This window comes from Stomoxys calcitrans, chromosome 1 (assembly GCF_963082655.1).
Source record: "Stomoxys calcitrans chromosome 1, idStoCalc2.1, whole genome shotgun sequence".
NCBI lineage: Eukaryota > Metazoa > Arthropoda > Insecta > Diptera > Muscidae > Stomoxys > Stomoxys calcitrans.
The window spans coordinates 36,848,945-36,993,123 of record NC_081552.1 but is presented as its reverse complement, the minus strand read 5'-3'; the positions used below and the strand labels follow the sequence as shown (position 1 = coordinate 36,993,123).

The 144,179-nt window shown below is 37.8% G+C and overlaps 6 protein-coding genes across 9 annotated transcripts; 3 read left to right on the top strand and 3 right to left on the bottom strand.

The window, feature by feature from the left end:
• Positions 1-2,917: 2,917 nt before the first annotated feature.
• On the bottom strand, positions 2,918-13,522 carry LOC106094568 (vesicle transport protein SFT2A). Its single transcript, XM_059371035.1, has 4 exons — positions 13,330-13,522; positions 3,668-3,837; positions 3,473-3,590; positions 2,918-3,389 (listed from the first exon to the last, which is right to left on the bottom strand). Exons 1-4 carry the CDS (start codon positions 13,399-13,401, stop codon positions 3,258-3,260), a joined length of 492 nt encoding a protein of 163 aa, XP_059227018.1. The 5' UTR covers positions 13,402-13,522; the 3' UTR covers positions 2,918-3,257.
• A 1,115-nt stretch (positions 13,523-14,637) lies between these two features.
• LOC106094569 (possible lysine-specific histone demethylase 1) lies at positions 14,638-18,000 on the bottom strand. Its single transcript, XM_013261790.2, has 2 exons — positions 16,298-18,000; positions 14,638-16,237 (listed from the first exon to the last, which is right to left on the bottom strand). The coding sequence occupies exons 1-2, from the start codon at positions 17,902-17,904 to the stop codon at positions 15,097-15,099; spliced, it is 2,748 nt and encodes a 915-aa protein (XP_013117244.2). The 5' UTR covers positions 17,905-18,000; the 3' UTR covers positions 14,638-15,096.
• Positions 18,001-31,695: 13,695 nt separating this feature from the next.
• LOC106094570 (uncharacterized) lies at positions 31,696-36,257 on the top strand. The gene is made up of 2 exons (XM_013261791.2): positions 31,696-32,819; positions 35,552-36,257. Exons 1-2 carry the CDS (start codon positions 31,860-31,862, stop codon positions 36,137-36,139), a joined length of 1,548 nt encoding a protein of 515 aa, XP_013117245.2. The 5' UTR covers positions 31,696-31,859; the 3' UTR covers positions 36,140-36,257.
• Positions 36,258-48,155: 11,898 nt separating this feature from the next.
• Positions 48,156-125,392, bottom strand: LOC106092828 (neurogenic protein mastermind). Of its 4 annotated transcripts, none has more exons than XM_059363065.1 (11): positions 124,894-125,392; positions 124,076-124,785; positions 86,304-87,341; positions 75,863-77,816; positions 58,805-58,977; positions 58,368-58,679; positions 58,143-58,280; positions 57,692-57,941; positions 57,337-57,620; positions 57,051-57,233; positions 48,156-48,371 (listed from the first exon to the last, which is right to left on the bottom strand). In XM_059363065.1, exons 2-11 carry the CDS (start codon positions 124,757-124,759, stop codon positions 48,291-48,293), a joined length of 5,097 nt encoding a protein of 1,698 aa, XP_059219048.1. In that variant the 5' UTR covers positions 124,760-124,785; positions 124,894-125,392; the 3' UTR covers positions 48,156-48,290. The 4 variants fall into 4 exon arrangements, with proteins under 4 accessions (XP_059219048.1, XP_059219054.1, XP_059219052.1 ...); XM_059363071.1 differs by having other exon boundaries at positions 86,304-87,257; XM_059363069.1 differs by having other exon boundaries at positions 124,076-124,782.
• A 3,432-nt stretch (positions 125,393-128,824) lies between these two features.
• LOC106092831 (probable deoxycytidylate deaminase) lies at positions 128,825-138,261 on the top strand. Its single transcript, XM_013259758.2, has 2 exons — positions 128,825-128,913; positions 137,082-138,261. The coding sequence occupies exon 2, from the start codon at positions 137,088-137,090 to the stop codon at positions 137,730-137,732; it is 645 nt and encodes a 214-aa protein (XP_013115212.1). The 5' UTR covers positions 128,825-128,913; positions 137,082-137,087; the 3' UTR covers positions 137,733-138,261.
• LOC106092830 (clathrin light chain) lies at positions 129,437-130,864 on the top strand. The gene is made up of 2 exons (XM_013259757.2): positions 129,437-129,602; positions 129,833-130,864. The coding sequence occupies exon 2, from the start codon at positions 129,838-129,840 to the stop codon at positions 130,519-130,521; it is 684 nt and encodes a 227-aa protein (XP_013115211.2). The 5' UTR covers positions 129,437-129,602; positions 129,833-129,837; the 3' UTR covers positions 130,522-130,864.
• Positions 138,262-144,179: the final 5,918 nt, after the last annotated feature.

The following is a 144,179-nucleotide window of genomic DNA, read 5'->3' as shown; positions in this document are numbered from 1 at the left end:
TGAGTTGACACATCATATTCTCTCAGCTGGGTTGATGCGGCCACCTGATAAATACACCTTGATTTTGAAGTTGAAATTATTTTAAGGCGAATTCAAAAATGATTTGACATTCAATTCCATCAGCTGTGCTGATGCGGCCACCTTATTAAATATGCCTTGATCGAACCCAATTTGCCGAAAATTTGAAATGTCATGGCGAATTGAATTTCCTTTGCCCTGTTTACAAATTTTGATATATCAAGTTCCCAAAAAAGATGCTTTGTTGTAGCAATTCGCCGATGCGGCCACCTTATTAAATACGCCTTGTAACAGACAATTGGGTTAAAATATTATTTTGATAGAACGTTTTATCAAAAAATATTTCAATTGCCAGAAATGAAATTTTCTAAATCAGTCATTGCAATACCATTGCACAGTCTTTTTGAAAATTAACAAGTAAAAGCGTGCAAAGTTCGGCCGGGCCGAATCTTATATACCCTCCACTATGGATCGCATTTGTCGAGTTCTTTCCCCGGCATCTCTTCTTAGGCAAAAAAGGATATAAAAAAGATTTCCTCTGCTATTTGAGCGATATCAAGATATGGTCTGGCTTGGACCACAATTAAATTATATGTTTGAGACCTGTGTAAAATGTTAGCTAATTCGAATAAGAATTGCGCCCTTTGGGGGCTTAAGAAGAAAAGTAGAGAGATCGATTTATATGGGAGCTGTATCGGGTTATAGACCGATTCAGACCATAATAAATACGTATGTTGATGGTCATAAGAGGATCCGTCGGAGGATTTCAGGCAAATCGGATAATAATTGTGACCTCTAGAGGCTCAAAAAGTCAAGATCCCAGATCGGTTTATATGGCAGCTATACCAGGTTATGGACCGATTTCAACCATACATGGCACAGTTGTTGGATATCATAATAAAATAAAGGGTGATTTTTTTGAGGTTAGGATTTTCATGCATTAGTATTTGGCAGATCACGTGGGATTTCAGACATGGTGTCAAAGAGAAAGATGCTCAGTATGCTTTGACATTTCATCATGAATAGACTTACTAACGAGCAACGCTTGCAAATCATTGAATTTTATTACCAAAATCAGTGTTCGGTTCGAAATGTGTTCAAATTTTTACAAATTTTGTTCAGCGATGAGGCTCATTTCTGGTTGAATGGCTACGTAAATAAGCAAAATTGCCGCATTTGGAGTGAAGAGCAACCAGAAGCCGTTCAAGAACTGCCCATGCATCCCGAAAAATGCACTGTTTGGTGTGGTTTGTACGCTGGTGGAATCATTGGACCGTATTTTTTCAAAGATGCTGTTGGACGCAACGTTACGGTGAATGAACACATTTCGAACCGAACACTGATTTTGGTAATAAAATTCAATGATTTGCAAGCGTTGCTCGTTAGTAAGTCTATTCATGATGAAATGTCAAAGCATACTGAGCATCTTTCTCTTTGACACCATGTCTGAAATCCCACGTGATCTGTCAAATACTAATGCATGAAAATCCTAACCTCAAAAAAATCACCCTTTACTTCGTGCAAATATTCATTCAAATCGGATAAGAATTGCGCTCCCTAGAGGCTCAAGAAGTCAAAACGCAAGATCGGTTTATATGGCAGCTATATCAGGTTATAGACCGATTTGAAACACGTCGTGCAAAATTTCATTCCAATCGGATAAGAATTGCGCGCTCTAGAGGCTTAAGAAGTCAAGATCCAAGATCGGTTTATATGGCAGCTATATCAGGTTATAAACCGATTTGAACCATACTTGGCACAGTTGTTGAATATCATAACAAAATACTACGTGCCAAAATTCATTCAAATTGGATAAGAATTGCGCACTCCAGAGGCTCAAGAAGTCAAGACCCAAGATCGGTTTATATGGCAACTATATCAGGTTATGCACCGATTTGAATCATACTTAGCACAGTTGTTGAAAGTAATACCAAAACACTACGTGCAAAATTTTAGTTAAATCGGACGATAATTGCGCCCTCTAGAGGCTCAAAAGTCAAGAATCAAGATCGGTTTATATGACAGCTATACCAGATTATGAACCGATTTGAACCATACTTGGCACAATTGTTGGATATCATAACAAAACACTTCGTGCGAAATTTCATTCTAATCGGATAAGAATTGCGCACTCTAGAGGCTCAAGAAGTCAAGACCCAAGATCGGTTTATATGGCAGCTGTATCAAAACATGGACCGATATGGCCCATTTACAATACCAACCGACCTACACTAATAAGAAGTATTTGTGCAAAATTTCAAGCGGCTAGCTTTACTCCTTCGGAAGTTAGCGTGCTTTCGACAGACAGACGGACGGACATGGCTAGATCGACATAAAATTTCACGACAATCAAGAATATATATACTTTATGGGGTCTCAGACGAATATTTCGAGTAGTTACAAACAGAATAGCGAAATTAGTATACCCCCCCATCTTATGGTGGAGGGTATAAAAAAACAAATGCAAAAAGCATCATTTTTGTTGACATTTAAATTGAATTTAAAGCAATTATACTTATACTTGCTGTTAGTTGTAAATTTAAGAGCAAACAAGTAAAAAAATGGCATCTCTGGTGCCTGTTCTTATTTTTGTGAATACTCTTTAATAAATGAAGGAAAAAAACGAAATGTTTTTTTTTTTCTTATTTGCAGCAAGAGCAATAAGGGTTAAAGAAATCTGGAGTTTGTAATTGCCTACACAATTTGACAAAAATTCGGCCGTTTGGTAGTGGCTGAACCCAATTTTAAGGTACTTTTCACTGTAGAATCCTACCTAAATCCTTTGATTGGGATGTCATGACAAAATTAGTTTCTTTTTTTTTTTTTAAATATTAACACTACTTTTTATATGTAAACAGTAATAAAGTGAATATAAATATAAACATGTTAAATTATATTTTTTATAAAGAAAAGTAGAGTTTCAGCTTATTTCAAATTTATAACAGAAGTTGATCTTTTTAAAGCAAACAGCATTAGCGAGCAAAATAAATCTTAAATTATTAACGGACCGCTCGTATCACTAATAATAAGGTAAGTTTTGTTTTTCCCTTAAGATAATACTATGTTATATAATATTTGCGAGAATACCAACTTCATTCACATTTGTGTAATGTGAAGGAAAACAAAAGCTATTTCTATTGTAATTAGAGCAAATAAATACAAAGGTTGAATGACAGTATCCTAGCACATACGAAATGGTGAAATGCATAAATCATTGGAGATAAATGAACATTCACATGCTAAACGTCCAACATAGCCGAAACGGTTTTCTTGACAGCATCTCTAGCATAAGGGATATATGATAATGAGTACCATGTCATGGCTAATGATTGTATAATAATGAATATCAAGGTAAGACCAGGCTTTCCTAACTGAAAACAAACAAAAAAAACATTAAAAGGGTAATCAAAGAAATAATAGTTAAAACTAAAAAATATAACTCCAGCCATCTTACCACTATAGAAGCAATCAGGGTCATAATTATAGAAAATATAACAATGCAGGTGGCAATTAGACGAGTATCGGAGAACATTTTCTTCAATTGATTTACTGGGCCCATAAGAAAACAGGTACTACATTTTTAAAGTATATCAAATATATTGGATTTATTTGTTAATTGCATGTGATACGTAACTCATCAGTTTCTTACCTCGTCATGGATATAATGTTACCCAAGGTATAAAAAACGGCAAATACAACTATGCCGAAATGAAGGAAAAACATAATTGAACCCAGGAATGATAAAACCAAACCCAATACGAAACATATGCAAAAGCCTTTAATGCGAGTGGACCAGCTTAATGTTGACATATCATTAATCTAAAAAAAAAAAATAAAAAGATATGTAAAATGGTTATAAACCTACATACGTGTTTGGCAATTCAATAATTTGGACAAATAAAGGGTGATTTTTTTGAGGTTAGGATTTTCATGCATCAGTATTTGACAGATCACGTGGGATTTCAGACATGGTGTCAAAGAGAAAGATGCTCAGTATGCTTTGACATTTCATCATGAATAGACTTACTAACGAGCAACGCTTGCAAATCATTGAATTTTATTACCAAAATCAGTGTTCGGTTCGAAATGTGTTCATTCACCGTAACGTTGCGTCCAACAGCATCTTTGAAAAAATACGGTCCAATGATTCCCCCAGCGTACAAACCACACCAAACAGTGCATTTTTCGGGATGCATGGGCAGGTCTTGAACGGCCTCTGGTTGCTCTTCACTCCAAATGCGGCAATTTTGCTTATTTACGTAGCCATTCAACCAGAAATGAGCCTCATCGCTGAACAAAATTTGTCAAAATTTGAACACATTTCGAACCGAACACTGATTTTGGTAATAAAATTCAATGATTTGCAAGCGTTGCTCGTTAGTAAGTCTATTCATGATGAAATGTCAAAGCATACTGAGCATCCTTCTCTTTGACACCATGTCTGAAATCCCACGTGATCTGTCAAATACTAATGCATGAAAAACCTAACCTAAAAAAAAATCACCCTTTAGAATTTGCATAAATACCACGAGCAGCATGCGGAAACAGAGAGGAGATTTATATCATATCAATGAATATTCACAAGGCTCAAGTGCGAATAAACGGCGGTCGACTATTAAACCTCAGTTTACGTGTTCGCCTTCTCCGCACGTTTTTGTTTCGTGCCGTGATTGAAAAGAACCCCTGACCCTGGTTCTGCTCGCACCCGCCTCCATCATCAATCGGTGTTGGTGAGGTGTAACCGGTGCATGGAGTGGGTGCATCTCCGATCTCGCTCTGGCCATACGTCACTACGGGAATATAGTCCCACTGACTGTGTTGCAAGGAGCTGTGCAAACATGGAGACTAGTGGGTAACAAGCGTCGTCGTTGTTTTTGTTGTTCTAGCCACATTTTCATGTGGAGGTGGCGATCCTCGTCAAGATCCTGTAGGTGAGCAAGCACGTTGCGGTCCATAGGACCGATAGCTGCGGGAACGTTATGGCCATTGGCTATTTAAAGGCGCCATTTGCAGGCTACGCCGTATATGGAGTATCCCTCTATCCGCAACCTGTGGACGCGCCCGGTAACTCTTAGCTGAGCTTTCCGTAATGACTATGAACACCGGAACTGAGAGTTCTCATAATAATCTCGTCGCCTTCTATGACCTCGTCGTCGGGCTATGAAATGAAGCTATACAACATTTACATACCGCCGATTGGTTGTTGTGACCCAGTAAATAGCCAAGTTACAAGTCCGACATACTTGGGCTACTGTCTGTTTCTAGGAGACTTTAATGCGTATCACGTTTCATGGCATTCTCCCCTAGGTAACGACCAACAGGGCATAGTTTTTGCCGAGCAGATTGAAGGCTCCACGTTTTGTACGGCGAATAAGGGTGCCCCGCTAGGATTACGAGGAGGTGCAGCAGCTCGCCAGACATTTCCATTGCATCCCCATATATCCACAGTGACATACGTCTTATGCATAGTGTGATTATTTATAGGCCTGATGGCTTCGCATTGCATGAAATGAAATAAATAAATAACCTGGTAATCCGTCATTTCTTTGGGGTCAGACCACCTTTCCCTAATTCTCACCATCGACCGACCAACCGATTTCATACTTTGAGCGTCGAACGTTTATCAATCAAAAGAAGGCCGATTGGGCCGGCTTCAGAGAGTACACCAATCGCCGCTTCAGTGAACCGACACCTCCTCAAATGTGCTAGTTGTTGTCGAGAGGCAATTCCGAGACATCATTAACGTAGCAACCGCTCGCTTTATACCTGTCGGTCGAATGCCTCAAATGCGGCCCAATTTTCCAGTGCAGCCAGTCATATTTGCAGTCGAGCGTGATGGGATTCGTTGCACGGACCCCACTAACCCCAGAATAGACTGGACGACAGGACCTCAGTCACTTTTGGCTACGTAGCTGTGATTGATCTGAAGGGGTGCACCAGGACAATTTATCCCGGCACGGAGCATCACACAGGCTGGAACTCTCGTTATCACGAGAAACTTAGCTAGAAACTACCGGACGGGTCCACAGGTTGCGGATAGTGGAATGCTCCATACGGAGTAGCTGCAACGGCAGTCAGCGGTATAGAGCGGAGAGTCTCAGTGAGAGGCCGGGCGGCACCGGCTCTTGCACAAAAACTGAGTACCTATGATGTTTGATATGACAAGGCGGGTTATTTTTGCGCTTTTAAATAAAGAATGGCTACCCTGTTCCCACGGTGATCGGTCCTGTGGACCCGAACGAGCTTGCTCAACTACAGCAGCTTGACGAGGATCGCCGACTCCACATAGACATGTGGCTACAACAACAACAACTGTCAATTCATTGTGCATCCCGAGAGTGACAGGGCCAGGAGGAGAGCTATTCGTCGTATCCGTGGTCTCCGAGCCGATGGATAGCCACCATAATTTACCTACATAATTTAACAAGGCGTTGGACCCCGAACGGTGTAGAGATTACACTGATGCTAAAGATTCTGGATCTACCTGGAGTCGAGTACCATACAACTGCCCTCAACCTGTCTTTGAACACTCTTATAGTACCCGATGTCTAGGAGATGGTCAGAGTGATCCCGCTACTGAAGCCTGGACAGGACCCGAGTAAGGGGGAGTCGTACAGACCCATCACCCTTCTCTCACCAGTAACCAACACGCTTGGGGGACTACTCCTCCCGAGCCTTGTTGGAGAATTTCCATTCGCCGAGCATCAGCATCATGCCATCAATGCGCACATTTTCCGTGGCTTCAATCAGCCCAGGACGGTCATCGTGGCACTGGACCTATCGAAGGCATTCGACATGATCAGCCATGGCAAACTATTTAAGGACATCCCCAATACATCCATATAGACAGGTCTGAAACGCGAATTATTGGTGTGGTCGCCAGTCATTTGTGAAATTTAGGGATAAGAAATCGAAACACCGTAGAATGAAACAGGGAGTTCCCCAAGCCAGGGTGATATCTCCGACACTGTTTAACCATTACCTATCCTCTATTCACGTCCTCCCAAACGACATAGGGATCGTATCATATGCGGAGAATTGTACGATCTTGGCATCAGACCGCCCACCCATTGATCACATCTGCGATGGGTTAATTTACTACCTCAGCTTACTCGCATCGTATTTCGCTACAAGAAATCTGGATATATCTGCCACCAAAACTTCAGTCACATTGTTCACTACATACACGCATGAGGTGCTTAGGGAGCTGAAAATGATGGTCGACGGAGTGACAATTCCTAACATCAAGTGTCCCTAAATACTTGGTGTCACATATAACAGCTCTTACAAATTCTCCTCACATGCCACAGCAATTTGCGAAAAAATCAAAAGTAGAAACAATTCCTCAAGTCACTTGCCGACAGCACTTGGGGCGCTGACAAAGAAACCTTCAGTTAACTATGTGACGCGCAGTGAAATAATATTCAGATCTGTTAAAATACCGCACTTCGATCTGCAACGGGCTGTCTCTCCTTTTCTTACGTGGACCACCTCCATCAGGAGACAAATATGCACTCGTGCGAAGCCAAAACTACATGATGTCCAAGAAATACCTTCTGGGCTGTTATCCCAGAGACCATCCAAATCATTATCTTGTGGATAGGTATCCACCGCCTTATGTAGTTCCAACATGATCTAGAGCGAGAGGTTCAGCACTACAAGAGACTTTAGATCAAGATCAAGGACATGTTAGCACATGTGGTGAATAGCTACCGGGTGAATGTGGTCCTTGAAGAATGACCGCCTCCCATTGCACCTAACTAAATTGACCTCCCCCGGCAAACCAGAGTAGTTCTGGCTCAATTACGATTGGGCAGATGCAGACGCCTCAATTCCTACAGAGGAAGGATTGATTCCAACGTGCAGGATGAATGTCCCGATTGTTACCAGGGACCACACGACACACGGCACCTGTTTAACTGGCCAGCCAGGCCCACTCGTCTCAGATCCAGATCCCTCTGGACGTACCCCATCTTAGTTGCAGAGTTCCTATATCTAGATACACAACAAAATCAACCAGACGAAAGACAAAACAGCAACATCATTAAACCCAGAGATTTGGGGCGGAGTAGAGCGTGGAGCGGAGAAGACCTATCCGTCCGTCTGTCTGTCGAAAGCACGCTAACTTCCGAAGGAGTAAAGCTAGCCGCTTGAAATTTTGCACAAATACTTCTTTTTAGTGTAGGTCGGTTGGTATTGTAAATGGGCCATATCGGTCCATGTTTTGATATAGCTGCCATATAAACCGATCTTGGGTCTTGACTTCTTGAGCCTCTAGAGTGCGCAATTCTTATCCGATTGGGATGAAATTTTGCACGACGTGTTTTGTTATGATATCCAACAACTGTGCCAAGTATGGTTCAAATCGGTTTATAACCTGACATAGCTGCCATATAAACCGATCTTGGGTCTTGACTTCTTGAGCCTCTAGAGTGCGCAATTCTTATTCGATTGGAATGAAATTTTGCACGACGTGTTTTGTTATGATATCCAACAACTGTGCCAAGTATGGTTCAAATCGGTTTATAACCTGACATAGCTGCCATATAAACAGATCTGGGGACTTGACTTCTTGAGCCTCTAGAGTGCGCAATTCTTATCCGATTGGGATGAAATTTTGCACGACGTGTTTCGTTATTATATCCAACAACTGCGCCAAGAATGGTTCAAATCGGTCCATGTTTTGATATAGCTGCCATATAAACCGATCTTGGGTCTTGACTTCTTGAGCCTCTAGAGTGCGCAATTCTTATCCGATTGGGATGAAATTTTGCACGACGTGTTTTGTTATGATATCCAACAACTGAGCCAAGTATGGTTCAAATCGGTTTATAACCTGACATAGCTGCCATATAAACCGATCTTGGGTCTTAACTTCTTGAGCCTCTAGAGGGCGCAATTCTTATCCGATTGGAACACAATTTTGCACGACGTATTTCGTTATTATTTCCAACAACTGTGCCAAATATGTTTCAAATCGGTTCATAACCTGATATAGCTGTCATATAAACAGTTCTGGAGACTTGACTTCTTGAGCTTCTAGAGGGCGCAATTCTTATCCGATTGGGATGAAATTTCGCAAGACGTTTTTTATTGTTACTTTCAACAACTATGTCAAATAAAGTACAAATCGGTTCATAACCTTATATAGCTGCCATATAAACCGATCTGGGATCTTGACTTCTTGAGCCTCTAGAGGTCGCAATTATTATACGATTTGCCTGAAATTTTGTACGACAGATTCTCCCATGACAATTAACATACGTGTTTATTATGGTGTGAATTGGTCTATAGCCCGATACAGTTCCCTCAGTATTTGTGCCAGAGCCGGTGCCGCACGGTCTCTCACTGAGACTCTCCGCTCGATACCGCTGGTTGTCCGCGACTGTCGTTGCAGTGTTCTACTATCCGCAACCTGTTGACGCGCCCGGTAGCTCACAGCTAAACTTTTCGTGACAGCAATGCCTATATGGTGCTCCCAGCTTTCCCGTGCTTGATCGTCGTAATATTATAAATCCGTTCGGGGACCGTATTTAGATATCCAGGACCGCATTTAGATATAGCTACCGTATAGACTGATCTCGAGTCCAAAACAGGTGCATTCATTATCCGATTTTGCTGAAATTTCAAACTGTGGGGTTTTCCAGCCAAATATAGTGCCGATGGTACTATAATGCCATAGCACTCGCAATTATAACCCGATTTCGCTTAAATTTGGAACAGTGAGTTGTGGTCCAGATTGTACTATATTTGGATATAGCTGGTAATATAGACCGATTTTTATTGAAATTCGCAGTGAGTTCCGTTAGACCCCTTGGCATCCACGCCAAATATGGTCTCGATCTCGAGTCCAAAACAGGTGCATTCATTATCCGATTTTGCTGAAATTTCAAACGGTGGGTTTTTCTAGCCAAATATAGTCCCGACCGTACTATATAACCCGATTTCGTTTAAATTTGGAACAGTGAGTTGTGGTCCAGATTGTACTATATTTGGATATAGATGCTAAATAGACCGATTTTATTCAAAATTCGCAGTGAATTCTGTTAGACCCCTTGGCATCCACGCCAAATATGGTCTCGATTGGAGTATATTTAAGAGGTAAAGGTCAAACAGTCGCGACCCGATTTCGCTGAAATGTGAAAAAGTGAGTTGCAACAGGTTTCCCGATAAAGGGACCGAGTATGATCCACATACGACTTTAGTTAAATATAGATGTCATATAGGCCGATCTGTCATTAACAGGTTTCTCTGAAACTTGGAACCGTGAGATCTTTGACATCCATGCCAAATATGGTCTCTATATTGGATCTTGTAGCCATAACAGGTGCATATAAAGGGTGATTTTTTTGAGGTTAGGATTTTCATGCATTAGTATTTGACAGATCACGTGGGATTTCAGACATGGTGTCAAAGAGAAAGATGCTCAGTATGCTTTGACATTTCATCATGAATAGACTTACTAACGAGCAACGCTTGCAAATCATTGAATTTTATTACCAAAATCAGTGTTCGGTTCGAAATGTGTTCATTCACCGTAACGTTGCGTCCAACAGCATCTTTGAAAAAATACGGTCCAATGATTCCACCCGCGTACAAACCACACCAAACAGTGCATTTTTCGGGATGCATGGGCAGTTCTTGAACGGCTTCTGGTTGCTCTTCACTCCAAATGCGGCAATTTTGCTTATTTACGTAGCCATTCAACCAGAAATGAGCCTCATCGCTGAACAAAATTTGTCAAAATTTGAACACATTTCGAACCGAACACTGATTTTGGTAATAAAATTCAATGATTTGCAAGCGTTGCTCGTTAGTAAGTCTATTCATGATGAAATGTCAAAGCATACTGAGCATCTTTCTCTTTGACACCATGTCTGAAATCCCACGTGATCTGTCAAATACTAATGCATGAAAATCCTAACCTCAAAAAAATCACCCTTTATTATCCGATTGCTTGGAAGATAGAAACAGTGAGTTGTACAAAGCCTTGCGACATCCAAACCGAACATTGTAGCTGCCAATATAGGGTCTTATGCCCATAACAGGCGCTTTTGATACCCGATTTTGCTAAAGTTTGAAACTGGGACATGTATAAATCTTCATTGGCATTTAAACTGAACATCGGCCAATATTTGGATAAATACGATAATCAATTAATCAAAGTTCGGCACGGCCGAACATAATACATTTTTATTTATTTAAAAGAAAATTAAGATTAATAAGTTAACACGAGATAACTTTAGAGTTAACTTTCATTAAATTGATATCGAAAACGTATAAAAGAACCGATTTTTACCAATAATTTGGTAATATATGCTTGAGACGTAAAAGCGGATGATCTATTATTATATGGGAGCAATATCAGGTTAGAGACGGATTCGGATGACCATAATTGTCATGTATGTTGAGCGTTATGGGAGATATCATTATGCAAAATTTCAGCCAAATAAAATAAGAATTCAGGAGGCTCAAGAAGTACTATAGGGAGGTCGCTGTATATGCGAGCTACATATATACGGTTATGGACCGGCTGCGTCTATACTTGACAAGAATTTTGAAGATCAAAAAAAATAATATGTATATCTATTGGCCTATGAAGCGTTGTGAAATTGTCAATTAAATTGTAAAGGAGTGGAGGGTGGAGCGGAGCGAAAAAAAATTGTCGAAGGGGGAGCGAAGCGGATTACAAAAAAGGTACACGCTACGGATCCCTGTTAAAACTTCGAAACAATCTACCGAGCAACACAAACCATGACGCAAAAATCTTCAATGGCAATCAGTAACCAGGAACGGAGTGCAGACCATTTTAGTAGACAGTTTTTTGTAAATGGGTCGAATGATATCTCTGTAAAAAGTGTCTCCTGAGCTGCCATCAGAAGTATGACCCGAATTTCCAACTCGTTGAGGTACAATCCCCTCCCATACACGTGAGGAGGAAAATTTGGATGTTTAAAGATGCGATCCGACAACTCCACACTGATCCAATAACAACCTCCTCATACATTACGTGCCTTCGGAAAATTCACCGCGGTACTGTGGCCAATACGACGTTATGATACCAGCCGAATATAGTGTATAATGATTAGAAAGATCTAGGGAAGCTCTGGCCGAATTAAGATCCATGATATCAATAACGTAATTGCATGCCCTGAGAAAACAACAAACCCAATTGCAGAATCACTATGGCGCTGCAATTGAAGCTAGATCTTCTGACAGCAGCTATTTGTAAGCTGACGACGTACGACACTGCAACAACCACAAGAGCATATAATATTAATGTGTTGTGATGTAGTGTGCAAAATAGAGTCCATCTATAACTTTGGGGGACATGGGCGTCCACCTCTCCTAGTGAATTAAGTTGCTACGATGCCAAATAGCAGGACTATCAATTTGTGACTAGCGAAGGGTCTGGAATTCTATGCTCTCTCTTGTGGCGCTTGGTTTTAAATGGAATTTTCAGATCATTTGAGAAGAAAGGCATGAAGGTGGCCTAAGCAAGAAAAGCGAATGACATCACTATGGGGGCTGCACGCTTTCTCCTATCACGGAGCTCGTCCAGCGTGTATTAAGGAAGATGTCTGGAAGGCGGAAGCCAATGAGCCTGGAATAAATCCTAGAAAGACTAATAAGGTAATATTCTCCAGAAAACCGAAGCTTTGGTATTTTCAGGTCACTCTCTTCGAAGGCACTGTTCTTGAGGGTGATTCTCAGCTAAAAACTAAACTGGAGAACTAACAATGAGGAGAGGGTAAAAATGTGTCTAAATGCGCCAGGTAGTAGCCGGCGTAATGGGATGGATGTATACTGAAATATCTGTTAACTTGCCGAGAATTTCATTTTGTATGGTATATAAGTATGCCATAACATTATCATGACCTTCAGTTAAAGTTTAATTAATCCGTGATTAGATTTCTAATTGGGAAAATCGAATTAAATTTTAGCCAGAACTACAGAAGATTTTTCCTTAAAATATAATAGTCTAACTTAATGTATTAAGTGCGAGTTTACAGCTGAGCTACTTAAGCCACAAGATGTCTACGCAATTTGAGTCATAGTATCGAGTTTCATGTTTCAATGCGCTACACACAATGTTTTTTCCCGAAACAAGCGCAATTGTTTCCAAATATATATATCCATATAAACTCATCATCTATAATCTTGAGGGTCTCCCTCCTTAGAACTCTTTTTTTTTTAATCTAATACAATAATACATTCGATATATTACAACACCCCCTTTTGTTGTCTGATATCATATACAAGATCGATGATCCATCGGCTTTCTCATACGCCACATTTAACTAACTATACCTGTGTCATTATACTGCCTTCTTCTTCGGGGATGCTATCATTTCCACTTAAAACTCGTCGCAATTTATCCATGATGAATTATGTCCAATTTTAGTTTTGAAGACAACAAAAATGCAAAACAAAAAGAGATAGAATTTAACAAAAAAAATAAAAAAAAAACAAAACCAAATAAGAATAATATTCAGTGATGGTAAATGATCGCCGATGTCGGATTTGTTATCGAAAATTATGACAACAACAAACTTAGAGATCGTTCCCACAATAAGATTAGTGCCAAATACATGCTATTCTATTGTATTTATTTCCAAGGCTGAGTATGCACCTCTAGCGAAATTGCAACCAAGACATATATGTCGCCACTGAAAAATAGTGGTGTAGAATTATTTCATGTTGCATGGAGCTATTAAAACACACATTTCAATTCGTAGTTGTAAGAAAAAATTCACCAATGCCCATTATATCGCCCTGTTTTCATTTGAGCTGCGTACGAAATATCGAAAGTAACGGTAACGAAAATATATTTTAGGATATGTCAATGCATTTCTTATGGCAACGAAAATTTCGCCAGAAGGAGGGAAAAATTTAATATGACAAATTAATTTGGGAATAAATGTGCAACTATTGCGAGCATTTATTCATCGAACATACATGTAGATACATGTCTATAAAACAAGTACAATACATATGAGAATATATGCCGCTTAGAGCGCGCTCTATTCGTATTCGAAGTACATAAGTCTTATGAATACAGAAAGTGACAGATCATATGGCATGTCTTATCGTCTAAAGGCTGGTACTATATTCATTTTTCACAGTTGAAACACACAAATTGTTCGCGGTTAGTTTTTTGAAATACTACAAAAATCTTAATGAAAACATAATACGTTTATGAATATGTTTTCATAATTAATGAGGAAATATCCTACTGAATGAAATTAGCAATTTTTTTTGCTTCAAAATCCATTATCTAAAAAAAGTAATCACGAAAAACTAACATAGTACCAGCCATAATGGAAGTTTTATAGAACTCAGTACCACTTCTACGGAATGTGTTCACATTTTCTTCGTCACCATTTTTCTCTAATGCGTTTTGACAGTTGTTCAAGTTCAAAGTTGAAGTTTTTGAAGCTTGAAAAATAAATTTCCAGTGTGAGTTCCGTTAGTTTGTTATACTATCTTGTAATTAAGTATTGTGTTTTTGTTCAAAAATAAACTTTTCATAAATAAAACTTACGTTTTCTTATCCATATTCTTCATCGCAAAAATAGCCAAGTTCTGTTGTTGTTGAATGAATAGTTTTTAATGGTATTGTTGTTTAAAAATGCTTATGTATTTTATTTACCTGGTCCGGTGGACAGTAGTGTGTGTATGTGTGTGTGTTTGAAATGGTTACATTAAAAAAAATTTTTCATTTGCATTGTGAAATCAATGTTACCGATCGGTTTAAAAATTAAAATTCCTCGAAACCTGGTTTCGTCGCCAATATATCTTTCTATGTAGGTATGTATTATGTACATTACAATATTTAATAATAGATAGGTATGATATTTAGTTATTTTTGCGAATTCCCATGAAGAAATGACAAAGTGACATCTAAATGAAAATTAGAAAAATTAAGAACTTATATTACGAGCAAGTGGCATGGAGTAGGAGATAAACTAAAAACTATATTAACAAAATCGTCCATAAACTTTTAAGTGTTGATGGAACACATTACAAAAAATGTAGCAGGAAAGTGTGAAATGTCTATGCATGTAATAGAGAATCTCACTCATTGGAATCGGCAGGATTGGATTTGTCATCCGAAGTCTTAGAAAACGAGTCTGATGAATGAGCTATATCAACTAAGTCTACTGTATCGCCCACAGAAGCAGTGTTGGCAGCTTCCACCACCGAGTAGCCAATATCGTTGGGTGTGCCTTCGGGATAACCCAAATAGTAGTCTGCAATACGTCCAGCTTCTCGTAAACCACTTAGAAAAGCACCATGTACAGTGGCGGGATAATTTCGTATGGTATGTTCGCCTGCAAAGAATAGTCTTGGCAGTTCATCCAATTCTTGATTTGGTTTGGGATTATGCGGGTTCGGTGGTATAACAGGGGCGGCTAAAAGGTCATAATCGCTGCCAGAAGATCCCACAGATACGAAGCTATAAGAACCTCTAGCCCAGGGATCTGCACGCCATCGTGTCACCACAGTCTCTTTGGGTTGGGGTACAGAACCGTTGCCGAAAATACCCTTAAGTACAGCAATGCACCTTCCCACAATGACATCATCCGAAACATTTTCCATTATTGCCGCAGAGCGACCAGCCACCAGGGCCAGCAAAACCGGAGATGAGGATATGCTCCAAAACAAGAATAATTCTCCTCTGCTGGCAGTTGTGCTGCCCACATGGCCAAATAGATTCGTATTAGGGTCCCAGAATATACGATCAAAACATAAAACAACTTTGTTTAGATTTCCAAAACCTAGGCGTTGAATGGCTTGCTGTTTCCAGTCTGGCAGTGGCGGGTCAAATTTGACAGTATTGGACTGTTGGGATTGTACCTTAGCGGTGGCTATTTTGAGAACGCCCAATGTGAGGGTACACAAAACCAAATCTGCTTTATAGGTCACTAGGGAATTGTTAGTTTTTAAATTTTCCGTAACAATTTCAACACCAGTAGGAAAATATTTTATAGCTTTTACGGCGGTATTAACGCGTATGTCTAGACCTTCAGTCAAAGCAATAGGCACGCAGGAGTAACCATTACGTACTGTGGTGTGATTGCCTATAAATTCAAAGTCATCATCCTGATCCCAATGCTTCAGTGAGAGATTGCACAATGGGGTGGCATTGGCAAATTCTAAATTAGCAAAATGCCAGTCTAAAATTTGACGATCTTTCGATGATAAATATACATCACTATAAATTGAAGGAATTACAGCATTAGCCAGCATTACAATTTAATTTATTTATCTTTACCTAGGTGGGTTCGTTTCTAATTCCTTGAGTTTATTTTGTAAAATCTCTTCCTCCTTCGTCAGGTCATCGTACAGTTTGGAGGCTTTAGTCCATTCATAGTTCGTGGAACGAATCTCAAATTCATGTTCGGCAAATGTGTTGTCGCCCTCTACGCGCTGTGGACGAGAACGCAGCAGCTTGGCATGCAGACTTCCAAGCTGGCGAATTTTACTTAAAACTCTAGAAGTCTTTGTTTGATTGTCAATAATGGCTTTTTGGGCTTCACATAGCTGTCTCAAATACTGTGCCTGCTTCTCTTTCACTGACTTTTCTTGAAGTTTAATAATCCACTCGAGAGCCTGACCAAGAGATACAGGATTGTTGCCGGCGTAGTTAAAGTCAAGTTGATGAGACAAATAACTGGCCGATTCCAGTAATCGGTTAAACTCTCGTTCCACCATATCGTCTTTGTGTTTTGGCACTGGTTTACCTCCTGCTCCATATAGGGGGCATGCCTGACGTATAGGAATCATTTCCATGCCAATTTGCTTGCTCAATATGGTCATGGGATTGCCCCAGACACCAGTCACAACCATTGCGCCCAAATCGGCTATGTAATTATTCTTGCGGAAAGTGGCAATGCGTCCACCAACTCGATCTCGTGCCTCCAAAACAATAACGTCCATACCAAACTGTTGCAATTGTTGGGCTGCAGCTAAACCCGAAATACCAGCTCCTATAACAATTACTTTTCCCAATTTCTTGCTAGGTATTGGCCGAAGGCGTTTGAAAATGCCAAAATTAATGAAGCCATGGCGTTCGAGAAAGGAATGGATACGTTTAACCAAATTGGGATCGCTGTCAAAGGGAGGTTCCATGTCTTTAAGAGCATTTTCCAAAATCAATTGCTGTTTGGGATTCTCTATCCACATTTGTAGTAAACGATTTCTAATATTAAGGAACACACGTTGGGCCACCAAACCAGTTTTGGTGATGTCAGGAAAACAAGCTGCCTCATTCGAGGTCATTTTATCGAATGGCAGTCGAGATTGAAATGCAGCACCTTCCAAACCTGTTAAAATCTCTTTATAGGCCTCTGCCGCAGCAGCTGCCGCCTCACGGGGATCTGTTATATCTTTGGCATAGGGACTTTTAAGAGCTTCCGATTTTCTGGTTTTGGAATCCGACTTCTTTTCAGTACTAGTATGTACATTGATGTTAGATGAATGTCCTCCCGAAGGGGTTGATGGCTTTTCATCCACATTGACAGATGCTGTATTCGATTTATTTGTATAATCTACTCTGGGTTTAATGCGCCGACTCATACGTCTTTCATCGTTGTGTGCATCATTGGAATCATCATCTCCAGCATATTTTTTGATTCCGCTACCGCCACCAATGCTGTTGCTCAGATTTGGTCCTGGAGTTTTACGCTTAGGCGAAGGCTCTGTATCGGAATCATCACTTATCAATGTGACCACTTCAATTGGCTCTATATTGCTCAAGAGTTTGCCTCTGACCACAGGAGGTGGTTGCTCGTTCTGTGGCGTTAGCAGCGGCGACTGTGTCAGGCAGGGATTATCATTCGATAGCACGGTATCACCGGTGTCCGTATTGCTATTGGACATACTATATGTAATTTTCTTAACTTTTTCAATCAGACAACAATTCTTGGCAGCGATTTTCTATTATTCCTAAGTAAAGCAAAGTTTTTTCACTGCCTACTTTTTTTGTTTATAAAAAACTAGTGATGACAGAAAATTTTATTCGGTTTTTCATTTCAGTTATCGTTATCGATTATTGAAAGTACTTACGCACGGTGCGTCTAAACAGTGGCAACAACGTAAATAGTTGGTGAAGGGTATCAGCCATGGTACAAGAACTTAAAGGCATGGCCCATGACGAAACAATTAAAGGAGGTCTCATTTGTACAACAATCACAAATAATAAGGTGCAATCCGCCATCTTGCCATCAAGTTGATCGACGTTTTGCCAATACACATAAAGAAATTTGCGTGCATGTGTGTATACAAACGAGAGAATTCAAACAAAAATCTTTCATATTAATACCGTTAAAGATGGCCGGCTGCTAACAGCTGTTTCCGTGAGACCAGCTTTTTAAATTCGCCTTGGGTATGGCCATGCGAACAGCTGAGTACAATTTATTTAATTTGATAAATTTCCTAATTCAGGTTTGGTATTTGCATATTAAAAAAAGGTTTCAAGAAATTGAAAAAAGGAAAAATGCATGGTCGTTTTACGGTTCTTTGTGGTTATCTTCGTGCCAATAATAAATCATCTGCTTCAGCCATGACATAACTAACAGATAGTGTACCGTAAACAGCCGGGTAAAATTTTTTCTCGCGAAGTGCACTATCTGTCAACGAGTTTTGGTTATGTGTGTGTATTATAGTTAAGAACCATAACACACAAATAACGAAAAATGGCGCGAACTAAATAGAAACACTTAAAATCATAGTTGCACTAATTTTGACAGACACTTACTTACTTACTTTAATTGGCAATGACAGAACATTTGTTCCACTAGCCGAACGTAAAATAGCGTTCCGAACGCCTCGAACTTCTGCGCTCATTCTAAAATCTCTGACACCAAGTTTCGAGGTGTCTCCCACCACTTGATCTTTCCATCGGGCTTTTGGTCTTCCCGGTTTGCGTGTACCACCGTGTTTGCCTTCAAAAGACTTCTTTGCTGGAGCTTCTTCATCCATTCTGACAACATGACCTAGCCAACGCAGCCGTTGAATTTGTATGCGTGTAACTATGCTATCGTCGTCATACAGCTCATACAGCTCGTGGGTCATACGGCGTCTATATTCTCCATTAACGCAAACTGGTCCATATATTTTACGAGGAATCTTTCAAATACTCAAGTACTTCATCTGCTTTCACAAGTACCCATGCTTCAGAACCATATAACATCACGGGTAGTATCAGTGTCTTGTATAGTGTAATCTTCGGGTGTCGAGAGGTGGCCTTGTTTATAAACTGCTTACTTAATCCAAAGTAGCATCTGTTTGCAAGTATTATTCTTCGCTTAATCTCAAAACTGGTGTCATTCGTTTGGGTTACGGCGGTGCCGAGGTAGATAAAGTTACTGACTGTCTCAAAGATGTGGTTCCCAACTTTCTCAATTTTCTTTATCTGCTCGGTTGCACAAGGCATTTTGGGAGTTGAAACCATATATTTCGACTTATCTTCATTTACTGCCAGACTCATTTTCACTGACTCTCTTTCGATTCTTTCAAAGGCAGCAGTTACTACTTCCGGTGACCGACCTAGCATTTTTTCTCTTGTGAGTAGTGTGCTATATCTATTCACATCTGCATCTCGTTTAATCATCTCTAGCAGGATATTAAATAGATCACACGATAGGCTGTCTCCTTGTCTGAAACCTCGTTTGGTATTAAATGGTTCGGAGAGATTCTTTCCTATTCTTATTGAGGAACGCGTATCAGCAAGTGTCATCCTGCAGAGTCTTATAAATTTTGCACTGATACCAAACTCAGACATGGCTTGAAATACCTTTGAACGTAAAGGGGTATTGAAAGCGGCTTTGTAGTCAACAAAGAGATGGTAGGTGTTGGTTTGTCCTTCTCGGGTCTTTTCCAGGATTTGGCGCAGTGTGAATATCTGGTCCAGAGTGGATTTACCAAGTCAAAAGCAACATTGATAGGGCACAATTATCTCATTGACTTCAGGTTTTAATCTTTCACACAGTACACTCGAGAGTATCTTGTATGCGAAGGGGAGGAGACTTATTCCTCTGTAGTTGGCACATTCCGTCTTGTCTCCTTTCTTGTGTGCTGAGGTTCCAATCATCGGGTATGCGTTCTTCTAGTCAGATTGCGCAGATAAGCTGATGCATACGCCTTATCAGCGTGTTGCCTCCGGTCTTAAATAGTTCAGCGGGTAACCCGTCGGCTCCTGCTGCCTTGTTGTTCTTTAGTCGGGTCATTGCTACCTGGACCTCATTCTGACTAGGAGGTAAACATTCTATGCCATCATCATTGATTGGTTTTGCGGTATCCTCTTCGCCGCCAACGTCGGACACTAGCAGTTGGGTAAATGTTCTTTCCATATCCTCAGCATGACCTGCGTCAGTTACCAGACTCTGCAGGAGGATGTGCCTGCACCAGGCCATCGGTTTCATGTTTAATTCTTTGGTAGAATTTCCGGACTTCATTGTGACTCCTATACATCTCAATTCGCTCACACTCACGTCTTTCCTTTCCTTTTTCTTTCTGCGGAATAGACGTTTGTTCTCTCTCCTTTTCTCCCGATACCTCTCCTTCATCTGACGCGTTGCTACTGATTGAAGGTTTGCTCTATATGCCGCATTCTTGGCTTCAGTAGCATCTCGACACTCTTGGTCGTACCATGGGTTTCTTGGAGGAGGGTCTGGTACCCAAGTACGGATTTCGCGGCATTTTCCATGGAGTTGGCAATAGTTTGTCATACGAAAGGGAGGAGTGCTTTCATCAAGCAGTTAGTGCTTTCATCAAGCAGTTAGTGCTTTCATCAAGCAGTAAGTGCTTTCATCAAGCAGTTGGGTCAGTCGAGTGGTTTACCATCTGTTGTGTTGGCAGCTATTCAATGTCGAGCTTCCGTGATCTGATCTGATCAGATCACCATGTTCAAACGGGTGCGAACCTTTGCTGCAATAAATCCATCTATCACAACGTGATAATTTTGGTTCCTCGTATTTTGATCGGGTGACAGCCATGGCTTTGTGAATATTTTTATGTTAAAATCTGGTGCTATTAACTACCATGTTTTTTGCCGCGGCGAAATCTATCCGCCTCAATTCATTACTGGACGTTATCTCGTGGATTAAAATCTCCCAGAACGATTTTACTATCATGGGCGGGGCAGCGGTCTTATTCTCCCTCTAGGCGCTCGCAGAAAATTTCCTTGGTCTGCTCGTCCTTGTATTCTGTCGGGGCAAGGGCACAAATAAGGCTGATGTTGAAGAATTTGGCTTTTATGCGGATTGTGGCTAGTCTCTCATCCACCGAAGGAAAGCTGGAGACAAGGTTTTCAGTCTTCTACTTACCACAAATTCACAGCCAAATTCATGCCTCGTGTTATGGCAGCTATAGTTCGTCACCGTTTGGTGTTGTAGTGACGCCATTCCCAGTCCATCGCACTTCCTGTAAGACGGTAATATCTGCCTGTCGGAGCTTAAAGTTCCAGCCTGTGTGGTGCTCACAGCCAAATGTGAACTTAATTTTTTGTTGTTGGGCAACTACCACTACCTGTAAATGAATATATCTTTTAATTTTCATGGAAACATCTCCATATCCAAGATATATTCATTTTCATCACACGCAACCAAAGCTTTTTGACAGATAGTCCACTCGCGAGAAAAAATTGTACTCAGCTGTTTACGGTACACTACCTGGTAATTATGTCATGGATTGCACCATATGATTTGAGGTTATTGTACAAATGACACCACCTGTTATTGTTTTGCCATGATTATATTCCACCTTGTGTTGGAAAAATTGAGAAAATTTGAGACTGCCCCCCAGGCCCCTGAGTTGATGACATCGGCGTGTGGATGAACTATTGGGTTGCCCAAAAAGTAATTGCGGATTTTTCATATAGTCGGCGTTGACAGATTAATTCACAGCTTGTGACTCTGTAATTGCATTCTTTCTTGCTTGCTTTAGAAAAAAAGTGTAAAAAAAGTATATTTGATTAAAGTTCATTCTAAGTTTTATTAAAAATGCATTTACTTTCTTTTAAAAAATCCGCAATTACTTTTTGGGCAACCCAATACTACCTAGCCGGTTGGCATCCCCAATCAAGTCTTCAGCCACAATTCGCTCCATCGTTTTCGGAGATACACAAGGAGTTGAAGACGCAAGAATTCCGACCACCAACTATTCTAAAATACTTGATGTTACATTTGACAGCCTTAATAGATTTTCCGTGACAAGCTCAGTCTAGAAACAAAGTCCTTAAGTCCCTTCCCGGCGGCACTTGGAATGCTGACAAAGAAACCTCGTTCAATTCACACAAAGCTGTTGACCGGTCAGTTATAAACTATGTATCGCCGGTGTGGAATCAACAGCTGAGCATTACATTCTGATCTGTCAGAATACTGCCATACGTACTGCGAGGGGCTGAGACAAAGATACTACCCGTGCCAGGGCACAACAACATGCTGTCTAAGCACTATCTACTGGGTTGTTATCGCAGTGACCATGCCAATAAATATCTTTTAGATAGGTATTTACCGCCTAGAAACATTAGATTGAGTGAAAAGTTCCACGCAATAAGAGAGAACCTCTAGATCAGGCGAGGTTCCACCGCTTCTTACCTTACCCTAGAAGTACGACCCCAAAATAAAAGTGAACCGATCGGGACAACATGGGATTCCAATGAAAGGTATTCAAGAGTAGACTACGAATTTCATATTAGAAATTCGTTCCAAGTAACTGGGGGGCCGTCCCGACCCCAAAACCCCCTAAAATAGGTTTATTGGATGATAATGACAATATGTGACTCGAATTAAAGGCATTCGGCAGTAGATTACGAAAATGGTCAGGAAGGAGGAAAAGGCTTTTTTAGTTTGTTGATATTGAAAGGGGGCGAACCCTCCCCCGTTAACACAAAAACACCATCTAAAATCAAAAGTGGACCGATAGGGACAATATGGGTATCAAATGAAAGGTATTGGGGAGTAGAATACGAATATGGTATTAAAAATTGGGATGAAGTATGCGAGGGGTCGTCCAACCCCAAAAACTTCCCTAAACAAACATATTGGACGTAAATATCAATATGGGACTAGACTACGAATTACTTGGACCTCATAAATTAGGGGTCGCCCCATCCTCAAATGGGAATATAATTCGATCCTAGCTAGATGAGCCTCAAATTAAAGGCATTTGGTAGCAGATTACGAATATGACATTAAACTTTGTGTCCAAGAATCTAGGTGGTGCTTTACCTCCCCATTAAAACAATGGGGGATCAAGTGATAGATATTTTTAAGTGGAGTGCGTCATTCAAATTTGTGCTCAAGTGGCAGATGGAGTGAGGCGCCCCACACCAGACGGCTGTATACATCAATTATGACAATATGAGGTTAAATTTAATGTATTGGGTTGCCCAAAAAGTAATTGCAGATTTTTCATATAGTCGGCGTTGAAAAATTTTTTCACAGCTTGTGACTCTGTAATTGCATTCTTTCTTCTGTCAGTTATCAGCTGTTACTTTTAGCTTGCTTTAGAAAAAAGTGTAAAAAAAGTATATTTGATTAAAGTTCATTCTAAGTTTTATTAAAAATGCATTTACTTTCTTTTAAAAAATCCGCAATTATTTTTTGGGCAACCCAATATAAGGTTGTGGACTGCCGATGTGATATCTTTATTCTGCTCATATATCTAGCGGACCACCTCACCTCTAAACAGTTGATCAATTATAATGACCTAACAGGACACTGCCGCCGTACCCCCAAAGTTATGACGTTCAGTGTGATAGGAGCAGCTGCAAACCTTAAGTCAAGGTGGCCGCCATTTTTATCTCATCGACAAGGACACTTCTTTTCCTAGACAAGTCCAAACAACGTGCTGCTGGCCAACACTTTCATATTCAAAAGTTTTACATAGTTAAATTACTAAGAACTGTCGCCACGGCGCCTAATATAAAGACCGGCAAATTAGTTCTCTACCACTGAGAAGCGTTTAATATGGCAATTTGATTTGATTTAAAAAAGACAAAATTATGACTATTCAACAGGTAGCCATATAATCAGTTATAGAAAACTAACATATGATGATCAATGTTATAGGCGTTAAGCCGCTCCAAGCGAGTAGCAGCACAGACAAAGGAAATCTATAGACTCACAACATATGTTCAAAAAAGCTCTAACAGATAGGAGAAATGTCAAATTATCAGTCGTTTATATGTGACTGCGCTAGCTTCCGGGGCGACATGGAACGGAGAACTTTTAAGTTTGTTAATTAACTAACATTTAAATAAGCGCCATCTATTCTGTTTGCAAATGAATCAACTGAATAGAGACGCCACCACGAACAGAGAGAGGGCAGAGTGGTAAAAATTTATCATGCAGCATTTATCTTTGTTATGGCAACCTATCGGTCCGTAAAATAAATAAAAATAAAGTTTAGGAATTGTGTTGTGGTTACTTGCTGTATTATTTTTTTTGCAAATTTCCCCCCCTAGGATAGGTGTTTCAGGTAGTTTAAGTGGCTATCTTTGCCATAGATAACATTTTATTTAGTAGAGTGCGAATATCAAAGTTTGTGTTAAACTGTTAGAGGGGATGGCCCAACGAACGTACACTGAATCAGAGCTATAGGTTACGTTACAGAGGTGCGATTTTTCTACGTCTTGAAAACGAAAGCTCAGTGGAGCGGGTTTGATTGAAAATTTACTCAAAGATAAGAAGCCTCCTTTTTATAGACGAGCCCAAGTGTCATGCCGATAAGCACAAATTTTTTTTTCGTTTTGTCACTCGATTCGTTCGCCAAGTCTTTGAAAACAGCTGATTTTATAAGGGAAAATAGCTGTTTTTATTGACTTGGCGAACGAATCGAGTGACAACAAGTAAAAGCGGGAAAAGTTCAGCAGGGCCGAATCTTACATACCCTCTACCATGGATTTCATTGGTCATTTTGTTGTCCGATATCTCTTTATAGGCAAACAAAGGATAATGGATAAAAATTGCAAAGCTATTGGAGCTATTTCAGGTTATCAACCAATTCGGAACATGCTTGGTTTGGCTGTTGGAGACCATAGTAGTTGTTAAAATGCCAGCAAGCATTAACCCACCACCATAACAACCCCCAAATAGGACGTATATGCTCACCAAGACAATTTGGGTCATAAAGAGAGTGGAACTTAATATCTATACTTATAAGGACCAATACCCCAAGCCGGACATATTTGCTGACTTTTGCAATAAGGAGTTTAAATAAGTTTAGAAAACGTTTTTGATATTCATTTTTGAGACCGATGGCAATATGGGGTTCAAAAAATTATATATAGATATATCAGAATAGGGCACGTTGCTGATATATTTTCAGGGCTTAATGTTTGGGGTACTACCTCAATCCCCAAAACATCCCTAAATCGGGCATATTTACCGAACATGTCAATGTGGAACTTAAATACAAGGTATTGGGGGGTAGAGCAAGAATTGCTACCCACTTTTGGAAACAAATTTTCTGGGGGTCTACCCCTTTTTTTTACTGACCATCGCGATATGGGGTTCAAATAAAGGTATTTGAGAGTAGAATACCAATTTGATATCCAAATGTTGGACCATGTATTTAGGGCATCACCCCTTCCCCAAAGCACCCCCCAAAGGGAAAAAAAATTGTCGACCATGCCAATATGTGGCTCAAATGAAAGGTATTTGAGATTAGAAAACGAATTTGATAACCAGTTTCGGGGCCATGTGTTTGGGGGACGCCCCATCGTGAAAACTCTCCTTAAACCAATGGCAATATGGGGTTTAAATAAATGGTATTTGAGAGAAGATGCTGATATTTTTCAGGGCCAAGTGTCTGGGGGACCACCCTCACCTGAAATAAAGTATTTTAAGAATGGAGTACACCTTACATCCAAACTTAAATTCGTTGACCAATAAAGATCATATGGGATTGAGATAAAAAGGCACTTATATTGTTAAACTGTTAGTCCAGCGATATACTATTTTCGTAGCATGGTATTTCACTAAAAGCTCTTCAATTGTCGAAAATAAATATTGAAAGGAAAAATTTTGCTCCATATAAAGTAAAAGAAGGCGCAGCGGAGCGGGCCCGATTCAGCTAGTAGGTATATATTTTCCGGATTGATTTATTGCAGTTCATTGGTCTAACAAAACTAATTTCTTAAAGTGATCAAATAATCAAATTGTAAAGCCCCCAGTTATCTTCGATAGTTATGAGGAATTGATATAATAAAGCTATACCCATCAACACCATTAGCTATCGTTTGATTAAATATGGACGTTTGCTTTTTGGCGACGGGGAAACTTTGCCTATGAAAGTTCATTGACATTCAATAACTTGAGGTGGTTGATAATCGAGAGCCGCAACAACATTTCAAAGTTTGACCCATATTTTATACATTCAAAGTTTTGTGGGTGTGCTTGTGTGTGAATTGACCAACTAACCGAGAGAACATCCAATGCTAACGTCAAATACCCAATCACCACTACCATAAACTCTAAAACAAAGGGGTTCAATGAACTTTGGGTAACGTTAAAAATGTTTATGTAATTTTTAGCCAATAAGAGTCAAAGCTCGAAAGTGAAAGTAAGATCTGAACCAAAATGTATTGCTTTCGTACTCACAGTTTTTTTGAGTGGGATGTTGAAGAGCACAAAAGACAGTTACATGCAATGAATAAAAATAAGCTTTCGTACGTAGATAGGCAAGACAGAAACGATGATGTCAATTGCCACAGCGGTCGGGTTTACGTACCAGGATCGATCCATGATTCTTCCTGGCCAAGGACTACTGTCCTCCGCAAATCGGAGGCTGCAAGAAGAACAAATTCGGCAATTCCGCAAATCTGAGGCTGCAAAAAGACATGATCGATGATTCCCTAGGTCGAATAAAAAATATTTATCCAAGCGATTTTTGGATGCCACCGTAGCGTAGAGGTTAGCATGTCCGCTTATGACGCTGAACGCCTGGGTTCCCCTGGGACTCCTGGAGAGACCATTAGAAAAAATTTTCAGTGGTGGTTTTCCCCTCCTAATGCTGGCAACATTTGTGAGGTACTATGCCTTGTAAAACTTCTCTCCAAAAAGGTGTTGCACTGCGGCACGCCGTTCGGACTCGGCCCCTTATCATTGAGCTTAAATTTGAATCGAACTGCACTCTTTGATATGTGAGAAGTTTGCCCGTATTCCTTAGTAGAATGTTCATGGGCAAAATTTGCATTATCCAAGCGATTCTTCCTGAACTTGATGCATCCATCGAAGTTTTGATTTTCTCTGCTATCCGAGAACAGGGTACGACTTTCTAGATGGAGCATCGTTGTTGTTGTTGTAGCCACAATTTCATGTGGAGGTGGTGATCCTCGTCAAGCTCCTGCAGGTGAGCAAGCTCGTTCCGGTTCAAAGGACCGATCGCCGCGAGAACAGGTTGGTTATTTAAAGGCGCCAATAACTCGCCTTGTCATATCGAACATCTTAGGCACTCACTATTTGTGTAGGAGCCGGTGCCGCCCGGCCTCTCACTGAGACTCTCCGCTCGATACCGCTGATTGTCCGCGACTACCTTTGCAGCTACTCCGTTTGGAGCTCGCAGCTAAGCTTCTCTTGACAGCAATGAACTCCACACAAATTAGAGCTCAATGTTCTAGCCTGCGTGGTGCTCACAGCTATCCTGTGACGGGTAGAGCATCGTCTTCCATTATTGCAACGGACACCATAATAAAGAGTAGAATATAGAGCTCAGATACAAGCAGTATGTCTAGGGGAAGGGGAGTTTGGAGGAAATCGCCCTGCACGACTTTATGCAAAAACAGAAGAATCTTGCGATGTCAAGATGCTGAGGACATGACATAAACATAAGGAAAAAGTTGGCACAAGGCATGCCACCGGGGAACATTCTATAGCCACTTCCGTGGGTGATATACCCTACCCATGTACGGTTAACTAAGCCTCGTACAGCAAAAGTGAGGTTAATTCGTGGTAACTTCCAAAAATTCGAAAAATTTATGGAAATCGGCCAACAAATAGAATTTTCTGTAAGAAACTTAAAATGGCCATATCTTTTTAACTAAGCCTCCTACAGCAAAAGTAAGGTAGATTCGTGATCACTTTCATAAATTCGAAAAATGTATGGAAATCGCCCAGCTTTTGTACTTTCACGTAACAGCTGCTTTTCACAAAACAGCTGATCTTTACAAAACATCTCTTTAAAGTTGCTAGTTTTTGCTGGCAAAAAACTCCCAGTAGAAATTTGCAGGTTCTCTATTTTCGAACTGTTAAAATTTGCTCTCTCTCTCGTGCTCTCTTCTGCTGGCAAATAAAGTACGCGAAAGACTTCCGGTAAAAATTTGCGAACATGTTTTGAGTCCCGCACAAAGCTATTATATGTAAACAGCAAACCAAAATAGGCTAAAGCCGATGACTCGAATTTTATATCATAGAGCCCTAACCCTAAAAGGGTTTAACGGACATATTACCTAACTATGACAATAGGGGGTTGAAATTCAAGATATTTGAGAGCTATATCTACATGGCCGTTAATTTTGGGATCAAATAAAAGGGTTTAAGGAGTAGAGTACGAACTGACAATGTCCATAAAAAAGTCAGGCATCAAAGCACCTTAAAATACTAATAAACCGATCCGTGTGTTACGCAGACAATGCTATATTACTTCTAAGGGGAAGGGATCCGAACCAGATATGCAGAAAGGCCGAAAGAGTCTTTGAGAGGGCATACGACTGAGCTAGACCTATGGGTCTAAATGTTAACCCAGAAAGAATTAAAAACTGTTTGTTCACAAGGAACTCAACGGTGAACCTATTTGATGCACCACGTTGCATCCTTGTCGGATATCGATCAAATACTTGGAGTCATCTTACTCAATAAATTGCGGTTCAGATTTAGATATAGTCCCCATATATATGTATCGCCCGATTTGCACTTAAATGACCGTAGTAGCTTCAATTTTCAAACGCTCTGCACAAAATTTGACATGGATTGTTTTGTTACTGATCTTAACATATCTGCAGAATTTCATCAAAATCGGTTCAGATTTAGATATAGCTCCCACATACATGTATCGCCCGATTTGCATTTAAATGGCCGTAGTAACTACAATTTTCAACCGATTTGCACAAAATTTGACATGGATTGTTTTGTTACTGATGTTAACATATCTGCAGAATTTCATCAAAATCGGTTCAGATTTAGATATAGCTCCCACATACATGTATCGTCCGATTTGCATTTAAATGGCCGTAGTAACTAGAATTTTCAACCGATCTGCACAAAATTTGGCATGGATTGTTTTGTTACTGATCTTAACATATCTGCTGAATTGCATCAAAATCGGTTCAGATTTAGATATAGCTCCCATATATGTGTATCGCACGATTTGTACTTAAATGACCGTAGTAGCTACAATTTTCCACCGATCTGCACAAAATTTGGCACGGACAGCTTTGTTACTGTTTGCGAGATTTCATCAAAATCGGTTCAAATTTGGATGTAGCACCCATACATATCCATCGCCGGATTTGCACTTATATGGCCGTAGTTACAAGAATTTTCAAACGATGTGTTTAAAAGTCGGTTCAGATTTAGATATAGCTTCATATACATATATATTTATACATTGCCCGAATTTATAATTGTAGAGTAGGTGTAGGTTATTATATAGTCGGTCTCGCCCGATTTACCTTTCCTTACTGGTTATTGATATAAGTCCGGCGTCCAGAGGTCATGAAGTCAAGTGGTATGTTTCATTTCATAGACGATGCCTGGGTCGGGAAATTGGATGTCACCTGGTGTATATATAAATCGAGCGTCAGCTGCGTTCAAGTTTTCTCCGAATTTCCTCTTAGGTATATCTGCATCTGTGGGGTGGTAGAATTTCACAAATTTAGAGATTGGTTTTCTGTGTGAAGCCATTCTGATCCATTGTCAGATTCGCGCTTAACCATTTCTAATGCTGAAAAAGATTGTAAGTGTGTATGTATATCATATTAACAAAATCAACTGTTTAATTTTCGTGTTTGTCCCATGTCTCATTATTTGTTGATTACGAAACAACCATAAAGGTAACGCAAAACAATAGCAATTGCAAAATTATATGACAATTATACATATTTAATTATTCATTGTTGATTAGGAAGTGAATGTTTGTACTCATACCTAAATAAATAGCGGTGGCAGTGACCGCACTCAGGGACAACATTTCTAAATTTTTACGCAAGTCAACATAGGCGAGTATGCATGTATGTATGTGTGCAAAGAAATATCTATCGAAACGTTAATAAATATCAATGCAATGTATGAAGCTCCCCTCAATTACTCCTTAACCATTATCGAAAACCCCCCATCATAACCAAAGTCAATGTCCGATGATAGTCAAGGACAAAATTCTAAACAACCCAAACAGGTATGTGTGTGTCAGTTGAGTGAGCCATTTCTAAACACAAAATTGCAACGCGTTGTGCTTTAAAGATAAATTAGAAAGAGAGTGAGAGGAAGAGAAAAAACAGTGTAAGAGTCTTTCTTTTAAGCTCTATAAATCTTCTGTTGTATTGTTACGCAAAAAAGCTTTTAGTGTTACTCTTAATAGACAGAAGATTTAACAATGCATCATAGCGAGGTAAACTGCAATGTTTATCCAAAGTTTTTAATTTTTTTTTTTAATTATTGTTTATATTGTAGTTCATTGGCCTTTTTATCCATAAATTTGGTTAGCTTATGAATCATGCATTTCTGTTTCTGTAGATTATTAGGTTAGGTTGTGCCCGTAATTCGATATATCGTAGCGCAGAGGTTAGCATGTCAGTATCGCAGAGGTTAGCCAGTCCGCCTATGACGCTGAGCGCTTGGGTTCGTTTCCTGGCTAGAATATTAAAAATTTTCAGCGGTGTTCCCCCCTCCTAATGTTGGCGACATTTGTGAAGTATTATGCCATGTAAAAACTTCTTCCCAGAGAGCTATCGCACTCCGGCATGCTGCAAGATGGACCCAATGACCAAAAAGCCCATTTTTGAACTTAGCAATCTTCAAAAAGTAAAACCGTTGTTTTAGGCCTATGTCTATGTTTTATGTCAAATATTTGATATTACCTTGTAAACTTGTTGTTAGTTATGTTAAATTGTGTTGTTGGGTTTTAAACCAAATTGTGAAAAATAAACATTTGAGTGTCAAAAAAAAAAGTTTATAGTGTATTAAATATAATCTTCTTATATAAAAAATTCAATTAGTGTTTGTTTGTCGGTTTGTTTGTTTGTTCCGTATGGACTCAAAAATGGCTGAACCGGTTAAGGCATAGGATGTGTTCATGCGGAAACCCGGCAAGTCGTGAGGCACCAAAGGCATATAAGGCTGATAGGTCGCCTTATGCCCATACTGCATAATACATGTAAAAATAAATTTGTTAAAAATTTTTCTATTAAAATAAAATTTAGCGAAATTTTAAAAATTAAAAATTTGACAAGGTTTTTTTTTATATAAAACAATGTAATTATTAATACCAATGAATATACATATGTGTGTGTTAAAATTGTTTATTTGCGCTATAAAATAATCGAAATTTTGTTTTCAACGGCATCGACTTTCTCTTTAAACTACAATATTTAAGAGTGTCACGAACTATGGGTAAAAGCTTTCATAGTAAAAGCACTATAAATGCCATGGATTGGTAGTGCACACATTTAGTTGATATCAAATAGCCTACCAAGTGGGAAATAAGTGCCAAAGCATCGAAACTCATAAGTTCTAAGAAAAATTGTGAATCAATTCAAGTTCTTATATCTACCTTAAACCAAACAATTCTACAAATTACTACAGACCATAGTTTGTGTAGTTATTATTGTGTACGTCATGGTCAATACAGATGATAACAATGGTTCAAATGGTGCAGTGGCACCTCAACTAAAAATTAAAGTCCGTGGTGACGCAGTTATTCTAACCAAAATCTCAGAGAAAGTTTTGCAAGCTTATCATAAGATAGCTTTAGAGAGAGGTGTTGGCGGCAAGCACTCTCATTATGAGCTATCAGTTAAACCGGTATCTGGTGTCGGAGAGAACTCATACGGTCTAATCTTACAAGTGTGTATGCGCGAATGTTTTAGTGTTGCAAGGGAAACGGAAGCCGAAGAAAATATGAGTTTTAACCATAATCCAAAGGAGATGGTAACAATTTTAAAGATTTCACCCAAAAATCCATCGTTTCGCGCCCATAGTCGTATAGCAGATCTATACAAACGTGAAGTGTTCATGTATAAACAGGTGTTTCGCCAATTTAAACAGCTGCAAGCGGAATGCCAGGAACACCAAGATAACTCTTACCAGTTTGATAATGTGCCGGAATTATTGTTTACCTGTTTAGATGTCGAAGATGAATTCCTTATACTTGAAGATCTCTCCCAAAGTGGTTTCAAACAAAATCAACGCACAGAAATGCCCACATATGAGTTGGCATCAGCTACATTTCGTTCTATAGCCAAATTTCATGCAATGTCCTTTGTACTGCAAGCCAAAAAACCTCAACAATTTAAAGAGTTTGTCCAGCAAATGGACGATAACCTATTTACCGAAGATATCGAACCAATAACAGTGGAATTTGGCAAGAAATATATAAGAAAGACACGAGTAATGCTTCAACAAAGTGAAGTGAAATCCCAATCAACAGCTGTTGCCAAGCAAATTAAAGGTCTTCAAAAATTAGAGGATAATTTCAAGAGAGTGTGTCTCCAAAGTGTCAATGGTCAACTTATAGCCCCTTATGCAGTTATATGTCATGGGGATTTTTGGAATAATAATATGCTGTATGGAAACAGAGTAGGTTGCATTTTAATATGGATATACAATATTTTATTAAGTATACATATGTTCTTAAGAAGCCAAAGGAAAAACAATTCTGGCCCTCTACATTGAGGACTCAAAGACTGAGTTGTGCTTACTTCTATCAGAGAGCGCATGGCTTAATCCGGCAGGCAGAAATCCGGGCGATTCTCAATGGACAACGACAAGAGTGAACACTTTGACATTAGGGCAATAAAAGCATGGAAGGGTCGCAAGTTTCGATATCCTTGCCTTCTAAAGTAATGAGGTCCTATAATATAAGGTCTAAAGTACGAGAGGATAAAAAATCCACGTTGTGGATGAAAATCCACGTTGTGGATGAATATCCACGTTGTGGATGAATATCCACGTTGTGGATGAAAATCCACGTTGTGGATGAAAATCCACGTTGTGGATAAAAATCCACGTTGTGGATAAAAATCCACGTTGTGGATAAAAATCCACGTTGTTGGATAAAAATCCACGTTGTGGATACAAATCCACGTTGTTGGATAAAAATCCACGTTGTGGATAAAAATCCGCGTTGTGGATACAAATCCACTTTGAGCACGTTGTGGATAAATATCCACGCTGTGGATAAATATCCACGTTGTTGGATAAAAATCCACGTTGTGGATACAAATCCACGTTGTGGATAAAAATCCACGTTGTGGATAAAAATCCATGTGTGTATAAGAATCCACGTTGTGGATAAAAATCCACGTTGTGGATAAAAATCCACGTTGTGGATAAAAATCCACGTTGTGGATAAAAATCCACGTTGTGGATAAAAATCCACGTTGTGGATACAAATTCACTTTGAGCATAAAAATCCACGTTGTTGATAAAAATCCACGTTGTGGATAAATATCCACGCTGTGGATAAATATCCACGTTGTTGGATACAAATCCACATTGTGGATAAAAATCCACGTTGTGGATAAATATACACTTTGTGGATAAATATCCACGCTGTGGATAAAAATCCACGTTGTGGATAAAAATCCTCGTTGTGGATAAAAATCCACGTTGTGGATAAAAATCCACGTTGTGGATAAAAATCCACGTTGTGGATAAAAATCCACGTTGTAGATAAAAATCCACGTTGTGGATAAAAATCCACGTTGTGGATAAAAATCCACGTTGTGGATAAAAATCCACGTTGTGGATAAAAATCTACGTTGTGGATAAAAATCCACGTTGTGGATAAAAATCCACGTTGTGGATAAAAATCCACGTTGTGGATAAAAATCCACGTTGTGGATAAAAATCCACATTGTGGAAAAAAATCCACTTGGTGGATACAAATCCACGTTGTTGGATAAAAATCCACGTTGTGGATAAAAATCCACGTTGTGGATACAAATCCACGTTGTGGATACAAATCCACTTTGAGCACGTTGTGGATAAATATACACTTTGTGGATAAATATCCACGCTGTGGATAAATATCCACGTTGTTGGATAAAAATCCACGTTGTTGGATAAAAACCCACGTTGTGGATACAAATCCACGTTGTGGATAAAAATCCACGTTGTGGATAAAAATTCACGTTGTGTATAAGAATTCACGTTGTGGATAAAAATCCACGTTGTGGATAAAAATCCACATTGTGGATAAAAATCCACGTTGTGGATAAATATCCACGTTGTCGATAAATATCCACGTTGTTGGATAAAATCCACGTTGTTGGATAAAAATCCACGTTGTGGATACAAATCCACGTTATGGATAAAAATCCACTTGGTGGATAAAAGTCCACGTTGTGGATACAAATCCACGTTGTGGATAAAAATCCACTTGGTGGATAAAAGTCCACGTTGTGGATATCCAAATATGGTTCGATTTGGCCCCTATGAGAACTTAAACTGCATGCAGCAAAAAGATGTATCTGTGCCAAATTTCAGCTCAATTTTTGAAGGCTGTTGAGTGATTGCAACAAACCGACGAACAGACACACGGACATCGTTAAATGGTCTTAGAATTTTACGACGATACGGAATATATATACCTTGTAAGGACGGAAATGGATATTTCGATGTGTTGCAAACGGAATGACTAAATGAATATACCCCCTATCGTATGGTGGTGGGTACAAAAATCTGTGAAAACATTTTCATTTGCGGTTCTAAGGAAATATGGCATTCACAAAATGCGTGGACAGAACGTAATTTTCGTTCATTGTCTTTTAAATAAATAACTATTGTTAGAAATATAGCTCTTTCGCTTTTGCTTTTGTGTGATAACACTACGCAAGCAACTCGATCTACCAAAAAAATGCTGGTTGTAAAACACATGACATAATTACCAGGTAGTGTACCGTAAACAGCTGAGTACAATTTTTTCTCGCGAGTGAATTATCTGTCAACGAGTTTTGGTTGTGTGTGTGTGTGTATTATAGATAAGAATCGTGACACACACAAACAACGAAAAATGGCGGGAACTAGTAACATACACAAAATCACAATGCACTAATCACTGATTTTAACTGCCACTATCTGTAAATGAATATATGTATCTTGGTAAAACGTATGATGGGAGGGTTGCCCTTATTTCTCTTTTATGTCAAAAAACGATTTTTTGAGGATTTCCACAATAAGGGAAACAATGTTTTGTGAAAACTTACCACTGTAAATGATCTTAATACCTACCTTTATATATTGTATATTAAAATTTAAAAATTTTAAGGCTTTTTTAACACTGCATTTTTTTTCCTTTTTCCTTTTAGAACAATGCAGAACAAACCACCTCGGCTAAATTAATAGATTTCCAATTGTCGCGTTATGCTTCTCCCATATTAGATTTGGTCCACTATCTTTACACTTCAACCGAAGGAGATTTACGTAAAAAATACTTTGAGGAACTGCTTGATACCTATTTTGAACACTTAAAAGCCCATATATCCTACCACAATCTTATTATTGACGATATATATCCCAAAAAGATCTTTATGCAACAACTTAAAGATTATGGTATTTACGGGTTTTGTATGGCCGCCTTTTCAATACCATTTTTCATTTCCACATCAAGTGAATTGCCAGATTTAGATGTAGTGGCAACAGCTATTAGAGATATTTCATCTACGTCGTCAGAGAATTCCGATGAAGAAATGCATGAAAACGGGAATGCTAAGGATGCGGATATTGGTGTTACTGTTAATGCCAAATCTGATGCAGATTCAAAGCGTATGGAATTATTGGAGGAATACGATTTGCTGAACGAACGTACACTGCCAATATTCAAGAGGCGAATGTGTGATATTGTAAAGGATCTGGATAAATATGATATGTTGGATATTATTTTGAAGTTGTCGTAAAAGCATTTTTTTTTGGTTTTCCAATCAAAGAATTTACACAAGTATTTAAAAACAATATTTTAAACGAAAATTTAAGATTTCAAAAAATAGTATTAAATATACCTTATTAAAAAATTTTAATGATATACAATTAAACTAAATGTGTGTTTAGCTTACTGAACTTTAATTTTTGAGTTATTAAAACATAGAGAATCCCATGGGTCGAATGCAACTTCAGTTGCATTCTCAACGGGCAAATTTGTCATAGAAATTTCCATTTTTGTATTGAATTGCATACTTTAATAAACTCCACCTCCACCATAGAGTTCTTCAGAGGATTTCGTAATTTTGAATTTGTATATTAAAGTTAACAATTTTCAAAGTTTTATACTGTATAGCACTTTTCAAATTATTATATTACCCTAGTAAAAAGTTGAAAATCCGGGACAAATTTGAGATCAGTTTTATATATTGGGTTGCCCAAAAAGTAATTGCGGATTTTTCATATAGTCGGCGTTGACAAATTTTTTCACAGCTTGTGACTCTGTAATTGCATTCTTTCTTCTGTCAGTTATCAGCTGTTACTTTTAGCTTACTTTAGAAAAAAAGTGTAAAAAAAGTATAGTTGATTAAAGTTCATTCTAAACTTTATTAAAAATGCATTTACTTTCTTTTAAAAAATCCGCTATTACTTTTTGGGCAACCCAATAGTTAGGATATATGATGGCAGACAGGGACGTAGCCAGTGGGGGCGCAATTGGCATTTTTTGGTACCTTGATTGAGCTAGATCGTATTAAGTACAATTTCATACTTTCTTTACGGATTGAACTAGGGCTCTGAAATTTTGCATGTAGATTCTACTAAGAAATATATTTTGACTGACTAAGTAATTTTGAACAAATCATACATTTTGGAACCAAAAAGTACGATATAGCGTATTTACTTTTACGGTGAACGGAGAAGAGTAAAATTAAAACATGTAAAAAGGCGTTAAGTTCGGCCGGGCCGAACTTTGGATACCCACCACCTCGGGTATATATGTACACCACCTTTCATCAAAATCCGGGGAAAATTGCATACCTTATGTGCCATAGCAGTTATATTGAAATATGATCCAATTTGGACCAAATACTAATAAGTACAAGTTATTGTTCAATTGTGTAGAACAAAATATTGGTTGATAGCTATATCTAAAAATAAACCGATCTGAAACATATAAAACATGGATGTCGAAAAGCCTAAAATAAGTCAATGCGTTAAATTTCAGTTAAATCGGATTATAAATGCGCCTTTTTTGGGGCCAAGACTTTAAATCGAGATATCGGTCTATATGGCAGCTTTGTGGAAATCTTGATCGATCTAAACCAAATTGCAAAAATATGTGGAGGGGTTTAACTTAACAAATTTCGGCAACATGGGACAATAATTGCGCCTTTCTGGACCCAAAACATTAAATCGAGAGATCGGTCTATATGACAGCTATATGCAAAGCTATATGGCAGCTATATGCAAATCTTGATCGATCTAAACCAAATTGCAAAAATATGTGGAGGGGTTTAACTTAACAAATTTCGGCAACATGGGACAATAATTGCGCCTTTCTGGACCCAAAACATTAAATCGAGAGATCGGTCTATATGACAGCTATATCCAAATCTTGACCGATATGAGTGAAATTGAAGAAGGTTGTCGAAGGGCCCAACACAGCTCACTGTCCCAAATTGCGGCGACATTGGGCAATAAATGCGCTTTTATGGCCCCAAAACCTAAAACCTAGAGATCGGTCTCTGGCTCGGTCTATGGCAGCTATATCCAAATCTGAACCGATCTGTGCCATAATGCAGAAGTATCTCAAGGGGCTTAACTTAACTCACTGTCCCAAATTTTGGCGACATCGGACAATAAATGCGCCTTTTATGGACCTAAGACCCTAAATCTGAGAAACGGTTTATATGGCAGCTATATCCAAATCTGGACCGATCTGAGCCAAATTGGCGAAGGATGTCGAGATGCATAACACAACTCACTGTCCCAAATTTCAGCAAAATCGAATAATAAATTTGGCTTTTATGGGCCTAAGACTCTAAATCGGAGGATCGGTCTATATGGCAGCTATATCCAAATCTGGACCAACATGAGCCAAATTGACGAAGGATGTCAAAGGGCCTAAGACAACTCACTATCCCAAATTTCTGCAAAGTCGGAAAATAAATGTGGCTTTTATGGGCCTAAGACCCTAAATCGGAGGATCGGTCTATATCAAGATATAGTCCGATATAGCCCATCTTCGAACTTAACCTGATTATGTACAAAAAAAAGATTCGTTGCAAAGTTTTAGCTCAATATCTCTACTTTTAAAGACTGTAGCGTGATTTCAAAAGACAGACGGACGGACATGTCTAGATCGTCTTAGATTTTTACGCTGATCAAGAATATATATACTTTATAGGGTCGGAAAAGATATTTCGATGTGTTGCAAACGGAATGACAAAATGAATATACCCCCATCCTTCGGTGGTGGGTATAAAAATTTGCTAAAAATTATCGATGTCTTGACAAATGTACCATAAGTGTATCAGGAGTGGAATAAAAAGTACTTAAGTGCTGTAATTGGTACTATTTAGTACTTTCTTTATAGATTAAGCTACAGATCTGAAATTTGGGATACAGACACATATTGGCAGTATGTATCGGACGACTAAAAGATTTTGTTGATATTCGCACATTTTGGTACTAAAACGTACAATATGACACCTTCTTTACAGATTGAGCTACAGCTTTGAAATTTGGAACACAGTAACATCTAGGCACTATGTACCGAGCGACGGGAAGATTTTTTGATATTCTTTAATTATGGTACTAAAACGAACAAAATGGTACTTTTTTTACAGACTGAGCTACATCTGTGAAATAAGGGATACAGGAACATCTTGGCAGTATGTAACGGATGACTAGAAGATTGTTTGGAAATTTGTACATTTAGGTACTAAAACATACAAAATGGTACTTTATTTAAGGATACAATTACACTTTGACAGTAATTATCGGCTGACTAGAGTTTTTTTTAATCCGTACATTTAGGCACTAAAACTTTCAGAATGTTCTGTTTTACGCATAAGGCTAAAGCTATTAAAATTGCGATACAGTTATACCTTGATATTGGGTGTACAATCGGGGGCAGCGAAACGACCGAGCATATGGTAGTATATTCATAATTTATATTGACGATTTTTCAAAAAATGCTTTCAACAAAATAATCATTTTCTTAATATTTTATGACTATTTAGCGAAGAAAGCTGGATTAATGATTTTGGCATAGAATAGAACCTGCTATCAAAAAAAGTAGGATTGTTGCCATAAATTTATTTGCGTTTTTCACCTTCAACGCCACTATAACGATATCATTGACGTATTCTTGAATGGATCCGTAGTTCTGCAACTTGATATTCACGAATTGCTTTAGTAATTCGACTTTTCTGGTATGCATTCATTAATGCCCTCCGAGCACTTTTCGCTGTTGTTGCAGTAGCAATGTGACCATAATTATCTGGTTCAATCATCAGTGTGATTTCAGCCAAAGCTCTTGCATTTAAATGAGCATCTGCCGCTTCATCCATAATAGCTTTCCAGCATCCTTTAATTACCAGATACAATTGGGCTTGCCCTTTCCATACATCAAAATTTTCTCGTCCTCGCAATTTTTCTAGTGGAAATGATTATTCCCGTTATTCCCAGCCATAGTCTCAAAAAACGCAAAATTTATCTATTATCTATTTTCATATTTTCTTCATACAGACCCATTTCTCTAATAAGATTGTTGCTAGTCGATTTTGGTGTTTCATTTCGAACAACAATCTTTTCACAATCGCCAATTTGGTTTCAGAAAGGGAAAGTCAATAGTTGAGCCCTCCACCTACTTGGACCAGGTTATATATACTGCTTTGAAGGCTAATAGACGAGATCACTTGATTTTCCACGGCTTTTGACAAGATCGGCTTACACACAATTCTTTGTCAACTGGAGAAATAGAAAAATATTGGACCAAGAATATACAACTATATAAGGAATTATATGACTAGTAGGAAGATTATGATCAGGATAGGATCTGTCATCTTTGAGAATAGAAGTTTTTTTAACGGCATTCCGCAGGGTTCCCCGCTTTCTGTGGTTTTATTCCTTATTGCTTATAATAGACTATCCACAATTTGCAAGAAACGTGCGTTCTTCGATAACCTCCAACAAATTTTCACAACAACTGTCCTATGTTGACAAATCTATCTATCTATTCTATTGGGTTGCCCAAAAAGTAAATGCGGATTTTTCATATAGTCGGCGTTGACAAATATTTTCACAGCTTGTGACTCTGTAATTGCATTCTTTCTTCTGTCAGTTATCAGCTGTTACTTTTAGCTTGCTTTAGAAAAAAAAGTGTAAAAAAAGTATATTTGATTAAAGTTCATTCTAAGTTTTATTAAAAATGCATTTACTTTCTTTTAAAAAATCCGCAATTACTTTTTGGGCAACCCAATATATAAAAAAATTAATTTGTTTGTTTGTTTGTGGGTTTGTAAATTTGTTTGTTCTGTATAGACTCAAAAACGGCTGAACCGATTTCTTTCAAAATTTCACAGATTGTCGGGAGTGATCCGGAAGGAGCAATAGGCTATCTAATTTATTGATATTGGTAGGGGGCGGACCGTCCCCCTTACCCTAAAAGTACGATACACAAATAAAAGTGAACCGATCGGGATAATATGGGATTCAAATGAAAGGTATTCAGGAGTAGACTACGAATTTCATATTAGAAATTGGATGCAAGTAACTGGGGGCCGCCCAAACCCCCTAAAATAGGTTTATTGGACGTTAATGACAATATGGGTCTCAAATGAAAGGTATTTGGGAGTAGATTACGAAAATGGTCAGGAAGGAGGAAAAGGCTCCCTCGTTACAAAAAAAAAAAAACCACCTAAAATCAAAAGTGTCCTTTATTCTGCTCATATATCTAGCGGACCACCTCACCTCAAAACAGTTGATCAATTATATTGACCTAACAGGACACTGCCGCCGTTCCCCCAAAGTTACGACGTTCAGTGTGATAGGAGCAGTTGCAAACCTTAAGTCAAGGTGGCCGGCATTTTTAGCTCATCGACAAGGACCCTTCTTTTTCTAGACAAGTCCAAACAACGTGCTGCTGGGCAAAACATTCATGTTCAAAAGTTTTACATGGTTACATTAATAAGAACTGTCGCCATCGCACCTAATATTAGTTCTCTATCACTGAGAATTGTTTAATATGACGATTTGATTTGATTTAAAAAAAGACTAAATTATGACTATTCAACATACTATATGGCTAAAGTATGTTATAGACAACTACCACATCATGATCAATATTACAGGCGCTAAGCCGCTCCAAGCGAGTAACAGCATAGACAAAGGAAATCTATAGACTCATAACATATGTTCAAAAAAGCTCTAACAGATGGGAGAAATGTAAAATTCTCAGTGGTTTATATGTGATTGCGCAAGCATCCGGGGCGACATAGAACGGAGAACTTTTAAGTTATTTTGTTACCATTTTGAGTGTTAAAGTCTAAACCTTTCCCTTATCGATGGCAGCACTAACATTTAAATAAGCGCCATCTATTCTGTTTGCAAATGTATCAACTGAATGGAGACGCCACCACGAACAGAGAGAGGGCATAGTGGTAATGATTATGCAGAATTTATTTTTGTTATGGCAACCTATCGGTCCGTAAAATAAAGTATAGGAATTTCGTTGCGGTTGTTTGCTGTATTATTTTTTAAATTTCCCACCCTTTAAATAGGTGTTTCAGGTAATTTAAGTGGCTATCTTTGCCACAGATAAAAATTTATTTAGTAGAGTGCGAATATCCAAGTTTGTGTTAAACTGTTAGAGGGGAAGGCTCAACGAACGTACACAAAATCAGAGCTATTGGAGAGTAGGTTATGTTACAGAGGTGAAATTTTTCTACGTCTTGAAAACGAAAGCTCAGTGGAGCGGGTTTCAATGAAAATTTAGCTCAAAGATAAGAAGCTTCCTTTTTATAGTCGAGCCAAAGTGGAGTGCCGATAAGCACACATTTTTTTTGTTTTGCCACGCGATTTGTTCGCCAAATCATTGAAGACAGCTGATTTTATAAAGGGAAAACAGCTGTTTTCAATGACATGTTGAACGAATCGAGTGATAACAAGTAAAAGCGTGAAAAGTTCGGCGGGGCCGAATTTTACATACCCTTTACCATGGATATCATTTGCCATTTTTTGCCCGATATCTTTTTATAGGCAAACAAAGGATAATGGATATAAATTGCAAAGCTATTGGAGCTATTTCAGGTTGTCGACCGATTCGGGCCATGCTTGGTTTGGCTGTTGGAGACCATAGTAGATGTCATTGTGCAAAATGTCAGCCAAAATTGGATAAGATTTGAGCCCTATAGTGGCTCAAGAATTAAAAAAGGGAGATCGGTTCATATGCGAGCTATATCATGTTATGGACATTCAGATCATATTTGGCACGTATGTGAAAGGTCATAGGAGATATCGTTAAAATAATGTTTAGCCAAATCGCATAAGAATTGCCAGTTGTAGAGGCTCAAAGAGTCAAATTGGGAGATCGGTTTATATGGGAGCTGTATCAAGTTTTAAACCGGTTTGAACCATACTTAGCACAGATGTTGAAAGTCATAACAAAATATCTTATACAAAATTTGAGACAAATCGGATAAGAATTGGGGCGTTTAGGGGCTCAAGAGGTCAAGATCCAAAATCGGTTTATATGGCAGCTATATCAAAACAAAGACCAATACGACCCATTTACCGACCTGCACTAATAGGATGTATTTGTGCAAAATTTCATGCGCCTAGCTTTATCCCTTCGAAAGTTAGCGTGCTTTCGACAGATGGAAGGACCGACATGGCTAAATCGACTTAGAATGTCGAGACGATTAGAAATATACATATATACTTTGTTGGGTCTCAGGTGAATATTTCAATGCTTTACAAACGGAATGACCAAAACCCCTTCAAATAGTTATATTGGACGATAATGACAATATGGGACTCGAATGAAAGGTATTCGGGAGTAGATTAAACCCCAAAAGTTCCCCAGTACGTCCAAAATAATTATTTTGGACGTACTTATCCATATGGGACTCAAATGAAAGGTATTCGGAAGAAAATTACGAATATGACATAAAAAATTATGTCTAAGTATTTGCGGGTCGTCCCAACCCCAAAAAGCCCCCGCAAATAAATGTACGCCGCCATACCCCAAAAATTATGACGTTCAGCGTGATAGGAGGAATTGCAAACCTTAATGTTACGATTGCAACCATTTTTAGCTCATCGAGACCAATCGACGTGCTGCTGCGCAACACATTTTTGTTCAAAAGTTTTGCATGATTTAATAGTAAGAATTAGTTCTATACCACACAAAATCGTTTAATATGGCAATTTGATTTGATTTAATGACCACATGATGATCAATATTATAGGCCATTAGCCGCTCCAAGCGAGTAGTAGCAGTAACATTTAAGTTACCGCCACCTACTGGCTGTTTTTAAAGGCTGCTTTCATATGGATTTAGTTGATCCAATTGAAAACAGTCAGTAAATGACGCTAATTTGGAGAAGCCAACATGAACAGAACGAGGGCAGTGTGGTCAAAATTGATCATACAGCATTTATCTTCGTTATGGCTTCGTTACGGTTGTTTGCGGTCACTGCCATCGCAGTAGTTGTGCTGGGGATTGTTGTGATTTAAGAGGGACACATCGCCGTCCTCATTGTCCATGTCAACCTCTATGCCATATATTTGCAGGCCATTCATTTTACTGCCCAGAATATCTTCATAGATGGCTGTGGAGCAGGAATTCTCTAATTTCGTTGAGGAATCCGCTACCAAGCCTTCATGGTGGAAACGGTTCAGATCCCCACTAGAATTGGCAACGCCCAGAACTTTCAAGTGATCCACTCAAAGAAGGGTCGTAACAATAATTTTCAAACACACCAGATCTCGGAGATGGATATGGAGACTTAAGCGAAATTTGGTTGGCACACTTACATTAACCTAAAATCAAAAATTTGGTATCAGAATCTGATGTGGGGTGCCTAGGAGGACCGTCCACCCCAAAATCCGCGAAACGAATTCATAGACAAACCACTGCAATATGGATATCGAGTTAAAGGTATTTGACAGTAGAAAGCGATTCTGATATCCAATTGTAGGACTAAGTGTTTCGTGGGTCACCCCACCCCCAAAAAACCCTTCAAATCGGACATATTTATCGACCATGACAATATGGATCTTAAATGAAAGGACTTTGGGAATAGAGCACGAAATTGACTTTCACTTTTGGGTAGTGCGATTTAAGCGAAATTTTGTGTGATCTCTTATAATAACCTAAAAACAAAAATTTGGTATCCAAATTCCGGATGGGGTAGGGGGGACGCCCCACCCCAAAACCTATCAAATATTTATATAGACCAATCATAACAATATGGGACTCTAATGAAAGGTATTTAAGATTAGGAAACATATCTGATATCCAATTTTCAGACCAAGTGTTTGGGGGACCACCCCAACCCCCAAAATACCCCTAAATCGGACATATTTACCGACCATGGCAATATGGGACTCAAATGAAAGGTATTTGCAAGTAGAATACGAATTTGACATCCAAATGTGGGACCAAGTTTCTGGGGTCCACCCCTTCCCAAAACAGAACTTATTTACTGGCCTATGCAATATGGGGCTCAAATAAAAGGTATTTGAGAGTAAATTACGCATGCGATATCCAAATGTGGGACCAAGTATCTGGGGGGTCAAACCCTTCCTCAAAACACCCCCCCAAACAGGACTCATTTGCTGGCCATGACAATATGGGACACAAATAAAAGGTATTTGAGTGTAAATTACGAATGCGATATCCAGTGTTTGGGGGGCCGCCTGTCTCTAAAAACACCCCCCAAAGAGGACAAATTTACGACCATAGCAATATGGGGCTCAAAAGAAAGATCTTTGGGAGTAAAGCACGAATTTGATTTCAATATTCGGGAAAAGTGTCTATGGCGCCACCCCACCCGAAAAGGGCGACCATTGCAATATGGGGAGGAAGAGGTATTTTAGAGTGGAACACAAATGTGCTATATATTTTCAGGACCATGTCACTGAGTGGCCGCCCCATCCTCCATAACAACCCCCAAATAGGAGGTATTTGCTCACCATGACAATTTGGGCCTTTAGAGAGTGGAGTTCGATATTTGATACCCAATTTTGAGACCAATGGCAATATGCGAATCAAATCAATGATATTTTAGAGTAGAGCACGATGCAGATAAACATTCATGACGATGCAGATATATATTCACCCCTTAATCGTACATATTTTCGAGCCATGTCAAGGGAATGTCAAGGCAATATGGGGCTCAAATGAAAGGTATTTGGGATTAAAGAACGAATCTGATATCAATATTCGGGGAAAAGTGTCTATGGGGCCACCCCACCCCATAACACCACCCAAATAAGAAGTATTTTCTGATCATTGCAATAGGGGGCTCAAATAAAAGGTATTTTAGGGTAGGATACGAATCGGCCACGAGTGGCCGCTCCATCCCACAAACCACCCCCAAACCGGTCATGTTTGCCGACTATCGAAATATGGGGCTCAAATGAAAGGTATTTGAGAGTAGACCACGAATCTGATATCAACATTGATAACAACCCCCAAATAGAACGTATTTGCTCACCAAGACAATTGGGGCCTTCAAGACAGTGGAGCTCGATATTGATAGTTTTTAGTGTCTATACCCCAAACCGGACATATTTGCTGATTTTTGCAATAAGGGTTTGAGATTAAGGAGAGTCCTATAAACTCTCCTTAAACCAATGACAATTTGATATTTAAGAGAAGAGCACATGCGAATATTTTTTTCAGGGCCAAGTTTCTGGGGACCACATCACCCCCGAAAACACCCCTAAATCAGACATCATGAGAATATCGGGCTGAAATAAAATCTTTTAAGAATGGAGTACATCTAACACCCAAACGTTAATTACCCTAAATCCTGCGAGCGAATTCATAGACCAGTAAATATCATATGGGATTCAGATAAAGGCATTTATATTGTTATGCTTTTGCGATATGCATATATTTTTTTTTCGTAGCATGGTATTTCACTCTCAAGCTCTTTAATTGTCGAAAATAAATATTCAAAAGATAATTTTGTTGCATATTAAGTAAAAGAAGGCGCAGAGGAGCGGCGGGCCCAGTTCAGCTGGTAAATAAATAAAATTAAAATGTTTATTGATGTTATTTCACAACTTCTAGCCTTTTTGTGGTGATTTAATTATTTGTTAACACATTTTCTTGCCGCCGGACTGCCAAAACACTATGACCGCCATCACAAGTTGCCATACATAATACAAATGTTTATTTTGATTGCGTTGTCAGAACATAATCCATAATCGAGCTATAAGGCTAGGACCTTTTACGCCGATAGCTTTTAATGCTGGACTACTTTGCGCCACCAACAGCATGCAATATTCCATGTTTCAATGTTTTCTAGAAAATCTGCATGTAAAGGGTGATTTTTTTGAGGTTAGGATTTTCATGCATTAGTATTTGACAGATCACGTGGGATTTCAGACATGGTGTCAAAGAGAAAGATGCTCAGTATGCTTTGACATTTCATCATGAATAGACTTACTAAGGAGCAACGCTTGCAAATCATTGAATTTTATTACCAAAATCAGTGTTCGGTTCGAAATGTGTTCATTCACCGTAACGTTGCGTCCAACAGCATCTTTGAAAAAATACGGTCCAATGATTCCACCAGCGTACAAACCACACCAAACAGTGCATTTTTCGGGATGCATGGGCAGTTCTTGAACGGCTTCTGGTTGCTCTTCACTCCAAATGCGGCAATTTTGCTTATTTACGTAGCCATTCAACCAAAAATGAGCCTCATCGCTGAACAAAATTTGTCAAAATTTTAACACATTTCGAACCGAACACTGATTTTGGTAATAAAATTCAATGATTTGCAAGCGTTGCTCGTTAGTAAGTCTATTCATGATGAAATGTCAAAGCATACTGAGCATCTTTCTCTTTGACACCATGTCTGAAATCCCACGTGATCTGTCAAATACTAATGCATGAAAATCCTAACCTCAAAAAAATCACCCTTTACTTTGTGAATTGGCTTTTTATAAAGTAAATCTTTTTGCTGAATGTTTGTTTATTTATAAATTGTATGCATGTGTGTGTTTATTACGATGTTGTTTTTCTTGTTGTTGTTGCTTTTTTTTACAATATATGCTGTATGTGTAAAGATACCTTAAAGTAAAGACAAAAGAAAACTTAACTTTATACAACTAAATAAAAATAAAATATTTTGAATTAGTTTCTTTTTTATTAAAAAAAAAAGAAAAGAAAACAAATTAGAATTTTTATCAAAAAACAAATACAAATTGTTCTTCGCCCTTAAAATCATCAATATTATTATAATTATTTTTATTATTATTTTAATAATATGCACGAATATTATTTCTTGTTTGTTTTTTTTTTTTTTGTTTGTTTGTTTTTGTATGGGGGATATGGATATATATGAACTAATTAAAAATGAAAATGTATGCCATTCTAAAAGAAATAAAAAAATTATATTTAAATATAATAAAAATAATATTGTTTTTTTTTTCTTCTTCTTCATCATCGTTTTGTAACATTATATAAAACAAAAATTTAAAATTTTTGTATACTAAATTATGGTTTCAGTAAATTAAGTGTTGTTATTATTTTTAGATGTGTAGTTGTTGTTGTTGTTGCTGTTTAACCATATATTTATAATTATGTATATATATATATATATAATATTTATAAGCAAAACTAATTTGCTTTCACTATGTATATTAATATTATTATAGATTTCTTCATTTACTTCCTCATCGACGTCGTCGTCTTCTTCTTATACTCCTTTATCGTCTTCTTCATGTATTTGCCAATAAAACTTATCATTGAATAGTTTGTTTTATTTTATTATTCTGTCTGTTTTGTATATGTATTGCAGTAGAAGGAATATGTAGCATAATCCACACACGACCATTGTGAGTATGTATGTGTTATTTGCAAAAAGTCTCAGCATAGTTTTATTATTGTGAAACTTCTCTAAAGCGTTTTTGCCTTTCTAGACTTTCGACTTCGGCCCAAGAGTTGCGCATATTACGGAAGAGCTGTAAATATAAAAACAAAACATGAAATATTATATGTTACATTTCGATTAAACTTGAAATTAAACAAGTAAAAGCGTGCTAAGTTCGGCCGGGCCGAATCTTATATACCCTCCACCATAGATCGCATTTGTCGAGTTCTTTTCCCGGCATCTCTTCTTAGGCAAAAAAGGATATAAGAAAATATTTGCTCTGCTATTCGAGAGATATCAAGATATGGTCCGGTTTGGACCACAATTAAATTACATGTGGGAGACCTGTGTAAAATGTCAGCCAATTCGAATAAGAATTGCGCCCTTTGGGGGCTCAAGAAGTAAAATAGAGAGATCGATTTATATGGGAGCTGTATCGGACTATAGACCGATTCAGACCATAATAAAAACGTATGTTGATGGTCATGGGAGAATCCGTCCTACAAATCAGGCAAATCGGATAAGTATTGCGCCTTCTAGAGGCTCAAGAAGTCAAGACCCAAGATCGGTTTATATGGCAACTATATCAGGTTATGAACCGATTTGAACCATACTTGGCACAGTTGTTGGATATCATAACAAAACACGTCGTGCAAAAACTCATTCCAATCGTATAAGAATTGCGCACTCTAGAGGCTCAAGAAGTCAAGACCCAAGATCGGTTTATATGGCAACTATATCAGGTTATGGACCGATTTGAACCATACTTGGCACAGTTGTTGGATATCATAACAAAACACGTCGTGCAAAAACTCATTCCAATCGTATAAGAATTGCGCACTCTAGAGGCTCAAGAAGTCAAGACCCAAGATCGGTTTATATGGCAGCTATATCAGGTTATGGACCGATTTCAACCATACTTGGCACATTTGTTGGATATCATAACAAAACACGTCGTGCACAATTTCATTACAATCGGATAAGAATTGCGCACTCTAGAGGCTCAAGAAGTCAAGACCCAAGATAGATTTATATGGCAGCTATATCAGGTTATAAACCGATTTGAACCATACTCGGCGCAGTTGTTGGATATCATGACAAAACACGTCGTGCAAAATTTCATTCCAATCGGATAAGAATTGCGCCCTCTAGAGGCTCAAGAAATCAAGACCCAAGATCGGTTTATATGGCAGCTATATCAAAACATGGACCGATATGGCCCATTTACAATACCAACCGACCTACACTAATAAGAAGTATTTGTACAAAATTTCAAGCGGCCAGCTTTACTCCTTCGGAAGTTAGCGTGCTTTCGACAGACAGACGGACGGACATGGCTAGATCGACATAAAATGTCACGACGATCAAGAATATATATACTTTATGGGGTCTCAGACGAATATTTCGAGTAGTTACAAACAGAATGACGAAATTAGTATACCCCCCCACCTATGGTGGAGGGTATAAAAATATAAGATAAAAAAAAAATAGTGTTGTTGTTGCTCTGTAGGTGAGCAAGCTCGTTCCGGTCCAAAGGACCTATCGCCGCGGAAACAGGTTGGCCATTGGTTATTTAAAGTCCCCCCCAACCCGCCTTGTCATATCGAGCATCATAGGCATTCAGGCGCCTAATTCTCGCATCCGTCATCGACTTATTACTATCGAGTTTCACATTTTTTGGATTATGACATCCGTTATCGAATAATTCTATTCGAAACTTCGAACAGAAATGAGAGAGTTTTTGCCCGCAGCAAATTACCTATTGTAAAATAAAACAATCAGCCCTATTCTGAATATCAATTCCCTGGGAGTTTTTTCCTTATTCCCTTTTCCCCTATTCTGAATAACAAATTCCTGGGAGTTTGTTCCCTACTCCCTTTTCCCTTATTCTAAACAAACTTCGAAAATTGAAAATGTCTCCCGGGGAAAAAAGTAGGTATTCTGAATCGAAATAAAAGGGATAAAAGCGATAAAAAAAATTCCCTTAAACAAATGGAAGGGAGCTAGTATAAAAAATTAAAAATTTAATTGTTTTTATAAAAAAAATGTTACCACTTCTTATTAATTACGAACAATTTATTATGTACGGAAATTATTTTTTACTTAAACTTTTTCATTTCACTTTCATCAAAAACAAGGACAATTTTTTTTAAGTTCTACCAGCATAAATGTCATGTACCCACCACAGAAGGTTTGCATAAGTTTTGCAGATTTATTGACAATAAAAGACGAAAATTCTAGAATTGGTATATGAATATACATTAGTGTGTTGTTGTTGTTGTAGCAGTGTGTTGTAGACCGAGGCGACAGCCCTTGCCGATGAAAGACTTATATACGGGATATATTGGGTTGCCCAAAAAGTAATTGCGGATTTTTTAAAAGAAAGTAAATGCATTTTTAATAAAACTTAGAATGAACTTTAATCAAATATACATTTTTTACACTTTTTTTCTAAAGCAAGGTAAAAGTAACAGCTGATAACTGACAGAAGAAAGAATGCAATTGCAGAGTTACAAGCTGTGAAAAAATTTGTCAACGCCGACTATATGAAAAAATCTGCAATTACTTTTTGGGCAGCCCAATAGAACCCATGGCCTTGAGGGCCGTCATATATACTGATTTCCAAAACTGTTAATCCCCGAATTTATTTTGCGTCTATCGTTATAGCACAGAGCTCTGCCTGAAATGTTGGTTGTGTCATAGTATAGACCCAGTCGAGTCCCTGCCTCCATCTTAGGAATTCGTTTAGCACTTAGTTCCAGAAAATTGGCGAGAACACACCTCCCCAAGGGGTTCCCCTTATCACCTGCCACCTTCTGACCACACTATCTGCGAAGTCCGCCTTGATAGTGCTGTCACGTAGCATACAGTCCGTCCACAAGGAGAAATTTGGCTGGATCCCCGTGCGGCTCAGAGCGGTGACTATCGACCCATCTCCTCGATGTTAAATGCCCTCTCAATATATTTAGGAAGACCGCCATCGCGTACATTTGCATGCCTCTTTACATTTACGATACATTTATTCTACATTTACGAGAGAATAACCAGGCCTTAACTCCTTGCGTGTTTTCAATTATGACAATGATACATATCGAAAAAAAAAACTCCTTTGACACTTTGATGAGATACAATAGAAGGATTTCTCTTTGTACCCTACACCACCTATGTGGTATAGGGTATTATAACTTTGTGCATTTGTTTGCAACGCTTAGAAGGAGAAGAGCTAGACCCATTGATAAGTATACCGATCGGCTTAAAATCACTTCCGGATTCGATTTAGCCATGTCCGTCTGTCTGTCTGTCTGTCCGTGTGTTCTTGTGATCAAGTTATAGGTCGCATTTATTGTCTGATTGTCATGAAATATTGCACAAGTCTCTTTTTAAGCGCAAACGAAAGCTATTGATTTTGAACAAAATCGGTTCAGATTTATATATATCTTTAATCCGATTTGGACTATAAAGGCTGTAGAAGCCACAATTTTGGTCCGACCTTTACAAAATTTGGCAAGAGGTGCTTAATTTAAAGTCCCAATGCGAGTGCAATATTTCATATAAATCGGTCAAGATTAAGACATAGCTCCCATATATTGGGTTGCCCAAAAAGTAATTGCGGATTTTTCATATAGTCGGCGTTGACAAATTTTTTCACAGCTTGTGACTCTGTAAATTGCATTCTTTCTTCTGTCAGTTATCAGCTGTTACTTTTAGCTTGCTTTAGAAAAAAAAAGTGTAAAAAAAGTATATTTGATTAAAGTTCATTCTAAGTTTTATTAAAAATGCATTTACTTTACTTTAAAAAATCCGCAATTACTTTTTGGGCAACCCAATATATCCAATATGGTCTTTTAAGGTTGTGGAAATGTGTGTATAAGATGTAGTTCGGGGTGTTTTATTTGACGCCTTAATACGTGTGCAAAATTTCATAAAATTCGGTTTAAATTTAAATATAGGTCCCCCATATATCTTTCATGCGTAATAGACTTAAGCCTGTAGAAAGCACAATTTTCGTCCGATTTTGCATGAGACGTTTTATTTGACGTTACAATACGACTGCAAAATTTCATAGAAATCAATACAAATTTAGATATAGCACCTCTTTTATCCGATAAGGATTTTTAAGGCTACTGGCACAATTTTTTTCACATCTCTTCAATATAGGGCGTGAGGGGTGTTCTATTTGACTTCCCAGCATGTGCCATCAAAATTGGCACAGGTTTCGATATAACTCCCGTATAATCTTTTATCCGATATGGCCTTTTAAGGATGTGGTAATCCAAATTTGTTGTCCTATCGTAGGAAAATGTTACAAGGTTCTATTTGATATTTCCATAGGTTTCAAAATTAAAGTCTGACTAGATTTCGAGATAAGTTCTACATATAAAAAGTACTATGTGCACCAGGTGGTGTAGGGTATTATATAGTCGGCTCTGCCCGTCTTTTGCCTTTCCTTACTGGTTTTTTTCTTCGATGTTTCTTTCTTTTTGGATATGATTATCGTTTTTTTTTTTCATTTACAGCCCTGGGAATAAACTCCCAATAAATTAACTAAAATCCTCCTATTCTGATTGAATGAGGAGAGGAAAAATTTGTAAAAGGGGGTATTGCGAAAACAGCTGTTTTGCATCAGCTGTTTTATTTTGGTTAAACATTTGCTTTTTTTTTTTGGAAAAACAAGAATATAAAATGGTAAATTAAACCAAAAGAAGTTATAAAGGTTGTTAAAAAAGTTTACAAACATGTTTAGTGTTGCTATTGTAATGTTTGTTTTACTTTTTGTATTCTATGGCCCATAGCTTGTCACGATATTTCTATGATAACAAATTTCCATCTCCATCCAACAATCGTTGGCTAAAATGAGATGCTTCCAGATAAATAGATTAATTGTGCCGTGTTGTCCCTGGTTGCATGCGGGACACACATCCTGAACGTTGACGTTTTCCCTTGCCCAAAAAAGAACTGAATCTACCGGATCGTTCTTGGGCGGAACTACTTAAGTGAGTAGTATAGAGATTTGATTCTACTTCGCCGTGCTAAATGCTGTGGTAGTCTGACTGATACGCTGCTTTATCTAACGTCCTACTTTTATGGAGCTAGAACTTGATGATCTAATCAACATGTCCGTGCGGCGGCTGCTTTTCTTGGTAGTTGGGACGGTTGCTAGACATAGTGCTGCCGAAAAGCGGCTTATAGATTTATTCCTATTCCTGTGGAGGGCCAAGAGTTTGAGGACAATTCATTCCATAAACTCCCCTTAAACCAATTGCAATATGGGGTTTAAATAAATGGTAATTGAGAGAAGAGCACAATGCTGATATTTTTTTCAGGGCCAAGTGTCTAGGTGACCAACTCACCCACGAAAACACTGCTAAATCGGACATCATGACAATATCGGGCTGAAATAAAGACTTTTAAGAATAGAGTATATCTTACACCCAAACGTAAATGACCCTAAACTCTCTGATCGAATTCAGAGACTAATAAGGATCATATGGGATTCAGATAGAAACATTAATATTGTTATACTGTTATTCCAGCGATATATTGGGTTGCCCAAAAAGTAATTGCGGATTTTTCATATAGTCGGCGTTGACAAATTTTTTCACAGCTTGTGACTCTGTAATTGCATTCTTTCTTCTGTCAGTTATCAGCTGTTACTTTTAGCTTGCTTTAGAAAAAAAAGTGTAAAAAAGTATATTTGATTAAAGTTCATTCTAAGCTTTATTAAAAATGCATTTACTTTCTTTTAAAAAATCCGCAATTACTTTTTGGGCAACCCAATACATATACTATTCTCCTAGGAACGTATTTCACTGAAAGCTCTTTAATTGCTGAAAATAAATATTCAAAGGATAATTTTGTTCCATATAAAGTAACAGAAGGCACAGCGGAGCGGGCCCGGTTCAGCTAGTTGTCAATAAAACGGAAAAACTTATGTAAATTTTCTATGGTGGGTGCATAACATATTTAAACCGGGAGAACCTAACAAAATTGTACTGGTTTTGATGAAAAAGAGAAAAATGATTTCCGTAGATAATAACTTGTTCGTAAATAATAAGACGTGGTACAAATAAATTCATAATTTTTTATCTTTACTCCCTTTCATTTGTTTGGGGAATTTTTCACATGCTGTGTGGCATGTGGCACCGTCTTGTTGAAACCACATGTCATGCAAGTCAAGCTTTTGCATTTTCGGCAACAAAAAGTGAATTTGTTTGTAACACCCAGAAAAAAGGAAGAGAGATAGACCCATTGGGAAGTGTACCGATCGACTCAGAATCACTTTCTGATTCGGTTTAGCTATGTTCGTCTGTCTGTCCGTCCGTCTGTGCATGTTAATTTGTGTACAAAGTACAGGTCGCAATTTTCAATTTTTGTAAACCGATTCTCACGAAATCTTGCCCGGGGGATTCTCTTATAAGCCTCCACATTATTGGTGAATTTTTTATAGATCGGTTCAGATTGAGATATAGCTCCCATATATATATCTTCGTCGAATTTGGACTAGTATTGTAGTAATTTGGTTATTTATTACCCGTTTGGCACAATGGATTCCCCTATGACTCCCGGTACTGCTAATGAATTTAATAGAAATCAGTTCGGATTTAGATATAGCTCCCATATATATTTTCGTCCGATTTTAAATAATACTCAATGATTTAGTAATTTGTTAAAAAAAAAATCACAAAATTTTACATGAAGGTTCCTCTTTTTTGGTGACTGATGAATTTCATAGGAATTTGTTCAGTTTATGATATATTGGGTTGCCCAAAAAGTAATTGCGGATTTTTTAAAAGAAAGTGAATGCATTTTTAATAAAACTTAGAATGAACTTTAATCAAATATACATTTTTTTTACACTTTTTTTCTAAAGCAAGCTAAAAGTAACAGCTGATAACTGACAGAAGAAAGAATGCAATTACAGAGTCACAAGATGTGAAAAAATTTGTCAACGCCGACTATATGAAAAATCCGCAATTACTTTTTGGGCAACCCAATAGCTCCTGTATATATGCATCTCCCGATTTTCACTTCTAAGACCTTTGCTAACGCATTTATTAAACGATCTTTCCAAAAATTTGCGCAATGATTTACTCTATGGCTGCTGCAATATGTACGGATTTTGATCGAAATTCTACATATAAAATTAAAGCAAATTTTGAATTCGGCAACTTAGCCTATATATGCAATGGCTTTAGCCCATCCTTACTTGTTTTTGTTAAATTTTGCAAACAATTTAATTTTGCCCATAGTATCGATAGGAAAACAAAATCCAACGATATTCAAACATAAAATATCGATAGTGCCATCGATATTTTGCCAGCTCTAGTGTGAGGTACTGCTGCCAGCGGCAGTCTTGGATTGACGAAACTCTGGCATAGCCTATTGAGATTTTGAAAACCGATCACTGGCTAAGGTATAGAGGTGTGATCAAAAAATAACCACTATTTTAAATTTTTCAAAAAGTATTTATTTATTCATCAATAACTATTGGGTTGCCCAAAAAGTAATTGCGGATTTTTTTAAAAGAAAGTAAATGCATTTTTAATAAGACTTAGAATGAACTTTAATCAAATATACTTTTTTTACTCTTTTTTCTAAAGCAAGCTAAAAGTAACAGCTGATAACTGACAGAAGAAAGAATGCAATTACAGAGTCACAAGCTGTGAAAAAATTTGTCATCGCCGACTATATGAAAAATCCGCAATTACTTTTTGGGCAACCCAATATATTGTCCCCTTCAACGAAATACTAACATATTTCTTCCGTTTGTAACTCATCGAAGTAATGATCTGAGACCCCACAAAGTATGCAAGGTCGGATCAAAAATAACCGTTATTTTAAATGTTTTCAAAAAGTAATCCCCCTCAGATATCCTCTCCAAAACACCAGCAAACTTAAAGATTAATTTATAAAATATTTATTTTGAAGTTTTTAAATTTTTATAAGGCGAATTCAAAAATGACTTGACATATAAAATTCCATCAGCTGTGCTGATGCGGCCACCTTATTAAATACGCCTTGGTTTGATCCATTTTTACGAATAGTAAAAATCGAAGAACACACCAAAACACGACTAACCTTTTTATCTGGCAAAAATAAACCGACAATTCAAAATGGCTAACATTGCCAATATACATATAGAAGAGACATGTGTACCAACACATAACAAAAAAAAAACAAAAGCGAAAATCGAACATACGTAACTCGTAACTCAGACCTCGTATGTCCATGGTGGCATTGGGCGGATTAACATTCCCACCCTCATTTCAACCTTACACCCATAGACTTTAAAGGGTCTTGGGCCAATATTTTCAGAACATTTCCTATGGTGAAGAATACAAAAAAAATGATTGAAAAATCGTTTACAATCAAACAACGTAGGCATTTGTTTATATATATTTTAACAAATGTTTGCTATCCAAATTAGACTAGTCCTTTTGGACATTGTCGATGATCACTCTTAGTTTTCATATAGAAAATAAATCGAGGCTTATATGCATAACATTAAAATGACTAAAGACAATAAAAAAAATCTCTAGCATACAATACTAATAGAAATAATACGATATGCCTCTTCCCTGTGGTTCCATTTTCATAACAAAAAAAAAAAAAAAAAACAAAAAAAAAAAAACAGTTTAAAACTCATCTAGTAGGGGTCTAGCTACGTGCATATAAAGAAATCAGAGTTTATTCTCACTCTTCAATATCTATAGGTATAGATATATATATGCTAAACATATATGGCAAACAACATTTTATTTTCAAATACCTCATCAATCCAATTGTGTTCCGCCAGAAGATCATTTAGAATTTCCGTTGATGATTTGCTGGGATTCTCTGCTTGCAGCTCGGAGACACGGCGTGCACAGTTAACATATAAATTGTATTTTTCATGAGCAATTTTATGGAAAATATCGGCCCGAGCAGCACAGATGCGACACAGTAGAATATCCTTTAATTAAAAAAAAAAAATTATAAAAGCCAACATTAATGAAACATTTTTCCATTATTTCCAGTTTCCAGTTATGATAAAAAAAAAATATTTCTACTTGTACCTTTTCATAGGTAATACGCGCATCTGTGGGTATAGTTTGCATGGTATTCGAATTATACGGTTGACCGAAGAGTAAAAATCGCACAGAAATTCCCGGTTGATGGCAACCAGCACAATTTTTCTGCGTTAAATTATTTTGCCCCCATTCGGAGAAGACATGACACTTGGGCCAAGTCTCTATGGATGTTATAACACTTCGCGTCCAGGGTGTTATAGACAATAGTTTGCGTTTACAATTATCCAGTATTGTGTCGAGGGCTCTTACACTGCCCAAAAAGTATTCATCTGCAACAGAATGGTCTTCTCATTAAAAAAAAAAATGATTATTTAAATGATTTCTCTCTAGGCATACATACCCTTCTCTCTCGTTATTTCAGAGAAGAAGCTAGGATCTAATACTTGAGATATCATGGTTTGTATATAAATTTCAAAATGATCACGATATGATAGATAGTCTTCCATGATTTTTTCTATGAATTGCTCGGTGTCATCGGCAATTAATTCGGATCTTAGAAATTCTACAATTGTCTCAGTGTGAGATTGGACTTGTATGCGTACGGGAGCTTTTAGATATAACTTTTTCGTATCCAAATTCCAAGAAGCGTACTGGAAAACACATCACAGAGAGGGAGAGAGAGAGAGAGAGACAGGATTAAAAACAAAACGACATACACATAAAAATGAAAATTGTGGCTTTCATTGAGTGTTACAAAATAACACCAACCAAAAACACCATGCCAATGATTTTCAAGATTCTTATTTTTGAAGTTGAAAATTGTTCCTTTTCCTTTATCTTTGGTGTTTTACCTTGGACATATTGCGATAAAATGTCTTGCCATTTTGATAAAATGCCTCGTATTTTTGTAAAATACACTTAGAATCCACTTGCCAAATGGTGGGCCAATCATTTACCAAATCCGTGCGTAAGACAATAAAGTCACCGGTCTGCAAAACAGGCATAAGGCACAATAACATTATTTTTTATTAAATCTTTTAAACCTAATTCTTGTTTCATGTCACTATGGAATTTACTTTGAAATTATCCGATCCGGCGCCAGCGCCTGATGAATTAGTATAGTTTCCCGAACTACTCGCCATGTCATGATTTAAGGTATAACCATCATTGCTGACAACAGCATTGGGAGGTTGCTGTTGCTGCTGCTGCTGTTGTTGTTGCACTGGCGATTGTTGCAATTGCTGTTGTTGTTGCTGCTGCTGCTGTTGTGCAGTTTGCTGTTGCTGTTGTTGTTGATGTTGCAGTGGCGGCTGCTGATTGAAATGTTTCCGCGGAGAACTTTTAGTACGTCTTGCCATTTTTCGCTTGAATCCTTTGCCATCTTCGCTCTTTTGAAATGAAAACATAAAACACACACACACAATCAAATGTTAAATGATTTCACTACATTTCTTAGCTATTACGAGATAAGCTTAGAAAGAGGGAGAGAGAGAGAGAGAGAGAGACAACATACATCTTCTTCCTGTGGTGTCCATACGGGATCTGTATCAGAGTCAGCAAATTCATCGGGCTCAGCCATAACATCATCAGCAGGCGCTGCTGTGGCAGTGTTACCCATTATGGCAATACTATTTGTTTTAGCCTTACGTAAACACTGTTCACGTCGTGGCGGGAGTGTTAAAGGATCTAAAAGGTGTCCAAAAAAACAGTGAGCGACAAAGAACAAGAAACAAAATTATGCAACTAGTCCCTTTTGTTTACTACTACTACTACAGCTCAGTTCAGCTCATATGATGTTACCTAGTAGGTATTACTCTCGCAAAGCTTTTTCTTTATAGCAATAGCAATCTATAGCATTTGGACCTTCCCTTTGAACATTTAAATATCTTTTGTTAAATAGAAAATGGAACCAGGAGTAGAGCACATGGAAATTGATAACAAGTAAGATTTATCCTATTTAAACTGTTTTTTTTTTTATCATACTACTTATGTCGTTATTGGTTTGTGTACAGCCATAATTGCTTTTAAAGAAAGATTGAATTGTTGTTATAATTGATGAAGAATAGTGGAATTTGCACATTACTTGAAAAACAAAATCTACGAGAGTATGCTTTTAACAATTAAGCAATGTATATATACAGGGTGGCTGATGAATATTGCTACAATGATGAATATTGCTACATTTTTTTTTCGGTGTATGGAATACATTTTTCTTTTATTCATGTTAAATTAAATTATTAAATTAATTATTAAATTATTATTAATTAAATTAATTAATTAATTAATTAAATTAATTATTAAATTATTATTATTAAATAGAAAAAAAGTTATTACATTTTTTTTTGGTAGCGGCTTTCATCAGCCACCCTGTATATATATATATATATATATATCTAAAACAACGCCTTACAACATAAATCATGCAATTAAAAATGTTTATGCTGATTTACCGCATATGCTGCTGCAAATATCACAAAAGTTCTATTGTGAATAACCATTTGAAAGCTTTATTGTGAATTATAAATGTCTATTGAAATTGAGTTCTATTGTGAATATCCAATTGAAAGCTTTATTACTGTTATTGTAGCCACATTTTGTATGTGGAAGCAGCGATCCTCGTCCAGTCCATCTTGTTTCGGTCCATAGAAGCAATTGCCGGGGAAATGTTATGTCCATTGGCTATTTTAAGGTGCCAATAACTCGCCTTGTCCATATCGAGCTTCATAGGCACTCAGTATTTAAGTAAGAGCCGGTGCCGCCCGTCCTCTCACTGACTCTCCACTCGATATCGCTGATTGTCCGCGATTGCAATTGCAGCTACTCCGTATGGATCATTCCGCTATCCGCAACATGTATCCGCTATCAGCTGATTTTCTCGTGACCACTATAAAAACCACACATATCGAAGTTCAATATTTCAGCCAGTGTGGTTTTTATAGTCATGCCGTGCAGAGCCATAGACTCGAGATGGGTCGTGAATCCGAGGAGAGTTTAGAGGCTCTACAGGAGCGTAATTAGACTCAGTAGCTTTGTGAACTGGGATAGAGAAAAAGTGCAACAGATTGTCTAGCCATAAGCGGGGCCATGAGGGTCACGCCCAAGGCGCTGGAGACTTTTCTAAATATCCGGCCCATACTAAGTGGTGTCGCTATGCCCCTTATCATTGAGCTTATCCTTTAATCGGACTGCACTCATTGATATGAGAGAAGTTATCCCCTGTTCCTTAGGGGAAAGTTCATGGGAAATTTGGTAGTAGTAAATATGAGGCGGCCATTGCAGCTCAGAGATTCAAGGCGATAGGTGAATGGATAGAAGATAGAAGCAGGTCACATAATCGAGGGACGATGGGAAACCTGGAAGAAATGGAAGAGGTTTCGGACCAGATAATTAAGACGAAACTTGAAGTCAAGTGCCTGGCATTGCTGCTGGAGGACAGAGTGTACCTGGGGGTCTACATTGAGGACCCAGGGGATAAGATTTGTTTCGGTCTGTCTGACCTTAGTATGGTTCTGCAGGCGGTGATCCTGGCCTTCACGGCATGTGTGAGAGGGTATGGTGTTAAAGCGAGAAGGTTGATTGTGAAAATCTTTACGGACAGTAAGATGGTCATCGCGGCTATAACAACCAGCATGGTGAGGTCACATATGGTCTTGTAATGTAAGGAGAATGGCACGATCTGCAAAGTTTGAGTGTGGGGCCATAGCTGAGTAAGGAAGATTGAAAGGACAGACGATTTCACGGCCAATACAGAGGTGTATCCGAAGACTTTAGGGGTAACGCAGTCCGATTTATGTAGCATGTTCATAAGGACGATAGTGAATCGATCAGTGGACTAATACTGAAAGGAAGTGAGAAGGAGGTCAGCATAGCTGTTTGTACCACTAGAGGACACATAGGACTACGGGCGCACTATAGCAGAATAGGTGGGGCAAGTTATACCATGTGCGAAAGATAACGAAATGTTGGAGCATTGCCTTTGTTATGGCCCGGCTTTTTGGCTAACAGGCTCAACAAAGGCGACGAAAACTTTTCTGTGATGCAGATTATACAGCTTACCATTCTGCATCTACAAGGAATAAGAAGTGGTAGATGATGTAGAGCACAATATCTTCCGCAGTCTCTGCTAGCGCAACAAACGGACGCGATTATTATGGAAGTTGGGGGAAATAAGAGTGGATAATATAACCATTGAGATGTGCCGCTATGGCTATGTCAGAACATTTGTTCCACAAGCCGAATGTAGAATAGTGTTTCAAGTCAAGCCACAGTCAACGTTACAGTTGAAAATTTTTAAAAAGGGTAAAAAAGAAATTTTTTTGGAAAAACAAAAGTGCCACAAAATTGACATTTTTTCAAAAACGGTTCAAAGCCGGCTCTAGTTTCATCAACTTTCTTGACCAATCTATAATAAAGTTGGGGTCACCGTAGCTTAGAGGTAAGCATATCCGAGAGAATATCAGACAATTGTTGGTGGTGGTTATCCCCCCTAGTGACGTCATTAATGTGCGAGAAGATTTCTCGCTGTTTCTAAATGGAATGTTCATGGGCAAATTTCCATGCTAGATTGCCATTCTTTGGATAAGATCCAGAAAATTCTTTTTACGGATAATTTCGATTGGTTAACATATCTTGGATCTGAATCAAGTGTGACATCTTTTTCAGAGCCTGTTTCAATACTTCCTGCAGATTTTTTTCCAATTGATCACTGTCAGCTAGCAATTCATCGTTTTACCTGTGTCCTCTACAAAATCAGCTGATATCGATAAACAACTGCTCAACGAATGGAATGTCAACGTATTATTAGATTTGACGGTGAAACGCTATAGACAACACTACGTCGCACAGTGGCGCGGTATGAGTTTTTTCGTTTCAAAAATCATATCGAATGAATGGAATAAAATAATTGAATGTTTTAAACGGCATATGACAGATAAATGTTCAGCCTATAAAATGAATGTTTGAAAAGGGTGCTACGCCTTTTATATTTCGGGATTAGAGAACAAAAACAAATATTAATAATCGAAAATCGCTTTTTTGTTTTTCAAAATATTCCCCATTAAGGTCTATACACTTTTGCATGTGTTTGAACCAATTGTCGAAGCACTTTTGCCGCTCCGATTAAGGTATCTCCAAAACATGCATCAACCGCTTCTTCAGGTGTTGAAAAACGTTGACCTATCATTTTATTTTTTACGTACGAGAATAAAGAGAAGGCATTCGGTGCCAAGTCTGGACTATACGGCGGATGACTCATCAAATCGATGTTTTGAATGCTCAAAAATGCAATTGTTTGAGCCGATGTGTGAAAGATCGCATTGTCATGGTGAAGGGCGATCCGACTGGCAAACAAATGGTTGTGTATCACTCAGAAATGACTGTTCTATGATGTTCTAGTGGTACGATTGCGACATGTCCAGTTTTACCGAAAAACCAGGCTTTTTATACAAAAGTTGCTCGTCAATCCAATGTTGGATTTGGCTCATCTTAAAACACCCATACAGTCGACTGCTGTTTACTTTCGGGCTCGATTCACGATGTCATAGACCTTTTTCGAAGCACCGCGATCTTATTTTTGGAGCCTTTTTTCGATCAATCGACACGAGCCTTTTTTGAGCGATTGACAAATTGTGTGGGATCCAATGATAAAAAATGCAATATTGAATGTATGCCTGTCCCACTTTTGCCTAGGGATGTCTCACTTTCAGGATAGATCACATGACGATCTTGCAATATCAGTTGGCGCACAGCATTAATGGTTTTTGGAACAACAACTGATTTTGGGCGACCTTCACGAAATTCGTATTGGAGTGAACTACAACCTCGGTTGAATTCACTCAAGGCGGATTAAATAAGGTGGTCTCACGCGAAAGCTGTTAACAGCCGGCCAGGTTTGACGGTATTAAGTTGTCCGATTTTTGTTTGCATTCTCTTTGTTGTCATCTTCTTTCTCACATATTCTCTGCTCAGTCGAATTCGACTCATGTTATACCAAAACTGTAGACGAATTTTCGTCTTCGACAACCATAACACTATTTTGTAAAAATTTCGACATCCGATTAAATTTTTAGCCGTTTAAGGCGAAGCCCGACATACGGCAGGAGTCCATCATTAGATGCGTAACGTCTTTTCCCACCTAATGCCAAGAAAAAAGCCACGATAGATCAGATTTTCACGCTGCGCCGAATCCAAAAAACAACAGAAACAGATCGACACTTACCAGCTTTTCAACGACTACAAAGCAGGGATGGGAAATTCAGTACTTTAGTACTTTTCTCAGCACGTTTTCCACCCCAAAAGTGCCGTACATTTTCATGCACTAAGAACTTTTTTAATTATTCGGATGTTTTTTATTTGGGAACGCATCACGATAAAATTGGAATATTCACCTGTTAGCCGATCGAATCATGTACATTAGAATGTAGCATTTGAAGTATGCAGGGCGTTTGGAATTTTAATAGGGCAATATCAGTTCACATTTAGATTAAGAATCCTTATGCACGAGGTTATATGACTTATTGAGCCTCTAGAAAGTTAAAACTTAAACTCAATTTCTATATGAGAATGGTGTTCTATTCCTAAATACCTCTCATTTAGATCCCATATTGTAGCAATTTGTCTATATGTCGGTTTGTGGGGTTTTGGGTTGGGGCGTTCCCATTCTTAGGTTACAATATTTCGAATAAATCGGTTCACTTATAGCTCATGTATATCTCGAATATATCGCAAAATATGGGGATCTTACGTCTGTGGTTAGGTTAGGAAATAGTGACAGTCCTTTACAGACTCACTTAGACAATTGTAAGTCCATTGTGAAACCACAGCAGCGACTGACCCCTTCACTGGAAATCCAAGAACGCCACCAACTCGGCTACCGGGGCGCCCCTATCTTTGCTTAGTGTTATATTTAAAGGGCTGTTGTACTGTGTAAGCAGTAATCAGTAAGGCAACATTTTTCCACAGAAAAATTGTTGACTTCTGCACTCGAATACTTTTGAAATTTTTATGCAAACCAAAAAAGTACTCTTTCGTTCCAAAAAGTATCTTTTTAGTACTATTATAAATATTGTATTTTCCTTCTCTGTTACAAAGCGGCCTTTACGTTAAAAGGTATTTCATTCAATATCTCAATTTGCTATTTCTGAAAAATGTTTACGAAATTTCAGAAAGACGCTGGCTGACACACGTTCCACAGCAAACAGAGGAAAACACAGCTCCGCACCCTTCAATACAAAACGAGTTTTCATAAAGTAACACGGCTTATCGAGTGATCTCTTTAATATCCGGCTTCAGAAGATTAAACGAGATGCAGATTTGAATAGGTATAGCACACTTTTTACAGGCGGCTTCAGAAGATTAAACGAGATGCAAATCTGAATAGGTATAGCACACTTTTTACAGGCGAACACATGCCGACTACATTGATTTTATGGGTCGGTCATTGGTAAGAGTAACTGCACCCTATGACATTAAATGGAGATAGAACAAAGTGGATAGTATCAACGCCCGGAACGCTGTATAAGCCTGGGATTTACGGAATACTTGAGGAGGTGTGGTATTAACGCGAGGAGGTCGAATGTTAACATCTTTAAGGCCAGTAAAGCACTAACAACCAGGACGATGAGGTCACAAACAGTCTTGGAGTTCACAATACCAGACATGAACCAACTTAGGGTGTGTTATGGAAAACAATACAGGATTTTATAAGCAGCACGGAATTCCTAACTTAGATTTTCTTTTTCGAAGCCGAATACTGGCTTAGGTTGTTGTTGTTGTTGTAGCAGTGTGTTTTACACCGAGACGGCAGCCCTTGCCGATGGAGGATTCCATCGGGTCAATCCGGTACGTACAACCGGCTTCCATGGGATTGACTGGCTTAGGTGTATGCCCATAGTGGCATGGGGCGGATTAATATCCGCACCCTCTTTTCAAACCAACCAAAGCCTGGGGTCTAACTCTTGCATCCGCTATCGAGCGAATTTTTGTTCAAATTGGATCATGGCTTACGATCGTAATTAGTCCCATGACAGCCGTTTGTACGTACCGGATTGACCCGATTAATACCTTCATCAGCAGGGGCTTCACACTTCTACAACAACATCGTAATTTGTCCAAAAAAATTATCGATTTCGGGGAAGAAAATTCATTCGGTGAGCATATTTTGCCATCTCAAAGATAAACAAACTAAACGGTGGTTGTTTAAAAAAGTTATTAATATTAAAAAAATACATAAAAACACGTTTTAAACAATATGTCATTGTTTGTTTACTGTTCTTAAATTGTTGCTTTATGCGAAAGAGGACTAAAAAATATGTGAATTATGTCGCCTTGTGCACAGCCAACGGTGCTTCTTTGATGTTTGTTATGTCGGGCAGGCACAAGGAAAATAACAGCCAAAGTCCAATGTACAATTGGATAAAGTTCGAACATTTTCCTTGAAAAAATATCCTGCAGCATTAAATTTCTTAAAGTTAAATGACACAAGTTTTGTTTTGTTCATGTTTGTAGATAATTTGCCAAATTTGGCTTAAGCAAAAGGTTAATTTTTAAGCAGATTTATGGATCAAAATTGTGAATAATATAAAGATTAATACATACTCGATGTCCTTTTTCACCCAATTTGAAAATAGACAAAAATTCGTTATTTACAATAGTTAAATGGGTGCGGGTAAAAACTCGCACATTTCTATTCGAAGTTTCAAAAAGAAATAATCGATAACGGATGCCATAATCCAAAACAAGTAAAAAGGCGTTAAGTTCGGCCGGGCCGAACTTTGGATACCCACCACCTCGGGTATATATGTAAACCACCTTTCATCAAAATTCGGTGAAAATTTCATACCCTATACTCATATACCTCATCTGAACTGTATATACCGATCTGAACTATATACGACACGGATGTCGAAAAGCCGAACATAGGTCACTGTGTCAAATTTCAGTGAAATCGGATTATAAATGCGCCTTTTATGGGGCCAAGACTTTAAATCGAGATATCGGTCTACATGGCAGCTATATCCAAATCTGGACCGATTTGGGCCAAGTTGCATAAACATGTCGAAGAGCCTAACACTAAGCACTGTCCCAAATTTCGGCGAAATCGGACAATAAATGCCTCTTTTATGGGCCCTAAACCTTAAATCCAGAGATCGGTCTATATGGCAGCTATATTCAAATCTGGACCGATCTGGGCAAAATTGAAGAAGGACGTCGAAGAGCCTAACCAAACTCACTGTCTCAAATTTCAGCGACATCGGACAATAAATGCGTCTTTTATGGCCCCAAAACCTAAAACCTAGATATCGGTCTATATGGCAGCTATATCCAAATCTGGACCGATCTGTGCGATATTGCAGAAGTATGTCAAGGGGCTTAACTTAACTCACTGTTCCAAATTTCGGCGACATCGGGCAATAAATGAGCATTTTATGGGCCCATCACCATAAATCAAGAAATCGGTCTATATGGCAGCTATATCCAAATTTGAACCGATCTGGACCAAATTGAAGAAATATGTCAAAGGGCCTAACACATCTCACTGTCCCAAATTTCAGCAAAATCGGATGATGAATGTGGCTTTTATGGGCCTTACACCATAAATCGGAGGATCGATCTATATGGCAGCTATATCCAAATCTGGACCGATCTGAGCCAAATTAACGAAGGATGTTAATGGGCCTTACGCAATTCACTGCCCCGAATTTCATCAAAATCGGATAATAAATGTGGCTTTTGTGGGCCTAAGACCCTAAACCGGAGGATCGGTCTATATGGCAGCTATATCCAAATCTGTACCGATCTGGACCAAATTAAAGAAACATGTCAGAGGGCCTAAGACAACTCACTGTCCCAAATTTCAGCGAAATCGGATAATAAATGTGGCTTTTATGGGCCTAGGACCCTAAATCGGAGGATCGGTCTATATGGCAGCTATATCCAAATCTGGACCGATCTGAGCCAAATTGACAAAGGATGTCGAACGGCCTAACACAACTCACTGTCCCAAATTTCAACAAAATCGGATAATAAATGTGGCTTTTATGGGTCTAAGACCCTAAATCGGCGGATCGGTCTATATAGGGGCTATATCAAGATATAGTCCGATATAGCCCATCTTCGAACTTAACCTGCTTATGGACAAAAAAAGAATCTGTGCAAAAGTTCAGCTCAATATCTCTAATTATAAAGACTGTAGCGTGATTTCAACAGACAGACGGACAGACGGACGGACATGGCTAGATCGTCTTAGATTTTTACGCTGATCAAGAATATATATACTTTATAAGGTCGGAAATGGATATTTCGATGTGTTGCAAACGGAATGACAAAATGAATATACCCCCATCCTTCGGTGGTGGGTATAAAAAAAGCAAAACTCGATCGGATGCGAGAATTAAGCCCCTAGACTACCCGTGCCGTTAATGGTCCAGAAGCATGGGTACTCGGGAAACAAAGGCCTGCACAAGACCATTCAATTCTGCTTTCAAGACACACTAACAATCATAGAGTATTTCAAGAACTGAACTCTTCGTTTAAAAATACCATATTGTATGAGACAATTGAGAACTGAGTAAAACTGATAAGCAAGACACCAAGTAACGAGATGAGTGAATGCATAAAATGAGCCCTTCAGCAAAAAGAAAGATTGATTCGGATTTCAGTGAGTGAACGTTGTACAATGCATGTAGTATTCGGGTACATTTTGCTTCAGATAAAGTACTCGATTTTCACATTTCATGGCATCCGCCCCTAGGTAAAAACCAGCGTGGCATGGCTTTGGCAGAGCAGATTGAAGGCTCCTCGTTTTGCACGGTGAATGAGGATGCCCTCACTACCAGCCGGTCGAAAACCCCAAGTGTGGCCCAATTTCCCGGCGCAGGCAGAAATAAATAGGGTAGTCAACGAATTTGGAATTTGTGGCTGGAACACTTGGAGCAATGTAACTTAGGCACCGGTTGAGGCAAGCTATGGTCTACTGTTAAGTCACTATCGAACCTCGGTAGACGGGATGACAGCACCTCAGTCACTTTTGGCGAAGTAACCATGAGTGATCCGAAGAGACGCGCCAAGTTGTTCAACCGTCAATTTATTGTGCATCCCGAGAGTGACGGGGTAAGGAGGAGAGTCATTAGTCGCATCCGTGGTCTCCGAGCCGATGGACAGCCATCACAATTTACCTTGGGCGAAGTTACGAATGTCATCCGTCGCGCCAATCATCCAAGGCCGGACGGCGGAATCTCTACATTGATATTGAAGAATCTGTTGTTGTTGTTGTTGTAGCAGTGTGTTGTACACTGAGGCGGCAGCCCTTGCCGATGAAGGACTTCATCGGGTCAATCCGGTACGTACTACCGGCTGCCATGGGATTGTTGAAGAATCTGTAATTACCTGGAGTTAAGTACCTTACTTCTGTCCTCAACCTGTCTTTGAACACTCTTATAGTTCCCGATGTCTGGAAAATGGGCAGAGTGATCCGGCTACTGAAGCCTGAAAAGGTCCCGAGTTTGGGGGAGTCGTACAGACCGATCTCCCTTCTCTCACTAGTAGCAAAGACGCATGAGGCATTACTCCTCCCGAGCGTCATAGGAAAATTTCGCCGAGCATGGACATGGATTTCGAAGACAACAACTGCTTTGCATGCCATCACCGCACACATTTACGGTGTCTTCAACAGCCTAGGCCATGTGATAGGACGGTCCTCGTGGACTATCGAAGGCATTCGACACGGTCAGCCATGCCAAACTATTTGAGGACATCGTCAACACATCCCTCCAGCCAGGTCTGAAACGCTGAGTCGCGAATTATCTGTGTGGTCGCCAGTCATTTGTGGAACTTAGCGGTAAGAAGTCGAAGCACCGTAGAGTGAAGCAGGGAGTTCCCCAATGTGGGGTGATATCTCCGGTACTGTTTAACCTCTACCTATCCACCATTCCACCCCCGCCAGCCGGCATTGCGATCGTATCATACGCGGACGATTGTACGATCATAGCATCAGGCCCCCCACCCATTGAGGTGAATACTGAGCTGACTGTGATGGTCGATGGAGAAATGATACCGACCATCAAGTGTCCCAAAATACGTGGCGTCACATTTGACAGCCCTTACACATTCTCCCCACATGCCACCGCAATTTGCGATAAAGTCAAAAGTAGAAACAAGGTCCTCAAGTCACTTGCTGGCAGCCCTCCTCAGTCACCTGCTGGCAGCCATCAGGAGACAAAGAACCTACCAGTGCGAAGACATAACTACATGCTGTCTAAGCAATACCTTTTGGGCTGTTATCGCAAAGACCATCCAAATCATCATCTTATGGATAGATATCCCCACCGCCCAGAAGCCTACATGATCTAGAGCGGGAGGTTCAGCGCTACAAGAGAGAACCTCTAGATCATGCGGCATATCAGATGCAGATGCGGTAAATAGCAGATGCTATAAATAGCTGCCGGGAAGTGTAGACCGCCTCCCATTGCACCTGAAGAAATTGACCTCCAGAGTAGTTTTGGCTCAATTACGTTCCGGCAGATGCAGCCGCCTCAACTCCTACAGAGAAAGGGTTGATGCCGACGTACAAGATGTATGTCCCGATTGTAAGCAGGGACCACACGATAAACGACACCTGTTTAACTGCTCAGCCAGACCCACTCGACTCAGACCCAGATCCCTGTGGACGCACCCCATCTTAGTCGCAGAGTTCCTGGGTCTTGACACTCAACAGAATCAAGCGGACGAAAGATAGAACACAACAAACTGCTACAACAACAACAACAACTATTTTTCTTGTCGTCTGCTTTCGTTGAACGAAATTCGTACGAAGGCAACATGGTTGATTTGGCAAAAAAAAATGGGTAAACACATCCATGTGGATTCGGTGTTTACGAGTTCAGCAAAAATAGTCACCAATGAATGGTTTTGTGCAGCGCTATGTTGCGAAAGCAGATAAGGCATTGCATTGTTTGAGGAAAGGATTCTTCGTGTACACCAAACCAATTCTTTGTACACCAATCTGAATTAATTGAGTATTTGGGCGTCCTATGGTCCATATGACGATGTTGCAATAAATAAACGTATCGAAATACCAAAATTACGTTGGCTATATCATGTTGGCAGAATGAATGAATAAGCCACAGCTAAGAAGTCTTTTGAAAATATACATGATGGAGGAGAACACTTATGGGTTGATTATGGGTGGCAACCTTAGTTCAAATGAAGTTGCCAATGCCTAAACAAATAACCACGATTTTCAGAAGAATAGTTGAGTGTGAAAAGATTTCAAAAATGAAACTGGCGGGCAATAAAAGAAGAAAAAAAAACGAATGACAGGCCGTCGGCCACCGCCAGGGGTGTCCACGCCAGCAGATTTATTGCAAATTAACTTGGATATATATTCAGTAGGCGAGCTCCTAAGTGTTAAAAAATATTGAGTTTGGAGCAGCTAAAGAAATCCATTGTGAAGAAAAGCAGACGGCGACATAAAATGACCTTTTACAAGTAAATAAATAACAAGTAAAAGCGTGCTAAGTACGGCCGGGCCGAATCTTATATACCCTCCACCATGGATCGCATTTGTCGAGTTCTTTTCCCGGCATCTCTTCTTAGGCAAAAAAAGGATATAAGAAAAGATTTGCTCTGCTATTAGAGCGATATCAAGATATGGTCCAGTTTGGACCACAATTAAATTATATGTTGGAGACCTGTGTAAAATGTCAGCCAATTCGAATAAGAATTGCGCCCTTTGGGGCTCAAGAAGTCAAATAGAGAGATCGATTTATATGGGAGCTGTATCGGGCTATAGACCGATTCAGATCATAATAAACACGTATGTTAATGGTCATGAGAGAATCCGTCATACAAAATTTCAGGCAAATCGGATAATAATTGCAACCTCTAGAGGCTCAAGAAGTCAAGATCCCAGATCGGTTTATATGGCAGCTAAATCAGGTCATGAACCGACTTGTACTTTATTTGACATAGATGTTGAAAGTAACAATAAAAAACGTCTTGCGAAATTTCAGCCAAATCGGATAGGAATTGCGCATTTTAGAAGCTCAAGAAGTCAAGTCCCCAGATCTGTTTATATGACAGCTATATCAGGTTATGAACCGATTTGAACCATATTTGGCACAGTTGTTGGATATCATAACAAAATACTACGTGTCAAAATTCATTCAAATCGGATAGGAATAGCGCCCTCTAGAGGCTCAAGAAGTCAAGACCCAAGATCGGTTTATATGACAGCTATATAAGGTTATGGACCGATTTGAACCACACTTGGCACAGTTGTTGGATATCGTAACAAAACACGTCGTGCAAAATTTCATTCCAATCGGATAAGAATTGCGCACTCTAGACGCTCATGAAGTCAAGACCCCAGATCGGTTTATATGGCAGCTATATCAGGTTATGGACCGATTTAAACCATACTTGGCACAGTTGTTGGATATAATAATGAAACACGTCGTGGAAAATTTCATTCAAATCGGATAAGAATTGCGCCTTCTAAAGGCTCAAGAAGTCAAGACCCAAGATCGGTTTATATGGCAGCTATACCAGGTTATGAACCGATTTGAACCATACTTGGTACAGTTGTTGAATATCATAACAAAACACGTCGTGCAAAATTTCATCCCAATTGGATAAGAAATGCGCACTCTAGAGGCTCAAGAAGTCAAGACCCAAGATCGGTTTATATGGCAGCTATATCAAAACATGGACCGATATGGCCCATTTATAATACCAACCGACCTACAATAATAAGAAGTATTTGTGCAAAATTTCAAGCGGCTAGCTTTACTCCTTCGGAAGTTTGCGTGCTTTCGACAGACAGACGGACGGACATGGCCAGATCGACATAAAATTTCACGACGATCAAGAATATATATACTTTATGGGGTCTCAGACGAATATTTCGAGTAGTTACAATCAGAATGACGAAATTAGTATACCCCTCATCTTATGGTGGAGGGTATAAAAACGAATGGCAGGCCGTCGGCCACCGCCAGGGGTGTCCACGCCAGCAGATTTATTGCAAATTAACTTGGATATATATTCAGTAGGCGAGCTCCTAAGTGTTAAAAAATATTGAGAAATCCATTGTGAAGAAAAGCAGACGGCGACATAAAATGACCTTTTACACGTAAATAAATAAAAAGATAGTTCAACAGTGGTTCAAATTAAAAACAAAGTGTTTATCCATGGTATTACACAAATGCTAGCATTTAGGTCCAAGTAGCAGTGACCCGGCTAAAGAACAACAAGGCAGCAGGAGCCGACGGGTTACCCGCTGAACTATTTAAAATCGGAGGCGATACGCTGACAAGGCATATGCATCAGCTTATCTGCGCAATCTGGCTAGAAGAACGCATACCCAATGATTGGAACCCCCATCATACTATGTCCCGTCCACAAGACGGAATATGCCAACTACAAAGAAATAAATCTCTTCCCCATCGCATACAAGATACGCTCGAGCGTACTGTGTGAAAGATTATAACCTAAAGTCAATGAGAAAATTGGGCCCTATCAATGCGGCTTTAGACCTGGTAAATCCACTATAGACCAGATATTCACACTGCCACCAAATTATGGAAAAGACCAGAGAAGGACAAATCTACCATCTCTTTGTTCACTATATAGCCGCCTTCTTCAAAGGTATTTCAAGCCATGTCTGAGTTTGGTATCCCTGCAAAATTAATACGACTCTGCAGGATGACACTTGCTGATACGCGTTCCTCAGTAAGAATAGGAAAGAATCTCTCCGAACCATTTAATACCAAACGAGGTTTCAGACAAGGAGACAGCCTATCGTGTGATCTCTTTAATATCCTGCTGGAGATGATTATACAAGATGCAGATGTGAATAGATATGGCACACTACTCACAAGAGACCAAATGCTAGGTCGGTCACCGGAAGTAGTAACTGCTGCCTTTGAAAGAATCGAAAGAGAGTCAGTGAAAATGAGTCTGGCAGTAAATGAAGATAAGTCGAAATATATGGTTTCAACTCCCAAAATGCCTTGTACAACCGAGCAGATAAAGAAAATGGAGAAAGTTGGGAACCACAACTTTCAGATAGTCGGTAAGTCTATCTACCTCGGCACCACCGTAACCGAAACGAATGACACCAGTTTTGAGATTAAGCGAAGAATAATACTTGCAAACAGATGCTACTTTGGACTAAATAAGCAGTTCATAAACAAGGCCACTTCTCGACACCCGAAGATTACACTATACAAGACTTTGACACTACCAGTGTTGTTATATGGTTCTGAAGCTTGGGTACTTGTTAAAGCAGATGAGGCAGTACTTGAGTATTTGAAAGATTCCTCGTAAAATATATGGACCAGTTTGCGTTAATCGGGAATGCTACTTTGGACTAAGTAAGCAGTTCATAAACAAGGCCACCTCTCGACACCCGAAGATTACACTATACAAGACTCTGACACTACCTGTGTTGTTATATGGTTCTGAAGCTTGGTTCTGAGGAAGTACTTGAGTATTTGAAAGATTCCTCGTAAAATATATGGACCAGTTTGCGTTAATGGAGAATATAGGCGCCGTATGAACCACGAGCTGTATGAGCTGCATGACGACAACAACATAGTTACACGCATCAAAATACAACGGCTGCATTGGCTAGGTCATGTTGTCAGAATGGATGAAGAAGCTCCAGCAAAGAAGTCTTTTGAAGGCAAACACGGTGGTACACGCAAACCGGGAAGACCAAAAGCCCGATGAAAAGATAAGTGGTGGGAGACACCTCGAAACTTGGTGTCAGAGATTTTAGGATGATTAGGAGAGGATTAGGAGTGGAACAAATATTCTGTCGTAGCCAATTAAAGTAAAGTAAGTAAAGTAAGCATTGTTTGTGGTGGTTTAATTGTTTGTATACACATTTTCTTGATGCGGGACTGCCAAAACGCTATTGCCAGCATCAATTGACAAAAGTTGCCATAGATGATACAAATTTGTATTTTGGTTGCGTTGTCAGACTACCACTAAACCATTAAACTTCGATGAAAAAAGACAAAGTGGAGGAAGTCATGCTGGTTCGGCTAATGTAATAAATAGCCTGTACAGTTCTTTTTTTTCTAACATAAAGTAAATATTTGTTTCTTAGTTTTCCCCATATGAAAGCAATTCCCAATCTACATTAGATGTTCGTAGCATAAGATGTTCATGACGACATAAGATGGAAATATGTTCAACTCTTACTTGTTATATCTCGAAGTTTAGTTCAATTTGGGATAAACTCTTTGAATGATCTCAAAACAGTACCCATTAAATCCCCATAAGGGATCAATATTCAACGACGTTCGTTTCTTACATACTTATATAAATATATATTATTTTAAAATTCACAATTGCATTAAAGGTCTTAGATAAATAAAAATAATAATAATAGCAAGAGCCAAAAATTAGTAAAATAATAATTATATGCTTAACTGAAACAAAAGATTGTTAAAGATTATAAATAAATAAAAAAAAAAGAAAACGAAAACGAAAAGATTCAAAAGTAAAATAGGACACCAACAACAACATAATTCCTTCCGCATACAATGTTCCACAGGCCACAAAACATACCACATGGTCACCATAATTTCTCAACTCCTTCACAAGGCTGATATAGAAGAAAATGACCTTCTTTTCTTCTTGTTCGTTCTACTGGTGACGAAGGTGATGGTAATAATTAAAAAACAGCATTTACATAGAAGAGTTTTATTATTTTTGATTGCTTTCTTTAAATATAAATTTTTTTTTTTCATTCACTTGACTATATATAAATTATCATGTCTTTAGTTTTTGAAAATAAAAAAAAAAAAATACTTTTCGTTAACAATACTCTAAAAAAGGAAACTTATTCAACAGTTTTGTACAAAACGAAAATGAAAACCCAAACAAAATCTCAAGGAAAGTGGACGCTTTTTACAAAACTAAAAAGAAAGGGACTTTTGCTTAACGTTTAGTTTGGGCTAGAAGCGAGAGCAGAGTTTTGTTCGTATCTCTTAGTTTAATTTTTGTGTTTTTATAAGTTTCTCTTAACGCGACAATAGGAAGGTCTCTTTTTTGAAATGAGATTCGCTAAGAGAGAAAGAGAGAGAGAGAGAGAGAGAGAGAGAGATAGAGAGAGAGTTAAGTTTTAGTGACCGTAAACTATTTTTCCGATTATTGAATGGGAAATGCAGAGCAAGGAACGTAAACAACTACGCCTTGAGAAAAGCTTTATATATCTTTATATATATATATATATATATGTATAAATATATGTATATATATATCTATATATATATATCTGGGGTTTTATCTAATTTTTTTATATCGTTATAGGGGTTTGTTGTTTGAGAAAAAAAAATCTTTCATTTTTTTTTTTTATTTGAGTTTTACTTCTTTATTTTTTAACGCCATGACCAGAGAAAATTTAAGAAATGATGATGATTGTTGTGTGGTACGCTAGTGGCGGCGGAAGAGGAATTATGGTGAGGAGCTGTAGTAGTAGTAGTAGTAGTAGAGTTGTTGAAAGCATTTATGGGACTACGGCTACGAGTAGTAGAATTTTGTTGGTCAAGTAGCAACATACCTTGACTGGAGCCGCCAGCAGCTGCGGCACTTGATGAACCTGGTGATGAGCCAAAACCTAATTGTGCACAATATTGCTGTTGCTGTTGTTGATGATGCTGCTGCTGCTGCTGCTGCTGTTGCTGCTGCTGTTGATGATGCTGTGGATGTTGTCCATAGGGACGGAATGATTGCTCATGTTGCTGCTGCTGCTGCTGCTGTTGTTGTTGTTGATGATCCGAATGCTGAGGATGTTGTTGTATTACCGATGTGCCTGTATGGGAATTCGAATTGGCTGTGGATGTCTGCTGTGCAGCAGCAGCTGCTGCGGCTGCCTGCATTTGTGCATGTGGTCGCTTTTTGGGCAATATTTGCGTTTGTGAAAGTATTTTAATTTGATGGCCATCATCGCCGGTTACCATCTGGCCTTGAGCACCATGGGGATCTAGGTTGGCAGCCATATGAGCTGCCGCCTCATCTGTCGTTGATGGAATATTTTGTGCTTGTGTCGCCTGTTGTTGTTGCGGTTGCGCTTGCTGTGTTTGTTGCTGATGTTGTTGGTTTTTGCCACGTTTGCCACCTCCACCACCACCACCACTACCCCCACCGCCACCACCGCCGACACCGCCTCCAACACCACCACCACCACCACCCCCTGCTCCACCGCCAGTTGCTGCCTTCTGATAATTATTTTTGCGCCCTCCTTTCGCCGCTGACGAGGTATCTTCTTCACGATCTCCTTGCAAGAACTTTAGATAACTGTCCATAAATTGGGTCTTCTTTTCGCCTATTGATGTACCAACAACAGGCTTCTTCTCCGGAGGCACATACGTTGTCGATGATGAAGAATTTAGTGATGACACCGAGGAGCTATTACCCAAACCGGAGGCATTTGTGCTGGCACCGGTTGCCACAGAATTCGTTTTGCCATTTGCCGACTTATCGTCACTATTACTGTGAGGATTGTAGATACCAATATTTGTTGGTTTCGTCGTCGCATTGCGGGACGCTTCACTGGCACTGGCGTATCCTTGCTTGGGCGTTGAATCGGAAAGGAACTCTAGTTCTTCCTCTATATTAGGGACTATAACTTTATTGGTAGCTGCCTCTTGGGCCGCTTGCTGTTGCTGTTGCTCCTCCTGTTGTTGCTGTGCCTGCTGTTGTTGTTGCTGTGTTGTGTGCGAAGCTGCAGCAGGCTGTGCTGTTACAGCGGCGGCGGCAACGGCAGCTGCGGCTACTACCTGTTGCTGTGTGGCGGCTGTAGCCTGTTGGATTTGTTGTTGATGCTGATTGAGATTATACAGGGTGTGTTGTATGGCTCCTGCCGTCTGTTGCATGCAGGCTGTATATTGTGAGGCAATTTGTTGTGTGAAATTTGGATAATACGACGATAGGTTGGTTAAGTGTGATTGGGCTTGTGATGATTGCAAATGGGCGGGTTGTGGCACTTGCTGTTGCTGATGTGCCACCACCGCCGCTGCCGTTTGTTGTTGCTGTTGTTGTTGCTGCTGCTGTTGTTGTTGCTGCTGCTGCTGCTGTTGTTGTTGTTGTTGTTGCTGCTGCTGTTGTTGTTGTTGCTGCTGCTGGGCATGCTGTTGTTGGGTATGAGGATTAACATAAGTGGGTATATTTATAGCCGGCACTTGTACAGCCGGTGTTGTCGTATTATTCTCTTGTTTCAGAGCTGTTGTATTCCACTTATTGTTGAAATCATAATATGTGGCTTGTTGCTGCTGTTGGACATGCTGTTGTTGTTGCTGTTGTTGTTGTTGTTGTTGCTGCTGCTGATGATGGCTGCCTGCGGTTGTATCCTGCTGCTGGGGACTTGGTTCAGCCTCATAGTCATTTGTTATAAGCGTCTTTTTCGGCTGTCTCTTACGTGGTGTTTTAGTGGTTTTCGCCACCATTTGTTGCTGTTGTTGCTGCTGTTGCTGTTGCTGCTGCTGCTGCTGTTGTTGTTGATGTTTTTCCTCAGCCTGCAATTAAAAGGAAATTCTTATTAATAATTTCCTTTTGCCATGATTTGGAACTCTAAAGGTACGAACGAACGAACAAACAAGCATTCGATGTTTAGTCTTAGAAAATGTGTAATTTTCCATTTGTATGTGTGTTTGTGTATTATAATAATTAATTAATCATATATAATTTATTTATGCTACAAATAAGTTTAATTAAAAATGTATTACAACAAGATTTCTTACGCTCATCTTCCTCAACATGGCATACGTTTTTTATTTGGTTTACTTTGAAACGTCACAGGTTCAAATAAGTGTTTAATTTTTGGTTTAAAACAGAATTACAACACAAATTAATTGGTATATATAACTATATATATATGGGATTAGTTGTTTTTTGTTTGTTTTATTATATATTAAAATTAAACAACATGTTAGTTTTAGGGAATAGACAGAAAGAGTAAGAAAAAAAAAAAAAAAAACAAAAACAAAAATAAAAATTAAAAAATACCATACCACATACGAATTTAGATTTGAAGTCAAGAGTTTATTAGAGGACACAAGAAATTAACTCCCATCATGTTAGTAGTATTAACACTTTAACATTTATTCTTACCATTAAATTGGCTAGAGCTAACAGAAAAGCAACAGTTGGTAGAGATACACAGAGAGGAAGATGATTGTTTCTTGGTTTTTGTTTTTTTACTGATTTAATTTTTTTTTTTTATCTTTATTTTATTTTTTATTTTGCAAATCACATACTTAAAAATTAAACATTTTCTTCGTTTGTTTCTTGTTTTTGTTAATAGGTTTAAAATAAAATTTAAAATATGTGCAAAATAGCTAGGCTAAATCATAATACACACAGCGAGTGAGAAGAGTTTTGCAGAGTAAAGGAATGGAAGTACAATAGTTGAAGATGCCTATAGACCTAAACCCATTGGTTTAAAACAGAGACAGACAATCAGAGTAAGAACTCTCCATGAAATAACACTTTTCCTAAATGCATCATTACGACGATGCCTAGAGTTTGAGTTGTCAGAAAATGCAAATCTGGCAACACCGCAATGGTGGTGTGATCGAAATGCAAGGGAAAAAAGCAGACTATGCTCAAACAAAGCAACCCCGGCACGGCATAGCTTTGAGCCCCACACAGGCCGTAACATTGAGGTCCGAACTGTGTGATGTTCATTGCTGTCACGAGAAGCTTAGCTGTGGGGCGTCGCGGATAATCAATGAGAGGCCTGGCGGCACCGGCTCTTGCACAAAAACTGAATGCCTATGATGCTCGATATGACAATGCGAGTTATTAACGCCTTTAAATAACCAATGGTCGTCCTGTTCCCGAGGCGATCGGTACTTTGGACCAGAGCGAGCTTGCTCACCTATAGCAGCTTGACGAGGATCGCCACCTCCACATAAAAATGTGGCTACAACAGCAACAACAAAGCAACGAACGAACGGGTTATTATGTTGTGATAACAAAAAAAAAACAGTAAGTCTTGTAAGTGAGGGTTAAAAAAGTTTAACAACAAAAAGCTAAATTTGACTGAAATAAGAACAAGTACATAAAAAATACATTTAAGGGTTGTATTAAACCGTATTAACCAAGTGTTCTCATAGCGCAAAAATCCACGTAGCTTTCTGTAATATTGCTACGTTTTGTTGTTATTGTTAAAGCTGCATGTCTTTTTTTTATGTGGAAAGTCCATCTTTCTAGCAAATGGTCGTTGGCTGAAGTCTGTGATTGGTTATGTTTGGGAGTCCAGCATGGCAGAGAGGTTAGCATGTCTGCATATGAGAGCGAACGCGTGGGTTCAAATCCCGGCGTGAACATTAGAAAAATTGTTCAGCGGCGGTTATCCCCTTACTAATGCTGGCTACATTTGTAAGGTATCCTGCCATGTTAAATCTTCTCTACCAAATGGCATAAAAAAAAACTTTAATCGGACTGCGCTCATTGATATGAGAGAAGTATTCCCTGTTCCTTAATGGATTGGGAAATTTAGCAGTAGATTGGTTATGTTTATGAATGTTGACAGCATTTGTGATGAGGTTACTTCCGCTATGGACTTTTTGGATTTCGACTGCGGTTTGAAAAGCCATGCGTTCAGCATGAAGTATGGAAATGGTTTTTTGCCTTATCAAACAAAATAAACACCAACGATATGAGAGAAGTATTCCCTGTTCCTTAATGGATTGGGAAAATGGGAAATTTAGCAGTAGATTGGTTATGTTTATGAATGTTGACAGCATTTGTGATGAGGTTACTTCCGTTATGGACTTTTTGGATTTCGACTGCGGTTTGAAAAGCCATGCGTTCAGCATGAAGTATGGAAATGGTTTTTTGCCTTATCAAACAAAATAAACGCCAACGTTTGGAAGGTGTACTTAAACATTTCAAAACTTTTCTGCTCTACAATTGGTCATGTCATATATTTTTTTTAACAAAAAGTATAGTCAACTCCTACAACGTCTTGTACACAGCTTTGAAATAGTCAGCAACTTTGTCTACCTCGGCACCGACGTAGCTGAAGCGAACGACCCCATGAACAAATTTGCCAATGAACATTCCATTAAGAAACAGGAACAAACCTGTCTCGTATCATTGAGTGCTATCCGATTGAAGTTTAAGCTCAACGATAAGGGTCCTTCATTTTATAGCCGAGTCCGAACGGCGTGCCGCAGTACGACAACTTTTTGGGGAGACGTTTTCACATGACACAGTACCTCAGAAATATCGCCAGCAAATTATTTCTAATGTTCTCGCCAGGATTCGAACCCAGACGTTCAACGTCATAGGCGGACAAAATTAACCTTTGCGCTAACGTGGGCTTTCAAAATAAGGCGAAGAACAATATTGACAAACAGATTATACTTTGGATTAAGCAAGCAGTTTAGAACCAAGGTCACCTCTCTTGAAGGTCTTTTGAAGGCGATCACTGTGGTGCACGCAAACCAGGATGATCAAAACTCAGATGGAAAGATCTAGTGGTGAAAGAAATATCAAAACATGGTAACACAAAAATTGAAGAAAGAGACGTTTTGGAATCTAATATAAGTTCGGCTAAAGGGACAAATGTTCTGTTCAGTGTTGCCACTCAAGAAAATTATTTCCTACCAAAATCTAAGAAAAATCCTACCAAACCCAATTAAATCCTACCAAATGTTCTATAAGCTAAAATGCCGGTTATGTTGTTATGCCCACCACCGAAGATTTGGCCACTTGACCAATGCATTTATTGCCCATCAAATGATATTTTTTTCAATCCTACAAAGAAAACATAGTAGATCGTTTTATTCATAGAAGATCTACCCGTGTCCGTCCGTCTGTTTGTTGAAATCAAAGCCTAAAGTTCAAAAATGGCCTACATCTTGATATAGCACCCTTTATACCGATCTCCCTATAAGAAATCTTGAGTTCATAAATTTCCGATTCAAGGGTTTGAGACCAGAAATTTGCATTTACTAACCATTTTCGACGTAACAGTGGACCCCTTAACATCTTAGTATGAACCGCATCTGACCTTTTTTACCAAAATTTAAGTTCTTCTACCAAAATTTATGAAATATGAACTTAGCCCCTTTTTCCTGAAATTTGAAGCAGTGAGGCCCCTTGTAACAGTATTTAGCCCCTCGACATTCAAGGTTTTATTCTCCACGAATACAAAGAATCGACAAGAAGTGAAATAATAATGCGAGAATAATGACTTATCCTCGGCAATTTTTTCAGCACACAAAAATGGGTTTTTATATGATGGAAAAACCTACCATAAATTGAGATCAGCCTACCAACCTATCAAGAGAATAAAAACCTACCAATTTTGGTAGGAACCTACCAAAAATGGCAACAATTATTCTGTCCCAGCCGATTAAATTAAAGTAAAAGTCACCATGATCACAAATGGTCTTTTGTCTATCCCTTCAACCAACTTCCGACATTATTGAAGAAATGCGAAATTTACACATAACTAACTAGAGGCCACCGTAGCGCAGAGGTTAGCATGTCCGCCTATGACGCTAAACGCCTGAGTTCGAATCCTGGCGAAACCATCAGAAAAAATTTTCAGCGTTGGTTTTCCCCTCCTAATGCTGACAACATTTGTGAGGTACTATGCCATGTAAAACTTCTCTCCAAAGAGGTGTCGCACTGCGGCACGCCGTTCGCACTCAGCTAGAAAAAGGAGGCCCCTTGTCATTAGGCTTAAACTTGAATCGGACTGCACTCATTGATATGTGAAAAATTTGCCCCTGTTCCAATTTGCATTTTACACATAACTTAGAGCGTAAATGCTACACGAACTGAGGGGAAAATACAAAGCAAGGCGAGTACTAGTAATTGCTGCCAAAAACTTGACCAAGATCAAAATAATCGTGGCCATAAGCAAAGTTTCTTATACAGAATTTTGATATCCGACAACGTCAACTACCTGGTACTTCCAAGGAAATTGAACTGGAAGTGTCACACCCAGTAGCGTACTAAGATGGCGCACAGAGGCCTTGTAGACCGACAACAGTTCATTGGCTCTACGTTAGTGTGTTTAGACCAATACTGACTAACGCCACAGTAGTTAGGTGGATGGCGATGGAGAAAAAGTGCAACAAAAGACATTACAACAGGTTCAGAGGACATATCGTCTTGCAAGAGGACCACACCTACTATGCCACTGGAGATTATTCTTGATATCCGGCCCATAGACATACAGATTAAGAATGACACAGCCACTAGGAGAGTAAATAGAAGGAAACGATAAGACGATAGGAAACCTAAATGGATTGGAAGAAGTTTCAGATCGGATACCCGAGACGACACTTGACGTCGAATGAGACACTGGTGCCAGCGGCACAGTCTCTGAACTCTGGTATTGCCATCTACAAGATCATGCTACACGAATGGATCAAAGATCGAGGAAAGACTGGACTTGGAGATCTGCAAGGAGAATCCAGAGTCTGATATCTATTTTCGACTGCCTGACCATAGAAAAATCACAAATCACGAGACACTCACAACTCAAAAGAGAATCAAGACTAACGAGAGACTCACAAGAAAATTACGACTAACGGGTTAAAAAAAAAAAACAATTTTTTGCGACAGTTGTTGTGTTAGGCTACTCGACATCCTTCCTCATTTTGGCCCTGATCGGTTCAGACTTGGATATAGCTGCCATATAGACCGATCCTTCGATTGAAGTTTTAAGGCCCATAAAAGGTGCATTTTTTGTCCAATGTTGTGGTAGGCCCTTCGATATCTTTCTGCAATGTGGCCCAGATCGGTCAGGATTTGGATATAGCTGCCATATAGACCGATCTCTTGGCCCCATAAAAGGCACATTTATTGTCCGATGTCGCTGAAATTTGGGACAGTAAGTTGTGTTAGGGCCTTCGACATCCTTCTTCAATTTGGCCCAGATTTGAATATAGCTGCCATACAGACCGATCTCTCGATTTAAGATTTTGCGCCCATAAAAGGCGCATTTATTGCCCGATGTCGTCGAAATTTGGGACAGTGAGTTGTGTTAGGGCCTTCGATATCCTTCTTCAATTTGGCCCAGATCAGTCCAGATTTGAATATAGTAGCCATATAGACCGATCTCTCCATTTAAGGCCTTGGGGCCATAAAAGACGAATTTATTGTCTGAGTTCGCCGAAATTTGGGACATTGAGTTGTGTTATGGCCTTCGACATCCTTATTCAATTTGGCCCAGATCGGTTCGGATCTGAATATAGCTCCCATATAGACCGATCTCTTGGTTTAAGGTCTTCGGCCCATAAAAGACTTATTTATTGTCTGAATTCGCCGAAATTTGGGACAGTGGGTTGTGTAAGGTCCGTCGACATCCCTCTTCAATTTGGCCCAGATCGGTTCAGATTTGAATTAAGCTGCCATACAGACCGATCTCTCGGCCCCATAAAAGGCCCTTTTATTGGCCTCTATCTCTCCCATATGTGAACGAGTAAAATTGTTTAAAAAATTTTTGTTTCGGCATTACCGCATTCGTTAACGAATAAGCACTACCGATATTCGAGATTATGGTATTCTTTAACCAGTGCAAAATCGAACATTAGCAGTTCGATCGAAATCCACTCGTGAGATAAGGAGCAATGGATGTGAATTTTTAAAACAAATGTTGAAAGTAAGTTTTGGGGTGTATTATAATACACATTTTTTGTTTTCTTGTTTTGGACTAACTTACACAAAATAAATGGGGGACAAAAGGTTGAAATGGCCCAATTCATGACCATCCGAATTTGGCAAAAAAAAATATGTTGCTAAATCGTAGCCAAGCGAAGGCAACATCCTAAAAGGCAATAGGAGGAATAGTCCGTTAAATTCCTATGGGCCACCAACAAATGATGTCGAATTTTGGAGAAATAGCCAATTACAGCTTTGGTGGTACCGTGGTAGACATGAACCCTTTCAAGTTCAGCTCAAATCATCAAACCGAGGGCACGCAAACATTTGGATCGTAGACCATCGACGTACCCACAAGACTCGGCAACGTCACATAAGCTCGTTTAAGAATGGCTAAAAAATCCTGATACGCACTTCATTTGGTGTACACAGTGGCTGTCCAATTTGTCAGGTGCCAATCCGATGGGCTTTTCTATTTCGAGCACTTTGGACAGCAAGGTAAAGACTAAAAAATATACCATCACGGATGCGCTTAACAAAGCCATTGTATGGCAATGGGCCAAAATACCAGCAGATTACATTCGTGCAGCTTGCAACCGACGCAGAGTAAAAGTGAATGGGGTTTGATTACTTCCTTACAGTCAATTCCTAACACTTTGCATCAAGTGCCTTATAAATCCAAATATTGTAACACAACAAATAAATTTAATTTGTAAATTTGTTTATTTTGATTATTTAAGCATTATTGGCAAAGAAATGGGATCACTTAAATTTATCATTTCTCTAGAAATACGTCAAAGTTATTGCCCTCTTCAGTTATTGTCCTTCGTCAGAGGACGACACGCACATTATAAGGCAAGTAGCAATGTTTTTTTTCCTACAATCGGATATTGTCCGGCTGCAGACCATAGGGTAATCTATTTCCAATACATATAGAACACAAAGTCCCTTGTTTTTTAAAGTTAGGCAGAAAAATGTGTTTTTTGCTTTGTTATAGCAATTGACTGGTTTCCTAGATAGCGATTTTGTTTGGAACCACCCAAACTCATCGGTGGGATTTGTCAAAAAGGGTATGTCTTCTAGTTTGAAACTATGTTCTTCAGAGTATTTTCATTTGTAGCGCAGCAAGAAAGAAAATTACTCCACTTCATATGTTTCTACCCTGTACATACCCTTTTTCGCAAAGCCTACCGACGAGTTTGGGTGGTTCCAAACGAAATCGCGATCTAGGAAACCAGTCAAACGCTATTACACAGCAAAGAAAACACGGTTTTTTCCCCACCTTTAAAAACAAGGGTTTTTTGTGTTTGCAGTCTGGATCTGCAGCCAAACAATATCCGATTGCATTTTTTACGTGTTTTTTTTTTTTTAATTTATGTTTATTTCTAAAAATTAATAAAATTAATATTCTTTTGCAGTAACCGGGTACGTTTGCTGTCGTTTGTTTTGTTTTGTTTTGCCCCAAACATATGTTCAACTCAAAATTTATCGATAACAAATTGAGCCATTTCGATACGACAGCTTTCGAAGCGGTAATACATCCATTCAATGCGCGACGCAATCTCATTTGTTACAAAAGCGTATTCGAGATAACGTATGCTGTAAGTCGGTAACAGAATTGCTACCGGAGACGACAATTAGTGCCTCCATGTGAAATTGGAGCAGAAAAATAGGAATGGCTATCGGGGAGATGGCAAATCCAAGTTTTAAGCGAATCTCTATCCACTACATAAATCTGCGTCTACAACAACAATACAAGGCATAATTTGCTACCAGGACAATGATCAACTTCGGTTGGGTCCCGAAAGACTTGGTGCTCTTTTAAATACTTAAAATAAACTCCAACAGCAATATAACCTCCAACGGGAGGTAAATGAAAGATCCGGTTTTTTCGTCAAAACCGCCCTTCAAGCGCTCGATTTGGATGTTTTAAACATCTCCCGAACTCACTAGGCCTATGGTTAACGGATGAATTACCATCTTTTGTCCTGGCTAACCAAATTGACCAGTCATGGACCAGTCAACTTTCGACTTGAAAGTTGACTTTGGACTTTCAAATTCATATTGAGAATCTCCTAAACCAAATGAAACCAAGGAGTGACTAGTCATAAGCAGAAATTTCCACAGTATAATCTTGTGCGACTTTCCATACCAGTCATTGTTTCCTGATTGTTATACTCAAAATTCTAATACCCTACTTTAAAATTTAAAAAAAAAGCGAAGAAAAAAAACTATTCAAGATAATAAGAAAAATCTACCGAAATGAAGTGAAAATTATGATAATTATCGAAAAGAAAATAAAAAAAAAATACAATTTATTTATCAAATGAAAGAAAAACAAAACAGAAACAAAGAAATAATAATAAAATACAAACCTTAGAATTTATTTGAATCTGTGACGTTGTGGTGCCCGAAGAAGAAGACGACGCATGATGGGAAGACGAAGACGTAGAGTTAGCCGGCGAAGATGCCGTCACTGCATTGTTTGCGTTGGACGGTGACATCAGCATGTTGGCGATCATATGCTGACGGCGTTTTTCAGCAGCAGGTTGCTGTTGCTGCATTTTTTGTTCATTGTACAGTTGCTGTTGTTGCTGGGCCAACAGCTGTTGCTGTTGGGTGTGCTGCAACACCGAATTTGCCAAAGCGCCTGCGGCCTGGTGCTGAGTATTATTATTATGCACCATGGTTTGTTTGATTTCCAAACCTGGCGGCAAATTTAATATCAAATTATCACTTAGGACAACATTGTTGCCAGTGTGATGCTCTTGTTTAACCTGCAATTGTAAGACATTCTTGACATCCTCTTGGCCAGCACCAGATGCCGCATCATCTTCTTCTATTTTCCACATGTGTAATTGCTGGTGTTGTTGCTGCTGCAATTGCTGTTGTTGGTGCTGCTGCAAAGTGCTTTGTATCACAGATGAATAGGCAACAGCACTATTATGGTTGGGCGCTGCCGCCGTCGCTATGGCCACTGTTGCAGGCGAACCAGCGTTTGCAACATGTGCTCGTCGTATGGGTAACTCGAATGATGTGGGTGTTTCATAAAGAATAACTTGGGGAGGGGTGGTGGCTACATTGTGTAAGGCTGGTGAGGAATTGCCGGTGGAGCTTAGAGCCGGACTGGCATATACCGGATAATGCTGGGTGGTGGTCGAAGACGCCGGACTAGGATGTTGTTCGATTTGCAGCACATGCTGTTGTTGTTGTTGTTGTGGTTGTTGTTGCTGAGATTTTCGTACAATTTTATAATGTTTGCCATCAATATAGATCTCCTCTTCCTGCTGTTGATGTTGTTGCTGCTGCTGCTGCTGTTGTTGCTGCTGCTGTTGTAATTGTGTGAGGTATATCAAATCATTGTAGGCTTTTACTTGAGCCTTAGTACATTGTGTATTTTCTTGCTTGACTTGCTGTTGTATCGCGAATTTTGCGTATCCATACACCGAACGACGAACGATCGATCGATCGATCGTATGGTTGGCAGAACGCACGCATCGCGTTAATAGGTGGTATGTGTGTTTTGTTTTTGTGATTATAGGAGAGTAGGTAGTAGTGTGTGTATTTTTTTTATATTTTATGTAGAAGGATACAGAAGACGTGTTGTTGTTGTTGTTGTTTTTTGTTGGTTGTATTTTTAGATATTCGAGTATTTTGTATAAGAAATTTGTTCGAAATTTCATTTGTTTTAAAAATTGTCATATTTTTTTTTAAAAAAGAAAATATCATGGTTATTGTGAAAAAGATACAAATGCAGATATGAATGAATGTATGTATATTAATGGGGTTAGTATGTGATGTAAAGGTAGAAATTTAAAAATGTAAAAAAGTGCATATAAACTGTATGTTAAGTGCATTGTTTGTATGTTAAGTGTATGCAAACTATGTACGAGTATATGCTTCCCTGTAGAAATTCTACTATGTAAGTGATATTGTCACCAAATTGTCTACAATCTTTGCTTTCCCTTAAGCTGTTATCACACTATATGTTTTTGTTTTATGACATGCCACTTTTTATGTAACATTCGTATTTCATTATGCATTTCAAAATTGTCAATTAACATTCGCTACATCATTTTTGCTATGACACAAGTATATGTTATTTTTGTATAGGATGGCAGAAAAATGTAATCTTTTGGTGGCATAGCAGTCTGACGAGGCCTTTGGCAAAGGACGAAATCGCGATCAATGTTGAGACTCTTTAAAGTGTTTTTGTTTCGAAATAGAAGCAAGAAATTTAAAAACACATTGGTGTAAGCTGATTGAAACAAAAACAAAATGAAATAATTTTTGTGTCCAAACTAAAGAATCGCAAAGGAATGAAAGGAGGCACGATCAGCACGTCGAGAAATGTGTGGTTACTGTGCCCATATTGAAAAGTTATTCTATGACAAGCGAAGTTTGTCTGGATAATACAAGTCTTTAGCTTTGTGTGTGTGTTGTTGATGTTAGTTGTCTTTTTGAAGAGATGTTTAACTTTCCCTTACTGCTCTATAAGAAAAGGTTGAATAGCAAGATCCACCATTTCATTCAGATGGCATGCTTCTACCATTGCACTGCTCACTAATTTGTGAGTAGGTGGAAGCATGTACTCTTTTGGTGGCATAGCAGTCTGACGAGACCCCTGGCAAAGGCCGAAATCGCGATAATTCCAGCCCGCCCCTCGATACATTTAACACACCACAAATGATGAGACTCTTTAAAGTGTTTTTGTTGTTTTGTTTTGAAATAGAAGCAAGAAATAAAAAAAACACATTGGTCTAAGCTGGCTAAAACAACGACGAAATGAAATAATTTTTGTGACCAAACAAAAGAAGCACAAAGGAGAGAAAAAAAAATGTTACAACACCTCATATTTTAATGCGTAAAAATTGCTACAGTTGTAATAAATCTGGTCAAATCGCAAAGCTGTGAAAACAATATAATTTGGCGTTACTTTCATCCGACTAATAGCAAAAACAGCTGATTTTTTCAGCTCTATTCTGAATAACAATTTTCTGGGAGTTTTTTTCTACGCCCTTTTTCCCTATTCTGAATAACAATTTCCTGGGAGTTTTTTCCCTACTCCCCTTTTCCCTATTCTGGAAAACAATTTCCTGGCAGTTTTCCCTCTTCCAAACAAAATTGCCTGTCCCAAATTTTTTCTGTCCCCATTTAATAAGAATAGGAGGATTTTTTGTTGTTGTACCCACATTTTCATGTGGAGTTGGCGATCCTCGTCAACCTCCTGTAGGTGAGCAAACTCGTTCTGGTCCAAAGGACCGATCGCCGTGAGAACAGAATGGCCATTGGTTATTTAAAGGCGACAATAAATCGCCTTCTTATATCGAGCATCACAGACACTCAGTATTTGTGCAAGAGCCGGTGCCACACGACCTCTCACTGAGACTCTCCGCTTGATACAGCTGATTGTTCGCGGCTGCCGTAGCAGCTACTCCGTATGGGGCATTCCACTATCCGCAACCTGTGGACGCGCCCGGTAGCTCGCAACTAAGCTTCTCGTGACAGCAAAGAACAGCGCACAGATCGGACCTCAAAGTTCCAGCTTGTATGGTGCACACAGCTATCCCGTGCTGGGAGGCAGAAATTAATTTGGCGTTGCACGTTAATTTGCACGTTGGCGTTTTCCCTTCCCAAAAAGAGTTTAGGTGGCTGAATCTACCGGATCGTTCTTGGGCAGAACTACTTTAGTGAGTCGTATAGAGATAGATTTGCTTCTACCTCGTCGTCATGAATGCTGTGGTGATCTGCCGGATACGCTGGCTTATCTAAAGGCTTACTTTTATGGAGCGAACGTCGTGCCACTTAGCGACATCTCTTTATAACGTATGGGTCTAAGAATATTAAAATATCCACCACATATTTTGAAACCTAAATTCATTTACCAATTCTAGAATCCTTGTCATATTGAGCATCGTACGTACTCAGTATTTGTGCAAGAGCCGGTGCCACCCGATCTCCCACGGAGACTCCCCGCTCGATACCGCTTATTGTCCGCGACTGCAGTTACAGCTACTCCAGATGGAGCATTCCACTTTACGCAACCTGTGGACGCGCGGTAGCTCGCAGCTAAGCTTCTCGTGACAGCAATGAACACCAGGTGATTCAATCCCGGTGACCTTGATCGCATCATAAGCGGGCGATTGTACGATCATGGCCCCCACCCATTGTTGACATCTGCGATAGGTTAAACGTCTACCTCAACGAACTTGCCGCTTATTTCGCTGCAAGAGACTTGAAGATATCTGCCACCAAATCTTCACCACATTGTTCACTACACACACGCATGAGGTGGGCAAGGAGCTGAGGTGTCCCAAAATACTTAGTGTCGTACACATTCTCCCCACATACCACAGCAATTTGCGATAAGATCAAAAGTAGAAACAAGGTTCTCAAGTCACGGCAGCACTTGGGGTGCTGACAAAGAAACCTTGTTGACCACGGTTTACTCAACTATGTGACACGCAGTGAAATAATATTTAGATCTGTCAGAATGCCGCACTTCGATGTAGGACGGGCTGTCTGCTCATTTCTCCACTTGTGCGAAAACAGAACTACATTCTGTCTAAGCAACACCTTCTGAGCTGTCATCGCAGGGACCATCCAAATTTTTATATTGTGGATATGTATCCACCGCACAGCAGCCTTATGGTGGATCTACATGATCTGGAGCGAGAAGTTCAGCGGTACAAGAGAGAACCTCTTGATCAAACGACATATCAAGCGGGTCTAGACAACATTCATGCAGACACGGTAGCAGATGCGGTGAATAGCTACTGGATGAATGTAGTCCTTGAAGAACGACCACCTCCCATTACATCTGAAGAAATTCACCTGCCCCGGCAAGCCAGAGCAGTTGTGGCTCAATTACTATTCGGCAAACGCAGCCGCCTCAACACAGGGTTAACGGAACTTTGGAATTGCCATCTGGAAGTTAATGCTACACTAGTGGATGACGCTAAAAAAAAGAGTGGGCCTGTGGGTCCACATTGAGGATCCAGGACTAAGATCTATTTCCGACTGTCAGAGCATAATACGGTCCTTAGGCTATAACAACAGCAACCAGGACAGTAGGGTTTTGAACAGTCTTGAAGTATACGGAGATTAGCGTCTTCTATGACGATTGACCGATCCGCATCGGTTGAGTGCCGTGGTACAGTGGATCATGGGAGCAGACGAAATGGCCGAAAGTGTAGACGAATTGGCCATAGGGTGATTGCGAAAACTTTCTGGGCGACGCAGTCCGAGTTAGGGCGTGGGCAACGAATTCGAGCTGGCAAAATATCGATGGCGCTATCGATACTATCGATATTTTACTTTTTGTCTTAATATCGATTGATATTTTTCCTATCGATACTATCGGAAAGTTAAATTTTTCGCAAAATTTAACAAGTAAAAGCGTGCTAAGTTCGGTCGGGCCGAATCTTATATACCCTCCACCATGGAGCGCATTTGTCGAGTTCTTTTCCCGACATCTCTTCTTAGGCAAAAAAGGATATAAGAAAATATTTGCTCTGCTATTAGAGCGATATCAAGATATGATCCGGTTTGGACCACAATTAAATTATATGTTGGAGACCTGTGTAAAATGTCAGCCAATTCGAATAAGAATTGTGCCCTTTGGAGGCTCAAGAAGTAAAATATAAAGATCGATTTATATGGGAGCTGTATCGGGCTATAGACTGATTCAGACCATAATAAACACGTATGTTGATGGTTATGAGAGGATCCGTCGTACAAAATTTCAGCCAAATCGGATAGGAATTGCGCCCTCTACAAGCTCAAGAAGTCAAGTCCCCAGATCTGTTTAGATGACAGCTATATCAGGTTATGAATCGATTTAAATCATACTTGGCACAGTTGTTGGATATCATAACAAAATACTTCGTGCAAAAATTCATTCATATCGGATAAGAATTGCGAACTCTAGAGGCTCAAGAAGTCAAGACCCAAGTTCGGGTTATATGACAGCTATATCAGGTTCCCTACTGATTCGAACCAAACTTGGCGCAGTTGTTGGATGTCAAAGCGTAATACTTCGTGCAAAAATTCATTCAAATCGGATAAGAATTGGGCACTCTAGAGGCTCAAGAAGTCAAGACCCAAGATCGGTTTATATGACAGCTATATCAGGTTATGGACCGATTTGAACCATACTTGGCACAGTTGTTGGATATCACAGCAAAACACGTCGTGCAAAATTTCATTCCAATCGGATAAGAATTGCGCAGTCTAGAGGCTCAAGAAGTCAAGACCCAAGATCGGTTTATATGGCAGCTATATCAAAACATGGACCGATATGGCCCATTTACAATACCAACCGACCTACACTAATAAGAAGTATTTGTGTAAAATTTCAAGCGGCTAGCTTTACTCCTTCGGAAGTTAGCGTGCTTTCGAAAGACAGACGGACGGACGGACAGGGCTAGATCGACATAAAATGTCGCGACGATCAAGAATATATATACTTTATGGGGTCTCAGACGAATATTTCGAGAAGTTACAAACAGAATGACGAAATTAGTATACCCGACACAGAATGTATCCTTTAAGATACAATGCGCCTATAGAGGGTGCAATTTTCATCCGATTGGGCTAAAATTTTGTACAATGATTTATCTTTTTAGTTTATTTCGACTTTGACTTTATCAAATTTGGTTTAATTCGGTCTGTGCATTGATATTGTTGCTATATAAATCGATGTCATGATATTTACTTCTCATTTTCGTTAGAAATATAGGTGATGGGATATTAACTTTAATATCGATACTATCGATATTTATTATTAGAAATATCGATAGTTTGTCAACTCTACAACGAATGCGCTTGTAGCACTGTGGAATAGAACAACGGTCGTAGGACGATGGAATTCCTATGGGGGAAACCTGAGAAAGGAGATCAGCATAGATATCGGTATCATAACGAGAGGCCACCGTGCTCAGAGGTGAGCATATCTGCCTATGACGCTGAACGCCTGGGTTCCAATCCTGGCAAGAACATCTGAAAAATATTCAGCTTTGCTGAATATGATTTTCTGTAGGATCAATTGAAATCAGCCTGCTTGAATACGAGTTTCTACAAAAACATTTGAAATCTGCATGGTTGAATACGTGTCCTAGAGGAAAGCTTCAATTCAGCCAGGCTGAATATGAGTTTCTATTCAGTGTGGCTGAACATGAGTGCCTAAAAAATACTTTAACTCAGCCTGGCTGAATATGAGTTTTTATAGGGAAATATTCTTTCACCCTGAATCTTTTATGCAGCCGAACTGAATATGCGTTTCTGCTTTAAAGCTTAAATTCAAGCAGACTGAATAAAATTCTATAGGAAAAATTGAATTCAGTATGGCTGAATATGAATTTCTATTGGAAAACTATTCAGCCTAGCTGAATATGGGGTTTTCTAATAAAAACTTATTTCTTAAACCTAAAAGAAAGGGCAGACGATTTGGCGGTGAAGGCCAGAGGACTGCCGTCAATAAACTTGGTTAACCCAAAGCCTTTCGGGTCGACGCAGTCCGAGTTAAGGGAGTGGGCGAAAAATGCCCATGCAACATTGTGGAACAGCGAAACGGTCGGTAGGACGGCGAAAATCCTATGGGGGATCCAAATCGTGAGAAGCCAAGGCTATTACTGAAAGGAAGCAAGAAGGAGGTCAGTATAGCTATTGGTATCATAAAGGGACACATAGGACTACGAGCTCACTTATGTAATATCGATGCGGCAAGTGATAGCATGTGTAGGGCATGCGGGGAAGATGATGAGACGTTGGAGCATTTCCTTTGTCATTACCCGGCTTTCGCGTCTAACAGATACCGGCACTTAGGTGAAGACACAATACCAGATATGAACCAACTTAGGAGAGTGGTATTGAGAACAATAAAGGATTTTGTAAGTAGCACGGAATTCCCAACTTAAAATTTTCTTTTTAGAGGTTACTTTATAGTTCTTAGAGCGCACAACAAGCCGATTACTGGCTTACGGTGTGTCCATAGTGGCATGGGGCATATTAATATCTGCACCCTCTTTTCAACCTAACCTAGCCTAAACCTAACTTTACAAAGAAGATAATATAAACAATGTATATACATATTATCCTCTAAATATTCTTTAAGGACTTGCAATTGCCTTATCCTTCAACAACATTTTTAGTGAAACATAACCTACAGGGAACATTCCAAAACATTGGGACATTTACATGTAAGTTTGTATTTTTAAGTTATGTATAGTAAGTGTAAAGTATGTGCAATTTGTTGTTGTCGTTCCAATGTCTGTAGTATGATGTAACGTGCTATGCAGAATTTCATCTTTCTCGTCCAAAGGTGGCGTGTGTGTAGCTTAAATGTTTAGTTTTGAGAGTACAGTAAAGTTTGCAAGTTTGTTATTATCTATAGCATAAAATCTTGACCAATGACAATGCCACCATTTATATTCTATAGAAAAATATATACGTATGTATATACATATATCTACTTATGTTTGCTTGCTTGTCAGTATGCGTTTGCATACACATACATGTGCACATATGTTTTTTGCAGTATGTATATGTTTTATATATTCCCCTTTTTTCTCTTTTTGCATGCATTTATTACTAGTTACTATATCCTACACACACATTGTGTACGTATGTATATGTTTACACTCACACATGTATGGGTGCGTGTATATGAATTATATAAATATTCATTGGGAATGCTTGCTGACACAAATGAAATGTCTGTTTGAATTGCTTTTGATGCCTTGTGTTATTGTTGCTTGAATACTTGTCATCAAATATTGCTTGTGTATGTGTGAGTTTAAGAAATTGTAGCGGGGCCTCAATGGAAAATAGAGTTCGTTATTAATACTTGATAAAATGCACACATGTATATAACGACTGCAGCCAAGTGTTCTCAAAAAGATTTGAACTTTAAAGAGATACATTTTTGCACAAATCCACAAGAATATGTGGAAGTGCAGCAGACCAAAACATTAGAACGAGGAATGGTTTTCAAAGAAAATAAAAACCTTTAAGAACATTGGGTAAGAATTTATAGTATTACAAGTAATCAGAAATACAAATTTAATTAAATCAATTATATTTTGTAAGTCAACATAAATTTTCATCAAAATTGGACCAAGAAATAGAATCTACTCATGAATTTGGTAAACATGGTCGCTCGCAACCTCATACTAGACTCAATTAGGGTGATATGAAGTTTGGCCCAACGAAATTGCACCCAAAATCAAAATATGCCCCAAAACAGGTATATGGAGAACAACAACATAACTTTTGGGACCAATTTTCGTCTTTTAGGGCCTTTTTCCAAGTTGCCATTGATTCCAATTAAGTTTTTCCTCAAGTAAATCCAAAAATTTCTAATAAAATTGAGGCTATATAATATTTGGGTTATATTTCCATTTTTGCCCTACTTTGGGCTCAAATGTATTCAATTTACTACAAAAACAACAATGCAAGGGCAATTGCTTGCAGTGTGAAATGGCATTTTAAAATAACGACTAAATGTATATTTGATAAGAAAGCAATAGCGCAACCATACACGTACCGGCAAGGCCGACAAGTGACTTGGGTTGCTGACAAAGAAACCTTGTTGACCACGTACAAAGCAATTGGCCGGTCTTTGGTAAGAAATGCAGTGCCAATGTGGTTTCGTCAGCTCTGTGATACGCAGTGGAATAATATTCAGATCTGTCCGAATGCCGCCCTTCGAACTGCGTCGGGCTGTCTCTGCAGTTCTCATATGGACCACTTCCATCCAGAGACAAATATCATACTCGTGCGAAGACATAAATACATGCTATCTAAGCAATACCTTTTGGGCTGTTATCTAGCATGAGGTTCAGCGCTACAAGAGAGAACCTTTAGATCAAGCGGGCCTAATCAACATTCATGCAGACACGGCAGCAGATACGGTAAATACATTAGCTACCGGCACGGGATAGCTGTAAGCACCACACAGGCTGGAGCATTGAGCTCCAATAAGAGTGGTGTTCATTGCTGTCATGAAAAGCTCGCGTCCACAGGTTGCGGATAGTGGAATGCTCCATACGGAGTAGCTGCAACGGCAGTTGCAGACAGTCAAAGGTATTAAGCGGAGAGTCTCAGTGAGAGGCCGGGCGGCAACGGCTCTTGCACAAATACTGAGTGCTTATGATGCTCGATATGACAAGGCGAATTATTGGCGCTTTTAAAGAACCAACGGCCACCCTGTTCCCGCGGCGATCGGTCATTTGGACCGGAACGAGCTTGCTCACTTACAGGAGATTGACGAGGATCGCCACTCCACATGAAAATGTTGCTACAACAACAGCTACCGCGCGAATGTAGCCCTTGGAGAACGCCCGACTCTCATTGCACCTCAAGAAATTTACTTCCCCCGGCAAACCGGAGTAGTTCTGGCTCAATTACGATCCGGTAGATGCAGCCGCCTCAACTTCTACAGAGCTATGATTGATGCCGACATATAGGATGTATGTACCGATTGTGACCAGGGATACACACACCTCACATTTTTAACTGCCCAGCGAGACCGACTCCACTCAGACGCATATCCCTCTGGACGCACCCCATCTTAGCCGCATAGATCCTGGATACTCAACAGAATTAAGGAGACGAAAGATAGAACACAACAAACTGCCACAACAACAACAAGCGTAGCGCAGAGGTTAGTATGTTCTCAAGTCCTACCTACCCTTCTTTGGGCTCAAGGCATTGAAAGCCTGGTTTCAAATCCTGGCGAGAACATCAGAAAAAAATTATCGGCGGGAAAACCACCTAATGCTAGCGACATTTGTGAGGAACTGTACAATTTGGTTTGGCATCCCTGTTAAAACTTTTCCCCAAAAAGGTGCTATAAAAAGGAGGTCCCTTATCATTGAGCTTAAACTTGAATCGGACAGCACTCTTTGATATTGGAGAAGTATGTCCCTGTTCCTTAGTGGAATGAATGCTCATGGGCAAATTTAATCATAACAAAACAAGTATTTTAAAAAATTCGTGGTTTTTAAAATATTTATCGACGACGTCAAATTGTGCAATTAAAAAAAGAACCCAATAAAATAATATCAAAAATCGAACGACGCTCAGTGGAATGGGAAAAAATTGGTGGAAATAAGTCAGCCATTTTTGAACGGATCAAGATATCACGAAATTTCAGATGGTTATAGCTGGGGTGCTAACCAGTTGATGTTCAAAATTTCAAGTCCCTGGAAAGCCCGGGGCCTATTGATGGGCCTTGAAAGTTCGTAACCTCGACCCTATAAAACTTTGTTCGGGTTGCCGATTATATTTGCTGGAAAGTGCTCGAGAAACCCCACAAAAAAAAAAAATGCTGGCTGTGCGGAATATCTTTTACAGCGTTCAAAATATTCGACTTATCATTTTTTTTTTTTTTTTTGAAATTTTCTCAGACGCTGGTCTCTTATTTTGTTACTTGTGCAAGCATTTCTCAACAGAGTGGAAATTTTTTGATTGATTTGTAAAGCTGATAAAATGAACTATATTTTTGTCGCGATGTCTGCTTGGGTCCAATCCTTCAGTCAAAAGTTATCCGAGTTACAAACCAAAAATTGTGAAAAAAAAATATTTGGCATTTTTTCGTCTCTACAAAGAAAATTTGACCTAACACTTTCTGACTCATTGTACCGTAAAGAAGACTTAAGATAGATGCGTTTTAAATCCAATTTTTATAAATTATGTTGACTCTAGTAGTAGCCAAAAGGAGAACAAAATTGGCATTTTTTACGAAAAAACTGAAAAACTTGAAGTTCTCAAAACGCAATGATGAAACTTTCACTTTTTGCAAACATAGTAAATTAGTCAAAAAATTTTAAATCGATTGAGAAATGCCGTCACCCAAAAAAAAAAAAAAAAAAAGTTATCCCGCGCAACAAATCATGTTTTTTGTAGGGGTTTTCGTACATTCTAAGACCCTGAAATTTTGCACATAAAATGGTTAACAGCTATAACTATCTAAAATTTCGTGATGATATCTTTATTCGTTCAAATATGCTGACTTATTTCCACAAATTTTTTGTCATCCCACTGTGCGACATTTTAAAATATTTTTGCCTGCGGCTTTGTGACACGTCCCAAAAAAAAAATTCAAAATATTTTCAGAAAATCGCTCGATTTTTGAAAATAAATTTTAACTGTGGCGCTTTCTTACACTTCCACAAAAAGTAAAAATATTTTCAAAGAAACACGCTATTTTGGCACATTTTTGAGAAGTGACACAAAAATCTTTCGATTATTTGAAAATATTTTTTTGAACGCGTCACAAAATGCCGCAAACAAAAATATTTTCAAAAAATCACGCGATTTTTTTAAATACTTTTCGTCGCAAAAAATATTTTAAACATTGAGCAATTTTCGAAAATATTTGTTGCCTGTGTTGATTAAAGTATTGGGCTATTTTTAAATATATTTTTATTTGCGGTAGGTCACCGTAGCGCAGAGATTAGCTCGTCCGCCTATGACGCTGAAAGCCTGGATTCGATTCCCCCCCTAATGCTGGCGACATTTGTGAAGTACTTTGCCATGTAATAACTTCTCCCCAAAGAGGTCTCGCACTGCGGCACGCAGTTCGAACTCGACTATAAAAAGTAGGCCCCTTATCATTGAGCTTAAATCTGCATTAAGTTATTGTCCAATTCGGACCATAAATGAATTGAATGTAGAAGTCATTGGGCAATATTTCAGTCCATTCGAAAACGAATTGCGCCTTGTAGGAGTTCAAGAAGCATAATCGGGAGATCGGCTTATATGGGAGCTGTATCAAGCTATAGATCGATTTCGAGTTTAAGATCATAGGAGAAGCCGTTGTTCCAAATTTCAGCCAAATCGGATAAGAATTGCACTCCCTAGGGGACCAAGAAGTCAAGATTCCAGATCGGTTTATATGACAGCTATATCAGATTATGGATCGATTTGAACCATATTTGGCACAGTTGTTGAAAGTCCTAACAAAATACCTCACGCTCAATTTCAGCCAAATCGGATAAAATTTGCGCTCTGAAGTGGCTCAAGAACTCAAGATCCAAGATCGGTCAAAACATGGACCGATATGGCCCATTTACCATCCCAACCGAACAGAGAAGTATTTATAAAAAGTATTTATGCAAAATCTCAAGCGCCTAGCTTAACTCCTTCGAAAGTTAGCCTGCTTTCGACAGACGGACGGACGAACAAACATGGCAAGATCGGCTTAAATCGACGATCAAGAGTATATGTGCTTTGTGGGATCTTAGACAAATGTTTCGAGGTGTTACAAACGGAATGACAAAATTAGTATACCCCCATCCTATGGCGGAGGGTATAGATAACGAGCGATTTTTAAATTCATCGCCTGCATAGCTTTCTGACAACCCAAAAAAAAAATATTAAAATACTTTAACAAAATCGGACGAATTTTGAAAATATTTTTTGTCTGGCGTTTTTTGCGACTTGTCCCAAAATAAAAAAGTTTCCAAAATATAGAGCAATTTTTTAAAATTTATTTTCAACTACGGCGATTTCTGCAATAAAAGTGAAGAATATTAAAAAAAAATCAACCGATGCTTGAAAATATAATTGCCGCCGGTGTTTTTTACCATTTTTAAAAAAAGAAAATATTTTCAAAAATCTCACAATTTACGATGACAATATACTCCCTCCAGCCGCGCTTTTCCATATTAACCAAATTGCATTTTTTTTTCAAAAAATTTTGCAATTTTTGAAAACTTTTTTTCCCATTCGACGCTTTTGCCAAATTAAATCAAATACTGGAATATATTTTTCGCCTGCGACTGGATATATTCTCTTCAATATTTTTACCCATCCCAATCAGAAGAGATATCTTTTCTCCTGAAGGAAGGAACGACCTAAAGTCAATATTTTAATAGTATCGGGCAGAAAATAATAAAATAACTTTTTTATTTGTTCTTTGTTATTAAGTTGTTCAAATATAATTTTCTCCCCGACTTATCTCAGTTAATTTGGTGAAATTATAAAAGAACAATGGACCTACAGCCCTTAGACGAGCACCATACTGCTCGACCTATCTTCGTTGACTTGGTGAAGTTTTAAACGAACAGTCGACTTCATGAGTTCTTCGAACCAAAAAGAACAGTTTACATGTTCAAATATATTCTTCTCTTCTTCGACCTATTACTGACTTTGTAAAAGAAAGGTGGGCCTAAAGTCTTTAGTCGAACAAGAACAGAAAGAAAAGGTTTTCGACTACCTATTTATTTTTTTTCTAGTTACGACAGCTGCGATAGAGGTTTCAGTTTCTGAAGGAACAGAAAAGGCGTTGAAATCCCTCCTTTTTCTCGTTGTCCCAGCTGCGATTGTGTTTTCACTTGTTGCAGTTAACAGCACGACTTGTCTCGGAAAGTTTTGTGGAAACTGTTCTAAATCTCCCCTGATTCCTGCATGTTTTAGGCAGTATAGACTGAGCGACACGACTGACTCTGCTCTGGCTAGTTTTTTCAATTTATTTCCCCAAGAGGTCTCTTTAGAACTACTCTGATTATACAACCTAGCTTGGCAAGGTCAGCTTAACAATCCACAAGTCTTGACGGGGCGATACACAGTGGTTTAGAATCGAATAAAAGAAGTTAAAAATATGCCATTTGAGAACGGATAGAAATTTGAAATGGTTAGAGTTGAGGTGTTATCGAGATAATGGGCCGAGAGGTGGTCCGTGAGCCTCTCGGCAGAGCCCTAAATTTGGTCTCCTTCTTTATTTGTTGTACGATTTCCAAGATTCGGAGTGGTGAGGACCAGATCCACTAGGGCACTGGAGACTATTCTAGATATCCGACCCATTGACATACAGATTAAGTGTGAGGCAGCCACTGCGACTATGAGACTTAAGGCGATGGGAGAATGGATTGAGGATGGGAGTGGCTCATGCCATCGCGATATAATCGAGGCGACATTGGGAAACCTGGAAGGAAGGCAAGAGGTTTCTGATCGGATACCTGGGATGAACCTTGAGTGTCGAGTGCGAGGTGCTGCTGCCAGCGGCACAGTCTTGAATTGACGGAACCCTAGTATTGCCATCTGGAACATCATGTTACACGGATGGATCAAAGCTAGAGGACAGAGAGTATGCCTGGGGGTCCAGGGACTGAGATCTGTTTTAAACTGCCTGACCATAATAGGCCCTGCAGGCGGAGATCTGGGCGATATGCCATTCGTGAGATAGTGTGGTTGTTGTTGTAGCCACATTTTCATGTGGAGTTGGCGATCCTCGTCATGCTCCTGAAGGTGAGCAAGCTCGTTCCGAACCAAAGGACCAATCGCCGCGGGAACAGAGTGGCCTTTGGTTATTTAAAGGCGCCAATAATACGCCTTGTCATATCGAACATCATAGGCACTCAGTTTTTGTGCAAGGGCCGGTGCCGCCCGGCCTCTCACTGAGACTCTCCGCTCGATACCGCTGATTGTCCGCGACTGCCGTTGCAGCTACTCCGTATAGAGCATTCCACTATCCGCAACCTGTGGACGCGCCTGGTAGCTCACAGCTAAGCTTCTCGTGACAGCAACGAACACCACACAGATCGGACCTCAATGTTCTAGCTTGTGTGTTGCTCACAGCTATCCCGTGGTGCTAACGTCGAGTGTAAACATCTTTACGGACAGTAAAATCGCCATAAGGGCAATAACAACCAGGACGGTAAGGTCACGAACAGTCTTGCAGTGTAAGAAGGAGATTAACGCCTTCTCTGAGGATGGCAAAATCCACATCGTTTGGGTGCCGGGCCATAACGGAGTAAGGGGGAATGAAAAGGCAGATGATTTGGCGGTGAGGGCCAGATGACTGCAGTCAATAAACTTGGTTAATCCGAAGCCTTTCGGGTCACCGCAGTCCGAGTTAAGGGCGTGGACGACGAATACGCATGCAACATTGTGGAACAGCGAAACGGTCGGTAGGACGACGAAAATTCTATGGGGGGATCCAGATCGTAAGAAGACGAGATAGAAAGTAAGAAGGAGGTCATTATAGCTATTGGTATCATAACGGGACACATAGGATTACGAGCTCACTTATGTAAAATCGATGCGGCAAGTGATAGCATGTGTAGGGCATGCGGGGAAGATGATGAGACGTTGGTGCATTTCCTTTGTCATTGCCCGGCTTTTGCGCGTCTAACAGATACCAGCACTTAGGTGGGGACACTATACCAGACCTTTAACCAACTTAGGGGAGTGGCATGGAAAATAATTAAGGACATTGTTAGAAGCACGGAATTCCTAACTTAGATGCTTTGGTGTATGTCGATAGTGGCATGGAGCAGATTAATATCTGCACTCTCTTTTCAACCTTACCTAAGCTAACCTCATATTGCACCGGTTTGAGTTGAAATATCTTGTTCAAACTTCACTTAAAACGCACCTACAATATGTTCTCTTTACAAAGAAAACTGTGTAACTTTGTGTTTAATACAGCAATCATTGTAAATTTTATCGATCCGCAAAATTTAAAAAAATAAACTTTTAAAGTCGATTATCCCTGAAACCAGTGGAGATATTATGTGGCTCAAGCGGTCCATTTTTTAGAGAATTTGGAGCACTATCCAGAATTTTAGAAATCGGACCACAAATGAAGATTTGGCACTCCGAACAATTTTTAGAAAATCCGAGGTGACCAGCTTTAGGGCTCCACCAAGATACGCCCGTTCCACCTAGAGCATTGCTCAAATCATTTAAAATGTCAAAGAGTAATCTCTATCCGTTCTCAAAAGACCTATTTTTACTAGTTTTTTTTTTTCGATTCTACCGCACTATGCGATATTGGCCAGGAGAGCCAATTACTTAAGTGTTCCTTCATCTACTTGCTATTGCGTGAAACGGACTCACCATATATTCTACACCATAATTTCTTCCAATGTCCTAATAGCTGCTTCACACAACATTATTTGTAATATTTATTCTATCAGAGATATAAGACTAGCGTTCTCCTTTTCAAGATAAGATTGGGCCATATAAACTTTGGACGTTTACATTCCTCCCATCTGTTGGCCTTCAAGCCTCATCACCAGATGTCTACCTACAGATGCCGCCAGCAAACTAGACTAATAAACGCCGCTGCTTTAGGCAAGAGTTCTGTACCAATTTCACAATCCGTGCATACACAGAAAAAATTTTCAAAAAAATTTCAATAACAAGTAAAAAGGCGTTAAGTTCGACCGGGCCGAACTTTGGATACCCACCACCTGGGGTATATATGTAAACCATTTTTCGTCAAGAACCGGTGCAAAATTCATACCCCTTAAGCACCATAGCAGCTATATCACTATATGTTCCGATTTGGACCAAAAGTGAAGGTCATTGTTCAATTGTACAATATATTACAAAATATTGGTTTCTTTTAGTAGTTGTATCTAAATATAAACCGATCTGAACCGATCTGTCAAATTTCAGTGAAATAGGAATAAAAATGCGCCTTTTATGGGGCCAAGACTTTAAATCGAGAGATCGGTCTATATGGCAGCTATATGCAAATCTTGATCGATCTAGACCAAATTGCAGAAATATGAGGAGGTGCTTAACTTAACTCTTTGTCCCAAATTTCGACAACATCGGACAATAAATGCGCTTTTAATGGCCCACAAAACCTAAAACCGAGAGATCGGTCTATATGGCGGCTGAATTCAAATCAGGACCGATCTATGCGATAATGCAGAAGTATGTCAAGGCGCTTGACTTAGCTCACTGTCCCAAATTTCGGCGACATCGGACAATAAATGCGCCTTTTATGGGCCTAAGACCCTAAATCGGAGGATCGGTCTATATGGCAGCTATATCCAAATCTTGACCGATCTGAACCAAATTGACGAAGGATGTCGAAGGGCCTTACACAACTCACTGTCCCAAATTTCAGCAAAATTGGATACTAAATGTGGCTTTTATTGGCCTAAGACCTTAAATCGGCGGATCGGTCTATATGGCAGCTATATCCAAATCTGGGCCGATTTGGGGCAAATTGATGAAGGATGCTAGAGGGCCTAACACAAATCACTGCCCCAAATTTTTGCTAAATCGGATAATAAATGTGGCTTTTATGGGCCTAAGACCCTAAATCGAAGGATCGGTCTATATGGCAGCTATATCCAAATCTGGACCGATTTGGGCCAAATTGACGAAGGATGTCGAAGGGCCTAACACAACTCACTGTCCCAAATTTAAGCAAAATCGAATACTAAATGTGGCTTTTATTGGCCTAAGACCCTAAATCAGAGGATCGGTCTATATGGCAGCTATATCCAAATCTGAATCGATCTGAGCCAAATTGACGAAGGATGTTGAAGGGCCTAACACAACTCACTGTCCCAAATTTAAGCAAAATCGGATACTAAATGTGGCTTTTATGGGCCTAAAACACTAAATCGGAGGATCGGTCTATATGGCAGCTATATCCAAATCTGAACCGATCTGAGCCAAACTGACGAAGGATTTTGAAGGGCCTAACACAACTTACTGTCCCAAATTTCAGCAAAATCGGATACTAAATGTGGCTTTTATGGGCCTAAAACACTAAATCGGAGGATCGGTCTATATGGCAGCTATATCCAAATCTGAACCGATCTGAGCCAAATTGACGAAGGATGTTGAAGGGCCTAACACAACTCACAGTCCCAAATTTAAGCAAAATCGGATACTAAATGTGGCTTTTATTGGCCTAAAACCCTAAATCGGAGGATCGGTCTATATGACGGCTATATCCAAATCTGGAACGATCTGAGCCAAATTGATGAAGGATGTCGAAAGGCCTAACACAACGCCCTGTCACAAATTTCAGCAAAATCGGATAATAAATGTGGCTTTTATTGGCCTAAAACCCTAAATCGGAGGATCGGTCTATATGGGGGCTATATCAAGATATAGTCCGATATAGCCCATCTTCGAACTTAACCTGCTTATGGACAAAAAAAAAAGATTCTGTTAAAATTATCAGCTCAATATCTCTATTTTTGAGGACTGTAGCGTGATTTCAACAGACTGATGGACAGACGGACGGACATGTCTAGATCGTCTTAGATTTTTACGCTGATCAAGAATATATATACTTTATAGGGTCGGAAATGGATATTTCGATGTGTTGCAAACGGAATGACAAAATGAATCCGCAATTATTTATTCCTAGAATTAGAAGGAACATATATGCGAGGTCATATGCTGTTAGAGTGGCAAGATGCTGGAACCGACTGCCTCATGAATTACGCATCTTTTCCCATTCTTCTTAAAACTTCTTGATTTTTATAACTTTTTTGCTGATGGTTAATTTTTTTCTCTTTGTTCTATTCTTACTTGGGATTTTCAAAGCTGCACTATTTAAAAAAAAACTGCACTATTTTTAATTCTCGTGCACTTTGTTGGACCACTTTCTATTTATCGCTCTCTTCCATTTGGATTTCTTTTATATTCTTTAATTTTTATGGCTGGGGAGCCAAATATTAGGTAAATATAATAAAGTACCTCATTATGTTAAGAAATGAATTTAATTATCTGTTATAGTCAGGTTACTGAAATGTTTGTATGTAATTATTTTATGGGCCTTCTTGGCTTTATATTACATATTTGGTTAATAAATGAAATGAAATGAATATACCCCATTTATACCCCATCCTTCGGTGGTGGGTATAAAAATTTAATTGAAAATAAAATCGTTTTCAATTAAAAAGTTAATTGATTCAATCATTTTTTAATTGAATATGATTTTTTAAATTACAGTTGTTTCAATTAATTTTTAATTGAATATGAAGATTTTTAATTATAAATTTAATTGAAAATACAATCGGATATTGAAAATAAAATAGTTTTGAATAAAAAAATTAATTGATTCAATAATCTTTTAATTAAATATAAATTTTTTTCAATTACAGTCTTTTGCCATTTTCAAATTAAAAATTAATTGTCTCAATTAATTTTAATTTTCCTTTAATTTTCAAGTATGGCGTTTGAGTAAATTCAGTTAGAGGCTATTTTGTCCCTTGCAATATAAAGGGAAAGAGATTTCAAACACCCATACGTCCCAGATTACGTCCTGGATTAACCCGACGGAGTCATTCATGGGTCATGGGCTGCCGACCCAGTGCACAACACACTGCTGCGATACCAAAAGCAAAACTATAAGGCACCCATATCCTACACCCGAAACTTTTAAGAGAATCCCCGCGGGCAGTTTTTTTTATACGGGTGGCCACGGACCTCTGCCAAGTTCCAGGTACACATCTGCGTATTAAATATAGGAATTAATTGGGATTTTACAAAATTTCAATCATTATTATTAAAAAACTTTTAATCATTTTTTAATTTTTTAAAAATTTTTAAATGAATTTTTTTTCAATTACTTTTCCAAAAACGGTGATTGATATAATCATTTTCTTGATTGAAGCTATTTCAATTAAACAATCAATTTCGTGATTGTAACAGATTTTAATTTTTTCTGTGTACCGTAATACCATATACCGTGAATGGATCTCAGCTGCTTTATTGCGTTCCTGCTAGAGAATTTAACTTCGATTGCTTGAAGTTCAATACAGGAGTGCAGTAAGTCTATTGTTGTGTTAATTTCTCCATACCATATACGAAAAACAACCTGATAGGGTCAAGAAAGGCCGTGAAGAAAATTTTCTTTAGAAAAAATAAAAAAATAAGGACAAGCCCTTAAAGAATGCCATGCCGATTTTTTCGAAAATTGATAAAAATAAATTCATTTATATTGGTTTGCCCAAAAAGTAATTGTCGGCGTTGACAAATTTTTTCAACGGCTTGTGACTCTGTAATCGCATTCTTTCTTCTGTCAGTTATCAGCTGTTACTTTTAGCTTGCTTTAGAAAAAAAGTACGCGAAATTTTGTTTACATTTGTTTGTTTGGCGTCAATTTTAATATGGGTACCACATGTATTGAAAGAAATTCATTTAACAAACCGAATCAACGCTTGTGATATGCACCTTTAACGCAATGAATTCGATTCGTTGACCAGAATTGGTCAATCGTAAAGGTGTCATATTCCACCAGGACAACGCTAGACCGCACACATCTTTGGTCACTCGCCAAAAACTGGGTGAGCTTGGCTGGGAACTTTTGATGCATCCACCATATAGCCCTGACCTTGCACCATCAGACTACCATTTATTTCGATCTTTGCAGAACTCCTTAAATGGTAAAACTTTCGGCAATGATGAGGCTATAAAATCGCACTTGGTTCAGTATTTTGCAGATAAAGGCCAGAAGTTCTATGAGCGTGGAATACTAAATTCGTCAGGAAGATGGTAAAAGGTTATCGAACAAAATGACAATTATATATTTGATTAAAGTTCATTCTAAGTTTTATTAAAAAATGCATTTACTTTCTTTTAAAAAATCCGCAATTACTTTTTGGGCAACCCAATATTTTTCGAAAAATGTCTATGTCATATTGGGAATGTTCAATGCGAATCCCTACTTCGTGATGGAATTTTTAAGAGTTCATAAGCTTGACAGTCCCGAGGACTGCATAGGACTATACCCTATTACAAAAGGATGAATAATACGCGAAGGCATTTAGGCGGAAATATTTATCATACAAGTTCCTCGACGGTAATAGCTTCTCATAGAAGTGTTGCCTGGCCATTTGCAATGCAATATCACCAACTACTTTGCCCCAGTGGACGATTTATGAACGGGATTCGTCGACAGTGTGTTTGATTATTAAACACAAGAAGCGCTGATTGGTCTGGCCAGACCAATTTTAACTGTTAAGGCTTCCCTACAATTCATTGAGTGTTTTTATGAAAAAGGAACTTAAAGTATACGTAAATTACAAAAGAAAAATGATAAAATTTTGAACTACAACATTATACGCTAATGAAATTAGCGACATTATATGCTAATGAAATTCATACCTGCGGATTTGAGCGGACATGGTCTGGCTGGACCACAACATATATTTCGCAAATTGTTGTACTGTCAACAGATATAAAACATTTATTTATACATTTTTTTTAGCTAAAGCAAAGTTGACTTAATTTGAAAATATAAAATTTATTCGTTGAAGTAAATATTTTATTTTTATTTATGTTTTTATACCCACAACGGTGTGGAAATCACGATAGCGGCCGAACGAATAAAGATATTCCCTGAAATTTTGCACACGGAATTCTCACTGGTGTAGGTCATTGGGGATTGCCCATTGGTTCAGATTTGTAAACCGATCTCCCGATTTGACTTTTTGAGCTTTTAGAAGCCGCCGTTGTTGTCCAAATAGGTTGAAATTTTACACGGAATGTTCTTTAAGGACTACTAATAACCGTGCCAAGTGCAGTCCAAATCAGTCATAGCTCCAATATAAACTGATCCCCCGGTTTGGTACCTTAAGTCCCTGGGAGCCGCAATTGGGTGAAATTTTGCACGGAGTGTATTGTTTGACTTCTAACATTCATGATAAGTGCTTTCCAAATCGGTCTTAAGCTGATATGGATTCCATATCCCGATTAGTCTTCGATGGCCCCTAGAAGCTTCAATTTATGCCGCATTTGGCAGAATTCTGTTGTTTTCTTAACTATATCTCCATAATTTCCTTTGCTTGTCCAAAATTTAAATTTTTTTATAGCTCTTCTATAGTTGTGGTCTAGCCAGACCACCTCCGCTCAACAACGTAAAAAAAGGTTCGTCCATCCTAGGGTTAAAGGTGTAATAAGTGAGAATGGCTGTTTATTTCCTAAATTCTCTGGACTTTTGTACGAGCCTAAAGTGTTAAATTATGGGTAACTATTAGTCATTCCGTTTGTAATGACTAAAAAACAAAAAAAAAAACAAAAAACCCGTATAGCAAAAACGTAATCTACATAAAATTCTAAGAAAATTCTCCAAAGAAACCATGGATCTAAAATCAAACCCTATTCCGCGCCACTCGACTTGGAAAAAGCTATTGTTTCCAGCCTTTGTTTTTTTTTTTTTTGGCAAAGGCGGGCATATACATTTTCAAGTGGAGAGGCGCAGATTAGAATTTTATTTTTGATACATGGTTTCTTCGGAGGATTTTCGCAGAATTAAATGTAGTTGTGCAAACAACACACGATTTCCACGACCAAATTGAAAAACATATCCACACCTTACTAAAACTTTCACAATCCCATGGCAGCCGGTTGTATGTACCGGATTGACCCGATGAATTGCTTCATCGGCAAGGGCTGCCGCCTCAGTGTACCACACACTGCTACTACAACAACAACAACTAAAACGTTCTGGCATCTCTCACTCTATTGTATATGAATGTGTGTTTCTAGCTGACTTTGTTTTTAGGTGACATGCGTAACAGACAATTGCTTAGCCCAAGTAGCTGTTGATTGCCAAATTTTGGATCTCATGCAGTTCTCAGGTAAAAATCTTTGCTCTCGTTTGTGGTTTACTTTGTTAAAATAAAATAAAACTGCTGTTTTAAAAAAACGGTCGAAGATGCCAACTGCTGCTAGGAAAAGCCCTCCAGAAGATATTTTGGACTTTTCAATAACAAAGCACGTACACTCCCTCCTGCTGGCAATTAGTGTACGCGACAAGACTTAGTGCCGTCGGGAAAATTGAGAACACAAAGTTTAGTAGGTATGGATTTTTATGTTTTTATAGTGGTGATAAGGACGAATAAATAAATCAAAATTGGAAACAATTCCTAATAAGAGTATGACAAAGTGGGCTGTGACTTACGCATTCATCATGAAGGCAGCGACTAAGAAAACGCAAAATATACCTAAACTGTTGGTGAAAATATTCTTGACCGTCTTAACCCTTTTGCTCTTAAATCTGCATTTATTAATGGATTTTTGAAATTTTGCATTTAATAAAATTCCGTCACACACGTTGAATACGTTTTGCCCGTTTCGTCTTGGTAAGATGTCAAACAAAAAAAACGTTGCTTTTCATTAATTTAAAATGTCTCTATTTCGAAATTTAATAGACCAGGGAGCTACATTTTTGATTTTATTTGTGGCAATGACTCCTCTACCAGTAACTTTTTACATAAATTGATTTTATAACTTTGTCTTCTAGGTTTGGCTCGAGGTCATCGAATAATTTACAAAAACAGGTGTTGGTGTTTTATATAATTGTTTTATTTGTAATTTTTACCGATATTTCGACCACCGCCGGTGATCTTCATCAGGATTTAAAATTTTGAAACAAAACAATTGACTTTTCCTTTACAGCGCACATAAATGGATTTGGTGATATAGTTTTGCCAAAGGTTATGAATGCTTGAATGTCACCTAGCTTTATTTTATATAATAGCATAGAGCTGTTGAAAAAATGAACCTCGAAATAGATCTAGCCCAATATCCGCCGGTCCAGTCGCCACTTTCAATATATTTTTGAGTGGCCAAGGCCAAAATTCAAAGCAGAATCTATTTTATACTCACCACCATATGGTTGGGAGAATATTTTTACTCTTCTGGCCTTCAATTTCAGACCCTATTTGACCGATATATATATCTTGATTATTTTCACATTCTAAGTCAATCCATATGACCCTCCGTCTGTCGAAATCATAAAATCAAACGAGCGAAAAAATCTATTCACCATAAATATTGCACAGATACTCTTTTTAGTATAGGTCACAAGTGATTGCAAATGGGGCATACCGGTTTACATACGTAGCTCAAAATCTTCTGATTTCAAAGGATTCATACAGATGATTTTTATATAATATTTTGGAGTTAGAAATGTTATATATATTTTTCAAGGCAGGTGGTAATGCATTATATATTTAATGCCACCCTCATAATCAATACGTTGCTTGGTCTTTTCCAATCTACAACGTGAAACTCTAGTTCTGAAAAAATGAAAATGTATGGTGACAAATTTAGTTAATACATTTGAAAACGAACATTACGACCTGATATTCATGCAGTGCAAAAAAATTGGCAATATAGTTCTTCCTATATCTCTATACAATGATATAGTCGGATAAGTTAAAGGTAGGTTGTATGTTGTTTTAAGAGCTTCATTTTGCATTCTGTGAGGTACCATGTCGCAAAAATGTCGCACTGCGGCACGCCGTTCGGAGTCGGCTAAAGAAAAAAATCATTGAGTTTAAACTTGAATCGGAAAGGACAACATTTTACTGTACTCCCAAATGCCTCTTTTTAAGCCCCATATTAACGTATTGGTAAATATTTGCGGTTTAGACGGCATTTCGGGGTGGCCACCCAGACACTTGGCCCTTAAAGTAAGGTGAACCCCATAGTGGCATGGTGTGTAAATAAGTTCTGTTTGAGGGTGGGGTTGACCCACCAAAACAACTGGCTCTTCAATTGGATATCAAATTAGTTTTTTTTCCTGGAGCCAAATTTTAATACGATATTCGTTTTCTAGTCTACATTTGGTAACCATATTGCGCCTATCGGTCCACTTTTGGTTTTGGATGGCGTAGTTGGGGTAAGAGGGAGGGACTGCCCCATTTGATTTCTAAAAATTATATAGCCTATGTTTCCTTCCAGACAAACTTACACAATCTGTGAAAATTTTAAGAAAATCGGTTCAGCCGTTTTTGATTCTACGGAACAAACAAAAAAACCGAGTTCCATATATGACCATGATGGGTCATATGTCCATTTAAGGCGTTTTTGGGGGGTAGGGTGGCCCTCTATACTTCTATATGAAATTGTATGCCAGATTCGTAATCACCGATCGGTCCACTTTTGATTTTGGGTAACGGGGGAGGGTTCGCCATCTTCCTGACCATATTCGCAATCATTTGAGTCCCATATTGTCCCGATCGGTACACTTTTATTTTTGGGTAGTACTTTTGGGTTAAGGAGGAGGCTCCGCCCCCCTTTCGATATCAAAAAATTATATAGCCTATGTTTCCTTCTAGACCAACCTACACAATCTGTGAAAATTTCAAGGTAATCGGTTCAGCCGTTTTTGAGTCTATACGGAACAAACAAAGACAAATTCAATTTTATAATATGAATTCCGCTTTCTGGAGTAAATCCCAGCATAAGTTATTTTGAAGGGTTACCCCAAGATACCTTACTGAGTGCTCCTCCAACACTATATGCACTGAAAAATCTGCATTATACCTAACAACATTTGGTGTAATCAATAGAGTCTCGCAAATTCAAAAATTAAAGTCACATCTCGTTCCATATCCGTTTCCAAGACCAAATCATTTTTATATGGATAAAACAAGCACGTCATCAGCAAACATAAATAGTTCTCCTGTCAAACCCAGGTTACACAAATCATTTAAATTAATGGAAAATAACTGCGGCCCTGAACCTCTTCCTTGCAGAATTCCATAATCCACATTCGCAACATTACTTTTAGACTCGTTTAATTGTACATATAGCTTTTGATTAGATTAACATACTGAAGTATATGTAATGTGGCATCTTTTGTACCATAACCTTTCCTGAAACCAAATTGACTTTCTTATAACAACTTATCCTCCAGAAAACTCAAAAATCTAGCAGTTTTTCAAAAATCCTATCAATTGTGGACAATACAGATATCGGTCGATATTTGTCTAGGGAATCTGCATTATTCTGTTTTGGTATTGGAATTACCCTATCTGGATAAATTGCAGTATTTATCATCATATTAAAAATGTCTACTAAACGTGGGGCAATTTCTTCAGAACATTCCTTAACAAACTTTGATGAGATATTGTTGTAACCCGGACTTTTGTTATCATTCATGCCATCTATAACCTTCATAACTGCGTCTAAATTTACGTCATGGATTCTAAAACGGTAGCCCGTTTGAGACAGTGTTCGCATTAGGTTAACATTATCCCTAGTCTGAACTTTAATTAGCTCTTTTAAGTTTGACACCGATGTAAGAACAAAAATTCATTAAAGCGATTCACAAGCACGAGAATCTTTAAGCAAAACATCGACTTTCTTAGACCTGCCAAGGGTTGTATTTATAAATCTCCACTATTTCCTTTGGTCATTAAATGTTAAATTATCCAAATAATAATGTTCCCTGCATTCATTGCTCGCAATCTTAGTAACCTTGCTTATTCGCCTCAAAATATCTTTAACACCACTCCTATTTTTCTTTTCCTTAACAATTTCTCTTTGCATAAAATAATGTCTTGAAGATTCTTATTAATCCACGGAGTTATTTCAAAACGAATATGTTTTTTACTTTTCGTAATGGTAGGAATGGAATTGCTAATAGCCGATGACATACACTCCAATAATGAATTGGTTAATTCTGAAGTACTCAATCTGTCGTTAGTTGATGGCAAATTTTTCCTAAAAAATATCTTTGGCCCTTGAATAATTACAAAAAATCTTGGAATTCTCAATATGTCTCTCAACCGTTACATCACTTTCGAATTCATTCGCAGCTTATTATGTTATGATCTGATAGATCACACTCAATTGAGTCAATATATATCAGCTATCAGAAAAATTACTAAAAACATGATCTATACTTGTTTTTCTGTTGGCCTTGTTACCAAATTGTGATTACTTTCACAATCAAAACTATGAAACATTGTTTGCATTTGGAAGTTACAATTCGTTACTTCGATAAAACCAAATAAGCTTCAAAGGTTTGTTATTAATTGTTATGTTTGCGAATGTTAGTAACAGAAGTTCTAAAAAAATGTTCACCTCTATAAACTTCAACGGTGTACTGTATTTAGCATCAATAATACGCTTATTGCCTCCAATACCTTATCCAGATACCCCCGATATAGTTCTATAAACAGATATAGCCTCAAATTTGCTTTTTTCGCCTCCAGATAACTAATTTTTTTTTTCGGATTTTACCGATTTTTCTTACAGTTCACATAAAATGTACAAAAGACGTACTTTTACAGGTATATTCGGCGAAATACCTCAAATCTACTTCATCATTAAATAAAACGTTTTTTCAGAAAGAAAGTTAATTTACTTCGTATTTCGTATAACTAGTAAATTTAAAGATGAAATAATTTTTTTTTGTTCTAAACATCATTTTGAAGCTCACTATATACCCCATGACACCCACTCTTACTACAACATATCACGCAATCCCCAAGCAGCCGGTTGTACGTACCGGATTGACCCGACAAAGTCCGTCATCGGCAAGGGCTGCCACCTCAGTGTTCAACACACTGCTACAACAACAACAACAACAACATATCACGCATGCACGTCACGGGATAGATGTGAGCACCACACAGGCTGGAACATTGAAGTCCAATCTGTGTTATGTTAATTGCTATCACGAGAAGCTTAACACTCGCAGTTAAGCTACAGGGCTCGTTCACAGGTTGCGGATAGTGGAATGCTCCATACGGAGTAGCTGCAACGGCAGTCGCGGACAATCTGCGGTGTAGAGCGGAGAGTCTCAGTGAAAGGGGGCGGGTGGCACCGGCTCTTGCACAAATACTGAGTGCCTATGATGCTCGATATGACAAGGCGTGTTATTAACGCCTCTAAATAACCAATGGCCATACTGTTTCCGCGGCAATCGGTCCTTTGGATCGGAACGAGCTTGGTCACCTACAGGAGCTTGACGAGGATCGTCACCTCAACATGAAAATGTGGCTACAACAACAACAACCCATCTGATTTATTTTGAATGCTAAGCAATATTCGAAAACACCTTTTCATCCACATATATATACCATTGAGGACCAATGGGACATATATGTCCCAGCAGCATTCTTCCCGTTTTGGCTACACTTTACTAAGTAATTTGGACTATTCTTAGATATGCTATCAATACTTTATACAGCGATTAATTCTTCGTCCTAAAAGGGTTAAATATCAAAGACGATTTATCGTTGTCCGTATGTCTGCCAGTTGTAATCACTCTGCAATACTTAAATATGAAGCTGTCGAGCAGAAAGTTTAAGTTCAAAGTTGGGCTCTATATGTTAGAAATATACATTGAAATAATCTCATTTAGAGCGATCTCCTGATGTGCAGTCATTAAATAACAATATTTTATCCGATATTGCTGAAATTTCGAATCATGAACCTTCGACATCCGTGCTAAATACGGTTCACATCAGATCATAGTTGGATATTGTTGTCATAAAGGCCGATCTTCCAAATGAACCGCTAAAAATTATGACTGCCTTGTGTGTACAGTATTTAGGTTAGGTTAGGTTGAAAAGAGGGTGTAGATATCAATCCGCCCCATGCCACTATGGTCATACATCTAAACCAGTAACCGCACCGACATTACATAAGTGAGTTCGTAGTCCTATGTGTCCTGTTATATACCAATAGCTATACTGACCTCCTTCTTGCTTCCTTTCAAACAAGGATGACTTGTTTGTGCATCACAGCCGCACTAAGGACGACACCATCTGTTACACAGAACTTAATGCTACACCTCTAATGCCTCTGGACATCGTGGCTTGTGGGGCTAAGAGAACTTTTCGTTTAATCATGGGGAAGGATAAAGTGCCTATTGACATTTGTCTTAAATCTTTGGATGTCAAAGTGGGTGTGAAAAACATTAGCCGGAAGTCGATTCCACATACGAACGGTTCGGGCGAAATAAGAATTCTCTCTATAATGCATTGTGCGGTCCGCTGGCGAATCAATTACAAACGGGTATGCGTTCCTGGAATGTCTAGTATCCCTGACATACATCTTTACATCAGAAATAAGAAGCCTAATATCAGACGAACACACATCATGAAAGTACCGAAGAACAGCGCCAAACAACCCACATTGCGACGATGATGACGGGAGGCAATAGAGTTGGATACCCCAGTGTCCCCAATAAACGCTATCGCTCTCCTCTGTACACGGTCCAGTAGCTCCAGCGATGATTTTGAAGCTCCAGCCCACATATATGTGAGTTGTACTCAATTTTCTGCCTTATGAAAGTGGTGTAGATGTTAAGATGATCAGGCGGAGTGAAGTAATTCATACACCGTTTAAGGTAGCCTAAACACTTGAATGCTTCTTACGACAATTCAAATACATGTTTAGCCCAACGGACATCACTTTGTATTTTCATGCCCAGCACATCAAGAGCTTCTGATTACTCAACATCTACACCATTGATAAACAAAGACAAGCAACACTGAGTCTTCCGTGCATTAAAATCCACTCGATTCATTCGACCCCACTCAGAAATGGCCAGCAAATCCTGGCGAAGTGTATCGCCCATAACCCGCCTCTTGTCCTCAATCTCTCGAAGACTCGGCCTATGGGCGAATGAGTACGAATGACAGAGATTAGTGCGATCTCTGAGAAAGCTCGTAATATATCGAACGAAGCCATTACCGACACCAAATGCGACAAGCTTTGATAGTAGTGCACCGTGCCAGACCCTATCAAATGCCTTGGAGATATCCAGAGCCACAACCTTACTCTCACCAAACTGGTGGATTGGACGACTCCAACAGAAATGACATGAGGTCGCCCGTAGAGCGATTTCTGCGGAACCCATACTGTTGGTCGCTAAGAAGGCCATTAGACTCTAAATACCTCACAAGATGGTGATTAAACATGCTGTCCTTGACCTTGTAGAGAGCGGAGCATATCGCAATTGGCCGATAATTCGCGGGGTTGTTGGCCTCACCCTTCTTGGGTATTGGCTGAACGTTCGCAACCTTCCAATGCGCCGGGAAGACTCCCGGACGGTAGGCAAGGTTGAAAAGGTTGCGTAATGAACGAGCGAGTGTCGAAGAATACTTGCGTAAGACAAGTGTTGATATGCCATCCGGGCCCGGGGATTTTCAATAACCCTTTTAACTCCACGAGTTCGATAAAATATTTGAGACATGATGTCAGATACATTTTCGAATGAGGGGAGTGGTTGATTGCTATCCGGCAGGGAAGAGTTCCCTGCAAATATATCAGCCAACGGGTAAGCCTTATCAACCGGGTCAGTGAACGTTTGATCATCCTTAACAAGAGTTGGAATAGACCAAAAGCTCTTACTTCCTCGTGTAGAAGCCAGAACCTTAGTAAGCAGACGCTGTTCGTAAAGAAATTTTTCGCGCCCAAGCACATTGGCACACGAAGATCTTGCCTGTTTGCGCAGCAGTTCAGTAGTGGCATTTTTATCAAAGCGCCAGTTCCTGCATGCCACCTCTTTGGATCTGACAGCATCTCTGCATGTCTGGTTAAACCAACTTTTGTCGTCTGATTTAGCAGTTATAGTCTTATTCTTATTCCATTCAAAATTATCTTTTCAATCATTTCAGCAGCAGCAATTATATCGTCATCTAGAAAACATAGTTTCCAAATAAATTCCGGAAAGAATTTATTGAGCTCAGCCCAGCGTGCTTTTTCGTGTAAAAATATTGACCGCTTCGGGACTGGGGATAAAGCAGTACGAAGAGCAGAATACGAAAAAGATGCTGAAACAATGCAATGATCGGAGTTACCAAGAGGTGCAAGAGTATTAACTTCATACTTTTTAGGGTGTGAAGTGAAAAAAAGGTTAAGAGTATTATTTTGGTGCCCTTGGACACATGCGATGTGTCGGTTCGTTCACTAGTTGCGCCACACCATTGTGCGCAGCGAAAAGCTCCACGTATTGGCCCTCAGGAGTCGTACAACTCGAATGGGAAAGCCAGGAGGAGTTGTGGACATTGAAATCACCAGCGACAACTATGTCACTGCCAGGAAACCCTCCAAAATATTTGTAATAGAATCAGAACGGGCGTCATAGTACGGTCCATATAAATTGATATTTGAAGCTTATTTCATACAAATGTTGACACTGACCTCGAATGGTCCATCCGCTTAGTCCAATTTTGGCATACACTTTCCAACATTTCGGCCAGTATTTCACGGATAAATCCTTCAATGTTGTCTTCCAATGCGTCAACTGAAGCGGGCATGTCTACATAGCCATAGGAAGTGGTGAAACGGCTATGATATATTGACATACCGACGACAGGCAGCCTGGAGAACGTACTTCTGAACACAAAAACCGCCCTCGACTGTCGCAGAGCTCTCAACGAGATGGCTGAACAGTTCAAAATTCACCTGTTCTGAATGCCGGCCCACAGAGATATTCCAGGGAATTGTAAAGCAGACGAGCTTGCGACACTAGGGACCAAAGGGATTTAAAGGCACCCATTAAATCCCTGGAGAACGTACTTCTGAACACAAAAACCGCCCTCGACTGTCGCAGAGACTGTCAATGAGATGGCTGAACAGTTCAAAATTCACCTGTTCTGAATGCCGGCCCACAGAAATATCCCAGGGAATTGTAAAGCAGACGAGCTTGCGACACTAGGGACAAAAGACCTGGGTTTAAGTCTAATAGTTCATGTGACTGGTACTAGGAAGGCGACTAACATAAAAGGGGCAGACCGTTGTTGTTGTAGCCACAGACCGATATCGAACCTCGTCAAGCTCTTAAATGTGACCAAGCTCGATCCAACCTCCGCGGAACATGATGATCATTATTTATTTAGAGGTGCCAACAACTTTCCTTGCCATATTTACTCGATACCGATGATTATCCGCGACTACATTTGCAGCTACTTCATATGGAGCATTCCATTATCCGCAATCTGTGGTTCTACTCATGATAACTATGAACACCACACATATCAGAGTTCTGAGTTTCAGCCCGTGTGGTGCTACTAGTTATTCCTCGCCGGGCTATATCGTATCGAAGTGGGCCAATTAATTTGTCTGCCTAACAAGAGATCGTAAAAACCATTATCAACAACAAATTCTAAAAAACAACAAATTCTAAAAAACTTGGAAGCAAACAGGGGGCCAAAATCAGAAATGAGCTTTCACTTTTTACGACAAATTCGAAACCTTTGTTTTTTCGTTTGTTTCTCTTTCGAGGCTAGCTTAATGATCACAACACAACAACCACTGTGGGACGCCTTTTGTCTTTAGCTAGAAGACTTTTCAAGCATATTAGGTGTGGAGGCTTCAAGGGCCATACATTGCTAGGTCGTACTTATATCGAATATACTGGGAAAACGCATCTACGATTTAAGCACGACACTCACAATAGCTGTTCTCTTCCACCGCCTGTGTTTTTCCTTTGTAGTGATAGACTTATTTTCCAAACGACTACATGGCCTCCATGGTATACGAAATGGCCTCCATATATACGCCGTTAACCAGGTTTCACCAACTAATTCTTCTAACCAAAGACGAAACGCTTGCCATAGTGGATGGTGTGCTTTGATCTGTGGCTTTCCTTATCAATTGCAAGAAAATCTACGATCATTAACCTCGTTTCGAAAGAGAAACAAACAAAAAAATTGTAATGGCAGAAAATTAAATAAAATTTAAAGCTTAAGAGGCTCAAGAAATCTAGTCAAAGGATCCGAAGTTAATGTCAAGACGATCCAAATATCAATACTTTATAGGTTTAGAGAACAATATTTCAATGTGCTACAAATGGAATGACGCGATTAATATACCTTCTTTCTATGGTATTGAATAGAAAGGACATTTCTTACGCTCACATCTGTTTGGTAATCGCCCTAGAAAGCTCTGCTGGATGTTGGGGTCGTCGTAGGTGAAAATCAACTGGAATCGGGCACTATCACCGAGATTTTTGCAGTTCCTCATTGCAGTCGGGTCTATGTACTGGGTGTGGGATGTGTAATGCTTAGGTTAAGTTTAAGAAGAGGTGCGGATTATAACCCAGCCACCAATCGAGTTAATTTTCTCTCGAAAAGTAAATTTCGGTACAATGTTCTACTGCTACTTGGACCTCATTCTGACAAGGAGGTAAACATTCTATACCATCATCAGGGATTGGTTCTGCGGTATCCTTTTCGTCGCCAAAATCGGACACTAGCAGTTGGGTAAAATGTTCTTTCCATATCCACAGCTTGTTGTCTGTGTCAGTTACCAGATTTCCTTCTTTGTCTCTGCAGGAGGATGTGCCTGCACCAAAGCCATCGGTTTGGTGTTTAATTCTTTGGTAGAATTTCCGGACTTCATTCTGACTCCTGTACATCTTAATTCGCTCGCACTCACGTCTTTCCATTTCCTTTTTCTTTCTGGGGAATAGACGTTTCTCCTCTCTCCTTTTCTCCCGATACTTCTCCTTCATCTGGCGCGTTGCTACTGATTGCAGGGTTGCTCTATATACCGCATTCTTGGCTTCAATAGCATCTCGACACTCTTGCTCGTACCATGGGCTTTTTGGAGGAGGCTTGCGATACCCAAGTACGGATTTCGCGGCATTTTCCATGGAGTGGGCAATAGTTTGCCACTGCGCCATTATATTATCGGAACAAGGAGTGCTTTCATGAAGCAGTTGGGTCAGTCGAGTGGAGCATCCCGCTGCCATTTATTGCGTTTGCAGCTTTTCAATGTCCAGCTTCCGAGCAGTGTCAGATCGTACTTTCCTCGCCATGTTCAAACGGGCGCGAACCTTTGCTGCAACCAGGTAATGATCCGAATCCATATTCGCTCCACGGATCGATCGTACATCTAACACGCTGGATGAATGCCTTCCATCTATCACAACGTGATCAATTTGGTTTTTCGTGTCTTGATTGGGTGACAGCCATGTGGCTTTGTGAATATTTTTTTGCCGCGGCTAAATCTATCAGCCTCAGCCAAGTAGCAGTAACCCGACTAAAGAACAACAAGGCAGCAGGTGCCGACAAGGCAGCGACACGCTGATAAGGCGTATGCATCAGCTTATCTGCGCAATCTGGCTAGAAGAACGCATACCCGATGATTGGAACCACAGCATACTATGTCCCGTACACAAGAAACGAGACAAGACGGAATGTGCCAACTACAGAGGAATAAGTCTCCTCCCCATCGCATACAAGATACTCTCGAGCGAAATGTGTGAAAGATTAAAACCTAAAGTCAATGAGATAATTGGGCCCTATCAATGAGGCTTTAGACCAGGTAAGTCCACCCTAGAACAGATATTCACACTGCGCCAAATCCTGGAAAAGACCCGAGAAGGACAAATGAACACCTACCATCTCTTTGTTGACTACAAAGCCGCGTTCGATACTCCTTTACGTTCAAAGGTATTTCAAGCCATGTCTGAGTTTGGTATCCCTGCAAAATTAATAAGACTCTGCAGGATGACACTTGCTGATACACGTTCCTCAGTAAGAATAGGAAAGAATCTCTCCGAACCATTTAATACCAAACGAGGTTTCAGACAAGGAGACAGCCTATCGTGTGATCTCTTTAATATCCTGCTGGAGAAGATTATACGAGATGCAGATGTCAATAGATATGGCACACAAGTCACAAGAGAGCACATGCTACTCGCCTATGCCGATGATATCGATATCATAGGTCGGTCACCGAAAGTAGTAACTGCAGCCTTTGAAAGAATCGAAAGAGAGTCAGTGAAAATGGGTCTGGCAGTCAATGGAGATAAGACGAAATGGATGGTTTCAACTCCCAAAAAGCCTTGCACAACCGAGCAGATAAAGGAAATGGAGAAAGTTGGGAACCACAACTTTGATATAGCCAGTAACTTTATCTACCTTGGCACCGCCGTAACCGAAATGAATGACACCAGTTTTGAGAGTAAGCGAAGAATAGTACTGGCAAACACATACTACTTTGGACTAAGTAAGCAGTTTAGAAACAAGGCCACCTCTCGACAGACGAAGACTACACTTTACAAGACCCTGATACTAGCCGTGCTGTTATATGGTTCTGAAGCATGGGTACTTGTGAAAGCAGATGAGGCAGTGCTTGGAGTATTTGAGAGAAAGATTTTTCGTAAAATATATGGACCAGTTTGCGTTAAAGGAGAATATAGGCGACGTATGTACCACGAGGTGTATGAGCTGTATGACGACGATAGCATAGTTACACGCATCAAAATACAACGGCTGCGTTGGCTAGGTCATGTTGTCAGAATGGATGAAGAAGCTCCAGCAAAGAAGTCTTTTGAAGGCAAACACGGTGGAACACGCAAACCGGGAAGACCAAAAGCCCGATGGAAAGATCAAGTTGTGGGAGACATCTCGAAACTTGGTATCCGAGTTTTTAGAATGAGCGCAGAAGATCGAGGCGCTTGGAACGCTATTCTACGTTCGGCTAGTGGAACAAATATTCTGTCATAGCCAATTAAAGTAAGTAAAGTAAGTACAATGTTCGCTTTGCGCGAAAGTTTTTCGTGATTACTTTATCCTTTTACTTTTTTTAGATAAAAGATTTTGAAGCAAAAAAGATTAAATATTAAACAAATTTAATAAAAGTATTATTTTTTCATTGTGACTTCTAGTGCTTATAAAAATTTATCGCGAAAAACATGTTTTCAACTGTGAGAAACGAATGTAGTACCAGCCTTAAACCCGAAAAATATGTATGTCTAGTATTCTGTGCTCATCACAAAATCCCCTTTCGTTGTCCCTTCTATCCCCCAGTGTTGGTTCAAGTCTGATATCTTATCCGCACCTAAGTGCCGAAGCCTAATTGCCACGAAGCCGAACATTGATATACAAAAAGTCACAACATGCCCTGCACACGATGTCACTAGATTCACGTATTCTGCATAAGTTCGCCCGTAGTGATACCTACTTCCTACTTTCTCTCAGTAATAGACTCGTCTACACAAGATCCGAAAACAGAACTCAGGTCCTCGCCTTCAATTAAGACGTCCACACCTTTCTGTTCTCTAGCTGTGATCCATCCGTTTAGCATGAACTACCAGAGGGCAATAACACCAAACCAAGTCTGTGCCGTTGGCAACAGTGTCGAGCATTCGTCCTCAAGTGTCGTCTCAGGTATCCGATCAGAAAACTCTCCCAAACAATCTATATCTTCTATTGACGACTTATTACCACGCTTCGATCTATTATTCACTATCCCATCGGCTTAAATCTCATCTGCAGTGGCTGCCTCCTACCTTATCCGAATGTTATCCATAAATAAATATGTTCTTCGCTGTGCTATTCTTTGAACGAAATGGTCTATAACCACACAATATCTTGCAATGGAATCTAAATAAGAATCACATTTATGTAACAATATACATACATATGTATATAAAATTTAGAAACATGGTCTGTAAGTGGGTCCAAAAATTGCAAGTACGGCTCCTTTCTAGAGAATACTTATTTCGTTCAATTCATAAACAAACCTATACAGAAGCATTTAAAAAAATAAATGCAATTCCACTTTGCTTCCCTACAGTTTGCTCCCCACCTTCTGTATATGTTAGATAAATCCTTTGACAAAACAATTTTGAAAAATTCCCTTTCTGTCCATACAGAATCCTAGTACTACACAACATCTCTTTCCACAGACAGGTTAAACTTTTACTTGCCCAAAAGACAGCAAGACAGGCAGCCACTGCACAATAAAGGCATTGCCTTCAAAGTACGTACGCTAAGAATTGGGGTGATAATAAAAGGGAAACAAATGCAATTATTACAAGAGCAAGGAATGAATGAATGAATGCCGCTCTGTCTTAACGATGCAACGAGCCAACTTTAACATGACCGTATGGGATATACGTATGAATGTATGAATGTTTGCATGCATATATTTTTGTATGTGTTAGTGTGTGTATGTTTGAGGTACACATATGTATAACGACGATATCAAAGTGATTCCCCCACAACAACACTCCACATTTAAATTGTAGTTGGTAGGACAGGATGAACAAAGTAACGTGTGAGAGAGAAAGAAAACATAACAAGCAAAAAAAAAAAAAAAAAAAAACAAAAAAGGAGAGGGAGAATGTGAAAGACAAATATGTGTTACCAACATGTATGTGGATGGCAGAAGTGTATGCTTGAGAGTGTCTGTGCAAATGTGTAAAAAGCGGGGGAGAAGTAATGCATTAGGGATGCTCACAGTAATGCGAGCAGAAAATTAGTAGTTTCCACAAAACACTCACAATACAGAAAGAGAAAAAGCAGCAGACAACAAAAGCTATTCCCATGATCTCAGAAACAAATGCATAGAGAGAAAACTAAGGTACTCAAGTGTTCTCATCTAAAGGTCTGGCTTTCTTTATATATGGCTATACATAATTCTTGCAAACTTCACTGTTCTCAAAACCAAAAAACAAGAGAAACAAAACAAAGTTTTTGTGTGCCAAATAATAAAGGTCCTTAGTATGAATGGGAAGTGGTGAGTGACATGCATAGATAAAAAATGTAAATAATAATGATATGCAGAAAACACAAATATAATTGTATTTGTTTTGTGATGTTTTGGTTTTTTTCGGTGATGGATTAACTAATATATGACTGACTAGGGACTACATACTACTACTCACCACCTTTTCCGCAGCTAGATTAAGCTGTTGCTGGTGCTGCTGTTGTTGCTGTTGCTGCTGCTGAGCTTGCTGTTGTTGCTGTTGCTGCTGAGCTTGTTGTTGTTGCTGCTGTTGTTGTTGTAGTTGCTGCTGCTGCTGCTGCATGGCCAAAAATGTATTGGATATTGATGGCGAGTTCCAACTTAATGTTGTCGGTGTTATGGTTGATGTTGTGGGCGATGGTGAAGCACCACTCGATGATGAGTTCTCACCATAATAATTGGTGGCAGCCGCTGCATTATTTACTACCGCCGCCGCTGCCGAGGACACAGCCGCTATGGCAGCCTGATTTTGGAATGAGGTCAATTGTTTGTCCAATGTGGCGGGTATTTGTAACTGTCGATGAGGTGTATTAACAGCCGACGAGGCATAATGGGCAGGTTTTGGTTGTACAGCACTGGCAGCGGCCGCATGATGATAGATTTGTTGGAAAACTGGATTATAGCCACTTATGGGTGAGGGCGAAACAAAACTGCCGCCACTGGCGGCAATATTAGCTGCAATATTTGAATGGGCCTGTAGAAGTAGTGACTGGGCACTGGATGCTAAATGGGGATGTTGGAAGTCGTCGGCGGACCCACTGCTACCGCCCGCAGGCACTATACGATTATAAGCATATGGCCAGGGACTCGAGTTCGGGTCCATGGTGACTCACTCACTGCACACAGCTACTAAACCGCACAATATAACAAAAATATAAAATAAAAACAACAACACCATTGTGTTTTTAGCAACAATTGCTCATAATTACATAAAATTTATGCTCTTTGATGACTTACCAAAACGCTCGCAGCTCAGCGGTATTTTCTTTATATTTCCCGTATCCAGTATAGAAAAAATCCAATTCTCAAGACCTTATACCCGCCGTTGTATTGGCCCTCCTTTTTTTCTATATATTTTCTTACTATCAACGCTTTTTGACGTTTCCTCTTGTCTCCACATATAAAAAAAAATTATTGTACTCGTCGTCCTCTCCTCTTTTTTTTTGTTATTTTGGGGTTCTTTTTCCCATACACTATAGGTGTTTGTGTATGTATGTGTATCGCGTTCTTGGTAAATTGTCTATCATCAATCACGCTGAACCAATTTAATTGTCGTTATATTCTAACAAAATTTGCACATTAATCAATGGTTTTTCATATAATTCTTTGCTGTTTTTTATGGAACACTATGTACACTTGAGTTTTATATGAAATTTGCTGAATTTCTTTAGTAATTTCGTTGTTATTTTATAAAAAATTATGCACTATTTTTTACTTCGTCTTCTAGCAAAGCAGCGCCATTTTAGATATGGCTACCAGTGTTGCCACCGGCTGTTCGATATTGTGGCAACGCCAGCTGAAATATGGATACTGACTACTATCTTTTCCAATGAGTGCAATGAAATATGGCAACTTTAAAATAAACGTTAGAATTAAACCAAAAACCATTTTAACCTAAGATTTTTGTAAATTTTCTCAAAACGTGTTTGAAAGTGATTAGTTTTTTTGCTTCTAAAGAGGGAGATAATATAGTGCGATTAGTCATACATTAAAATAGTGCAATAAAATCCAGCTAGCTGGGGTTATTGTATATAGTTGCCAGAGCTTCATGCACTTAACACATGGGATCTTAAGTGTTGCTCACTTAAGCTGAGTATTCTGTTCAACTTGTTAGGCAGAATGCTGTCAAACTCCATATAAAAAAAAACGTCGACGGAACGCTGGAGGAAAATAGGTGAAAAAGTAGCAGTGTTTTTAGTGAGGAAAACGGCAAAAATAAATTTTTGTGCCAAAGCTTGACATTATTGTCGGCATCATTTTTGTTTTATTGGTTTCAATGGTTCGTTTTTTCTTTTTGTTATTTTATTTACTTGCGAAAAAAAAAATAATAAAACCATAAGTGCAGATATTCTGTTTTCGGAACAGTCGGGGAAATTTTCAATTGTTCTGCGAGCGGAATTTGACAGCAATTAAATGTTTTTGTTTCCATACCAAAACACGGTTTTTTATCTGCACTTATTGTTTTCTTTGTTTAATCTATTTTTACACAAATAAATAAATAAAAACGAATCATTGAAACCAATAAAACATATAAAAATGATGCCAGCAATGGTTTCAAGTGTTGCCACTTCCATTTTTTTTTGTAATTTTCCTCACAATTTTTCGCCTGTTTTTAGCCAAGGTTTTCCGACGTTTTTTATATGGAGTTTGACAGCATTCCGCTTGAAAAGCTGCACAGAATACTCAGCTTTAGGTAAGGTTAGGTTAGTATGCTGAATAGAATACTAAAGCCAAAACAGAATGATCGCGTTGAGTTTTGTATTTGAGCGTTGAGTTGGAAAATGCAACTCTGCAAGCAAATCTCACAAAAACTGCACGTAAAAGTTAAATAGTGTAATAGTGTAGAGTTTCTAGTGAAGTAGAAGTTTTTAAGTAGAGTGAAGTAGAGTTTTTAGATATCAAAGTTAAAAATTGTTTTTGAGCGTCACGTTGAAAATTGCAAATCTGCCAATAAATATCAAAAAATTTGATTTTTTTTGGGTTTCTTTGACCAAAATGTTGCTATTTACATATAAAAATTAATATGGCGCTAACCAATTTATCAGCTGCTTAGGTACAAGCTTACACACATATATACAAGCTTACACACATAAGCAAAACCAGTCAATGTAGACATGACATAAAATGCACACACACAACCAAAACTCGTTCATAGATAGTGCACTTTGCAAGAAAAAATTATAATCAGCTGGTTGCTGTTGGTCAATACATATTGACCTGGGTCAATCAAATTAAAGGTGTCACATTTGTACAACAACCACAAATCATATGGTGCAATCCGCCATCTTGCCATCAAGCTGATCGCATTTGCCAACACACACAAAAAAATTTGTGTACGTACATGCGCAGAGAATATGGGAGAAAGAAGATGGCAACAAAGAGAATGCAATTAAAAATCTGGCATATTAGTACCGTCAAACCTAGCCGGCTGTTAACAGCTGTTCGCGTGAGGCCACCTTTTTAAATCAACCTTGAAAAGTAACGAGCAAAAACAATAATTTTTAAATTTAACGCCTTAAAAACCCGTATATACGGCAACACAGAATGACGTTCGATTTCTGCCGTCAAAGTTGAATATTCTTTAACATTTGAGCACTGCTTTTGTGGAATTTGTCAGCTGAATTGCATTTTTCAACGCGAAATTCATAAGCAAAGCACAACGCGCTCATTCTGTTTTGGCCTGTAACCTACTTTCAAATTTGAACGCGTTTAAGGGCGCAAAATATATGATTTGAATATGTTTGCTATTCAAAAATTGTTTTGAAGTCCGTAAATTAGAGAAATTATTTTATCATTTTATTACTAAACCACATTATGAACAATTTCCATTGAAATTAATTTTGGAAATGATATAAATAAGCTGATTTTTAGTAATTCGTGTAAAGCAAACTCAACCCACAGAACGCGTGTGAGAGCATCTAATTGCTTCAGCACGCATAAGTGCTTCGCGTGGTATGTAACTCGAGCTTTATGCTATGTCTACATTCACCCGTTTTGCTTGAGATATTTTGAAAAGTGCATTTTTTCACTCTCCAACATAAATGTTACGATGTACTTTTGTTCAGATATTTTTCTCGCTTTATCTGTAAAATTTTGTTTATTTTATAACTTTTTTTTGGAAAAAATTAAATTTTTAAATTTTCAAGTTTTTTTGCCTGTTAGGGCGAGATCATTAAATTTTACAATTTTTGTTTGTTTATCTTTTGAGACGAGCTGAATGGTCGAAGATGCAGATGGAAAAGTAAAGCCAAGATACCAACACACACCAACCACTATGGGACGCGTTTCGTCTTTAGTTAGAAGACTTTTCAACCATATTAGGTGTGATGGCTTCAAGGGCCGCGCGTTGGTATGCTGTATTTAAATCGTATTTAATTGCGAAAACGCATCTATGATACAATTACCACATTAACCAAGCTCGACAACCCTGCTTATTAGCTGTACCTTTTCCATTGCATTTATTTTTGTGTAATGGCAGACATTCTGTCTGTGGTAAATTACATTTTCTTCCGTACCACACATGATTTAGTTCATCTGTTGGAAGTTGTATTGATGGCTTCTAACGCTAAGACAACGGCAATGGCTCTCGCCGTTGCTCCGTGGCCCATGGTTCGAATCCTGGCCGGGCTCTGCCGAATTTTTAATTTTTCAAGTTTTTTTTTGCCTGTTAGGACGAGATCATCAAATTTTACAATTTTTGTTTGTTTCTCTTTCAAGACGAGCTGAATGATCGAAGATGCAAATGGAAAAGGAAAGCCAAAGGTAGCAACACACACCAACCACTATGGGACGCGTTTCGTCTTTGGTTAGAAGACTTTTCAACCATTTTAGGTGTGATGGTTTGTTTTTTACATTATTTAGAGCTATGTTAATTTAGCACAATTTAGGTGTTTATGCCATGTCTACATTTGCTGTGTTCGGGAACTCAAAAATTTGTGCAAATATTTAATGGAAGTCGTTCGCGTACTTTATTTGCCAGCAGAAGAGAGCGCGCGGGAGCAAATTTTGGCAGTTAGAAAATAGAGAACCTGCAAATTTCTACTGGGACATTTTTGCCAGCACAAAAAAAAAGTCCTATGCTCAAAACAGCTTTGGTCTAAACATAGTATAAAATACTTTCAAATTTTCCATTATGTGAACACCCTCATTGAATTTATCCAAAACAAGTGGCAACATTGACATTTTAACAAAACAAATTTTAAGTGTTCTGCAATTTCTTTCTTGCGTATTTTTAATTGTATTTGCATTAAACAAAATGTGAGTAAAAACATACATATACACCTTGTAGTATTTTTGAGAATAGTTCTTTAAGACTTGTACAATATGCTCATAGATGTTTCCTTGGCTTTATAATTGATCAATACGGTGGCAAATATTCAGTTCTCTACTATGTTGTTAGAATCACATGTGAAAATATGAGAACTTGCCCGCTTTTTTGCTCACTTCGACGTTTCTGGGGTTATCGTACTGAGGGCGATATTCAAGAGAATCCTACTTGAATTAAAACGCATAACGCTTAACGTTAGTATTGGGTGTGTGGAAATATTTTGGCACTGGCATTTCAAAATGTTTTTACAATAGTTTTGTGCTTTCTACTTTTTGATCTTGCTGCTGTTCACATATTAAGAAAATTTTATAACTATGGTGTAACAAATTAATTAAAATGTCTACTAAACTGGTGTGACTTTTCATACAAGAATATTGTTGTTGATTTGGCTTTAGTGGTTTGACGCTTTTGTTTCATTTAGTTGCCTCTTTAATAGAACTCAGTCAGATTTTAGACAATATGGCAACTTTAGCATCGCTTTCTTCCCAAAAAACCAATAAAATCTTCGACTAAAGATAACAAAGTGAAGGAGGAAACAAGTGAAATTTTAAATTATTACAGTTAGCGATATATTAGCGCCCTTTATTTGCATTGTTTTACTGAGAAGCGAAAGAAGCAGGTAAGACCAATGTGTGGATCAAAATCCGTGCATGGACAATGGCCATAAAATTAACGCCCCTAATTTTTTTCTTTGCATTTGCTGCTTTCCATATTTTTTGACTGTTGTGTGCATTCTGATGTGTCATCATAATCAATCGTGCTGTGATAACTGTAAAAAACGACAAACCAACAACAAATTACGTTGCATTGCAATTGATTGCCCAAATTTTTGGAAATAAAAAATCACAGTAAACATGGATTTTGGAGATGATTTTGTTGCCCCCGCCTCTACCACAGCTGGAGAAGAGGTGGATCCAGCAGCTGAATTTTTGGCCCAAGAGAAAGCCATTTTGGGCGATCTAGAAGCTGAGATCAGTGGCAGCACAACAAACGTCACCCAAGCAGCAGCTGCTGCATCCGATGATGCTGGTCTACTGGGTGGAGATATGAATGAGTTGAATGCTGGCAGTGGTGGTGGCAATGGAGGCTTGGAGTCCTCTACTGGCAGCTTTGAAATGATTGGAGGTGATAACAATGACATCAATCCCATCTCGGGTCCTCCCCCTTCACGTATCGAACCTGAAAAGATACGCAAGTGGCGCGAAGAGCAACAGCAACGTTTGGAAGAGAAGGATCGTGAGGAGGAACGCAAAAAGGAGGAGTTGCGTCAACAGGCCAAAAAGGAACTAGAGGATTGGTTGCGTCAGACCGAAGAGTCCATAGCCAAGACCAAATCTGCTGCACGTAGTGCCGAAAAACAAGCAGCTGCCTTAGAAAATGGTGGAGCCATGGAACCAGGCACCGAATGGGAACGCATTGCCAAGTTGTGTGACTTCAATCCCAAAGTGAATAAATCGGGCAAAGATGTTTCCCGTATGCGGTCCATATACTTGCATCTGAAACAAAATCCCATTCCCATTAGAACTCAAAAGGCATAAGGTAGCGGAAGATAATGCGATATCTAAGTAGCTGATTTTTAGCTCCACTCGAATTCACAAGACGCTGGCTAGTATTGTTGATTTGTTTGTGTTCGGTAAAGATGATGTTGATGACGATGTTGGAGTGGTCGGTCCAGTCTAGTAGTATTCTATGATTTATAATTATATATGTTTCTCTCTCCATTTATGTTTATCTCTCAAACAAATTCCATTTAATTTCCAAAATAAATTTATCGATATGTTTATTATATTACAAAAACATACACACACACACAAAATGGTTAAATAAATATTGTAGATTTATTATATTAATAAAAAATCTATATTCATGAGCAACAAAATACATATACACATAAATAACGTATACAAGAAACTTCAGAAGTTGGTTAAATTCTGGGTACGCATTCATTAGAGTTGAAATTTTGGCTGATATTGAAAGCGAATCTTACCACCCTTACAACCCTGGGAACACACATTGTGCCCATAAATACCGAGGAGTCTTCGAAGGAAATTGGAGTGGCATTCGACGTTAAAAGTTCCTGGGTATTACAGGGACATTTGAGTATCTATACAAATAACATTTTTAGAAAATTTTTATAGAAATAAGATTTTTACAAAATTTTCTAAAGAAATGAAATTTTTACAAAATTTTCTAAAGAAATGAAATTTGACAAAATTTTCCATAAAAATAAAATGCTGACAAAAATTTCTATAGAAATAAAATTTTGACAAAATTTTCTATAGAAATAAAATTTTGACAAAATTTTCTATAGAAATAAAATTTTGATAAAATTTTCAATAGAAATAAAATTTTGACAAAATTTTCTATAGAAATAAAATTTTGACAAAATTTTCTATAGAAATAAAATTTTGACAAAATTTTCTATAGAATTAAAATTATGACAAAATTTTCTATAGAAATAAAATTTTGACAAAATTTTCTATAGAAATAAAATTTTGACAAAATTTTCTATAGAAAAATTTTCTATAAAAATTTTCTATAGAAATAAAATTTTAACAAAATTTTCTATAGAAATAAAATTTTGACAAAATTTTCTATAGAAATAAAATTTTGACAAAATTTTCTATAGAAATAAAATTTTGACAAAATTTTCTATAGAATTAAAATTATGACAAAATTTTCTATAGAAATAAAATTTTGACAAAATTTTCTATAGAAATAAAATTTTGACAAAATTTTCTATAGAAATAAAATTTTGACAAAATTTTCTATAGAAATAAAATTTTGACAAAATTTTCTATAGAAATAAAATTTTGACAAAATTTTCTATAGAAAAATTTTCTATAAAAATTTTCTATAGAAATAAAATTTGACAAAATTTTCTATAGAAATAAAATTTGACAAAATTTTCTATAGAAATAAAATTTTGACAAAATTTTCTATAGAAATAAAATTTTGACAAAATTTTCTATAGAAATAAAATTTTGACAAAATTTTCTATAGAAATAAAATTTTGACAAAATTTTCTATAGAAATAAAATTTTGACAAAATTTTCTATAGAAATAAAATTTTGACAAAATTTTCTATAGAAATAAAATTTTGACAGAATTTTCTATAGAAATAAAATTTTGACAAAATTTTCTATAGAAATAAAATTTTGACAAAATTTTCTATAGAAATAAAATTTTGACAAAATTTTCTATAGAAATAAAATTTTGACAAAATTTTCTATAGAAATAAAATTTTGACAAAATTTTCTATAGAAATAAAATTTTGACAAAATTTTCTATAGAAATAAAATTTTGACAAAATTTTCTATAGAAATAAAATTTTGACAAAATTTTCTATAGAAATAAAATTTTGACAAAATTTTCTATAGAAATAAAATTTTGACAAAATTTTCTATAGAAATAAAATTTTGACAAAATTTTCTATAGAAATAAAATTTTGACAAAATTTTCTATAGAAATAAAATTTTGACAAAATTTTCTATAGAAATAAAATTTTGACAAAATTTTCTATAGAAATAAAATTTTGACAAAATTTTCTATAGAAAAATTTTCTATAAAAATTTTCTATAGAAATAAAATTTTGACAAAATTTTCTATAGAAATAAAATTTTGACAAAATTTTCTATAGAAATAAAATTTTGACAAAATTTTCTATAGAAATAAAATTTTGACAAAATTTTCTATAGAAATAAAATTTTGACAAAATTTTCTATAGAAATAAAATTTTGACAAAATTTTCTATAGAAATAAAATGTTGACAAAATTTTCTATAGAAATAAAATTTTGACAAAATTTTCTATAGAAATAAAATTTTGATAAAATTTTCAATAGAAATAAAATTTTGACAAAATTTTCAATAGAAATAAAATTTTGACAAAATTTTCAATAGAAATAAAATTTTGACAAAATTTTCTATAGAAATAAAATTTTGACAAAATTTTCTATAGAAATAAAATTTTGACAAAATTTTCTATAGAAATAAAATTTTGACAAAATTTTCTATAGAAATAAAATTTTGACAAAATTTTCTATAGAAATAAAATTTTGACAAAATTTTCTATAGAAATAAAATTTTGACAAAATTTTCTATAGAAATAAAATTTTGACAAAATTTTCTATAGAAATAAAATTTTGACAAAATTTTCTATAGAAATAAAATTTTGATAAAATTTTCAATAGAAATAAAATTTTGACAAAATTTTCTATAGAAATAAAATTTTGACAAAATTTTCTATAGAAATAAAATTTTGACAAAATTTTCTATAGAAATAAAATTTTGACAAAATTTTCTATAGAAATAAAATTTTGACAAAATTTTCTATAGAAATAAAATTTTGACAAAATTTTCTATAGAAATAAAATTTTGACAAAATTTTCTATAGAAATAAAATTTTGACAAAATTTTCTATAGAAATAAAATTTTGATAAAATTTTCAATAGAAATAAAATTTTGACAAAATTTTCTATAGAAATAAAATTTTGACAAAATTTTCTATAGAAATAAAATTTTGACAAAATTTTCTATAGAAATAAAATTTTGACAAAATTTTCTATAGAAATAAAATTTTGACAAAATTTTCTATAGAAATAAAATTTTGACAAAATTTTCTATAGAAATAAAATTTTGACAAAATTTTCTATAGAAATAAAATTTTGACAAAATTTTCTATAGAAATAAAATTGTGACAAAATTTTCTATAGAAATAAAATTTTGACAAAATTTTCTATAGAAATAAAATTTTGACAAAATTTTCTATAGAAATAAAATTTTGACAAAATTTTCTATAGAAATAAAATTTTGACAAAATTTTCTATAGAAATAAAATTTTGACAAAATTTTCTATAGAAATAAAATTTTGACAAAATTTTCTATAGAAATGAAAATTTGACAAAATTTTCTATAGAAATAAAATTTTGACAAAATTTTCTATAGAAATAAAATTTTGACAAAATTTTCTATAGAAATAAAATTTTGACAAAATTTTCTATAGAAATAAAATTTTGACAAAATTTTCTATAGAAATAAAATTTTGACAAAATTTTCTATAGAAATAAAATTTTGACAAAATTTTCTATAGAAATAAAATTTTGACAAAATTTTCTATAGAAATAAAATTTTGACAAAATTTTCTATGGAAATAAAATTTTGACAAAATTTTCAATAGAAATAAAATTTTGACAAAATTTTCTATAGAAATAAAATTTTGACAAAATTTTCTATAGAAATAAAATTTTGACAAAATTTTCTATAGAAATAAAATTTTGACAAAATTTTCTATAGAAATAAAATTTTGACAAAATTTTCTATAGAAATAAAATTTTGACAAAATTTTCTATAGAAATAAAATTTTGACAAAATTTTCTATAGAAATAAAATTTTGATAAAATTTTCAATAGAAATAAAATTTTGACAAAATTTTCTATAGAAATAAAATTTTGACAAAATTTTCTATAGAAATAAAATTTTGACAAAATTTTCTATAGAAATAAAATTTTGACAAAATTTTCTATAGAAATAAAATTTTGACAAAATTTTCTATAGAAATAAAATTTTGACAAAATTTTCTATAGAATTAAAATTATGACAAAATTTTCTATAGAAATAAAATTTTGACAAAATTTTCTATAGAAATAAAATTTTGACAAAATTTTCTATAGAAAAATTTTCTATAAAAATTTTCTATAGAAATAAAATTTTGACAAAATTTTCTATAGAAATAAAATTTTGACAAAATTTTCTATAGAAATAAAATTTTGACAAAATTTTCTATAGAAATAAAATTTTGACAAAATTTTCTATAGAAATAAAATTTTGACAAAATTTTCTATAGAAATAAAATTTTGACAAAATTTTCTATAGAAATAAAATTTTGACAAAATTTTCTATAGAAATAAAATTTTGACAAAATTTTCTATAGAAATAAAATTTTGACAAAATTTTCTATAGAAATAAAATTTTGACAAAATTTTCTATAGAAATAAAATTTTGACAAAATTTTCTATAGAAATAAAATTTTGACAAAATTTTCTATAGAAATAAAATTTTGACAAAATTTTCTATAGAAATAAAATTTTGACAAAATTTTCTATAGAAATAAAATTTTGACAAAATTTTCTATAGAAATAAAATTTTGACAAAATTTTCTATAGAAATAAAATTTTGACAAAATTTTCTATAGAAATAAAATTTTGACAAAATTTTCTATAGAAATAAAATTTTGACAAAATTTTCTATAGAAATAAAATTTTGACAAAATTTTCTATAGAAATAAAATTTTGACAAAATTTTCTATAGAAATAAAATTTTGACAAAATTTTCTATAGAAATAAAATTTTGACAAAATTTTCTATAGAAATAAAATTTTGACAAAATTTTCTATAGAAATAAAATGTTGACAAAATTTTCTATAGAAATAAAATTTTGACAAAATTTTCTATAGAAATAAAATTTTGACAAAATTATCTATAGAAATAAAATTTTGACAAAATTTTCTATAGAAATAAAATTTTGACAAAATTTTCTATAGAAATAAAATTTTGACAAAATTTTCTATAGAAATAAAATTTTGACAAAATTTTCTATAGAAATAAAATTTTGACAAAATTTTCTATAGAAATAAAATTTTGACAAAATTTTCTATAGAAATAAAATTTTGACAAAATTTTCTATAGAAATAAAATTTTGACAAAATTTTCTATAGAAATAAAATTTTGACAAAATTTTCTATAGAAATGAAAATTTGACAAAATTTTCTATAGAAATGAAATTTTGACATTTTCTATAGAAATAAAATTTTGACAAAATTTTCTATAGAAATAAAATTTTGACAAAATTTTCTATAGAAATAAAATTTTGACAAAATTTTCTATAGAAATAAAATTTTGACAAAATTTTCTATAGAAATAAAATTTTGACAAAATTTTCTATAGAAATAAAATTTTGGCAAAATTTTCTATAGAAATAAAATTTTGACAAAATTTTCTATAGAAATAAAATTTTGACAAAATTTTCTATAGAAATAAAATTTTGACAAAATTTTCTATAGAAATAAAATTTTGACAAAATTTTCTATAGAAATAAAATTTTGACAAAATTTTCTATAGAAATGAAAATTTGACAAAATTTTCTATAGAAATGAAATTTTGACATTTTCTATAGAAATAAAATTTTGACAAAATTTTCTATAGAAATAAAATTTTGACAAAATTTTCTATAGAAATAAAATTTTGACAAAATTTTCTATAGAAATAAAATTTTGACAAAATTTTCTATAGAAATAAAATTTTGACAGAATTTTCTATAGAAATAAAATTTTGACAAAATTTTCTATAGAAATAAAATTTTGACAAAATTTTCTATAGAAATAAAATTTTGACAAAATTTTCTATAGATATAAAATTTTGACAAAATTTTCTATAGAAATAAAATTTTGACAAAATTTTCTATAGAAATAAAATTTTGACAAAATTTTCTATAGAAATAAAATGTTGACAAAATTTTCTATAGAAATAAAATTTTGACAAAATTTTCTATAGAAATGAAATTTTGACATTTTCTATAGAAATAAAATTTTGACAAAATTCTCTATAGAAATAAAATTTTGACAAAATTTTCTATAGAAATAAAATTTTTACAAAATTTTCTATAGAAATAAAATTTTGACAAAATTTTCTATAGAAATAAAATTTTGACAAAATTTTCTATAGAAATAAAATTTTGACAAAATTTTCTATAGAAATAAAATTTTGACAAAATTTTCTATAGAAATAAAATTTTGACAAAATTTTCTATAGAAATAAAATTTTGACAAAATTTTCTATAGAAATAAAATTTTGACAAAATTTTCTATAGAAATAAAATGTTGACAAAATTTTCTATAGAAATAAAATTTTGACAAAATTTTCTATAGAAATAAAATTTTGATAAAATTTTCAATAGAAATAAAATTTTGACAAAATTTTCAATAGAAATAAAATTTTGACAAAATTTTCAATAGAAATAAATAGAAAAATATAAAAAATTACAAAATTTGATATTTTTAATTTGAACAAATTTTTGTCTAATAATCTGCATTCTTACTTTCAGCTCACCATGACCACAAATGGTCTTGAGTCAAAGTCGTCTACTCACAGCTCCCCAGGCCAACTTATACCCTTGATGAATTGCAAGCGGCAAGATTATCTACACTGGGATGATTATTTTATGGCCACCGCAGTTTTATCTTCGCAACGTAGCAAGGACCCTGTGACCCAAGTGGGTGCTGTCATCGTGAATGAGGACAATCGTATTGTGGCCATCGGTTACAATGGCTTTCCCAGTCGCTGTGAAGATGATGAGTTCCCCTGGTATAAACTGTCGGAAATAGAGGATCAACTGGACAAGGATCAGCAACTGGATCCAATGAATGATAAGAAAATGTTTGTAGTGCACGCCGAGGCCAATGCGATATTGAATAAGAATTGTGCCAATTTAAAGAATACACGACTCTACACGACTCTCTTTCCCTGCAATGAATGCGCCAAACTTATAGTGCAGTCGGGCATATCGAAAGTTTTCTATATCTCCGATAAGTATGCTGACAAACCAATATATCGTGCGTCGCGCCTTATGTTTGGTAAAGCTCGCATCGAGTGTGAGCGTTATGTGCCGAAACAAAAGAAAATCGTTATAGACTTCGATAGGATATTGAATGAGGATTTGAATCTGACACAGGAAATAGAGAATTTCAGGCTGTAGAAGGGATAAGGAAGAAGATCTTAAAGGTCGAATGGGTGCACAACCTCTTACGAGGGGACTTCAACCAGTCAGCATAATAGTTTTAAAAATATTTAAGTGACAAAAATTGAATCTTTGTTTAAAACAGTGATAGCGAACAGTTGTGCAAATGCCTATGAATGCCGCTGATATAAGGAAGAAATTCTGCTTGCCCCGACACATGCGCAAAATAAACTTCTGTCGGCTCATAGTTAAATCAAAGGGAACTTCGAGGTACTTCGTCTTGCATCGGCACATGTAGAATTTATAGCCTCTAGCAGCAATCGCAGGTATTTGCCCAAGTACCCGTCATTGCTTAAGAATATCAACTTAGTTTAATTGGCTAAAATTGTTTTTTTTTTATATATATGGCTGTATAATTTTATGTATATGGATGTCTGTATGTAGTCATGTGTGTTTATTTATTACATCATAAGTTAAAAAAATTGTTTTGTTCATTTTAAACTTTAGACAAATAAATTAAATTACGCTCAGACTCAGCATTCACTAATAGAAGGTTGTCACTTACAAAAACATAAAGTGGATAGGTCCCATGAACATAAAGATTGTCAAAATCTGCTAATTGTGAATAGGCCAGTTCGGATACTTTTCCAGTAAAAATTGCCAGTTAAAATTTACAGGAGTAAAAGTCATATTACTCTTTAAAAAAATTGCAAGTAAAAGAATGCGAACGACTTCCAGTGAAAATTATCAGAAAAACAGCTGATTTTTGTTTTGATTGGTTTTTTGTTTGCTTACTTGGAAAACAATTTTTTCAAATCAAAAATGCCGGCGGTACTTATGAGGTGTTTGCCTTAGATAAACGTCAATTTATTGGCCCGAGAGTGAAAAGGATAGATGGGGGAGCCATTCGTCGTATCTGTGATCTCCGTGCCGCTGGACAGCCATCTCAAATTACCTTGCAATCCCATGGCAACCGGTTGTACGTACTGCATTGTCTCGATGGAGTCCTTCAGTGTACAGCACTGTACAACAACAACAACAATCGTGCATCGTGCATGAAGCTACGAATGCCATCCGTGACGCTAAGTGGCGCAAAGCGCTGGTTCCAGACAGACTCACTGATGCTGAAGAATCTGGCTCTGCCCGGAGTCGATTACCTTGCAACTGTCCTCAGCCTATCTGAACACTATTATAGTATGGACGATGGACAGTCCGATCCCGCTACTGAAGCCCGAAAAGGACACGAGCAAGGTGGAGTCGTACAGAACGATCTGCGTTCTCTCATCAGTAGCCAAGACGCATGAGGGACTACTTCTTCCGCTCCTCTTTTTGGACAATTTCTATTCGCCGAGCATCAACATGCATTTCGAATGGTGCACAATTGCTTTACATGCCATCACCGTATACAAAAGTCGAAACAACGTTCTCAAGTCCGTTGTCGACAGCACTTGGTGTGTAGACAAAGAAACCTTGGACTAACCCTATTGTGGCTAGACAAATTGCTGCGACCACTGATGCTAGGCTAAGGGAGCTTACTATTTGGTCATGTGGTGGCTACGGGCACTGAGTTATGATTGAAGATATCTGTATCCGTTCACAATTGGCCGACTAATTTGCACCAATTTTTTCTAATTCCACTGTGCGTCACTTGTTTAACTGCCCAGCTAGACCCACTCAATTTCATGGCAGCACCTTCCCTCCTTAACAAATTCAAAGGAACGCTGTTGGTTTCATAATAGCTCTCCGATGAGGATGATTCCATCAAAACACTTAAGAAACCAATAATTGCTCTTTTCTTGGTGACTGGATAAATAATTCCGCAAATTTTGCACTTACCTTCTAATGTAGAACAACCGACTTGAGGTTAAAACTACAACTTCTTTTGTCGAGTATCAATATCAATAAACAATATCTATATATTTTACTTCCCTCTGCCTTTGTGATCCGTTTTGCCGTTAGCTTTTGTATTTTCATGTAACGGCTGCTTTTCATACAACAGCTGACTTTTACAAAACATCTGTTCAAAGTTGCAAATTTCTGCTGGCAAAAAAAGTCCCAGTACAAATTTTTCTATTTTCGAACTGTCAAAATTTGGTCTCTCTCTCTCGCTCCTTTCTGCTGGCAAATAAAGTACGCGAACGACTTCCAGTAAAAATTTGTACAAATTTGCACAAATTTTTGAGTTCCCGAACACAGCTATTATTAACTTCGTTAAAGTAAACACCAAATAATTGTCCGTCGTTTAGTTAACGAATTTCTATTCGTTACCGAAAACAGGCTATTGAATAGCAAATTCGTTGAATTTACTGTTATCGCTTTTTAACTAAACGATTTTCGTTAAAACACTTTACTAAATTCACCTACAGTAAGTGATTCTGAGTTGATTCGTATGCTTATCAATGGGTCTAGCTATCTTCCTTCTGGGTGTTACCAACAAATGCACTATGTTATAATACCCTGTACCACAGTGGTAATATATTGTATTGAAAAAATTTGTCGACGCCGATTATATGAAAAATCCGCAATTACTTTTTGGGCAACCCAATATATGTTATTTGTATTTTTTAAAACATTTCTTGTTCTAATTCTAATCTTGTAATAGTTTTTTTCAATTTCTTTTGTTTTATAATGCATTTTTTTCAATATGTTAAACGACAACTCGACTACAATTTAAATATGGTATTTTAACGCCTAAAAATTTTGCATTGCAACCCTTTGCAGTTTTTTAACATGGCCCCCATCATCAGCTGTAAGTCAACATAAAACTGTACAAAAGCCGAAAGGCCAACACACAAAGGTTTGCCAATGCTAGACACACGCAATCACACACAACAAGCACATGTTTAAGTGGAGTACGCAACTCAAACGAAATTTTCGGCTGTAGCCAAGACTTATATTTCTCCACTGAAAAATAGCTGTGAAGACGATGGTAGAGATGGCGACAAACATCGATTTATAATTTTGCCCTATTTTTAATCATTTTTGGCTAATATAGTACATATGTGCTGATATGAAACGTTTTCATAAGCAAATAACTTTATTTCATATTGCATGGATCTATCATAGCATACATTTTCATTCGTAATGGCAAGAAAAAATTTACAATGCCTATGATTTCACCCTGTTACGCAAAGAAAATTTCAATTTCAAACGAAATTTTCGCTTAGGATATGTCAATTCATTTCTTATGGTAACGAAAATTTCGCCAGAGTTGCATACTGCCCTTTAACGACGCCACACCACACCACATACAGCACCACACCGCTTGCAAAGTATGCTGGCTAACCCCCCCCCTTCTTGTTTGTTAACAGCTTGAAATATACAAAACAAAAATCATATGTTTTCTCGTGTTATGTCCTGTTGGCGCTCTAATGTCAACCATTACCATATAAATGGCAGCAGGCGATAACAGAAAGCAAAGGATGAACAACTGTTGGCGGCATAAACTTTACACTTGGGCAATATTTATTTTGTTGGCGCTACATTGCCAACAACATCAGCATAACGATTTCAGTTAACTTAAGAACATTGAACAGAGCGGACGTGTACGTTTTGAGCGCGGAAATTTTGTTCTCGGGTCGTTCGTTCATCATCTATCTACGAGTGTAAGAGAAGAGATAATAATGTGATGTGATGATGATGCAAGCAATGAAATGAGAATGAAAGTGAAAAATGTTTCAATAAAACATAAATAATAAACAGTGGCTAATTTGAAATGAAAATATAATAAAAAAAATAAAAACCAACAAGACAAAAACAAGGCAAAAAAAAAACACTTGAATGCAAATGTTAATAAATGGAATCGCGTGTGTGTATAAATGTGTGTGCGATACCGAGAGTAAAATAACGGAACTGGTGGTCGTTTGTCTTATTTTAGTTTAAAAGCAGTCAAAGCAACAACAACAATAACAGTGGAAGTAGATAGGCGCTTTATTTTTGTTTTCTTTTTACATCCCAACAAAAAAAAAGCAAAACAAACAAAGTGCGTGAGTGCACTTGGGATTTTGCAGAGACTGTTGTTTTGATGTTATGGGAGGTTTGTTGTTATTGCTGCTTTTAAGAGAAGCCGGTAGGGTTTATTTCCCCATCAGGCACTAGTCCAACATATTTTCTTACAAATAAGCCGGGCGTTTTTGGTCGGTGTTTCGGTTTGGCCACAGTGAATCCTACATAGCGTTTATGTAAACATTTTGTTTTGTTTTTTTTTTCTTATTTGTTTATTTTTCATGTTCACGCATAACTGACCCCCTGTGCCTCCCTTCGCACTTTGTAAAGTTGCGTGTGCCGATTTGTGTTTCCAATTGGGTCCATTGGGTGTGTGTTTTTATGGCATTATACTAAAGAAAACAAAAAATCATAATTTGAATTATGAAATTGCTCAACATAAAACAAAAGCGAACCGTATTTTTTTTATTCTCTAGATTCGATATAACGACAATAACGAAGAAAAAATAAATATCTGTAAAACATTTTTCATTTGGTTGCTTATAGCCAGCCGTCTGCTTTCTTCCATCTCGCTACAAAACCAGGAATTCCATAACAAAGAAAGTGTGAATATTTTCTTGTTGTTGCTGTTGCATCTTAAATTAAGTGCATATCGCGAGTGAGTGTGTGTCTGAGTGTGGGTGGTGGTGTTGCCACCACACATCATTTTGTTCCTCTGCTTGCTGTTGTGTTTTTTAAATCGTCTCTCTTGTCACGCCTACCTACCCCAATCATCGTATTGGGAAAAACCACCATCAAAATTGTCCCATTTCATTTTGGAAAGCAAAACAAAAAATAGCAGACAAAATAAAAAGGTAAGTCCACTTTGCCATTATAAGTAGGTACATGTACGTACCATACATGTGTAATTAGTTCATTATCTATAAATTGTTGTAGTACAAGGGGAGAAAAAACAAAATTATTTTTAGAAATGTCAACACAAAATCGTGAGAATAATGCATTTTACTGAACACAAGTAAATAAATGTTTCAATGCGTTTATCATCATAGACATAGAGCAAAATTTTTGTTTTTTTTTTGGAAGTATATTTTCCCTGTGAATCAGAAGTCTGAACGAAACTCGCCAAATTTATCCGAATTCAGACCGAAGTGTGTCCGAATTCTTAACGAAAAATATATGGAGTGGTTGACACGATTTCAGAACGAAATGTCGGAGGGAAATCTGGTGTTTTTGCCAACACTTCGTATCCAATGATCTCTGATTGAATTCGGATGTATTTTTCGCAGTGTCGTATCGAATTCTGGCGGAATTGGGAAATAACATCTTCTAAAACTCGTTTGGAAATCTTACCGAATTTTTTGATTTCTCATATTGTAATAACCCAGTGTACTATGGGGCCAATGACATGAATTGAAGGCAAAAAGTGAATTTTTCAAGTGAAGAATTTGAACAAAATAATAACGGAAATCTATTGTCAACACTCTGAAGCAGTAAGAAATTAAAAACAAGTAAAAGCGTGCCAAGTTCGGCCGGGCCGAATCTTATATACCCTCCACCATGGATCGCATTTGTCGAGTTCTTTTCCCGGCATCTCTTCTTAGGCAAAACAGGATATAAAAAAAGATTTGCTCTGCTATTAGAGCGGTATCAAGTTATGGTCCGGTTTGGACCACAATTAAATTAAATGTTGGAGACCTGTGTTAAATGTCAGCCAATTTGAATAAGAATTGCACCCTTTGGGGGCTCAAGATATAAGATAGAGAGATCGATTTATATGGGAGCTGTATCGGGCTATAGACCGATTCAGACCATAATAAACACGTGTGTTGATGGTCATAAGAGAATCCGTCGTACAAAATTTCAGGCAAATCGGATAATAATTGCGCCCTCTAGAAGCTCAAAAAGTCAAAATCCCAGATCGGTTCATATGACAGCTATATCAGGTTATGAACCGATTCGAACCATTCTTGGCACAGTTGTTGCATATCATAACAAAACACGTCGTGCAAAATTTCATTCTAATCGGATAAGAATTGCGCACTCTAGAGGCTCAAGAAGTCAAGACCCAAGATCGGTTTATATGGCAGCTATATCAGGTTATGAACCGATTTGAACCATACTTGGCACAGTTGTTGGATATCATAACAAAATACGTCGTGCAAAATTTCATTCCAATCGGATAAGAATTGCGCCCTCTAGAAGCTCAAAAAGTCAAAATCCCAGATCGGTTTATATGACAGCTATATCAGGTTATGAACCGATTCGAACCATTCTTGACACAGTTGTTGCATATCATAACAAAATACAACGTGCAAAATTTCATTCCAATCGGATAAGAATTGTGCACTCTAGAGGCTCAAGAAGTCAAGACCCAAGATCGGTTTATATGACAGCTATATCAGGTTATGAACCGATTTGAACCATACTTGGCACAGTTGTTGGATATCATAACAAAACACGTCGTGCAAAATTTCATTCCAATCGGATAAGAATTGTGCACTCTAGAGGCTCAAGAATTCA

Bases quoted from the DNA above. Each gene is read 5' to 3' on its own strand.
- LOC106092830 (XM_013259757.2), top strand. From the start codon at position 129,838: ATGGATTTTGGAGATGATTTTGTTGCCCCCGCCTCTACCACAGCTGGA.
- LOC106094569 (XM_013261790.2), bottom strand. From the start codon at position 17,904: ATGTCCAATAGCAATACGGACACCGGTGATACCGTGCTATCGAATGAT. The intron at 16,238-16,297 runs GTAAAGATAAAT...TTCAATTTATAG, and splicing joins TTAGAAACGAACCCACCTAG to TGATGTATATTTATCATCGA.
- LOC106092831 (XM_013259758.2), top strand. From the start codon at position 137,088: ATGACCACAAATGGTCTTGAGTCAAAGTCGTCTACTCACAGCTCCCCA.
- LOC106092828 (XM_059363065.1), bottom strand. From the start codon at position 124,759: ATGGACCCGAACTCGAGTCCCTGGCCATATGCTTATAATCGTATAGTG. The intron at 87,342-124,075 runs GTGAGTAGTAGT...GCGATACAACAG, and splicing joins ATCTAGCTGCGGAAAAGGTG to CAAGTCAAGCAAGAAAATAC. The intron at 58,281-58,367 runs GTAAATTCCATA...CCTGTTTTGCAG, and splicing joins CCGGATCGGATAATTTCAAA to ACCGGTGACTTTATTGTCTT.
- LOC106094570 (XM_013261791.2), top strand. From the start codon at position 31,860: ATGGTCAATACAGATGATAACAATGGTTCAAATGGTGCAGTGGCACCT. The intron at 32,820-35,551 runs GTAGGTTGCATT...TTTTCCTTTTAG, and splicing joins ATATGCTGTATGGAAACAGA to AACAATGCAGAACAAACCAC.
- LOC106094568 (XM_059371035.1), bottom strand. From the start codon at position 13,401: ATGGATAAATTGCGACGAGTTTTAAGTGGAAATGATAGCATCCCCGAA. The intron at 3,838-13,329 runs GTATAGTTAGTT...TTTTTTTTTTAG, and splicing joins AAGGCAGTATAATGACACAG to ATTAATGATATGTCAACATT. The intron at 3,591-3,667 runs GTAAGAAACTGA...TTAAAAATGTAG, and splicing joins AACATTATATCCATGACGAG to TACCTGTTTTCTTATGGGCC.